Here is a 144,179-nt window from a genome sequence, read left to right as displayed (position 1 = left end):
GAAAGGGGGATACCTATTCAGTTGTACAACTGAATGCTTTCAACTGAAAAGTTTCTTCCACGTTTAATCTAACCCCTCTGAATCAGAGAGTTATCGGGGGGCCATAATCGACATCCCCGTCTTCAGCGCCTGGGGAACAGTGGGTTAACTGCCTGGGGAACAGTGGGTTAACTGCCTGGGGAACAGTGGGTTAACTGCCTGGGGAACAGTGGGTTAACTGCCTGGGGAACAGTGGGTTAACTGCCTGGGGAACAGTGGGTTAACTGCCTGGGGAACAGTGGGTTAACTGCCTGGGGAACAGTGGGTTAACTGCCTGGGGAACAGTGGGTTAACTGCCTGGGGAACAGTGGGTTAACTGCCTGGGGAACAGTGGGTTAACTGCCTGGGGACCAGTGGGTTAACTGCCTGGGGAACAGTGGGTTAACTGCCTGGGGAACAGTGGGTTAACTGCCTGCTCAGGGGCAGAATGACAGATTTTTACCTTGTCAGCTCGCCCAGAGAGGACTTGGGCCCAAACGAGTCATTGCCCATAACTCTCCCATTTTTTGTGGCAGTGCTTTGTCCATTTTTAAGCTCTCATTATCTCTGGAGTAAATCACGCTAGGGAAAACGCTTGTTTAATGGTGGCTGTTACTACTGCTGTTGCTGGCTGGCTGTCTGGCCTTAAGTCTCCACAGAGAGTAAAACCAGATGTCAGGGTGGGTCGTGTGAGGGAGAGAGAGAGAAATACAGAGAGAGAGTCAGTCAGAACATAGTGGAGAGAAGTGTGGACCACCACACTATGTCTACTCTGTCCACACGTAAGTACTTCTGGGAGGTTTGACCCGGTTTGTTTTCACCTGGTTTGATCTGGCACTCAGAGAGTTTGGTTCAGTGTTTGTTCTTGAGCTCTAGCCTCCATTTTGCCTACGGCTGATTTTCCGAGAGCGCTGTAATATCAGGGTGTAGTTAAGATACTATAGTATTAGTGGGAAATGAATCCTTATGACAGTGTGAGTGTCTATTACACTTTAACATCACTGTGTGAATGCTTATGACATTTTGATGTAATAAACCCCTTTAACCCTTTGACCGCCGTTATAAGAGCTTGACCGTTGTCATGGTCTGTGGGGTGGTTGCCCCGACTGTGTTTCTCCTAAGCCCCCTGTGAGTGAATCTATTTTCTGAGGCACCTCTGACACTCTTCTGGACCATAACAATGAAGCCTTTCTCCTCTCCACCTCACGCTTGGTTGGCCTTTCTGAATAAGGCCCGGGGCAAGATCATCCATAATCCAGAACCCCTACATCGCAGTAACACACAGACATACGCACGCCCACGCACACTCATATACATACACACACAGACTTAGATGGTCACACAAACTCACACACACTTGTAGTGACAACCTTTTTATACATGAAAACATATAGCTCACACAATCCAAACTAATTTACCTTGCTGAAAACTGAAAACATTGCCCCCTTGTGGCAATCTGAGGAAACATAGCAATCAGTGCTATTCAGTTGTTTTACCTGGATTGAATGTACATGCATATATTAACTTCATAATAACCTGTGTTGGAAAGAACAACAGAAAACAGACCCTCACCAGAGTCAACAATGATGTTCAATAGACCAGTCCTACATGGGTGCATGACGTCACTGATCATAGCTCTGTCCTAAACACAGATTGATGCAGATGTTTCTGAGCATAGCTCTGTCCTAAACACAGATTGATGCAGATGTTTCGGCTGAGTGCCTCTTAATTGGATCTGCTGGAGCCTAAAACACAATGTGTGACAGTGTGTACACTGGTGCTCCATAGTAACATGTGTAAAACAGAACCATGGCAAGGAAAGATACATTGTTACAACATGCCTCTGAAAATGAAGGGCAATTAGGCTTGACAAAGAGTTTGTTTCACTGTGTCTGTGTGTGTTCACAGAGAGAGTGATTGCAGATTGTTAATGGGGGCTGCCTGCACGTATGCTTGAGTGTTTGTGTTTGTGTGGATTGGCAGTAGTTCTATATTTTTGACCTGACATTACTTCAAAGTACTACTAGGCAGGTGTGTGTGTGTGCCTGTGTGTGTATAGATGCCATGGTGTAGTGGGCTAAATAAAGAGTGGGAAGAAACAGTAGCCATTTTGTCTGTGGAATGCCTGAACAACACAGTCATGTTTGGACAGGAATCCCTCTGCTGCCCGGCAACAGCACAGGCATCAATCTAAACATGAATCTGTATCCATCTATTCATTCATCCATCTGTACACTGAGTGAACAAAATATTATAAACACCTGTGCTTTCCATCCACAGACTGACCAGGTGAATCCAGGTGAAAGCTATGGTCCCTTATTGACGTCACTTGTTAAATCCACTTCAATCAGTGTAGATGAAGGGGAGGCCACAGGATAAAAAAATAATAATAAAGCTTTAAAACAATTGTGACATGGATTGTGTATGTGTACCATTCAGAGGGTAAATGGGCAAGACAAAAAAGTGCCTTTGAATGGGGTATCATAATAGGTACCAGGTGGACTGGTATGAATGTGTAAAGAACTGTAATATTGCTGTTTGTTTTTTTACACTCAACAGTTTCCCGTGTGTATCAAGAATGGTCCACCACCCAAAGGACATCCAGCCAACTTCACACAACAGTAGGAAGCATTGGAGTCAACATGGGCCAGCATCCCGTTGGAACACTTTCAACACCTTGGGGTGCCACTTAATATTTGTTTTGTACACTCAATGTATCTAAATAGCTATCCACTGATTACACTCCAGTAGGTCTGTATGAGCCTTACCTAAGCAACATTGAATGATGAGTTATTTAATCTGAAGTGGTCCTCCAGCAGCATAGCACCCTGCATCCCACTGCTGGCTTGTCTCTGAAGCTAAGCAGGGTTGGTCCTGGTCGGTCACACTGCTGGTTTGTCTCTGAAGCTTAGCAGGGTTGGTCCTGGTCGGTCACACTGCGTGCTTGCCTCTGAAGCTAAGCAGGGTTGGTCCTGGTTGGTCACACTGCTGTTTTGTCTCTGAAGCTAAGCAGGGTTGGTCCTGGTCGGTCACACTGCTGGCTTGTCTCTGAAGATAAGTAAGGTTGGTCCTGGTCGGTCACACTGCTGGCTTGTCTCTGAAGCTTAGCAGGGTTGGTCCTGGTCGGTCACACTGCGTGCTTGCCTCTGAAGCTAAGCAGGGTTGGTCCTGGTTGGTCACACTGCTGGTTTGTCTCTGAAGCTAAGCAGGGTTGGTCCTGGTCGGTCACACTGCTGGCTTGTCTCTGAAGATAAGTAGGGTTGGTCCTGGTCGGTCACACTGCTGGCTTGTCTCTGAAACTAAGCAGGGTTGGTCCTGGTCGGTCCCTAGATGGAAGACCAGATGCTGCTGGAAGTGGTGTTGGAGAGCCAGTAGGAGGCACTCTATCCTCTGGTCTAATATATATATATATGTATATCCTAATAACCTAACTGTGATTGGGGACATCACCCTGTGTAGTATGCTGTCTTTTGGATGGGATGTTAAAGAGCTGTCCTGACTCTCTGTGGTTACTGAAGATCCCATGACACTTATTGTAAGACTAGTGGTGTTTACCCTGGTGTCCTGGCTACATTTCCAATTGGATTATCATGGCTACCTAACCATCTCCATCTTCCAATTGGCTCATTCATCCCCCCTCCTCTCCCCTGTAACTATTCCCCAGGTCGTTGCCGTAAATGAGAATGTGTTCTCAGTTAACTTACCTGGTAAAATAAAGGTAAAATAACTACAAATAAAAGTCAAAACAATTATGTACATATGTATCATCAGTACACATTACAACATGAATAAGTAATAGTATAACAGAAAATTTGTGGGGGACTGGGTGTGTTTGTTGTTTGAATCATCTCTACTCTACACAAACACTGTCTGTTTGGCTAATTATAATTTCCCTGGTTGTCCACATATGTCTGGAGTGTTGTGGTTTGTCTCTCTGTCTGCTTGTCTGTCTGTTTGTGCACAGGCTCATTCTATCTGTCAGGATATATCCCGGCATGTTTGGGGCTCATGTTGAACCTGTCAGGGTTTGACTGACAGAACTGGAATGGTCGTTAACATACACACCAGACAGTAAGCTTGGGGAGATGACATGATGGAGAGAGAAAGAGAGGCGTGGAAAAAGTAGGTATGATGGAAAGGGGGAGTAGTTTGCTAACAAAGTGGCTGATTTGTGAGTATGTACCTGTTTTAGCTGTCTGATCTTCTCGGTCATCTGACCCTGCCTCCTCCTACACAGAGCGTTTGATTGGCCCGACCGCAGCGTGATCCAACACATTTCCCCTTGTTTGGCTCCAAACAACCGACAGACAGTAAGGAAGAGGTGGTAATGGCTTGATTTTCACGGTCTCTCTCTAATGTAATTTCTCTGCTCTGACGCTTCTGTGAGGATTAATAATATCACATAATATCATCACTCAGCCCCGGGCCTGACTCCTACAGACTGTTATCATACCTGAATATGACCTAGTTATCTGAATCTTAACTCATGTGCAGTGTTTGTTAACGTCAAGCAGAGGACACAGATCCATTTCTGCCTGTGCTTGATATAGAACCTGAGAGATGTAGGAGGTGTGTATGTGTGTCTGTGTGTGGACATGCGTTTGTCTGTGTATGCGTGCATTTGAGGGTCACTTATACCCAACACATTTCATAAACCAACTACCTCTTCGTAGCTTTAGGAACGGGGAGTGCCTTTTAGAGCCTTTTCAGTTGAAGGAGGGAGCAAAAAAAAGTTGTGGATTTATAGATTTATAGTTAGTCTTATAGTGCCACCCAGTGGGCGAAGGAAAACACAAAGATTCTAATCTGGAAATGTGCTCATCTTAATCTCTCTGTCTGAATCAATGAAACCAAGAGAGGGCAGCAGCATAACTTCTGATACACTACATGACCAAAAGTATGTGGACACCTGCTCATCGAACATCTCATTGCAAAGTCATGTGCATTAATATGGAATTGGTCCTCCATTTTCTGTGTTAACAGCCTCTACTCTTTTGGGAAGGCTTTCCAGTAGATGTTGCAACCAGTGGGGAGAACTGGCTCATTGTAATGGCTGGAATAGAATGAATGGATTGGTATCAAACACATCAAACATATGGAAACCAAATATTTCTGTTGCTCTGTTGCATTCATTCCATTCCAGCCATTAGAATGAGCCCTTCCTCTTATAGCTCCTCCCACCAGTCTCCACTGGTTGGAACACTGCTGCGGGGACTGGCTTCCATTCAGTCATAAGAGCATTAGTGAGGTCGGGCATTGATGTTGGGCGATGAGGCCAATTCATCCCAAAGGTGTTTGATGGGGTTGAGGTCAGGGCTCTGTGCAGGCCAGTCAAGTTCTTCCACACCGATCTCGACAAACCTTTTCTATATGGACCTTGCTTTATGCACGGGGGCATTGTCATGCTGAAACAGGAAAGGACCTTCTCCAAACTGTTGCCACAAAGTTGGAAGCACAGAATTGTCTAGAATGTCATTGTATGCTGTAGCGTTAAGTTTTCCCTTCACTGGAACTAAGGGGCCTTGCCCGAACCATGAACAACAGCCAATATTCCTCTTCCACCAAACATTACACTTGGCGCTATGCATTCGGGCAGGTAGAGTTTTCCTGGCATCCGCCAAACCCACATTCGTCCTTCAAACTGCCAGATGGTGAAGCGTTTTGTTGTTGTTTTGTTAACATTTATGTGAAATGTAAAACAAGCTTATATATTGTGTTCTAATGGGGTCCGACTGTTGAACTAAGCTTGTGAGGCATTTCTAATTTATATTCTTCAAGAATCAATGGGTATATAACATTAATTTATAAGTCCAAAAAGGGATGTAGCAACTAAGGATTCTAGCTTCAAGACAACCTAACCCCATTTCGGCTGTCTGTACAGAAATACAACCCCACCATCTCTACATGAAGATGTCTGTTCAAGCTGATGGCAGAGTGCCTGGGCCCATCCTGTCCTCCTGTCCTGTCTATAGCACCACCCACAGAGGTCAGATGTTCTTGCCCTAAAGAGTGCCCCCCCCCCACCTCCCCAGCCTCAGCAGCACTTTCAGGGTCTGACAGATTCCCTCCTCACCCCCTGGGGCACTGCTCTCGCTCCGTTACGATTCGAGTGGCCCCCCTCTCTCCTGTCCTCACTACCGAGCCACAAGAGAACATAAGTCAGCCAGCAAAGATTTCTGACATATGATCCGACATCTGTTTTGTCACCAACAGCTGACCTGTCATAAGACCTTTGTAGGATGGAGGCAGGGGGAGTGGAGGGGGGGGGGCAGGGGGACTGGAGTGGGGAGGCAGGGGTAGGTTAAAGGAGGAGAGAGGGCCTTGTTTTCAATGGCCCTTCAGCAAGAGGGTTGAGGGGTTTATTTTGAATCTAGCTGCCTAGCTGTATGCGATTACAAACTGAATGACTGCTGCCATAGGAGTGTGGTTCTATAATCTATCATAATACCATAAGCCAGCCAGTGGATCTACAGACTTTGACCCCTCACAGGTGCATAATAAGCACCATTCACTCCGCTGCACATTCTCTGCTCGCTCTGTGTGTGTGTTCGATATCCTAATTCTACACACACACACACCCCACTCGGACATATGTTTACCCCCTGCAACAAACAAAGCATCATATTCATCTCTCAGGAGTTGAGAGGTAGCTTAGCTTAGCCTGACCTTTAGCCAGTTAACTAATTGACAGCTCAACGGGTGGTTGCATAACAACTTATATCCTAACTAACAGTTTCTTAATATTGGCATAAAGAAGGACATGTTGGCTACTGGGCATTTCCATGTAAAAGGACCCATGAGCACCAACAGGTTAAGTTCATTAGAGCATGTCAAATCTGGTGTAAGATGAAAGCTAAGAGTCTATATTATATAAATATATACTTTTTTCAACCATTTTCTATACTAAATAATAGGAATAAGCAAAGGCTTTGAATTCTGGCCAAATATATGGAAAAGGGGTCTTAGAAAACATCTACCAGAAAAGGTCTTAAAAGGTCATAGGAATACATCAAAAGACAACAACGTTGAAGGCAAGTCCCGTGCCAGGTGATATCAACATTTACAGTGCATTCAGAAAGGATTCAGACCCCATTTTGTTACATTACAGCCTTATTCTAAAATGGGAAAAAAATGGATTAAATACATTTTTTCCCTCTTCAATCTACACACAATACCTCATAATGACAAAGCAAAAAAACAGTTTTTTGTTGTTGTTGTTTTTTGCAAATGTATTAAACATAACAAACATAAATATCTTATTTACATAAATATTCAGACCCTTTGCTATGAGAATCGAAATTGAGCTCAGGTGAATCCTGTTTCCATTGATCATCCTTGAGATGTTTCTACAACTTGATTGGAGTACACCTGTGGTAAATTCAATTGATTGGACATGATTTGGAAAGGCACACACCTGTCTATATAAGGTCCCACAGTTGACAGTGCATGTCAGAACAAAAACCAAGCCATGAGGTCGAAGGAATTGTCCGTAGAGCTCAGAGACAGGATTGTGTCAAGGCACAGATCAAATTTCTGCACCATTTGAAGGTCCCCAAGAACACAGTGACCTCCATCATTCTTCAATGGATGAAGTGTGGAACCACCAAGACTCTTTCTTGAGCTGCCCGGCCAAACTGAGCAATCGGGGGAGAAGGAGTTGACCAAGAAACCAATGGTCGCTCTGACAGAGCTCCAGAGTTCCTCTGTGGAGATGGGAGAACCTTCCAGAAGGACAACCATCTCTGCAGCACTCTACCAATCAGGCCTTTATGGTAGAGTGGCCAGATGGAAGCCACTCCTCAGTAAAAGGCACATGACAGCCCACTTGGAGTTTTCCAAAAGGTATCTAAAGACTCTCAGACCATGATAAACAAGATGAAACCAAGATTGAACACTTTGGCCTTAATGCCAAGCCATCACGTCTGGAGGAAACCTGGCACCATCCCGACAGCGAAGTATGGTGGTGGCAGCATCATGCTTTGGGGATATTTTTCAGTGGCAGGGCCTGCGAGACTTGTCAGGACTGAGGGAAAGATGAATGGAGCAAAGTACAGAGAGATCCTTGATGAAAACTTGCTCCAGAGCACTCAGGACCTCCAGACTGGGGCGAAGGTTCACCTTCCAACACGACAATGACCCTAAGCACACAGCAAAGACAACGCAGGAATGGCTTTGGGACAAGCCTCTGAATGTCCTTGAGGCGCCCAGCCAGAGCCCAGACTTGAACCTGATCCAACATATCTGGAGAGACCTGACAACAGCTGTGCGGTGACTCTCTCCATCCAACCTGTTAGAGCTTGAGAGGATCTGCAGAGAAGAATGGGAGATACTCCCCAAATACAGGTGTAGCATCATACCCAAGAAGACTCAATGTTGTAATTGCTGCCAATGGTGCTTCAACAAAGTACTGAGTAAAGGATCTGAATACTTATTATAAATATGATATTTCAGTTTTTTTATATACATCTGCACAAATTTCTAAAAACCTGTTTTTGCTTTGTCATTATGTGGTACTGTGTGTCGATTGATAAGGGGGGGAAACAATTTAATCAATTTTAGAATAAGACTGTAACACAACAAAATGTGGAAAAAGTCAAGGGGTCTGAATATTGAATTGGCTACAATGGGAAATCTCATAGTAGTCACAAACCACCACCATTGGGTCAACTGCTACACTACTCCCTTCCACTGGCATGTGTGAAAAAAGTTTGGACAATCTCTCTCTCTCTGTGTCTGTCTGTTCTGACACTTACATGAGCCCCCTCTCTTTCCATTTACTATAACCAGCATCCTTACGCACTGAGCACCGACCAACTACTGATGTCCATGGATGTTGCAAAGTAGTTGAAATTTGGTCAGTCCACCCTGGCCTTGATTTCAACATCCACAGATGTTGATTTTTGGTCTGGTCCTTGATTTGGCCCAAACATAGACGTCCATCATCGGTTCAGACTTGGTCAAGTCCAGAGCGGACCAAATCTGAACCAATCATAGACTATGTTTCACAAGTTTGGAAAGCACAGTACAGTAAAGCACAGTAGAGTACAGTAAAGCAAGGTAACAAATATTGAGTACAGTATAGTGCAGTACAGTGCAGTAAAGTTTAAAAATAAAATGTAGTATAGTTCAGTACAGTACAGTCTCGTAATGTACAGTATAGTAGAATAGACTTCAGTATAGAACACAGTAGACCTCACTAGAGTTGAGTACACTCATGTATTTTACTGTATGTAACTCTACTCTACTGTTCTGTGCTGTACTGTAGGGAACTCAACTCACTCTATTCTATAGTGCTCACTCTCAACTCACTCTATTCTATAGTGCTTTCCGTTACCGCTATTCTGTTACCGGGTGTAGATCCACTTCACTTACTGTAGTTAAATAACCCATATATATATTTGTTTCTGCAGACATCTTAAAATATCAATTTGGAGCAGATTCTTACGTTTTTGGAAAATGTGGTCACATAAAAAACTGAGGGAGATTTTACAGAAAATCTGTTACCAAACTTTGCATCTGCACAGTTCTTCTAGTTTGCATCTGTTTTTGCAAAATGTTCAGTGTAAATTGTTAAAGGTGGTCCTTGTGAATGCTTTGAATGCTTTGTTAAGGTTTGAAATCTATGTTTTCTATTTGGCATACAATTTAAAGTAAAAAATCGGAGTCTAAGCACAATTCTGTTACAGTGGAATTGCCCTACTTCATAAAGTGTCATGAGAGAGAGAGAGAGAGAGAGAGAGAGAGAGAGAGAGAGAGGGTGAGGGTGAGGATTTGGGAGGAATTAGCTGCTGAATAGGGCTTGACATTGTTGTGAAGAGGACAGCAATTTTAAAATTTATTTAGCATCAATTGGATTGGAAAATAATCATAAAATGTGAAGGCCAAGTTACAATAAAGACAAGGAGCAGAAATAAATTCTCCCTTCTACTTTCATGAATGAAATTAGCAGTATTGTCTCTCAAGGTTTCTCTTGAGCTTTTTTGCAAGCCTCAGTCACCTTGTGCTTAAGATACCTGGGGGCATAAGATTCTTGTTAGGAAACTATATGTTGAATTAATCACTTTGTGCAAAAAAATGGGAGAAAGAGAGCAACATCACCTTTCCAAAATATACATTTGTAGTTATTCAAATTAAACCCAATCTTATTTGTTGTATGCGCCGAATACAACTGCCGTGGCGACCAGTCATTCAGGGCATGTGGGGCTGAGCCCTACAGTTTAACAAAAAATAAATAAATACACATTTTGGGGTGGCTTTCCTGAGTCACATATCAGTTTGCAAACAATGTAAAAAATATATAAATCATTGAGTTAGTAAAACCGCATACAAACATAGTCACTTTTTTAGTTCTTTTTTTTAGTAAGGCAGCTCCAAAATGCAGGTGTTTCAGCCTAGCTCAGTGCTTTCTGTGGTGGTGGGACAAGCCAGCAGAAACTACGGAGCATTGAGCCGTGATTGACTCAGTGTTCTGTCACTCATGGGGACACTACATCACCGCCAAGTCTAAGCGTAGAGCTCAAAAATTCAAGCCCCTTTGGTCCTGCCATAGAGTTACATTAGAAGTGCCCATTCAAGAAGGCTCAAGGTCATTGGCCACAGTTAAAATGACAACAAATCACATTATATCTACAGACCTTTGATTGGACTGATCATGTCAACATCATACTTTCAAAATCTTAGTTAGCAGTCATCATCATGAATCAAGTCGAAAATCTACTGGCAAAATATGTTTAACCCTTGTCATATGAAGAGAAATAATGAAGAGAAATTACAGATAAAACATATCGGTGCTCATCAGCCATTGGACGTAAACATTACACAACAAGTTGGAAATTGCAAATTCAACAATGAGTGGTTTGGAAGGAATCAGTGACTAACTGCAAGTGTTGCAAAGCAGTTACTAGACTGCTATTCAGTGGAGTGGGTGTGTGGTCCAAGTCTGGGTTTAAGGGTCTCTTTTCCTAGTTTAAAATTATAAACATTCAACATTGGCCATGATGTCAATGAAGCATGACTTGTGCCGCGCTCAAAACAACTGTTAACTCAGAACTGCAAAATCTGATTTTAGTGAGTTCAAGACAACTGGGAACTTGGGAAAAATGAGCTACGACTGGGAAAATACATTTTGAACTTTCATCTAACTAGGAATTGTAAAACTCTGGCCTCTTTCTAGAGCTACGACCTGAAGATCACTCACATCATCATGATTCAACTTTTTTTTCCAGAGTTCCCAGTTGTCTTGAAGGCATCAAAAATCCAGAGAATGCCAGACTTAGACGACAAAGTTTGACAACAAAATTTGCCTACGAAGGATCGCCGCGCCACCTTCCTTTTCAAGTGAGCACAGCACAACAAGGTGAGTCCAAAAATGTCTTGTATTCCGCTGCATAAATTATGTAATATGCCAGGGAGATATGTATACTGTAGCTAAGAAATTAATACTAAGTGTGTGTTGTCTGGTAAACTGTAAATAGCCCATGTGTCTCACCCTAATAATTTTGTCTATTTTCACCTCTTAATTTCCCCTACTGTTCTAACTTGGTGGTGCACATGTTGCCTATAACCTGTTTTTGAGAAATAGAATCATTGAATATTGTAAGAGCTTTCATTGTCTGCTTAAATGCCCCCTTTATTTATCATTTGGTTCTGACTTGGCGTACAGGGAGAACACTGTAAGAACTGGCCATGATCTGAATTTCAAAAGTGCTGAACAGAATAGTTATATTGACTACGTCCGTCCTAGCTCGCTCATTAATGTTTTAATCGAAATTACGGATTGCCTCTTATCCTCTTCTCATACCCTTATGCCACAGTTTGTACAGTATATCTCAATTGTCAGTAGAAACCACATTTGTTTACCAGACAAGGTTTCGCTGATAGCCAGGTGTAGTAGTGCTAAGGTGTTGGGAATGCTGTTGGAACCCTGCTGTTAGGACAGCTTTATGTAGGACCTAACAGTTTGTGGGAACCATTTGCCACCGTTAAAGTGCAATTAATGTATTTTTTAGTGTTGTGTTGTGTAGTGGCTTTGCTGGCATGCATCCCACAATTTTTTTGCCCCACCAAGATTTGTAGACTTTACCGTGAAATGCTTTCTTATGACCCCTTCCCAACAATACAGAGTGTAAAAATAGTTACACGAGGAATAAAATAAAATACACAAGAATGGAGCCATATACAGGGAGTACCAGCACCAGATCAATGTGCAGAGGTATTAGGTATTTGAGGTAGATATGTACATGAAGGCAGGGTAAAGTGACTAGGCATCAGGATAGGTAATAAGAAGAGTACATTTAAGAACAGGGCCCAGTTGCATACATCTTAAATGTTTCCATAAGGGTTTACCTTAAGAAATTATTTCCCTTACCTAAGGCACTTGTTTAAGGGCGTTGCATAGAGCCACTCAAACATTTCCTTTGGCAAGAGCGTAATTTAAGGCATGTAAGGGAGAAAGAGTCTCTGGTTACCATGGAGATGACCTGATTCGCTGAATGAACATCTAATCAAAGAGATCGCATTTATTTTGGGAGATCGCAAAATAGAACTTCTACGTTCAAGACAGGATAAACAAATTGATTCAGAAGATAAAACATTTATTTTAGTTACTTCTTTCTCAACTTGTTTCTATGACTTTCTAGCGTGTAAAGATAACTTAAAGAATAGGTAGCTAGCTAGCCAGCTGGCTTTGGAGACATGGATTGTGTACCTACCATTGTTAGCTACCTAGTTAGTCAGCTGGTGGATGTTTTCCTTTTGAAACCAGGTCAGAGGAAAGCAATATTCACCTCCACAAATATTGTTTACATTGACATCCATACTGAATGAAGCACTTAAGGAACTTCATGGGCACAGTTCACTTTTTCACTTAATGGGGAAATTCGCCTTAAAATGGTTTGTGCAGCTGACTTAAAGTGAAGGAAACGTAACATTTAAACAAATATAAAAAATAAAAAAAAAACATTTTAGAATAAGGCTGTAACGTAACAAGATGTGGAAAAAATGGTATGGGTCTTCCTGACGGGCCTCCCCCAGGTGGTGAGGGTAGGCAACAACATCTCCACCCCGCTGATCCTCAACACTAGGGCCCCACAAGGGTGCGTTCTGAGCCCTCTCCTGTACTCCCTGTTCACCCACGACTGCGCGGCCACGCACGCCTCCAACTCAATCATCAAGTTTGCGGACGACACAACAGTGGTAGGCTTGATTACCAACAACGACGAGACGGCCTACAGGGAGGAGGTGAGGGCCCTCGGAGTGTGGTGTCAGGACAATAACCTCACACTCAACGTCAACAAAACTAAGGAGATGATTGTGGACTTCAGGAAACAGCAGAAGGAACACCCCCCTATCCACATCGATGGAACAGTAGTGGAGAGGGAAGTAAGTTTTAAGTTCCTCGGCATACACATCACAGACAAACTGAATTGGTCCACTCACACAGACAGCATCGTGAAGAAGGCGCAGCAGCGCCTCTTCAACCTCAGGAGGCTGAAGAAATTCGGCTTGTCACTAAAAGCACTCACAAACTTCTACAGATGCACAATTGAGAGCATCCTGGCAGGCTGTATCACCGCCTGGTACGGCAACTGCTCCGCCCACAACCGTAAGGCTCTCCAGAGGGTAGTGAGGTCTGCACAACGCATCACCGGGTGCAAACTACCTGCCCTCCAGGACACCTACACCACCCGATGTTACAGGAAGGCCATAAAGATCATCAAGGACAACACCCACCCGAGCCACTGCCTGTTCACCCCGCTATCATCCAGAAGGCGAGGACAGTACAGGTGCATCAAAGCTGGGACCGAGAGACTGAAAAACAGCTTCTATCTCAAGGCCATCAGACTGTTAAACAGCAACCACTAACATTGAGTGGCTGCTGCCAACACACTGACTCAACTCCAGCCACTTTAATAATGGGAATTGATGGGAAATTATGTAAAATATATCACTAGCCACTTTAAACAATGCTACCTAATATAATGTTTACATACCCTACATTATTCATCTCATATGTATACATATATACTGTACTCTATATCATCTACTGAATCCTTATGTAATACATGTATCACTAACCACTTTAACTATGCCACTTTATTTACATACTCATCTCATATGTATATACTGTACTCGATGCCACCTACTGTATCTTGCCTATGCTGCTCTGCACCATCACTTATTCATATCTTTATGTACATATTCTTTATTCCCTTACACTGTGTATCAGAAATTAGTTTTAGAATTGTTAGTTAGATTACATGTTGGTTATTACTGCATTGTCGGAACTAGAAGCACAAGCATTTTGCTACACTCGCATTAACATCTGCTAACCATGTGTATGTGACAAATCAAATTTGATTTGATTTGAATAGTTTCCAAATGCACTGTATAGTCTAGTGAATGTCCATATATATATTTATTTGTTTATATAACCTTTATTTAAACTAGGTAAGTCAGTTAAGAACAAATTCTTATTTACAATGATGGCCTAGCCCGGCCAAACCCTAACCCGGACGACGCTGGGCCAATTGTGCGCCGCCCTATGGGACTCCCAATCACTGCCGGTTGTGATACAGCCTGGAATCGAACCAGGGTCTGTAGTGACGCCTCTAGCACTGAGATGCTGTGCCTTAGACCGCTGCCGCACTCGGGCGGATAGTAAATGTGTGTAGGGTCAGTGCAAGATAAAGCAGCCAGGTCACTCTTGAAACAAGTCAGTATTCAACGTCCATTCATGTCTAAGGATGACAGGAGATGACATGGAAACCAGCCACTAGGGGCAACAGTGAGCATTGTTACCTTCAAGTAGGTTTGGGTTTTGATAGGGCTTTGTGGGTGGTGATGGCAGATGGGTGTAAGCATCTGCCTCTGTTGCATGTTCGAATCCAGTGATAGAAAGTTTTTGCAATTTTTGTTTTAAGCCTATCCCAAACCTTTATCTTAACCATTCAGAGTTAATGCCTAAACTTAACCTTAAGCACTTTTACATTTGGAACTACTTTGGAACATTTGGAACTACTTAGAAATGTTATGTTTGAGAAACATGGATGAACTTCTAATTCTGACGTGAGACTGTTTGAGCTTGTTGAGATAGAGTTAGTGCAGATAGTTTATTATCATTATTATTAATAATTTACTATTTAGTAGTCTGGCTATTTAGCAGTCTGACTTGAAGGTAAAAGCTGTCTCGGAGCCTGTTGGTCCGAGAGCCAATGCTCTGGTACCATTCAACGTTAGCAGAGTGAACAGTGCTTGGGTGGCAATATTCAGTTAGTAAATCCTGAATAAAACATTTTAATAATAGTGTAATACGGTGTATACAGAAGCAAAAGGAGTTCCCAGAAATCAAACAGATAGCTACATAGATTACATACTAATAGCCCACTGTTTGGTTAATACTAATACCCCACTGTTTGGTTAAGATTAGGCCTACTTGACCAACGGACCCAGTCCGGTGTCCCTACCTCGATGCAGAATCCGTTCTCTGTTGTTCCATCTTGTTGGTCCCTAGCTTCTACCTCTGGTTCCTGTGTTGTTCCTCAGCTTCCAGAGTTGATCAGCGTCAACCAACAATTCACACATTACGAAAGCCGAGAGTTCTGATGAGTGAAATGTAAGCCTCAATAAGTCTTATTTACTTCCTTTGTTAATGGTTACCGGTTATAGCGGGGACCATTCTTCCGTAGGGTACAGACACACAGAACATCTAACTTTAATGGCACTCTCCATGTCTTTATGTCCCTAAAAGTGGATCTAAGATCTGTTTAAATTTCAGTCTTAATTTATCTTGTGCAAAAAGTTAACATAAGAAACAGAGTCACTGTCATCCAAAAATCACCTACAGTGGAAGGTCAATGCCAAATGAACTATTCTGTTCAACCTACCTAATTGGTCTGAAAGAGGTCAGGGTGTTAATAAAAGCTATAGGGGGAAATGGAATTGGTTTACAGAATTGTATTAATTTATCTCAGATAAACTTGTTGCTTACTGCAGAATTATTTTCACAGTCAATTCCAATCAAAGCTCGTTGGAAAGGGATTATAAATTGGCCCTAAGGGAATTCTGCCCTGTACGAATATAACATGCCATGCCCAATGTGGCATTGCATCAATGTTGTGCTGCCAGGCTGGCCTCGGTGCTGCACTAGTGTAAGCCTTTATGTCAGAAGGGTTGCCATCAATGTTCTGAATGGAAAGTTAATTTTTTTCAACAATTAAAACTTTAAAAGTTGTAGGCCTACTTTCATGAAATAGAACATGATCATATTGTAGCCATAGACACAAACAAGTCAGTGATGTAGGCTATGCTGCAATAAAAAATATATATATACACAACCAGTCAAAAGTTTGGAAACATTTACTCAATCAAGGAATTTTCTTTATTTTTATTATTTTCTACATTGTAGAATAATAGTGAAGACATCAAAACTATGAAATTAACACATATGGAATAATGTAGTAACCAAAAAAGTGTTAAACAAATCAACATATATTATATTTTTCAGATTCTTCAAAGTAGTCACCCTTTGCCTTTACGACAGCTTTCAGGATCGAGGGAAAGATAAACGGAGCAAAGTACAGAGAGATCCTTGACGAAAACCTGCTCCAGAGCTCTCAGGACCTCAGACTGGGTCGAAGGTTCACCTTCCCACAAGACAACAACCCTAAGCACACAGCAAAGACAATGCAGGAGTGGCTTCTGGACAAGTCTCTGAAAGTCCTTGAGTGGCCGAGCCAGAGCCCGGACTTGAACCTGATCCAACATATCTGGAGAGACCTGAAAATAGCTGTGCAGCGACACTCCCCATCCAACCTGACAGAGTTTGAGAGGATCTGCAGGGAAGAATGGGAGAAACTCCCCAAATACAGGTGTGCCAAGCTTGTAGTGTCAAACCCAAGAAGACATGAGGCTGTAATCGCTGCCAAAGGTGCTTCAACAATGTAAAGGGTCATAATACTTATGCAAATGTGATATTTTGGTATTTTTTTAATTTTATAAATGAGCAAAAATTCTTAACCTGTTTTTGATTTGTCAATATGGGGTATTGTGTTCAGATTGATGAGTGCCACGACTTCCGCCGAAGTTGGCTCCTCTCCTTGTTCGAGCTCCATTTTTCATGTATCCATTTTTTTGTCTTGTTCCCTGCACACCTGGTTTTCATTCCCCAATCAATCTACATGTATGTATTCCTCTGTTCCCCATCACGTATTTGTGTAAGATTGTTTGTGTTACGTGTGTATTGTTGACGCGCAAGACTGGAATGTTTTTTCCTTGTTATTTTTCAAGATGTTTATTTTTAAACATAATTATTGTGACTGTTTTGCACTTGCCTAAATAAAGTGTGTGCCTGTTCACAAATCTCTGCTCTCCCGCACCTGACTTCGCTACCAGTACTCACACATCTGACAGAATCTTACACCAACCATGGAGTCAGCAGAAGCAGCTACCCCGATCAGAGTAGTCGATGAGCGCGTCCAGGAACACGCGGCAATGCCACATCATCTCGGTGCCATGATGGATCTTGTTGTCCAGACCATGGACCGCTGGGAAAGACAGGAAGTCTTTCCAGTGCCTCGACCAGCGCAACCGGGGTTGCCTCTACCTGTCCCGTCCAGCTCCAGTTTGATGCGTCTCTCCCTTCCCAGGGAGTAGGATGGGACGGCCGCACAGTGCCAGGGGTTACTTATACAACTGGACGTATACCTGGCCACCGTTCACCCAGCTCCCTCAGGAAGGGAGAGAGTATCCGTCCTCATCTCATGCCTCTCTGGGAGAGCTTTGGAGTGGGCAAACGCCGTGTGGAAAGAGGAAGACGCGGCGTTGGACCACTACGAGGAGTTCACCCGTCTCTTCCGAGCCGTCTTCGACCATCCGCCCGAAGGTAGAGGGGAACGACTGTTCCATTTGAGGCAGGGGATGAGGAGTGCACAGGAGTTTGCGCTGGAGTTCAGGACCTTGGCTGCCGGAGCAGGATGGAACGACAGAGCCCTCATCGACCACTATCGATGCAGCCTGCATGAGGACGTCCGATGGGAGTTGACCTGCAGAGATGCCACCATCACCTTTGACCAACTGGTGGATCTGTCTAGGGGGATGCTGGAGGAGGGGCCTTCACGTGCACCATCTGTGGCCGCAGAGGGCACACTGCCGGTCGGTCCCGGGTTGGTCCCTCTGGGAGTCGAGGCAGCAAACAGGGCACTCTGGCGTCACCTCAGGTGAGTCTGCACCACTCTCATCCAGAGTCCTCTGTTGTCCACCTGTTTGTACCTGTTTGTTTCCCTGAGTTCTCCGCTCATTCCCAGTATAAGGCGCTCGTCATCGATTCAGGCACAGCTGTGAATTTTATTGATAGAGCGTCAGCTCTTAGTTTAAGGATCCCTATTATTCCTGTGGATAGACCTTTCCCGGTTCACGCTCTGGATAGTCGACCATTACGGTTCGGGCTATCACCATCTCCCTGGCCATGGAGACGCAGGGGGGTCACGAGGAGAGAATCAGTCTCTTTCTCATTGACTCTCCTGCGTTTCCCGTGGTACTAGGCCTTCCCTGTTTGGCTCGTCATAACCCCACCATTTCCTGGCAACAGAGGGCTCTCACAGGGTGGTCGCGAGAGTGCTCAGGGAGGTGTGTAGGGGTTTCCGTTGGTGCTACCACGGTGGACAGTCCAGACCAGGTCTCCACCGTGCGCATTCCCACAGAATATGCCGATTTGGCTCTCGACTTCTAAAAAAATATGGCGACTCAATTACCACCCCATTGACGGGGGGATTGTGCAATAAATCTCCTGGTAGACGCTGCACTTCCCAGGAGTCACGTGTATCCCCTGTCGCAAGTGGAGACGGTGGCTATGGAGACATATGTTTCCGAATCCCTGCATCAGAGGTATATTCGGTCCTCCTCTTCACCCGCCTCCTCGAGTTTCTTTTCGTGAAGAAGGATGGAGGTCTGCGCACTTGCATTGACTATAGAGGTCTAAATCAGATCATGGTGAGGAACAGTTAACCGCTACCTCTCATCGCCACGGCGATTGAGTCAATGCACGGAGTGCGCTTCTTCACTAAACTGGATCTCTGGAGTGCGTACAATCTGGTGCGTACCCGGGAGGGAGACGAGTGGAAGATGGCGTTTAGTACCACCTCAGGGCATTATGAATACCTCGTCATGCCGTACGGGTTGATGAATGCTCCATCAGTCTTCCAATCCTTTGTAGACAAGATTTTCAGGGACCTTCATGGGCAGGGTGGAGTGGTGTATATCGATGACATTCTGATATACTCCGCTACATGCGCCGAGCATGTGTCCTTGGTGCGCAAGGTACTTGGACGACTGTTGGAGCATGACCTGTACGTCAAGGCTGAGAAATGCCTGTTCTTTCAGCAGGCCGTTTCCATCCTAGGGTATCGCATTTCCACATCAGGGGTGGAGATGGAGAGTGACCCCAATGCAGCCGTGCGTAATTGGCCGACTCCCACCACGGTAAAGGAGGTGCAGCGATTTATAGGGTTTGCCAATTACTACCAGAGATTTATCCGGGGTTTTGGTCAAGTGGCTGCTCCCATTACCTCACTGCTGAAGGGGGGTCCTGTACGTCTGCAGTGGTCGGTTGAGGCGGACAGGGCTTTTGGGAACCTAAAAGCTCTGTTTACCTCGGCTCCCGTGCTGGCCCATCCGGATCCCTCTTTGGCATTCATAGCGGAGGTGGACTGGCTGGGATCGGAGCCTTGCTCTCTCAGTGCTCGGGCACGCCACCAAGCTCCGACCCTGTGTTTTCTTCTCGAAGAAGCTCAGCCCGGCGGAGCGGAACTATGATGTGGGGGACCGGAAGCTGTTAAGGCTTTGAAGGCATGGATATATTGGCTTGAGGGGGCTAAACACCCTTTCCTCGTCTGGACTGACCACCGAGTCCTCATCAGGCAAGTTGGGCCATGTTCTTTACCCGTTTTGTGTTTACCCTGTCCTACAGACCAGGTTCCCAGAATGTGAAGGCAGACGCACTGTCCCGACTGTATGACACAGAGGAGCGGCCCATGGATCAGACTCCCATTGTCCCAGCCTCCTGCCTGGTAGCGCCGGTCGTGTGGGAGCTGGATGCAGACATTGAGCAGGCGTTGTGTACAGAGCCCGTTTCCCTCCAGTGTCCCGTTCGGTATCAGTACGTTCCGTCTGCTGTCCGTGACCAGTTGATCTATTAGGCCCACACATCACCCTCTTCTGGTCATCCGGGGATCGGTTGGACGGTGCTCTGTCTGACTGGGAAGTACTGGTTGCCCACCTTGGCTCGGGACTTGAGTGTTTATGTTTCCTCCTGCTCGGTGTGCGCTCAGTGTAAGGCTCCTAGACACCTGCCCAGAGGTAAGCTACATCCCTTACCCGTTCCACAACGACCTTGGTCACACCTGTAGGTGGATTTTCTAACGGATCTTCCTCCCACACAGGGAAACACCACGATCCTGGTCGTTGTGGATTGTTTCTCTAAGTCCTGTCATCTCCTCCCTCTGCCCGGTCTTCCTACGGCTCTACAGACTGCGGAAGCCCTGTTTACTCACGTCTTCTGGCACTAAGGGGTGCCTGAGGATATAGTGTCTGATCGGGGTCCCCAGTTCACTTCGAGAGTCTGGGGGGAGTTCATGGAATGTTTGGGGTCTCGATCAGCCTCACCTCAGGTTTCCACCCCGAGAGTAATGGGCAGGTGGAGGGAGTGAACCAGGATGTGGACGGGTTTCTGCGGTCCTATTGCCAGGACCGGCCGGGGGAGTGGGTGGCGTTCGTGCCCTGGGCAGAGATGGCGTAGAACTCGCTCCGCCACTCCTCCACTAACCACTCCCCCTTTCAGTGTGTATTGGGGTACCAGCCGGTTCTGGCACCGTGGCATCAGAGTCAGACCGAGACTCTTGCAGTGGACGATTGGTTCAGATGGGCGGAGGAGACCTGGGAAGCCGCACACGGTCACCTCCAGCCGGCCACGCTGTGCCAAAAGACCAGCACGGACCGTCACTGCAGTGAGGCCCCGGTGTTCGAGGGGACAGGGTCTGGCTTGTCTTATTCCCTGCACACCTGGTTTTCATTCCCCAATCAATCTACATGTATTTATTCCTCTGTTCTCCGTCATGTCTTTGTGTAAGATTGTTTGTGTTAAGTGTGTATTGTTGACGTGCCAGACTGGCTTGTTTTTTCTGTGTTATTTTTCACAAAGATGTTTATTGTTAAACATAATTCTTGTGACTATTTTGCGCGTTTTGCCTAAATAAAGTGTGTGCCTGTTCACAAATCTCTGCTTTCCTGCACCTGACTTCGCTACCAGTACGCACATCTGACAATGAGGGGGAAAAAACTATTTAATCCATTTAAGAATAAGGCTGTAACGTAAGAAAATGTGGGAAAAAATCAAGGGGTCGGAATACTTCCCGAATGCACTATATAATGCCTTCCGAAAGTATTCACACCCCATGACTTATTCCACATTTTGTTGTGTTACAACCTATTATGGATTAAATATACTGAACAAAAATATAAACGCAACGTGCAAAAATGTCAACGATTTTACTGATTTACAGTTCATATAAGGATATCTGTCAATCAAAATAAATAAATTCGGCCCTAATCCATGGATTTCATAAGACTGGGCAGGGATGCAGCCATGGGTGGGGCCTGGAGGGCATAGGCCCAGCCACTGGAGTGCCAGGCCCAGCCAATCAGAATACATTTTTCCCCACAAAAGTTTTAAGTTCACATGCACAAGTACAGTGAAATGACTTTCTTGCAAACTCAAAACCCAACAATGCAATAATCAATAACAATGTATTACTAGAAAGAAAACATGAGAAATAGGAATAATAAATATGAAATACACAATAAAGCAAATAAGTAAGCATACTATATACAGGAAATATTTTTCAAAAAAGTTGGTTCCAATACCATATTTACAATGGGCTGGAGTACTGGAGTGATAGACGACGATACACTGCATGACCAAAGGTATGTTGACACCTGCTTGTCGAACATCTCATTCCAAAATCATGGGCATTTATATGTAGTTAGTCCCACTCCCTCCCTCCCCTTTACTGCTATAATAGCCTCCACTCTTCCGGGAAGGCTTTCCACTAGGTGTTGGAACATTGCTGCAGAGACTCAGCCAAAAGAGCATTAGTGAGGTCGGGCACTGATGTTGGGCGTTCCAATTCATCCCAAAGGTGTTCGATGTGGTTGAGGTCAGGGCTCTGTGCAGGCTATTCAAGTTCTTCCACACCGATCTTGACAAAACTTTTCTGTATGGACCTTGTTTTGTGCATGGTGGCATTGCCATGCTGAAAAAGGAAAAAGCCTTCCTTAAACTGTTGCCACAAAGTTGTAAGCACAGATTTGTCTAGAATGTCATTGTATGCTGTCGTTTTAAGATTTCCCTTCACTGGAACTAAAGGTCCTAGCCTAAGCCATGAAAAACAGCCCCAGACCATTATTCATTCTCCACCAAACTTTACCGTTGGCACTATGCATTCGGGCAGGTAGCGTTCTCCTGGCATCCGACAAACCCACATTCGTCCCTCAAGACTGCCAGATGGTGAATTGTAATCACTTCAGAGAACGCGTTTCCGCTGCTTCAGAGTCAGTTTTAAACTCGGTACTCAGTGTTGCAACCAAGGACAGGTGATTTTTACGCACTACACGTTTCTGCACTCGGCGGTCCCATTGTGAGAGCTTGTGCGGCCCACCACTTCGCTTGTTGCTCCTAGATGTTTCCACTTCACAATAACGGCACTGACAGTTGACTAGGGCAGCTCTAGCAGGGAATAAGTTTGACGAACTGACTTGTTGGAAAGGTCCTATGACGGTGCCACGTTGAAAGTCACTGAGCTCTTCAGTAAGGCCATTCTACTACCAATGCTTGTCTATGGAGATTGCATTGCTGTGTGCTCAATTTTATACACCTGTCAGCAATGGGAATGGCTGAAATAGCCGAATCCACTAATTTGAACAAGCTCCTCTGTGGAAATGGGAGAACCTTCCAGAAGGACAACCATCTCTGCAGCACTACACCAATCAACATATTATTTTTTATATATAGGGTATAGGGACTAGGCAACAGGATATAACATAAACAGAGTAGTGGCAGCTTGTATGTGAGTGGGTGTGCATGTGTGTAAAGTCAGTATAAATGTATTTGCATATTATGTGTGAGTGAGAAAATGATGGTGTGAGTGTTTTGTGTGTGTGTTGGAGTGACAGTGTGTTGGACCCTGTGAGTGTGCATAGAGAGCAAATTAAATAAAGGGTCAATAAATATACAAGGTTAACTCTGTGTAGCTACTTTGTTAGCTATTTATCAGTCGTATTGCTTGAGGTTAGAAGCTGTTCAAGAGCCAGCAGAAGAGAAAATAGTCTATGGCTTGTGTGGTTGGAGCCTTTAGCGATTTTCCAGGCCTTCTTTTCTCACCGCCTGATATAGAGGTCCTGGATTGCAGGGAGCTCGGCCCAGTAACGTACTGGGCTGTCCGCACATCCCTCTGTGGCGCCATGCGATCGAGGGCAGGGCTATTGCCATACCATACGTACTGCCAAATTCTCTAAAAATGGCGTTGGACGCAGCTTATGGAAATGAAATTAGCATTACATTACATTGGCTGGCAACAGCTCTGATGAACATTCCTGAAGTCTGCATGCCAATTTCACACGCCCTCAAAACTTGAGATATCTGTGGCATTATGTGACAAAACTGCACATTTCAGAGTGGCCTTTTATTGTCTCCAGCACACGGTGCACCTGTGTAAAAATCGTGCTGTTTAATCAGCTTAGTGATATACCACACCTGTCAGTCAGGTGGATGGATTATCTTGGCAAAGGAGAAATGCTCACTAACAGGGATGTGAACAAATTTCTTCACAAAATTTGAAATAAATAAGCTTTTTGTGCATAATTTATGGACATTTCTGGGACCTTTTATTTCAGCTCATGAAACATGGCACCAACACTTTACATGTTGCATGTATATATTTTTTTCACCCATCTACACCCAATGAAAAAGTGAACATGTTTTTAGCCATTTTCGGCAAATGTATTAAATTAAATACAGAAATGTCTACTTTCATAAGTATTCACACTCAGTCAAAACTTGGAATCACATTTAGCAGCGATTACAGCTGGGAGTCTTTCTGAGTCTCTAAGAGCTTTGCACACCCGATTTTAAATTTGCCCATTATTCTTTTCAAAATTCTTCAAACTGTCGAATTGTTTTGTGATCATTGCTGGACAACCATTTTCAAGTCTTGCCATAGATTTGAAGCAGATTTAAGTCAAAAGTATAACTCGGCCTCTCATGAATATCCACAGTCTTCTCGGTAAGCAACTCCAGTATAGATTTGGCCTTGTGTTTTAGGTTATTGTTATTTCAGCTTTTCCATCACGTGGCGACCTCCGGTTCACTTGCTTTCTCCATAACGACTCAGGAGTTCCATGACTTTCAGCCCCGCTTAATGAAGAACCCGGTGTGCCTAAGAAAAGCCACGGGGCTTAACGGAATCAAAGCTGACATTCTCGAGCTCCGGGCTCCGCAAGAGCCGCTCAACGCGTTGTGCTGTTCGGAGAGCGCGAGTGAAAGGCCACGTTTCAGCTGTTCTGCAGGCGCAACGCGATCATATGATTCAGCATATACAGGGGCTGAACAGTAATGCTATTACAACCAGTGTGATAGGCAGTGGTGGCTGCACTCCATAAGACCAAAAAGCCAAGGGAGTTTAAACGGATGTGTTGCTGCGATTATTCGGCCAAATAGGCCTATCTTTATCCCACATCTAGATCAGCTGCTAATGACGGAGGTAAAGCGATCTCGTTGCAATCCAACGAAAAGGCCACGCAACCCTAAAAACAAGGGGCCTGTCTTGTGAGAAATAGCTTTTTATCCAGAACAAGAAATAGGCATAGTGAAACAGCAGATCAAAAATTAACAGAGCACCGTGCCAGGAATGCCCATAGTTGAAATACAGTGACTCGTCTACATATCACGAATTTAGGCTATTCGGTGAGGAAAACGTTTTGTTTCAAAAACGAACATAATTTAAGACATGGTGTTAATAATGGGTTTGAGTCTAAGGGGCTGAGTTTCTAAGCTAACATATGGAATTGCCAATATGGTCATACCAAAGATCATTAAAATATTGGATTTTGAATTTTAAGACCCATTTAAGTATACAAAATAAAAATATTTGATGAAAGATTGAATTAGGCTTTACCGCCATTAGTCCATAGAAACACATTAAATAAGATTAATGCATGCCAAAACATATAGTAAAAAAGAAATAATCAAAAGGAAGTATGTTTTGAAGTGTCTGTTCTATATCCGAGACAAGAAAGCTCAGGATGACCCATATACCTTTGACGTGGAAATGCCCCATACACTTGCATACATTTTTCGGTGCGGAAGTCCGACATCCGCCGATGCGCTGGCTTGTAAATGTTTTATTTATTTAAATGAGATTGATGGGATTATTTGTATTATGCTATTTAGATTTATATGAATCTAGTGGAAAATGTAACAAGTCAAATAGAAAGTAGCATATCTGGGGTTTTGTGTGACGAATTAATTGTATCTGACAGTGATTCTGAAAAGTAGGCCTAAAGCATCCTGTACAATTTGAGTGCTACAAGAGAGGGATTTTACACCTGTAACAAAGTAACAGTTACTTTAACACGTCTTAAAAAACTAGCAAAAGTAGTTGGCACCGTGTTATTGGTCAGTAAAAACCTACTGCAGCTGAAATAGTCGTAGTTTGTGAAATGTATCTTTAAGCAAAAGGGAAGCCACTTCTATAAGGCAAATATACAGATACATAATTACAACAAATTGCCACAAACTACTCACATTATCAAATATAACAAAAACAAATAACACAAAAAACAAGTCCAGCATGTGATAACCAGTGGGAAAGGACAAAGACATTAACAGTGCAACAAAAAAACAAATAGGTTTGAAAGAGCTGGCTCACTCTGCCTTCTGTGATATCATGGAGTGCTTTCCCCTTGCTGTTTAAAAAAACAAAAATGTCTCTCCATCTCAGTTGTCATCCACATCTACACGGCAGGCATACGTCACAACTAAGACATCCAAGTGCTTTCTGCCTGTTTGTCGTTTGTCTTTCACAGCAGAGTACATCTAGTCACACAAACAAAATAATAATGCACACAAAAATATACCTCAACTACCCATTACTGATAAATCAGTAGTCATTATGGTTCATCTCCAGACTCTTTCCTTGTAGAAGCAATGGGTGAGGTGGGGCTCGAGGGTTCAAATATCATTTCAGCAAAAATAAAACAAAAAAATATTTTAAAAAAATGATTGGTATCCTCTCCCACAGGGTGCGCTCATTATGTGAATTCTGGTGCAAAACGTGTTGCAAAAGATACTGTTTACGTCAAATGGAAAACGTTTTGCAATGAAAACAAAGAGTTTATATTGGACAAATTCAGGTAGGTCCCTCCTAGTTCCATTAAATTTGCTCCCGTTTGGTTCTTAAACGGTTTCTGTTGCAAGACGTAATGAATACACCCCTGGCTGAAACCACAGCCATAGATGAAATTACATTTGCATCCAGGTGCGGTTTTGGACAACAAAGATTCTTCCTCTTTGTCTGGTACGGAAATTGTAATTTCCGCTCCTGAGTGGTGCAGCGGTCTAAGGCGCTGCATCTCAGTGCAAGAGGCATCACTACAGTCCCTGGTTCGAATCAAGTCTGTATCACATCCGGTCGTGATTAGGTGTCCCAAAGAGCAGTGCACAATTAGCCCAATGTCGTCTGGGGTAGGCAGCCATTGTAAATAAGAATTTGTTCTTAACTGACTTGCCTAGTTAAATAAAGGTTTAATTTTTTTAAATTATGTCTCGCAGAGAAATTGTAAGCTCTGCTAGTAAGGTGCTAGAGTTCAAGCAGACAGGTCTGGAGGTCATTTATGATATAAGAGCCCTCAAAACCCCACAAGGTACTGATGGACTCCAGACATCCTCTTTATCAGGAATTTTAGCTACTCTGCTCAAGGAGACGTTACAGAAAACCAAAGGAATAGAGCCAAATTATCCTTTGTCCAAGCGGTAGTAAGGTTCCTGAATGTTTAAACCACAAGTAGGAGCATCGGGCTGGCCTATCAGTGGAGGCTGCTGAGGGGAGGACGGCTCATAATAATGACTGGAAAGGAGTCAATGGAATGACTGATACCATTCCACCTATTCCGCTCCAGCCATTACCACAAGCCCATCCTCCCCATTTAAGGTGCCACCAACCTCCTGTGTGGCCTATATCTAACATTGTAGTTGACAGTGTGTTCTGTTGTCTATAGTGTATGGATGATCACTGATCACTCATGAACTGTACTTTTCTACCTGTATACTGTATGTACTTTGTCTATTGTTGATTATATGTATGCACAGAGCGACAACCAAAATTTCCCCACAGGGTTAATAAAGTCATTATCTGATCTATCTTCTCCTCATTCTCTTCCATCTCCTCAGCTGAACTTGTCCTGGATGTTAATGAAGCTGGGGTTGGACTTGGCTCGTTTGGCTGGAGAGGAAAAAGAGTAACTGTTAGCCACCACACAACATTTAGTCTGAAACCGTTGCTTCGCCATTATTCCACGCGTCAAATAAACAGTGTAATGTATCGCTCTTCGACTCCCTGGCCTAGATCATTAGTAGGCTTAAACCCACTATTTACAAGGACACCATTAAACCTCTCTCCCCCACTCCCGACCCTTAAGAAGAACTACCTCACCCCTCCTTTACAAGTCCACATTATTTGGGACACTCCTACCTCCCCTATGATACAATCTCTATAAACCAGGAGCATGCATTCAAGAGACACCCTGGCTTCCACATATACTTCACTTGAAAAATCTGTGACCACCCCTCCCCAGCATACATCCTCCCACCCCCACACACCCCCCTCCAACCAACCCGTCAAAGAATCTCTCCGTGCAACAATGGGTGAATTAAGCTGGTTACTCACGGTGTATGAGCTTGCGTTTCTTTTGTTCCGAGTGAAGGAAGCTGCTCAAGTAGAAGATGATGGGCAGAAAGAGCATGAAGCTGGACACGGCGATGACAGGAACAGTCTCCGCCCGGGGGAAAGAACAATTGAAATCCTTGCTCCATAGTATACGGGTCATATTCATCTGAAACAAGACAAGATCCCCCCACAATCAACACAACAACACAGGAGATTAAATAAATACAAAAGGGGACACAGTCTCTCTCGTCTATTTGAGTCTCTCTTTTCTATCCATCTGACTCCCTTGCTCCATGTCTGGCCTTCTGTCCCTAGTGCCCTTCTAGTTTCTACTTCACCTCCTTTGAAACTCACGGGCACTACCAAAACTGGGGTACGTCCCAATAATCTCACCTTGTGCACACGTTCACTACTCCCCACAAGTTTAAAAGCATTGGATTGATGTTGGCATGGGCTAGATGGGGGTTTCCATACCAGTCATTTCCTTTCAAATCCATGTAGGGAAGTGAATAAGTGCACACTTCAGGAGAAAGAGAGAATTGGGATGCAACCCTGGTGACATCTCTCTCCATTTCTTTCTCAATGGCTGCGTTTACACAGGCAGCCCAATTTGGATCTTTCACTCAATTATTGGCAAAAGATCTGATTAGTCAAAAGACTAACTAGTGGCAGAAAAAAAATCTGAATTAGGCTGCCTGTGTAAACACAGCATAAGAGTCCCCTAGGGGGTGCTGTTTCACATCTTCCACATTTCTATTAGTAGTGCTCTCACTGAAGTGGGGAGCATTGCTAAACTTTACATCCTCAAATGTATTCTGCACTAGTGCGAAAACAGAATTCTAACAGTGGTCCTCTGTAGCTCAGTTGGTAGAGCATGGCACTTGCAAAGCCAGGATAGTGGGTTCACTTCCCAGGACCACCCATATGTAAAATGTATGCACGCATGCCTTTAAAATAGCTTTTTTCCATTTTTACTCTAAAAAAATGCCATTTAATACAATATTGCCACAAATAGCATGAAAGGCTTTGTGTGGCACAGGGTCATATTAATCTGAAAACAAGATCTCCTAACCAGCAACACAGGAGAGGCATTTCCTTGTTTTTCATTGTTTTGTCCCTGTCTCTTTTCCTACTGTGTCAGACAATGTTTGAGTACCATATGCGTCAAAAGTTTAGCATCTTATGCATACTGCCTTGTTGCAAGTCAGACATATTTTTTTTAGTGCCAACCTGTTTGGCACTCCACCCATGCAAAAGTTGATTGGCAACACGTCACTAGTTTCCATCTAGACTATCATACCCCACCCCTTTTCATCATCTTTCTGAGGAGAAGTTTACCAGGCACATGGGAAGCCTGGGCTTCCAAGGCTAACATGAATGACAAAGCGCAAGATGTAACGACAACCTGTGGCTGTGAAATACATACAGAGTCCTCGATGTCGATGCAGAGGGTGTGATTCTTCTCCATGCGGCTGTACAGCTCATTCAGTCCTCTGTATGTGGCCTTACATTCCGTACAAAGCTCTGAGTGGTTACCCTGCTAAATCACACAAAGTGGAAACAGTTCAGTTAGAAACTACATATCAGAACTGAACTTTATACTCCCCTCTCCCTCCCTAGTGGCTTTAGATGGATTTTAGTCCCGACTAGATTTTAAAATCTCTTTGACCTACAATAGGGACCCACCTTCTGGTACTTCTCGAAGCAGCTGAGGGACTGGTTCAGAGTTTCCATGAAGTAAAGGGTGTCATTGGTCAGGCTGTGGTGTCTCAGGCTTACACAACCTTAGAGACAGGGAGTCATCATTCAGAAATCATGAACCATGGAAGGGTTAAAGATCAAACTTATATATTCTGCCTCCTGGCATTCACATAGCAATTATTTTCATAGCATCGATCACAAAGGAAAGGAGGCAAGGAAAGGAAGTAAAAAACTTAAGAGTCACAGCAAATAGCAAAGCTAATGATATATACAGGAGTACATGGAGTATCAGCATATAACAAAATGTGTTGATAATACAAAGCAGTCCACCTACGGTTACATTCTGAAGCGGTCCAGATGTCCTCCAGGTTACTGTAGAGCAGGAACACCAACATCAGCCTATCAGAACGCAGTAGGCTGTCTCTGCAGCTCACATTCCCCGGGCCCATCTGGAAACAGACACACAAGCAGTCTCACCAAGGGTGTTCAAGATCCCACGTGTTTAGGCCTACTGGTTAGAATATATCTTACACTGAGGATTTAGTGGAAACAGCTTGAAGTGCTAAGAAACTGAAATAGGTGGCAAAACAGTGCCATTAGGCCAAAGCACACCTAGAGATGATCTCAATTATTGCAACAATAAGGCATGGTTTGTGTCCTAGTCACTGAGCATGTTTATTTATTATTAGTTTTCTATTAATTGTTTCCTGAATAACTAGTCTTGTGATTTTCAATTTCCCCTACTATCCACTGGCATAGGCTACTAGCAACAGTCACAAGACATGACGCATGTGACCAAGGCACACCAATTAGCCCACAGCACAGGGCAAAAACATGGCGATGCATAATCTAAATAAAAACTGAATGACAAACGCAGAGAGAAAACAACGGAAAAACACAAATGTTTTCACGCTACCTGGTCTGATATGTTTTTGTAGATTTCCATAAGGTTGCCGTAGGTGCCATAACAGTTTTGGCACACTTTGACAGGGCGCGCGGCGGACACCAAACAATTAACATACGTTGAATATCGCTGCCCAAAGATAGCCAGCAGCGCGACGCAGTAATTGCTGACCTCCAGATCTTCGGGAAACGCCGAAAACAGGTTGAGAGAGAACTGTGAACGGAGACTGGGGTGAAACACGGACGACTGAGGCACCACTGCCAAGTCGAGTTGCCTCAAGCCGCTTGCGCTCTGCTCTGAACCAGGGATGGTGGTGTTTACAGCGACAACAGACGTTTGAGCATTGGCGTAATATGTCAACGCTATCAATAACACACCCACCTTAACAATAAACATGTTTGTGAAATAGGGAAGTTTTAAGAAGCACCTTCCAAAGCTCACACACAATAACAGCCCATCACTTCCTGTTCCTGTCTGCTTACTACTGTGGTCATGTGATAATGAGGATCTCGAGAGAACTGGGGAGGGGGGCGCTTCACTGTGCTGATTCAGAATGTTATTCCGAAACCAGTTGTTTTTTACAACATACTCCATTAAGCAATATTAACTGATTGTAGAACTGTAATTGTATAATTTTGCAGTGAACACATGCATGTGTTATACTGTAGCGAACTTTGTAACCCTCTCTCTGGCTCTCAGATTAGTTTCTCTGCTGTACTAAATAAGGTCAATGTCAAGGTGGCTATTTGGAAATCAGAGAAGACATGATCACCTTCAGTGGCCCTTTACAGGATTGGAGAATGATTCTGCTCCTCTCAAAACACAAACACCAACACACACTTACACACAAAATGCACCGGCATCCAGCAAGTCACCTGCTTTTCCTCATATTGGATAGTTTGGACAATTGGGTCTTTGAATACTTATTTAATGCCTCAAATTAGTGAAATATTATAATGTTCATTTAGACAAAATAAATAACTAATATATAGTATATGCATAAAAAGTGTGTGTGTGTGTGTGTGTGAGAGAGAGAGGAAGCCAGTTAATGACGGAGTGTGTGAAGATGAGTGTGACCCTGCGTGTTGAAGAGGAGAGCGGCAATATGGAGATATGTGCACCTCCTGATCCCGTATCACCGCCTCCTCATTATTTAGGCCTAACGCCGCCGCGCGTTTTGACACTATGCAATTTTCAAATGTGCGCATGGCACGACGCAAATAATCACGGAGTCAAGGTAAATTATCTGGGCTCAAATTCTGATTGTGATAATTGTCAAAAAACCCTCGAATCAAGCCACTGCAGTCAATGGTCTTTAATGTGAAATTAGTGGCTCTTGATAACTTGCAGTCCGCAGCAATTTCGCAGTCATCAGAGCCTAATGGAAATAAGGGGGAGAGAATGCGTGGCATTAAGGCCTATTCTAATGTCTGCTCAGAAGTCTGGCGATAATATGTCGTTTTTATGTGGATTCTGGCCTCCGGAGCACCTTCTGCTCATCATAAACCGTGTTCATTTAATTGTTCAGATGTTCATCCCTTTAGTGATTTTGAAAGGAAAGTGACTTGAATGGTTTATCATGTGTAGTAGGCTAGTAGATAGTAATCTCACCCCCAAAAATCCTGTACAATATTTGCAATGGCTCTGCAACGCCTGGATGCTACACTGTAACGATATTAATAATATACATGTATTTGCCATTCACTATAAAACCATTGTGCATCAAAAGTAGCCAACGCTTTCCAGACTTTTTCTGAGCATTTATTTTTTCATTGTTATATTCAGGAAAGGACCTCAACTAAAATCGGAATACCATTAGCCTAAGAGTTGAGTAGCCTAATGTCTAAATCTCCCCGAATCCTCCTCCCTAATTAGCCTACAATAGTAGGTATGAAATATTTTCATGCAATATACAGCCAAAATATTAGGCCTAACCGGTAGTAGTAGACTACATGATCTGTGTAAGTGCGCGTGAGTGTCCTTCTGTTTCCTTCTTACCTTGACTGCACCACAGCAGATCTGTCAGGTTCATTGCTATATACTGTATATATAATTATAACTTTTTTTGTACATTTCCAACAGCCCATCCTAATTCAAGATGTTCCGGCTCTTCTGGCATTAGCCAGAATTGCCAGTAGGCCAATCCACCCAATGGCAGCAGCTCTGGAGAGATAAGATGACTCAAGTGACGATAAAGTGAAGTCATGTGAATAACGGATGGTTAATAAGTGATAAGTAGTAATGGACAGTCACTACCACCTTGGAACTTTTATTAATTGGTTTATTCTGTTGTTACAGCATTCAACCCACATAATGCACAGTGCATTTAATGTTTAAAAATCACTCAGCACTTTACACACAGACAAAAATTGCTTGGACCTTGCAGGGGTCTGCGAAACTCTGCTATGCCACTGGTCTGTGCGTGTCTGCGCGCATGCGTGTGTCTGTTTGTGTGCCTGCATTTCACTGCTGAAGGAAATTCTTTATTTTGTGTTGGTAGGTATTATAAAGCTGGTTAGGCTACAGACACACCTTCTGTCTCATATTGTTTGTGAACTTGACCACACAATCTATATTAATGAATGGAAATGAGTCAATGATCACAGTTCTGTTCTGTTGTTATTGGTCATAAACGTTAGGAAATGCCTAACTGAAGAATGTTATTGATATGTTTTTGTGATGGAAAATGATATACTTAAGCTAAGCATAACGATAACTGCTATCATCATTAAGCTATATCTGTTTTAGGGTCATAGCCTTTTCAACAATTACACATTTCTCATAATTGTGTTTATTGTGCACCAAACGACAACCCTCCCCTCCCATGCTAATGATTATAATTTATACTAAGGACTTTATTTGTGGTCTGTAGGATCATAGCCGTGTCAACAATTCCATATTTCTCATAATTCTATATTTTTCAATGTTGTGCTTATTGTGCACTAAACGCCCCCCCTCCTGTTCCTTCCCTATACTAGACAGTTCTCTGCGCCTCAAAAGTGTATGGCCCACATGGAACCTTATTCCCTATATAGTGCACTACTTTTGACCAAAACCCTAAGGGTCCTGATCAAAAGTTTTGCACTTAATAGGGAATAGGGTCCCGTTTTGGACGTATTTTGGACTGACGGCCCGGAGGCACTAACCGCATGAAGAACCTGATCAGGCAAACCAAATTAATCTATCACTCCAATGTTTAATTACTATATTGTAATTATTTCGCCACTATGGCCTATATATTTCCTTACCTTTCTTATCCTACCTCATTTTCACACACTGTATATATACTTTTTCTATTGTAATATTGACTGTATGTTTGTTTATTCCATATGTAACTCTGTGTTGTTGTTTGTGTCGCACCTCTTTGCTTTATTTTGTCCAGGTCGCAGTTGTAAATGAGAACTTGTTCTCAACTAGCCTACCTGGTTAAATAAAGGTGAAATATATATATATTTTTAATAATAAACTCACTCGCTGGGCTAAAGAGTCTGAGATTCAGAAGCGAATAAACATTGATAAAACAACTAAAATACACAGTCCCCGAATTTACCTTTATTGTAATACGTGATGACTTGTGTTTAGTAAAAAAAAACACTGTATAAAGTCTAGGAGATTACTATTGCCTTATGCGTTATTAAAGCCAATCTAAGAACTTGTTAGGCTATATTGCATGACTGTCCGTTAATTCCGTAGCGAATTGAAAGGATGGGACCCACTGAAGGGGTTCATTAGCATGTGATAGATACCGAATCCGGCTCCACGAGCACAAAAATCCCTAATTAGGCTCGCAGTGTCTCCCATCGCCTCAAGGGCTCATCAGTAAGGTGATGAGGCAGGAGGAGAACCGCCTCGTGATTCCACGTTCGATAAGAAAACATTAGTAAGCCTATAAGACCATGACAGTATCATCTTATTCTTAAACGGATAAAAATGTATATAGCGTAGGCCAATTAATTGATTAACCTTAATATCCTTAATATAAATGACAGAAAATACACACAAGCTAAGAGGACTGCATGCATAAATGTAATTTATATTTTTGAAATGTATTACGCTACATAGCCTTTAGCGCTATGTTTGCCCTTCTAAATCGGCCTATTGCAGTATGTTGAACTAAGCAACTTCAGGAAATTTTTCTAAACTCCATTTTTTTCAAATCTTTCAAGGAATTTTTGGGATTATAATTGTTGGCTGGTGATGGGGAGTAGTGAATTACATGTAGCCCTGTTCAACTAGAATGTAATAACATTTTGGTGTAGCTAGGTGGTAGATGAACTTAATTCAAATCTTGGTAGTGTTTTTAGTAGTTAATTGCGTTTTTGCATATAATGGCGTACATCAAATAATGGGTAAAGTAGACAATATTTGCTATCTTTTTCAGATAGGCACCAGACCTGCCTAATTTTTACTTGAAACATATTTGTTGTGTTTAATAGGTTAAATTACACATTATGTTAACATCTGACACCAGAGTGATATGTTCTTGCAATGTGTGGTCTATAACATTTTAGATTAGGTATGATCATTTTTCACGAAGTAGTTTGCATGTAGTGTGCTACTTTTTCAAAATAACTTTAGTTATGTAAATTACATGTTTCTTACGGCTAGCTTTATTGTATCTTAACTATCTTAACTGTATCGTTATTGGTAGTTCGGTAAACAATATTTTCAGAGTAGCTTCCCCAACACCTTTTGTAACCGATAACAATAGTGCTATCAAATATCCTACACGGTATGGGGTTGGTATGAATTTGACAGTATTTTACAGACAGGTTGGTGGCTAGTGAAATTCTGTATTTCATTTTACAATACATGTACTGTAATATAAATACGGTATCAAAGCAAGTACTGTGTAATGACACACAGTACAAAACCATAAAATGTACTGTATTATACTGCAAAAAAAATATAATAATAAAGTACATACTACCATAATCAGAATGAGTTAATGCAATTATTTTTGGGGAGGGGTCTGTATTTTACTATAATTACAAGGGATTGGTGTAAGCAACTTAATATAGTATATTAATGAAAATACATGTTTCTATATCACCTGCACTTCTAGAGGCCTTCACAAAGGCTTCCAAACTGGCAGCAACCAAAGGGCAAAACAGATCCAAAGGACATGGCAAAATGCTCAACCATTTAAGGTTTAAGGATTGTTGCCACTCCATTCTGTCCTCCCTATAAATTGATGGGACACTATAACCACAGAGGAGTTAAATTGATACAGCATTCTTCCTCACTGGCGCAACAAATATAGCCTCTTACAAGGCACGCCTCAAAATATGTTAATGACCCAGAAACAACAATATCATGCACCCACTAGTGGTCAAAAGGTTTGTGGCACAGTATGGTATTGTATTCTGAGGGGTGAAAGGTACCATTTGAAATACAGTAATTTTCCCTCAACGCACCATCATTTACAGTATGCTGCAGTAACACCTTTGAGATTTTTTTTTTACTGTTGATTATATCTCAAATGATCGTATACAGTTTTCCGTTACAGTTTAGGCCTACTTATAGGCATGTGATATTAGTCATAATAACTACTTATTCACGTCGAGTTATAAATAGAAAGATAAGCCAATATGATATAAGACAGATATTTTGAAAACACTTAGGCTAGATCTGATGAAGTAGTTTATGAAAAATGATTGCGTAAGAAATGTAAGATTTTTGCATAAACCAACATGAATTTGTTGCAAGGAAATCTGGGAGAGTGGGTGCAATAAGGGGTTAAATTTAAACCGGTTTAGCAGTAAACTTGGCTCTTGCAAGCAAGGGGAGAAAATAGCTGTAAAGTTATGCAGAAGTTATTCTTCATCCTTCGGGCCGTCCCTAATCCTCCAAAACCCCATTCTTTCATTGGAGAACTGTGCCTCTTTTCTTGTTTGTCGCTCTCTATACAACATAAAGTCAGTCTGCATTTAATGGTTATGTCGGGATGTGAGAGGGATTTTGCAAATGCGAGGCCCCCTTTCACCGAAATATTGCCCTCTTCATCGTGTGAGTCTACCAACCCAGCGCGACCCCATATTCATCCCTGGGCGTCTGACTCGACTCACAAACTAGCCTGATTTTCACTAGATAGCTGGGAAATGCAGGGAGTTGATAATAGAGATTTCGCTTTCATTTTTTACGCTTGACTTGGTTATTGTTGCTTTTCTCTTTCCCCGTGATTCCCTTTCCAGGGATTAGCCCTGACTTCGCCCACTGGCGGCCAAAGTGTCCCGAAACCCGCGATGACAATTGATGCTGATCAAGGCGAGGCTATTCGGCGCTATTCTGCGCTCTAAAGAAGTGATCTGAGCGGGAGAGAGAACCATCAAGTTGGGGCTCAATGAAGGCGTTCAGAGGACTGACGTGCACTTTCACTTTCTGGAGAAAAAGACGGATGCTCCCAAACTGCTTCCCAAGACCGCAGGGACTGAACTGCCAACAGATTAATTGCCATTCACTGACTATTTCCAAAGTTAGAATAGACTGTGCCAAACCGATTAAGAGTTTTGGGTATGGTTATCTGAGTGGGTGCAGAATAAGCCTAGTTTCCTTTTAGCCCCAAAACTGCTGGCCAATATCAATTTGATAAGGAGTGAAGTACAGCCAGTAGGAAGCCCTTATACCTCTACAGAGGCTGCTGCTGATATGAATATTATCCCCCTCATCATAATTGCAAAGCATCTGGATCGATTTGGTCACTAATGATCAACAGGTGTAGGCCTATATGCCTATACCCCAAACTGCCTTTGGGTAGACCTAAATGTCACACTGTATGTTAGCAGCAAAAAATCCACTCCATGGTGATGGAAACTTCCTTCACCATGGAGTGGAGTTTAGTCCGCTAACTGCCTGTGTGTAAATAGGCAACATAAACAGGAAAATGTGGTTTGAATATTTTAGTCTATTGGTAGCAGTTCACACAAGATAGCTCTTTGTTTTGCAGTGTCTTCCCATTCAGACATCTCGGTGCATGGCTCTGAGAGAAGTTAATCTTTGTTGACGGTGTGTTGTGCGCTCTTCCGTCGACTGGGTTGGTTGGCTCTCTCGGGGAGCCCAAGTTGTCTGAGCACATAGACGGGATAATTAACAAACATGCAGCCAGCAGAAGCGACACAAAAGCTGCTTTGACTTCCTCACTGCTGGTCGCCTCTAGGGATGGGCCTGGCGCGGAGAGCGCTCTGCTCCCCCAGCTCGCCGCGACCACTTCTCATCGCTCCCGCGAACTGGGAGGCAGAGACGTCTTGTTTCATAACAAGACACGAAGCTGACTTCTTTCAGCTTCAGTGAACTGAACATAAACCCCGGCTGACAACCTCCAGTGCCCAAACAGAAGGAAGGGCGAGCGGGCGAGGGAGAGAGGGAGATAGAGAGAGAGGGGGGGGAGAGAGGTTTCTGGGTATGGAGGCGCACCAGTGATAAAGTTGTTATACCATGAAGTATAGGCCTATTGGTCCCAGTCTGTAATTTTACAGGTGGTCATTTCGTCATATTATAAAGAGAAAAATAACGCCTTAACTAACCCCTAAAACCATTGAGATACATTTAAATAGTGAATTCCCCCATCTGTTTTTTTGCCCGTAATTCATTTTCTTACCAGTTGTTTACGCACGGCCTGTTCAACGAAAACATTTAGGGCCAAACACTGCGGTTAATGGTTTTCTAGCTTTTGGCCGGAACAGTGTAACTTGGTATCACTTAAAAAGAGAGCCCCTCTATACCACCTTGTTAGTGACTAACTCTGAACTTTTTTTCACTGTGAAGAGGAGTTTTGTGCGAGTCTCTTCTCATTCACTGCGCGCTGTTCTTTGTGGGCCGCCTCCCCCGCCTCTCAGCGCTCACTCGGTTACACCAATTAAAGTACGACGTGCTGTAAATGTAATGGCCCGAGGAGTGATTGTTTTTGACAAGCAACAAAACACATAGGCCTAGACCCTCCCCTCCGATTAGTCCGTGGTGGGGGTGGGGTGAGGGGTTCACGTCACTCCGACCCCTGCGAGACGGCGGGAGAGGGGTGTGTGAGAGTGAGGAGGAACTATCCTCATCATGGTTAAACGGGATGTCTGTGGATTTCAGTGATAGAGAGGAGTTGTTGACTTTGCTGACTTGGTGTTCAGCTCAGGTTCATGACCTGATAAACCATACACATATCATCATCCTCATCACCATCTTCATTGCATGGCTCAAACTAAGCATGTCTGTCCTGAATGTGTGTATGATTTCACGTATTACTCCCGACAAGATGCAAAGCAGGCAATGTAACCCAACTGGTTCAAATATCATGTGGTATGGAATAGGTAACCTGCAATCTGAACTGTTAAATGGTCAAATTGTGTGAAAATGTTCCACATTCAGGTTGCTCTGAATAATACAAAATCACAAATGTTTTGATAGTGTGGAGGATGTGAACCAGCTAGTGTGGAGGATGTGAACCTGATAGAGTAGAGGATGTGAACCTGATAGAGTAGAGGATGTGAACTAGCTAGTGTAAAGGATGTGAACTAGCTAGTGTAAAGGATGTGAACTAGATAGTGTAAAGGATGTGAACTAGCTAGTGTAAAGGATGTGAACTAGATAGTGTGGAGGATGTGAACCTGATAGAGTAGAGGATGTGAACCTGATAGAGTAGAGAATGTGAACTAGCTAGTGTAAAGGATGTGAACTAGATAGTGTGGAGGATGGGAACTAGATAGTGTAGAGGATGTGAACTAGCTAGTGTGGAGGATGGGAACTAGATAGTGTAGAGGATGTGAACTAGCTAGTGTGGAGGATGTGAACTAGATAGTGTAAAGGATGTGAACTAGCTAGTGTAAGGATGTGAACTAGATAGTGTAAAGGATGTGAACTAGATAGTGTGGAGGATGTGAACTAGATAGTGTAAAGGATGTGAACTAGATAGTGTGGAGGATGGGAACTAGATAGTGTAGAGGATGTGAACTAGCTAGTGTGGAGGATGGGAACTAGATAGTGTAGAGGATGTGAACTAGCTAGTGTGGAGGATGTGAACCTGATAGAGTAGAGGATGTGAACTAGCTAGTGTGGAGGATGGGAACTAGATAGTGTAGAGGATGTGAACTAGCTAGTGTGGAGGATGTGAACCTGATAGAGTAGAGGATGTGAACTAGCTAGTGTGGAGGATGTGAACTAGTTAGTGTAGAAAATGTGAACTAGCTAGTGTGGAGGATGTGAACGAGCTAGTGTAGAGGATGTGAACTAGCTGGTGTGGAGGATGTGAACCTGATAGAGTAGAGGATGTGAACTAGCTAGTGTGGAGGATGGGAACTAGATAGTGTAGAGGATGTGAACTAGCTAGTGTGGAGGATGGGAACTAGATAGTGTAGAGGATGTGAACTAGCTAGTGTGGAGGATGGGAACTAGATAGTGTAAAGGATGTGAACTAGCTAGTGTGGAGGATGGGAACTAGATAGTGTAGAGGATGTGAACTAGCTAGTGTGGAGGATGGGAACTAGATAGTGTAGAGGATGTGAACTAGCTAGTGTGGAGGATGTGAACCTGATAGAGTAGAGGATGTGAACTAGCTAGTGTAGAGGATGTGAACTAGCTAGTGTGGAGGATGTGAACTAGCTAGTGTAGAGAATGTGAACTACCTAGTGTGGAGGATGTGAAGGATGTGAACCTGATTGAGTAGAGGATGTGAACTAGCTAGTGTGGAGGATGGGAACTAGATAGTGTAGAGGATGTGAACTAGCTAGTGTGGAGGATGGGAACTAGATAGTGCAGAGGATGTGAACTAGCTAGTGTGGAGGATGGGAACTAGATAGTGTAAAGGATGTGAACTAGCTAGTGTGGAGGATGGGAACTAGATAGTGTAGAGGATGTGAACTAGCTAGTGTGGAGGATGGGAACTAGATAGTGTAGAGGATGTGAACTAGCTAGTGTGGAGGATGTGAACCTGATAGAGTAGAGGATGTGAACTAGCTAGTGTGGAGGATGTGAACTAGCTAGTGTAGAGAATGTGAACTACCTAGTGTGGAGGATGTGAAGGATGTGAACCTGATTGTCACGTCCTGTCCTTAGTTCCTTTTGTATGTTTCTATTTGAGGTTGGTCAGGGAGTGAGTTGGGGTGGGCATTCTATGTTTTGTTCTTGTGTTTATATTTCTATGTGTTTGGCCTGGTATGGTTCCCAATCAGAGGCAGCTGTCAATCGTTGTCTCTGATTGAGAACCATACTTAAGTAGCCTGTTTCCCCAATCTTGTTTGTGGGTGGTTATTTTCCGTTTCAGTGTTGTTCACCATTCGGGACTGTTTCGGTTTTTCTTTATTCGCTTGTTCGTTTGTTTCCTGTGTTCAGTGTAATACATATGACAAACACTTGCCGAGCTGTATATTGGTCTGATATTTCCTACTCCTCCTCAGAAGAGGAAGACGACATCCGTTACACTGATAGTGTAGAGGATGTGAACTAGCTAGTGTGGAGGATGTGAACTTGCGAGTGTGGAGGATGGGAACTAGATAGTGTGGAGGATGTGAACTAGATAGTGTGGAGGATGTGAACTAGATAGTGTGGAGGATGTGAACTAGATAGTGTAGAGGATGTGAACTAGATAGTGTAGAGGATGTGAACTAGATAGTGTAGAGGATGTGAACTAGATAGTGTAGAGGATGTGAACTAGATAGTGTAGAGGATGTGAACTAGATAGTGTAGAGGATGTGAACTAGATAGTGTAGAGGATGTGAACTACATAGTGTAGAGGATGTGAACTAGATAGTGTAGAGGATGTGAACTAGATAGTGTAGAGGATGTGAACTAGATAGTGTGGAGGATGTGAACTAGCTAGTATGGAGGATGTGTACTAGCTAGTGTGGAGGATGTGCACTAGCTAGTGTGGAGGATGTAGACGATGTGAACTAGATAGTGTGGAGGATGTGAACTAGCTAGTGTGGAGGATGTGAACTAGATAGTGTGGAGGATGTGAACTAGATAGTGTAGAGGATGTGAACTAGATAGTGTAGAGGATGTGAACTAGATAGTGTAGAGGATGTGAACTAGCTAGTATGGAGGATGTGCACTAGCTAGTGTGGAGGATGTGCACTAGCTAGTGTGGAGGATGTAGACGATGTGAACTAGATAGTGTGGAGGATGTGAACTAGATAGTGTGGAGGATGTTACTACAGTTACTACTCAATTAATATTTGGTAGCATTGCCTTTAAATGGTTTAACTTGGTTCAAACGTTTCGGGTAGCCTTCCACAAGCTTCCCACAATAAGCTGGGTGAATTTTGACCCATTTCTCCTGACAGAGCTGGTGTAACTGAGTCATGTTTGTAGACCTCCTTGCTCGCACACACTTTTTCAGTTCTGCCCACAAATTGTCTATGGGATTGAGGTCAGGGCTTTGTGATGGCCACTCCAATACCTTGACTTTGTTGTCCTTAACCCATTTTGCCACAACTTTGGAGGTATGCTTGGGGTCATTGTCTGTTTGGAAGACCCATTTGCGACCAAGCTTTAACTTCCTGACTGATGTCTTGAGATGTTGCTTCAATATATCCACATAATTTTCCTACCTCATGATGCCATCTATTTTGTGAAGTGCACCAGTCCCTCCTGCATCAAAGCACTCCAAACAACATGATGCTGCCACCCCCGTGCTTCACGGTTGGGGTGGTGTTCTTCGGCTTGCAAGCCTCTGCCTTTTTCATTCAAACATAACGATGGTCATTATGGCCTAACAGTTCTATTTTTGTTTCATCCGACCAGGGGACATTTTTCCAAAAAGTACGATCTTTGTCCCCCATGTGCAGTTGCAAACCGTGGTCTAGCTTTTAGGCTTTTTATACTCTACATTACATTACATCTCATATGTAAATACTTTACTCGATACCATCTACTGCATCTTGCCTATGCCGTTTTGTACCATCACTCATTCATATATCTTTATGTACATATTCTTCATCCCTTTACACTTGTGTGTATAAGGTAGTTGTTGTGAAAATGTTAGGTTAGATTACTCGTTGGTTATTACTGCATTGTCGGAACTAGAAGCACAAGCATTTCACTACACTCACATTAACATCTGCTAACCATGTGTATGTGACAAATAAAATTGGATTTGATTTGATTTGGTTTTGGAGCAGTGGCTTCTTCCTTGCTGAGCGGACTTTCAGAGTATGTCGATATAGGACTCATTTTACTGTGGATATAGATACTTTTGTACCTGTTTCCTCCAGCATCTTCACAAGGTCCTTTGCTGTTGTTCTGGGATTGATTTGCACTTTTCGCACAAAAGTACGTTCTTCTCTTGGAGACAAGAGTGGTATGATGGCTGCGTGGTCCCATGGTGTTTATACTTGCGTACTATTGTTTGTACAGATGAACGTGGTACCTTCAGGCGTTTGGAGATTCCTCCCAAGGATGAACCAGACTTGTGGAGGTCTAAAAAAAACTATATTTTTTTCTGAGGTCTTCTGATGTGTTTATACTTGCATACTATTGTTTGTACAGATGAATGTGGTAACTTCAGGTGTTTGGTTCATCATTGGGAGCAATTCCCAGACAAGGATGAACCAGACTTGTGGAGGTCTACAATTTTTTTCTGAGGTCTTGACTGATTTCTTTGGATTTTCCCATGATGTCAAGCAAACAGGCCCTGAGTTTGAAGGTAGGCCTTGAAATACATCCACAGATATACCTCCAATTGACTCAAAGGATGTCAATTAACCTATCAGAAGCTACTAAAGTCATGACATAATTTTCTGGAATTTTCCAAGCTGTTTAAAGGCACAGTCAACTTAGTGTATGTAAACTTCTGACCCACTGGAATTGTGATACAGTGAATTATAAGTGAAATAATCCCTCTGTAAACAATGGTTGGGAAAATTACTTGTGTCTTGGACAAAGTAGATTTGCAAAAACTATAGTTTGTTCACAAGAAATTTGTGGAGTGGTTGAAAATGACTCCAACCTAAGTGTATTTAAACTTCCAACTTCAACTGTAGCTAGTGTGGGTGATGTAAACTAGCTAGTGTGGTGGATGTGAACTAGCTAGTGTGGAGAATGTGAACTAGATAGTGTGAAAGATGTGAACTAGGTAGTTTGGCGGATGTAACTAGCTAGTTTGGAAGATGTGAACTAGATAGTGTAGAGGATGTGAACTAGCTAGTGTGGAGGATGTGAACTAGATAGTGTGGAGGATGTGAACTAGATACTGTAGAGGATGTGAACTAGATAGTGTGGAGGATGTGAATTAGATAGTGTGGAGGATGTGAACTAGATAGTGTGGAGGATGTGAACTAGATAGTGTGGAGGATGTGAACTAGCTAGTTTGTAAGATGTGAACTACATAGTATAGAGGATGTCAACTAGAAAGTATGGAGGATGTGAACTAGCTAGTTTGGAAGATGTGAACTAGATAGTGTAGAGGATGTGAACTAGCTAGTGTGGAGGATGTGAACTAGCTAGTGTGGAGGATGTGAACTAGATAGTGTGGAGGATGTGAACTAGCTAGTTTGGAAGATGTGAACTAGATAGTGTAGAGGATGTGAACTAGCTAGTGTGGAGGATGTGAACTAGCTAGTTTGGAAGATGTGAACTAGATAGTGTAGAGGATGTGAACTAGCTAGTGTGGAGGATGTGAACTAGCTAGTGTGGAGGATGTGAACTAGATAGTGTAGAGGATGTGAACTAGATAGTGTGGAGGATGTGAACTAGCTAGTTTGGAAGATGTGAACTAGATAGTGTAGAGGATGTGAACTAGCTAGTGTGGAGGATGTGAACTAGCTAGTGTGGAGGATGTGAACTAGATAGTGTGGAGGATGTGAACTAGCTAGTGTGGAGGATGTGAACTAGCTAGTGTGGAGGATGTGAACTAGATAGTGTGGAGGATGTGAACTAGATAGTGTGGAGGATGTGAACTAGCTAGTGTGGAGGATGTGAACTAGCTAGTGTGGAGGATGTGAACTAGCTAGTGTGGAGGATGTGAACTAGCTAGTGTGGAGGATGTGAACTAGCTAGTGTGGAGGATGTGAACTAGCTAGTGTAGAGGATGTGAACTAGCTAGTGTGGAGGATGTGAACTAGCTAGTGTGGAGGATGTGAACTAGCTAGTGTGGAGGATGTGAACTAGATAGTGTGGAGGATGTGAACTAGCTAGTGTGGAGGATGTGAACTAGCTAGTGTGGAGGATGTGAACTAGCTAGTGTGGAGGATGTGAACTAGATAGTGTGGAGGATGTGAACTAGATAGTGTAAAGGATGTGAACTAGCTAGTGTAAAGGATGTGAACTAGATAGTGTAAAGGATGTGAACTAGCCAGTGTAAAGGATGTGAACTAGATAGTGTGGAGGATGTGAACTAGCTAGTGTGGAGGATGTGAACTAGCTAGTGTGGAGGATGTGAACTAGATAGTGTGGAGGATGTGAACTAGCTAGTGTGGAGGATGTGAACTAGATAGTGTGGAGGATGTGAACTAGATAGTGTGGAGGATGTGAACTAGCTAGTGTGGAGGATGTGAACTAGCTAGTGTGGAGGATGTGAACTAGCTAGTGTGGAGGATGTGAACTAGATAGTGTAGAGGATGTGAACTAGCTAGTGTGGAGGATGTGAACTAGATAGTGTGGAGGATGTGAACTAGCTAGTGTGGAGGATGTGAACTAGCTAGTGTGGAGGATGTGAACTAGCTAGTGTGGAGGATGTGAACTAGCTAGTGTGGAGGATGTGAACTAGCTAGTGTGGAGGATGTGAACTAGCCACATAAGAAAACTGTTCTGATGTTCATGCAGTCAACTAAAATGATTCCTGTGCAAAATCAAAAGATACTTAACTGCATGTTAATTCAAACATGTTTTATTGCTGCAGGATAAATGTTAATTTGGACTTAACTAAGCATAAGGGTTTATCATTTGACTGAATAAGACTGTAGAGAAAGACAGAACAATGTATTGAAAGCAAGCATACCTCCTGTGTGTGAATTTACACACTAATTTGTTAACTTACATGAGTATTTGACTCCCCTGAATTCTGCAGTTAATTAGTTATCGAGGAGTTATCCGTAAAACAGGTGATGCTCTGGTTTGTCAAAAGGTATTGGTGGTGGAGGGTGTGTGCGCAGGAAAGCCTCTCCCATCTCTGCAAAAGAAAAGGACTTAGACCAGATGCAGGCAGCAATGTTAACTTTGAGTGGCCCCTGTGGCTTGAGCGTGGTATGCTTCCCTCCGCTCCTCACACACCCTTGCCGCCGCCTCCTCCCCTCAAGTCCCCAGGTTGCCTTTGCATGACATCATCTTTAAAGTATGCCCCCCATACCCATGTGAATCTGAGCTGTCACAATCAGAGGCTCCCCCCATTAAACTGTACCGCACTGGAAACCCATACGTTTCTTCTTTTTCTTCTCCTTTTTTCCCCTTCTTCTCTCTCTCCTCCAACCCCACCAATCTCCTCCCTTTTTCTTCTTCTCGTTCTTTTTTAACCCCCAGAAAAGGCATTGTTTGAGGAAGGGCTTGATCAAAAAACTGTTGCCCGCCAACTGCGGGGCTTTCTGTAAATTCAATAAGGCCACCTTAAAGATTTTCCTAATTAATGGATGACATCTTTGGCTGGAGGAGAGGCGAGGCATTCTGCTCTGGCTCTCTCTTTGTTAACCTCCTAATTAACTTTCGTAGGTCACTCAGGTCCCAGCAACCTGAGAGTGAAGAGCCCCCATTGAGGAGGGAGTTGTAAACTTACTTTTTTCCCTCTCGGCACTTAAAAGGGGGAAAGCGACTATAGGGAACAGAAAATATCCTATTTAAGTCCTTTGTGAGTGAACTGCCTGCACATGTTCCAATAAAGGAAGTCTTCTAAATAAGCTGCCGTGTTGCTCTCCTCCACTCCCCCTCACCCCCTCCCCCTCACCCCCTCCCCCTCACCCCCCTCCCCCCATCTCTCCTCTCTCTCTCTTTACCGCACCTCTCTCTCAGGCCACCACAGAAAGGTTATGAATGATAGTTCTGGGTTGAGGCAGGGGGGTAAGGACTGAAGGACAGCATCTGTGTATTGTTTGATTGTTCGTATCTGAACCTTTGGTGGGGGGATTTAAGGATGGGAAAGAGACTGCACTGACTTGAACAATAAGAAGGGAACTTTAGAAAGGAAAACGGAAGAAAAAACCAACCTCTGCATAATTGTTTTGGATTTTCAAAATGACACTGCATTGTAAAATTCCAATCTTTAAAAAAAAAAACGTTACTGTACCACTGATTAGTTTGTAGGTAACTTAAAAGAGGGATTTTGACCAGCAATCACAGCATCCATCAGTGAGAATCCAGTCAAGGTAAGGGCTGTTTGATGCTGTAATATTGAAAAATGTATGGTTCACACACCTATAGCATAGTTTGAGGTGCATGGCTGGAGAATATATATATTTAAAAAATAATATACTCCAGCACACTGGTATTTCTAGAACACTCCACACGCTAGTCAAAGGACCTTGTTTGTGAGTATTCAAGAATAGCAGTGTGACAGAGTTTCTTCTCTTTCAGAACCTGTCACATCCCCAGCAATAGTAGGAACACCAAGAGTAGAAACACCAAGAGTAGAAACACCAAGAGTAGAAACACCAGGAGTAGGAACACCAGGAGTAGAAACACCAAGTGTAGAAACAGCAGTCTGCTCTGTATTAAGACACACTAAGTGACTGTGAGGGTCTTGGTGACAGCTCCAATGTCGTAGGGTTACATGGAGTTAATGACAGGCAGGACCGTAACGCCAAGGTATGACCATTTAACCTAGGCAGTGTCCGAATGGCACCCAATTCACTCTATAATGCATTACTTTTGTCCAGAACCCTATGGGTAGGGCACTATATACGAGTCCTCATAACTCGTATTCAACCACTCCACTAATGTCTTGTTAACAAACTATAGGTTTGGCAAGTTGGTTAGGACATCTACTTTGTGCATGACACAAGTAATTTTTCCAAAAATTGTTTACAGACAGATTATTTCCTGTATAATTCACTGTATCACAAATCCAGTGGGTCAGAAGTTTACATGCACTAAGCTGACTGTCTTTAAACAGCTTGGAAAATTGCTTGACATCATGGGAAAATCCAAAGAAATCAGCCAAGACCTCAGAAAAAAAATTGTAGACCTCCACAAGTCTGGTTCATCCTTGGGAGCAATTTCCAAACTCCTGAAGGTACCACGTTCATCTGTACAAACAATAGTACGCAAGAATAAACACCATGGGACCACGCAGCCATCATACCGCTCAGGAAGGAGTGCGTTCTGTCTCCTAGAGATTAAAGTACTTTGGTGCGAAAAAGTGAAAATCAATCCCAGAACAACAGCAAAGGACCTTGTGAAGATGCTGGAGGTCACAGGTACAAAAGTATCTATATCCACAGTATATAACAAGTCATATATCGACATACAAGTCATACAAACAAGTCATATATCGACATAACCTGAAAGTCCGCTCAGGAAGGAAGAAGCCACTGCTCCAAAACTGCCATAAAAATAGACAGACTATGGTTTACAACTGCACATGGCGACAAAGATCGTACTTCTTGGAGAAATGTCCTCTGGTCTGATGAAACAAAAATAGAACTGTTTGGCCTTAAGGACCATCGTTATGTTTGGAGGAAAAAGGGGGACACTTGCAAGCCGAAGAACACCATCCCAACCGTGAAGCACGGGGGTGGCAGCATCATGTTGTGAGGGTGCTTTGCTGCAGGAGGGACTGGTGCACTTCACAAAATAGATGGCATCATGAGGTAGGAAAATGATGTGGATATATTGAAATAACATCTGAAGACATCAGTCTTCAGTCTTAAAGCTTGGTCACAAATGGGTCTTGAAGCTTGGTCACAAATGGGTCTTCCAAGTGGACAATGACCCCAAGCATACTTCCAAAGTTGTGGCAAAATGGCTTAAGGACAACAAAGTCAAGGTATTGGAGTGACCATCACAAAGCCCTGTCCTCAATCCCATAGAAAAATTGTGGGCAGAACTAAAAAAGCATGTGTGAGCAAGGAGGCCTACAAACATGACTCAGTTACACCAGTTCTGTCAGGTGGAATGGGCCAAAATTCACCTAGCTTATTGTGGGAAGCTTGTGGAAGGCTACCTGAAACATTTGGCCCAAGTTAAACAATTTAAAGGCAATGCTACCAAATACTAATACATCACATGACCCACGGGAATGTGATGAAAGACATAAAAGCTGAAATAAATCATTCTCTCTAACATTTTTCTGACTTTTCACATTCTTAAAATAAAGTGGTGATCCTAACTGACCTATGACAGGGAATTATTACTCGGATTAAATGTCAGGAATTGTGAAAAACTGAGTTGAAATGTATTTGGCTACGGTGTTCGTAAACTTCCGGCTTCAACTGTATGTAATAGGGTTCCATTTGGCACGCAGGCCTGGTGAGCTCTGCTGCACCTGAAGATCGAACGGGACATGACCGCGTCCACTGCCGGTTGAACTGATTGACTGAGGACCGCAGCCACTAGAAATGTACGGTTTGAGTATAATGACTCTCATTCTGCCATGATGACTGCAGTTGAACCCAGAGATGACCGTGACAATAGTTGTGGTCAAACCCAATGGCAACCATTGTTTAGCTATTTGACAGTCTTTACTGCTAACCACAGATGGCTTGACTAGTGTTGGTGTTCACAGACATGATAGAACAGAGTGTGTGTGTGTGTGTGTGTGTGTGTGTGTGTGTGTGTGTGTGTGTGTGTGTGTGTGTGTGTCATTTATTTTGCACTTATCTTTAATGCTATTTTATCTGACATAAATGTTGAGATACTGTGAATCTACTCAATACAGTTATTGTACTTCTTTAGAATGCACTCTTTCATTCTGGTTGTATAAAGGGTTTTGAACTCTGAACATTACATAAATAATATGGAATAGAAAATGTTCTGTATAAGCCTCTGTTTATTGTAAATTCTACTTATCATAATCATAAACAAATGATTCATTGTATAGTTTTGGCAGTCTCTGTGACTATGTGTTTACAGTAAACATATTATTGAGTATACAGTAGATGTGTGAAAGGATGCATATATAGATCAATGAAGTCATGCTTTTAGATATTAGCAGCCAGCCCAACAGTGTTCCCTGCTCTTCTACATTGCAGCCTGCTCTCCTGCCTCCTGGGCTCTAACCTGTTTATCTTTGCAGCGTGAACGGCTTAAGCCTCTCTACTCAGCTGTCATAATTTGTTAACGAGCCTTTTGAGAGAAAAAAAGAAAAAGCGAAAACAGGAAAAAAGAAAGAAAAAAAGAAGCTCTTCACCAGTGACTGAAAGCAGAGGTCGGTCCAGAGGGATACCAGGAGCGACATCAGACTGATTTCAGAGCGGCCCGTGATGGCATCTCTGTATATTTTAATATTAATGGGCCGTGGGCCGCAAAGCTGCAGGCTGCAGGCCTAAGCCTCCAACAGGTGCCTTACAGCTCCACTCCAGTCTGAAAACCCCAGCCGAGCGTCCTTCAGATCAGGCAGGGGGTATAGCACCTTCCCACTACCCACCATGGACCTTAGATAGACACCCAGAAGGAAGAAGAGAGAGAACAAGAAGGGGCGAATGAGAAAAGTATAGGAAGTTAGTTAGTTAGTGGAGTTATTCATCCCTGGCAACTAAAGTTGTGGTCACTTTCCCGAGCGGAGCAGAGAGAACAACATGGCCCAGGTAGATATTTTTCCCCCCTTGAGAAAGAGATTGACTTTTGTTTGGAGTTTGTGAGAAGTGGGAATCAGAAGGTGGACAATGGGACTCCCCACGGTGAGGGCCCGAGAGGAGCCATCTCAAATCAGTCAGCCAGGGGACGGACTAATCCGCCCATTGTCCCTCCCTAGCCACCGGCCGCACATCAACACATTCAACCCCATTGTCCCCACCCTCATGCAGCGGGATTTGCTCTCCCCAACAGCCAGTTTTGTCCGAGGCAGTTCGAGCGGAAGTTTCTCACTGACAATTTGCCCCAAATAGATTTGTCAGAGCATCCTACCGCACCGACCGCACCAGACGGCATCGACTTGTGGCGGGTTTGGGTTCTGGCATGATGAGCTTTTGGGGGGTTTCTTTTAGGTACATTTCAATAACTGTAGCCTGGTGTATTGTATAGGTAGAGGGGATGTAGGTGTGTCTGGGGTAGAGGATATGTGCCTGTAGGTGTGTGCTGTGTGCATGTGTGTTGGACTAGGTAGCTGACTGTGTGTTATTTCCCTGTTTGTACCAATCCCAAAGACCCAGACTGAGAGAGGGATGCCCTGTGTTGACCCCCTGCAAGGCAGGGTTTGGTGAAGGGAGGTGGGTGGGTTGTGGTGTGCCAGGGATGGTAATCTGGCCACCCATCATTCAACCAGTCAAGGGGGTGTTCCATTCCACTGGCTGTCTGGGGGGTAGTAAGGGAACTGGGACACTAGGATGGTAGTGATAGGGGAATAAAAATAGAGACCGTTGTATGTCCAGACCAATCCACTCAAGTGTAATGACAGCTACAAGTAGTCAGTATGATGGAACCATCGATTGAGGCATGTCAGTGAGGGCCACAAACATGTGTGGGGCCAAAATTTGGGACCACATTTATGATGATGTTTTGAAGTTGCTTTTAATTAAACCATGAACACAGAGTCCCCCACACATCACCTAACTGAAACCATGAACACAGAGTCCCCCACACATCACCTAACTGAAACCATGAACACAGAGTCCCCCACACATCACCTGAAACCATGAAACCCCCCATCACCTAACTGAACATGAACACAGAGTCCCCCACACATCACCTAACTGAAACATTCCCCCACACATGAACCATGAACACAGAGTCCCCCACACATCACCTAACTGAAACCATGAACACAGAGTCCCCCACACATCACCTAACTCACCTAAAACCATGAAACCATGAACACAGAGTCCCCCACACACATCACACAGAGTAACATGAAACCATGAACACAGAGTCCCCCACACATCACCTAACTGAAACCATGAACACAGAGTCCCCCACACATCACCTAACTGAAACCATGAACACAGAGTCCCCCACACATCACCTAACTGAAACCATGAACACAGAGTCCCCCACACATCACCTAACTGAAACCATGAACACAGAGTCCCCCACACATCACCTAACTGAAACTAAACAGAGTCCCCCACATCACCTAACTGAAACCACACATCACCTAACTGAAACCATGAACACATAGTCCCCCATACACCACCTAACTGACATTCTGAACACAGAGTCCCCCACACATCACCTAACTGAAACCATGAACACAGAGTCCCCCATCACAACATCATGAACCATGAACACAGAGTCCCCCACATCACCTAACTGAAACCATGAACACAGAGTCCCCCACACATCACCTAACTGAAACCATGAACACAGAGTCCCCCACACATCACTAAACTGAAACCATGAACACAGAGTCCCCCACACATCACCTAAATGAAACCATGAACACAGAGTCCCCCACACATCACCTAACTGAAACCATGAACACAGAGTCCCCACACATCACCTAACTGAAACCATGAACACAGAGTCCCCCACACATCACCTAACTGAAACCATGAACACAGAGTCCCCCACACATCACCTAACTGAAACTGAACATCCCCCACACATCTAACTGAAACCATGAACACAGAGTCCCCCACACATCACCTAACTGAAACCATGAACACAGAGTCCCCCACACATCACCTAACTGAAAACACAGAGTCCCCCATCACCTAACTGAAACCATGAACAGAGTCCCCCACACATCACCTAACTGAAACCATGAACACAGAGTCCCCCACACATCACCTAACTGAAACCATGAACACAGAGTCCCCCACAAATCACCTAACTGAAACCATGAACACAGAGTCCCCCACACATCACCTAACTGAAACCATGAACACAGAGTCCCCCCATGAACACAGAGTCCCCCACATCACCTAACTGAAACCATGAACACAGAGTCCCCCACATCACCTAACTGAAACCAACTAAACTGAAACCATGAACACAGAGTCCCCCACACATCACCTAACAAACATGAACACAGAGTCCCCAAACTAACTGAAACCTGAACACAGAGTCCCCCACACATCACCTAACTGAAACCATGAACACAGAGTCCCCCACACATCACCTAACTGAAACCATGAACACAGAGTCCCCCACACATCACCTAACTGAAACCATGAACACAGAGTCCCCCACACATCACCTAACTGAAACCATGAACACAGAGTCCCCCACACATCACCTAACTGAAACCATGAACACAGAGTCCCCCACACATCACCTAACTGAACTGAAACCATGAACACAGAGTCCCCCTAACTGACATCACCACACATAAACTGAAACCATGAACACAGAGTCCCCCACACATCACCTAACTGAAACCATGAACACAGAGTCCCCCACACATCACCTAACTGAAACCATGAACACAGAGTCCCCCACACATCACCTAACTGAAACCATGAACACAGAGTCCCCCACACATCACCTAACTGAAACCATGAACACAGAGTCCCCCACACATCACCTAACTGAAACCATGAACACAGAGTCCCCCACATCACCTATCACCTAACTGAAACCATGAACACAGAGTCCCCCACACATCACCTAACTGAAACCATGAACACAGAGTCCCCCACACATCACCTAACTGAAACCATGAACACAGAGTCCCCCACACATCACCTAACACAGAGTGAAACCATGAACACAGAGTCCCCCATCACCTAACTGAAACCATGAACACAGAGTCCCCCAACATCACCTAACTGAAACCATGAACACAGAGTCCCCCACACATCACCTAACTGAAACATGAACACAGAGTCCCCCACACATCACCTAACTGAAACCATGAACACAGAGTCCCCCACACATCACCTAACTGAAACCATGAACACAGAGTCCCCCACACACATCACCTAACTGAAACCATGAACACAGAGTCCCCCACACATCACCTAACATGAAACCATGAAACCATGAACACAGAGTCCCCCACACATCACTAAACTGAAACCATGAACACAGAGTCCCCACATCACCTATCACCTAACTGAAACCATGAACACAGAGTCCCCCACACATCACCTAACTGAAACCATGAACACAGAGTCCCCCACACATCACCTAACTGAAACCATGAACACAGAGTCCCCCACACATCACCTAACTGAAACCATGAACACAGAGTCCCCCACACATCACCTAACTGAAACCATGAACACAGAGTCCCCCACACATCACCTAACTGAAACCATGAACACAGAGTCCCCCACACATCACCTAACTGAAACCATGAACACAGAGTCCCCCATACATCACCTAACTGAAACCATGAACACAGAGTCCCCCACACATCACTAAACTGAAACCATGAACACAGAGTCCCCCACACATCACCTAAATGAAACCATGAACACAGAGTCCCCCATACATCACCTAACTGAAACCATGAACACAGAGTCCCCCACACATCACCTAACTGAAACCATGAACACAGAGTCCCCCACACATCACCTAACTGACATTCTGAACACAGAGTCCACCACACATCACCTAACTGAAACCATGAACACAGAGTCCCCATCAAACATCACCTAACTGACATTCTGAACACAGAGTCCCCCATACATCACCTAACTGAAACCATGAACACAGAGTCCCCCACACATCACCTAACTGAAACCATGAACACAGAGTCCCCCACACATCACCTAACTGAAACCATGAACACAGAGTCCCCCACACATCACCTAACTGAAACCATGAACACAGAGTCCCCCACACATCACCTAACTGAAACCATGAACACAGAGTCCCCCATCACATCACCTAAACTGAAACAGAGTCATGAACACAGAGTCCCCCACACATCACCTAACTGAAACCATGAACACAGAGTCCCCCACACATCACCTAACTGAAACCATGAACACAGAGTCCCCACACATCACCTAACTGAAACCATGAACACAGAGTCCCCCACACATCACCTAACTGAAACCATGAACACAGAGTCCCCCATACATCACCTAACTGAAACCATGAACTGAAACCATGAACACAGAGTCCCCACACATCACCTAACTGAAACCAAACATCACCTAACTGAAACCATGAACACAGAGTCACCCCACACATCACCTAACTGAAACCCCACACATCACCTAACTGAAACCATGAACACAGAGTCCCCCACACATCACCTAACTGAAACCATGAACACAGAGTCCCCCACACATCACCTAACTGAAACCATGAACACAGAGTCCCCCACACATCACCTAACTGAAACCATGAACACAGAGTCCCCCACACATCACCTAACTGAAACCATGAACACAGAGTCCCCCACACATCACTAAACTGAAACCATGAACACAGAGTCCCCCACACATCACCTAACTGAAACCATGAACACAGAGTCCCCCTGAACACAGAGTCCCCACACATCACAACTGAAACCATCACCCCCACACATCACCTAATGAACACAGAGTCCCCCACACATCACCTAACTGACATTCTGAACACAGAGTCCCCCATACATCACCTAACTGAAACCATGAACACAGAGTCCCCCACAAATCACCTAACTGAAACCATGAACACAGAGTCCCCCACACATCACCTAACTGAAACCATGAACACAGAGTCCCCCACACATCACCTAACTGAAACCATGAACACAGAGTCCCCCACACATCACCTAACTGAAACCATGAACACAGAGTCCCCCACACATCACCTAACTGAAACCATGAACACAGAGTCCCCCACACATCACCTAACTGAAACCATGAACACAGAGTCCCCCACACATCACCTAACTGAAACCATGAACACAGAGTCCCCCACACATCACCTAACTGAAACCATGAACACAGAGTCCCCCACACATCACCTAAATGAAACCATGAACACAGAGTCCCCCATACATCACCTAACTGACATTCTGAACACAGAGTCCCCACACATCACCTAACTGAAACCATGAACACAGAGTCCCCCACACATCACCTAACTGACATTCTGAACACAGAGTCCCCCACACATCACCTAACTGAAACCATGAACACAGAGTCCCCCACACATCACCTAACTGAAACCATGAACACAGAGTCCCCCACACATCACCTAACTGAAACCATGAACACAGAGTCCCCCACATCACCTAACTGAAACCATGAACACAGAGTCCCCCACACATCACCTAACTGAGTCCCCCACAACCTAACTGAAACCATGAACACAGAGTCCCCCACACATCACCTAACTGAAACCATGAACACAGAGTCCCCCATCACCTAACTGAAACCATGAACACAGAGTCCCCCACACATCACCTAACTGAACACAGAGTCCCCACACATGAACACAGAGTCCCCACATCACCTAACATCACAGAGTCCCCCACAACACCTGAAACCATGAACACAGAGTCCCCCACACATCACCTAACTGAAACCATGAACACAGAGTCCCCCACACATCACCTAACTGAAACCATGAACACAGAGTCCCCCACACATCACCTAACTGAAACCATGAACACAGAGTCCCCCATACATCACCTAACTGACATTCTGAACACAGAGTCCCCACACATCACCTAACTGAAACCATGAACACAGAGTCCCCCACACATCACCTAACTGAAACCATGAACACAGAGTCCCCCACACATCACCTAACTGAAACCATGAACACAGAGTCCCCCACACCTAACTCACCTAAACTGAAACCATGAACACAGAGTCCCCACACATCACCTAACTGAAACCATGAACACAGAGTCCCCCACACATCACCTAACTGAAACCATGAACACAGAGTCCCCCACACATCACCATAACTGAAACCATGAACACAGAGTCCCCCACATCACATCACACAGAACTGAAACCATGAACACAGAGTCCCCCACACATCACCTAATGAAACCATGAACACAGAGTCCCCCACACATCACAACTGAAACCATGAACACAGAGTCCCCCACACATCACTAACTGAAACCATGAACACAGAGTCCCCCACACATCACCTAACTGAAACCATGAACACAGAACACAGTCCCCCACACAACTGAAACAACACAGAGTCCCCCACAATCACCTGAAACAGAGTCCCCCACACATCACCTAACTGAACACAGAGTCCCCCACACATCACCTAACTGAAACCATGAACACAGAGTCCCCCACACATCACCTAACTGAAACCATGAACACAGAGTCCCCCACACATCACCTAACTGAAACCATGAACACAGAGTCCCCCACACATCACCTAACTGAAACCATGAACACAGAGTCCCCCACACATCACCTAACTGAAACCATGAACACAGAGTCCCCCACACATCACCTAACTGAAACCATGAACACAGAGTCCCCCACACATCACCTAACTGAAACCATGAACACAGAGTCCCCCACACATCACCTAACTGAAACCATGAACACAGAGTCCCCCACACATCACCTAACTGAAACCATGAACACAGAGTCCCCCACATCACCTCACCTAACTGAAACCATGAACACCCCCCATCACCTAACTGAAACAACACAGAGTCCCCCACACATCAGTCCTAACTGAAACCATGAACACAGAGTCCCCCACAATCTGAAACCATGAACACAGAGTCCCCCACACATCACAGAGTCCCCCACAACACCTAACTGAAACCATGAACACAGAGTCCCCCACATCATCACCTCCCCCAACTGAAACCATGAACACAGAGTCCCCCACACATCACCTAACTGAAACCATGAACACAGAGTCCCCCACACATCACCTAACTGAAACCATGAACACAGAGTCCCCCACACATCACCTAACTGAAACCATGAACACAGAGTCCCCCAGTCACCCCCATGAACACAGAGTCCCCCACCACCTAACTGAAACCATGAACACAGAGTCCCCCACACATCACCTAACTGAAACCATGAACACAGAGTCCCCCACACATCACCTAACTGAAACCATGAACACAGAGTCCCCCACACATCACCTAACTGAAACCATGAACACCTAACTGAAACCACTGAGTCCCCCACACATCACCTAACTGAAACCATGAACACAGAGTCCCCCACACATCACCTAACTGAAACCATGAACACAGAGTCCCCACACATCACCTAACTGACATTCTGAACACAGAGTCCCCCACACATCACCTAACTGAAACCATGAACACAGAGTCCCCCACACATCACCTAACTGAAACCATGAACACAGAGTCCCCCACACATCACCTAACTGAAACCATGAACACAGAGTCCCCCACATCATCACCCCCCACACATAAACTGAAACCATGAACACAGAGTCCCCCACACATCACCTAACTGAAACCATGAACACAGAGTCCCCCACACATCACCTAACTGAAACCATGAACACAGAGTCCCCCACACATCACCTCAAACTGAAACCATGAACACAGAGTCCCCCATGAAACCATGAACACAGAGTCCCCCACACATCACCTAACTGAAACCATGAACACAGAGTCCCCCATCACATCACCTAACTGAAACCATGAACACAGAGTCCCCCACACATCACAAACCATGAACACAGTGTCCCCACACATCACCTAACTGAAACCATGAACACAGAGTCCCCCACACATCACCTAACTGACATTCTGAACACAGAGTCCCCAACATCACCTAACTGAAACCATGAACACAGAGTCCCCACATCACCTAACTGATCAACACAGAGTAACTGAAACCATGAACACAGAGTCCCCCACACATCACCTAACTGAAACCATGAACACAGAGTCCCCCACACATCACCTAACTGAAACCATGAACACAGAGTCCCCCACACATCACCTAACTGAAACCATGAACACAGATGAACACAGAGAAACCATCCCCCACACATCACCCCACAGAGTCCCCCACACACATCACCTAACTGAAACCATGAACACAGAGTCCCCCACACATCACCTAACTGAAACCATGAACACAGAGTCCCCCACACATCACCTAACTGAAACCACACAGAGTCCCCCACACATCACCTAACTGAAACCATGAACACAGAGTCCCCCAACCTAACTGAAACCATGAACACAGAGTCCCCCACACATCACCTAACTGAAACCATGAACACAGAGTCCCCCACACATCACATCACCACAGAGTAACTCACCTAACTGAAACCATGAACACAGAGTCCCCCACACATCACCTAACTGAAACCATGAACACAGAGTCCCCCACACATCACCTAACTGAAACCATGAACACAGAGTCCCCCACATCACCTAACTGACCTGAACACAGAGTCCCCCACACATCACCTAACTGAAACCATGAACACAGAGAAACCCACAGAGTCCCCCACACATCACCTAACTGAAACCATGAACACAGAGTCCCCCACACATCACCTAACTGAAACCATGAACACAGAGTCCCCCACATCATCACCTGAACTGAAACCACCTAACTGAACACAGAGTCCCCCACACATCACCTAACTGAAACCATGAACACAGAGTCCCCCACCATCACCTAACTGAAACATCACCCCCACACATAAACTGAAACCATGAACACAGAGTCCCCCACACATCACCTAACTGAAACCATGAACACAGAGTCCCCCACACATCACCTAACTGAAACCATGAACACAGAGTCCCCCACACATCACCTAACTGAAACCATGAACACAGAGTCCCCCACACATCACCTAACTGAACACAGAGTCCCCCATGAAACCATGAACACAGAGTCCCCCACACATCACCTAACTGAAACCATGAACACAGAGTCCCCCACATCACCTAACTGAAACCATGAACACAGAGTCCCCCAACTGAAACCATGAACACAGAGTCCCCCTAACTGAAACAACACAGAGTCCCCCACCATACCTAACTGAAACCATGAACACAGAGTCCCCCACACATCACCTAACTGAAAACACAGAGTCCCCCACACATCATGAACAACACAGAGTCCCCCACATCACCTAACTGAAACCATGAACACAGAGTCCCCACAATCACCTAACTGAAACCATGAACACAGAGTCCCCCCACACATCACCACCTAACTGAAACCATGAACACAGAGTCCCCCACACATCACCTAACTGAAACCATGAACACAGAGTCCCCCACACATCACCTAACTGAAACCATGAACACAGAGTCCCCCACACATCACCTAACTGAAACCATGAACACAGAGTCCCCCACACATCACCTAACTGAAACCATGAACACAGAGTCCCCCACATCATCACCTAACTGAAACCATGAACACAGAGTCCCCCACACATCACCTAACTGAAACCATGAACACAGAGTCCCCCACATCACCTAACTGAAACATCACAGAGTCCCCCACAACTCACCTAACTGAAAACATGAACACAGAGTCCCCCACACATCACCTAACTGAAACCATGAACACAGAGTCCCCCACACATCACCTAACTGAAACCATGAACACAGAGTCCCCCACACATCACCTAACTGAAACCATGAACACAGAGTCCCCCACACATCACCTAACTGAAACCATGAACACAGAGTCCCCCACATCATCACCTAACTCCCCCACACATCACCTAACTGAAACCATGAACACAGAGTCCCCCACATCACCTAACTGAAACCATGAACACAGAGTCCCCCACACATCACCTAACTGAAACCATGAACACAGAGTCCCCCACACATCACCTAACTGAAACCATGAACACAGAGTCCCCCACATCATCACCTGAACACAGAGTCCCCCACACATCACCTAACTGAAACCATGAACACAGAGTCCCCCACACATCACCTAAAACCCCCATAACTGAACAACAGAGTCCCCCACACATCACACTAACTGAAACCATGAACACAGAGTAACTGAAACCATGAACACACAGAGTCCCCCACACATCACCTAACTGAAACCATGAACACAGAGTCCCCCACACATCACCTAACTGAAACCATGAACACAGAGTCCCCCACACATCACCTAACTGAAACCATGAACACAGAGTCCCCCACACATCACCTAACTGAAACCATGAACACAGAGTCCCCCACACATCACCTAACTGAAACCATGAACACAGAGTCCCCCACACATCACCTAACTGAAACCATGAACACAGAGTCCCCCACACATCACCTAACTGAAACCATGAACACAGAGTCCCCCACACATCACCTGAACCACAGAGTCCCCACACATCACCTAACTGAAACCATGAACACAGAGTCCCCCACACATCACCTAACTGAAACCATGAACACAGAGTCCCCCACACATCACCTAACTGAAACCATGAACACAGAGTCCCCCATACATCACCTAACTGAAACCATGAACACAGAGTCCCCCACACATCACCTAACTGAAACCATGAACACAGAGTCCCCCACACATCACCTAACTGACATTCTGAACACAGAGTCCCCCATACATCACCTAACTGAAACCATGAACACAGAGTCCCCCACACATCACCTAACTGAAACCATGAACACAGAGTCCCCCACACATCACCTAACTGAAACCATGAACACAGAGTCCCCCACACATCACCTAACTGAAACCATGAACACAGAGTCCCCCACACATCACCTAACTGAAACCATGAACACAGAGTCCCCACACATCACCTAACTGAAACCATGAACACAGAGTCCCCCTAAAACATCACCTAACTGACATGAACACAGAGTCCCCCATGAAACCATGAACACAGAGTCCCCCACATCATCACCATAACACAGAGTCCCCCACAAAACCATGAACACAGAGTCCCCACACATCACCTAACTGAAACCATGAACACAGAGTCCCCCACATCATAACACCTAACTGAAAACACATCCCCCATACATCACCTAACTGAACAACACAGAGTCCCCCACACATCACCTAACTGAAACCATGAACACAGAGTCCCCACCTAACTGACATGAACACAGAGTCCCCCACAACTAACTGAAACCATGAACACAGAGTCCCCCACACATCACCTAACTGAAACCATGAACACAGAGTCCCCACACATCACCTAACTGAAACCATGAACACAGAGTCCCCCACATCACATCACCTAAACTGAAACCATGAACACAGAGTCCACCCACACATCACCTAACTGAAACCATGAACACAGAGTCCCCCACACATCACCTAACTGAAACCATGAACACAGAGTCCCCACACACATCACCTAACTGAGTCCCCCAACATCACCTAACTGAAACCATGAACACAGAGTCCCCCACACATCACAGAAACCATCCCCCCCACACATCACCTAACTGAAACCATGAACACAGAGTCCCCACACATCACCTAACTGAAACCATGAACACAGAGTCCCCCACACATCACCTAACTGAAACCATGAACACAGAGTCCCCCACCTAACTGACATCAAACCACAGAGTCCCCCACACATCACCTAACTGAAACCATGAACACAGAGTCCCCCACACATCACCTAACTGACATTCTGAACACAGAGTCCCCCACACATCACCTAACTGAAACCATGAACACAGAGTCCCCCACACATCACCTAACTGAAACCATGAACACAGAGTCCCCCACACATCACCTAACTGAAACCATGAACACAGAGTCCCCCACACATCACTAAACTGAAATTCTGAACACAGAGTCCCCCACACATCACCTAACTGAAACCATGAACACAGAGTCCCCCACACATCACTAAACTGAAATTCTGAACACAGTGCAAGGTTTGGGTGATTCCCCCCCACCCCTAGCCCTCATCCCCACTCCCCAGTCCGTCCTACACGCCAGGTATCTGTTTCTCCACTTTAGTCGACCCTTCCCCAGAGCTGTCCACGGTGCTGAAATGTAACCTGTCACTACTGTAGCCTATGCTAGCAATCTGTTATTGACTCTGATTTGTAATGTTGATTCTACAATTTGAGACATGCATATTTTAAAACTAGCAAATAAGAGCTTCAACTGTTTCAAAGACCCATACCTTTTTCACAGACTAATGTTTCCTGTTCATAATTGATTTAATAATTTAAACACTGTAAAGGGGTTACCATGAATTTGACAGTAATTTACAGGCAGCGCGTGGCAAGAACAATTCTGTACGTACTATTACAGTACACACCTAATGTAATATAAATACGGTATCAAAGCAAGTAGTGTGTAATGACACATAGTACAATTCCGTAAAATGTACTGTATTATACTGTAAAAAATCTATGCTACCGTAATCTGAATTAATTAATGACTGGATGAATTGAGGGGAGGGGTTTGAATTTAACAGTATTTTACTGTAATTACAAGGAATTGGTGCAAGCAGGTTGGCAGCTAGATAAAGTGTTTACAGCATATTAATAATGAATATTTTATTTTTTTATATCACTTGCGCTTCTAGAGGCCTAAACAAAGGCTTCAAAACTGGCAGAAACTACAGGGCAAAACAAACCATAAGGACAGGGAAAAACGTGCAACCATTTAAGGTTGAAGATTTGCTACCTCTCCAGTCTGTCCCCTATACGTTATGGATTGATGGGACCTTATAACCATATACTAGTTAAATTGGTATAGCAACAAATATAGCCTCTTCAAGGCATGCTTTAAAATATGTCAATGAGCCAGAAACAACAACGCCATGCACCCACTAGTGGTCAAAAGGCTTTTGGTGCTCCAAAGATACGGTATGGTATTGTATTTTGTGGGGTGGAAGCTCAGATAACCCCTCAGCGTCAACCCCCCATTGAATTTTACCTTTTGAGATACAGACATTTTCCCACAATGCACCATAACATACAGTGTACTGCAGTAAAAAGTTTCATTTTTTTTTACTGTTGATAATACCTAAAATTACCTTATAAATTAAATTTTTCTGTTACAGTGTATGCCTATTTAGATTGGTTGAGATACAGTGCCTTCATAAAATATTCACGCCCCTTGACTAGTGTTACAGGCAGAATTACATTTTGTTGTGTTACAATCTGAATTTAAAATGGTTTCAATTGTGATTTTTTTGTCGCTGGCCTACATGCAATAACCCATAATGTCAAAGTGGAATTGCTTAAATAAGTTCAAGAGTAAAAAAATATTTGAGGCCATACTGCTATTAGCCATACAAATGCATTGAATAACAGATTCACTGCATGGAACAACAGATGGTCTCAAAACAATATCAAAAGGAAGTTTATTCTGAAGTGTCTCTCCTCTATCTGAGAGCTATAAGAAATATTTGTTTTTTTTAACCTATATTAGCCCCCCTTCTTTTTTGCCACTGAACAGTTTATGCCCAGTCTAGCATATGAAACGTAATATATCATACTATATGTAGTGTCTTGGATTTACATACAGAATAATACGAAATGCTCTGAGACCAGGTTGCAGCACTAGGTCTTTGGTGGACTTGGATCTATTATGTTCGCTGTCTTTTTTTTGTAAGATTGTATTTGATTTTTCTTACAATACAAAAACATACATAGACAAAGACAGTAGACAACTTAACATTTATGTGCATTCATTTCTACAAACATTAATGACATCACACTTGCTCAGACCCACATATTTGTTCTCTATGGCACTTACTGACTTCTCTCCATGGGTTTACGCACATCTTGTTAGTGGTACCTACCTTTCGATTGATTTGATATAAAAGAATGCAGCCTAGTTGATAGCCTTCATATGGTTTTCATTGCTAATAACGGTGGAAAATTTCACGGTAGTAATATCGGCTTTCTATAGCCTATAGGGTTATTCCAATAAATAAGTGGTGTGACACTTAGGCCTATGCCTCTCGAATATTTAAAGACTATTTAAGTAGTTGCATACTGATGCTGTCAAGCCAAAAAAACAGATACACAATCCACTGGTCCTTTGTTAACGATTTTTCATTGACTGCTGGAGAAGAAGGGAGTCACTAATACAAAAAGTGAAAGCAAGCAACCCAGGCAACCATGATGTTGGTTATATTTGTGTAAAGGCTATCAGTGATTGACGAGGATTAGAGAGTTAAGGAGATTATCTCGCACATTCAACTGCCCCCCCCCCAGCCCCCACACTCACACCCTCACATATGCATTTCAAAATCAAGCCCCACCAAAAGTAGCAAACATAGAAAGAAGTGTGTGCAATAAATCTCATTATACTAAATGTGGAATATCAATATTGTGAAGCAATTATTTCCATTTTAAGACACGTTTACTAAATAGTCAAAGTGTTTGTTTTGATAGGCCTGATGATATCCACCTGCGTAGTTTGCTTTATAACATATTCATTATATTTATATATAATAAACTTAGAGAAGTTGATACTTGGACCAGCTCAGCATGTTCAAAACTGACGAAACCAAGCGAGCCATGCTGAAGGCAGGTTTTGACGGGTGAAAGACTTAACAACGACTAATTGCAATTAACTACGACATTGTACCCCGCCCTTGTCCGTTTAAATCGACACTTTCAACGTCCATGTGTCCTCTAGGGTACCGTGGGAATGTTCATAATTAAAAAACAGAATTATTAATTTCTGGAGTTACTGGGCGAAAGCACAGCAAGCTGTCAAGGTCAGGGTGTCACTGTCAATGATGCGGTCTACGGGTGCGATCGTCCCTTCGCCCCGGCACACCCTGCTCCTCAGACAGAGAGGAGAGGCTGCATCTTTCCGCCCCGGTGAGCGGGCACAGGGGGGCCAAGGGAGGAGACCACCACACTGTTCTAGTCTACATTAGCGTGTGCATCCCCGACCCAGAACCCCTGCTTCGTTCCCAACTACTAAAGGGCGATGGGAACCGCTGTCTCTGTCTGTCACACAGCCCTGGTAGATGAGGGGGATGCCCAAACCGTCTACCGTTGACTCTCTCTCAATGATAATCGATCGACATTCGTTTTAGGCAATACTAGTAACAACACACTTGTACATTCATAAACTCAACAGGTGCACAGTCAATTGTGCTCAAACTCTACCCAAAGAACACTTGGATAAGGCTATGTGGAGTTGACAAAAGCAGCTCAATTTAACCAAACCTATCAAACAATTTATAAATATGTTAAGTAGCCTATAAAGGGAAAGTTGCACCTATTGATACATGTCTATTAAAACACCAGAGACGCAGAAATCAGATAGAATGTAGAGAGATGTAGAGAGAATCGTTCAATAGCCATGCACAACACCTCTTATTAATTCACATAAATCTACAGCGCGGTGTTTTCTTTCCACTCCCAGTTACAACCTCTGCGCGAGCCTTCGGAAATCTTACTTCACTTGCCTCAGAGCGAGCCGCCTGAGTCGGGTGACGTCATCCTGGCACACAAGAGTTGGGAGTAGAAAGCAGGGACAAGCTAAGTGGGTGAAGGAAGTGGAGTTCTCCACCCTCCGCCTTCTCTGACACTTCTCATAAATATTACTAAGCTTTCATCTAACGACTCACAGCAGAAAGTCACCTCTGCTTCGGGTTTGAACAAGCATTATTTTACCAGTCGTTGTTTATCAGTTAAGAAGAGCATTGTTTTTTGTTGGTTTAGACCATTTTTGTTCCGTGGCTTCTGGACTCGCTTGGTAGACAGTCCGTCTGTTTTGGTGCGCCGCTACGGCAGTTTTCTACCCAACTTTGTGCGCCTTGTTGCGCTCTGCGCACCCGAGGAGTCGTTGCGTCTCGCATGGTGTAGACGGCTCTCTATCCGGCTGTCGCGCTGCTGTCCACACAGCCAGGGCTTTGTGAAACTCAACGTCCAATACTTGCAGATACTCCAAAATCCATCTTGATAGCTGGAATTTTATAATCCTTGGAAAATATACAGTTGGTCGACTCAGGAGTCAGGACTTTACATAAATCTATTGGTTTCAGCGAAAACTGTAGATTTGATGTTTTGATATCGTTCAGCTGATGCTTTTGCACAGACAGAGGATTTTGATTCTGAAAATAGAAAATAAACGACAGTGTCCACGATGAGCAAACCCGCCGGTTCAACAAGTGGGTGTTTGGATATTCTGAATGTTAAATCAAGTAAGCATACTAAAGTTTATCTTTCTTCTTAAACTATAATTGGTTAGTAAGGTATTTATCATTGTTATAATGCAAGCATGTATGAATCGAAAAGTAATAGGATATTATGTGAAAGGCATTGAAACATTGCGAAATGAAGTCATCGACAATTTGCGTTTACCTTGGAGTTGCGGTACGATACATCTGGTAACCCATTTTCTAACTTAAACTATGAAGTCGGTTTTGTACAATAATTGTACATGTTCTTAGGCCTACTTAAAAAATATATATTTTAATGTTACAATGTATTTCATAGGAATGGTACAGGGCCTAGCCAATCCATTAATAAAACTAAATTGAGCGCTTGTAGGCCTATGCTTCTTCGTTTCCAGTTTAATTCCAGTTATTTGTTGTTGATAAGTACGGCATTATTCTCTCATAAAAACAACACGGCATATTTCTGCTTGTTTTGCGATGTTTATTTCTAAAAAGATGAGTAAAGGTAAAACATGTAGGACTAAATGTTTTGTGCGAAACACCCAAACTATCAAAACGATGAAAAAAATGTACGTGAAAGAGACACCAACTATATGGAGGTAGGCCAACGGGCCAATGGGCTAGTATTGATAGCCCAAATGCTCATTTCTTGAAAAACAATTGTGTTGATTATGTCTATTTGTCAAAGTGTGTGTGTGTGTGTGTGTGTGTGTGTGTGTGTGTGTGTGTGTGTGTGTGTGTGTGTGTGTGTGTGTGTGTGTGTGTGTGTGTGTGTGTGTGTGTGTGTGTGTGTGTGTTTGTTTGACATGACAAATATTTTTTACCATACTGATTTTGAAATGGCATACATAAATAATTGCCCTTGCATTTTGTTAAAATTAATTATGTTCTATGGTTGAAAAAATTGTAGGACTTTATGGGAATTTGTACATCATAAATTAAAGAAAACATTAAAGTTCTGGATTTCGGGAAATTATAAGGAATGTTTACATGTGTGTGCAAATAACTGGAATAATGAGAAAACAACTATTAGCCTATATTCTATATTCTGTAGCTTAATGCATGTATTTTTTTGTTTGTTATTGTGTTAAGTGTTGCTAAACTGCATTACGTCCAAACGAAATATGCCTATAACGCATATAGGTTATTATTTGTTTCACCAATGCCTTGTTGGTTGCTATTTTGGCCTCGTCTTATAGGCCTTGGCAAATCTCAGACAGCAATCTACAAGTATTCACTTTCGTACAGCTTTTACATTAGAATAATTCACAATTGTTGTAGCCTAATATTGCATTCTTTCCTCCAAGTTCATTGCACACATTGTGGGTGGTCACAATTTTTTTTCTCTCAGTTAGTAAAACTCAGTCTAACTTCTTTCAGCAGGTTTTGGGGTTGATGGTAATTACGGTAATGGAATATGCCATATATCTTTAAGCAATTACGGCACACAATGGCGACGACTGGAACCCCTATTGAGAGAAGTTACCGACGTGTTCCCCCACACACCAAAATCAAACGTCATTTTTATTTCATAAAATGTTCCTCCAACAGCTTTATGGGAAATGTGCACGTTATTAGTCCGTAATTATAATTGTCTAACGAGGACATTGCGATACTGGATTCATTCCTTATGTGATGCCTATACGCCTACTTCTTGGCATATAAACTTTTCAGCGGCGCAGTTAGGCTATCGCCCAACGTGTATTGATTGTTTCGACGGTTTTTACAGTTATTTATTTTAAACGAATAGTTTTGATTAACTTAGGCCAATTTAATCGTTTTTGTTGTTAGCCTGGCCATGGCACCAAATATTTTCTCAAAATCTTTGAAATGCATCCTGGATTTTCAATTCTTTATAAAACCACGTGATATAGAAATTTAATTGCCAACGACTTCTTTGGTACTCTTTGCATAATTGGTGTGTTGAAGTCCCAACTCCTCGCCGAAGTCGATTGTTTTTGATGCTCTGTCGTTATGGGGTCGTATCCGAATTCCCATGCTACCCTTTTTGACGGGTCACTGCATGGTGAATCAATGAGCAGGTGGCAAAACGTCAGTGTAATTACATAGCCTTCTATTCCCTATATAAAAAAGACTCCCTCATATACATACAAATATACTTCTTTTAAATAGATTTGAATAAAAAATCTTTACAGAAATCACGTTTTTTCATTTACTCCGGGGTCGATTTACATACACTTCATTTGAGTTGGTGAAACGAGTTGGTGCGCATTATTCCCTGTGCCGTGTCACTCCCTAATCCGCAGGCCTACAGACCTGCGGGATAAAGCAGCTGTCGAGTCCCATTATGAGGGGGAGTTGGCAGCTTGTAGAGATCGGGGCAGTCAGACGAGGTTCAATGGGGAAAATCATTAAGTTAACACTTTCCCTAATGTCTCCATTGTGTTCCCCCTGGAATTGTCTTTAGAGACCTCAGATATGACGCTTCCCACAACCGAACTCACAAGAAACTTGCGGGTGCATTCCCATGGCCGGGCGGTGTATGAAGACACTGTACACTGTCTGTTGTCACGTTACTGTGTGTTTTGTTTTGTCCTCCTTCGTTAAAAGGGAGGGAGGGGTGATGAGGAGGAGGGGTACACGGCATGAGTTTGGATGCAGAATTTATTCAGATGGGTGCTCTTTCCAAGTGCAAAACATCTTTCTGAATCTTGATCTTAAGGAACAACGTACATTAGCTTTCAAAATAAACAAATATAAATTCATTAATTTGTATTTATTCTTTCCAGGTCGTATCTTGGATATCCCGTGTAAAGTGTGTGGGGACCGGAGCTCCGGGAAACACTATGGCGTGTACGCGTGTGACGGCTGCTCTGGCTTCTTCAAGAGGAGCATCCGCAGAAACAGGACATACGTCTGTAAATCAGGTTCTCAGGTAATAGGCCTAACTACAGTGTTTTTCCAATTTAATGTTAAACCTATTTCAAGTGCAGGTGGGGACTTTATCCTAAATGTATCCAAACATGACGCACACATTGGGCATTTTACGCACGGTCATGTTGCGTCTTTATCGGCCAGTCTTGAGTCTCCAGGGTTAAATCTCTCCTAAGACCTGTCTCTGTGAGCGGCCAGCCACCCAGGGCACGACAGGGCCTAATTGCATCGCCACCCAAGGCCATTGACTGGCGCTAAGCACAGTCCTGCTTTAATGTATCAGGTGTAATCCAATCTAATGTAATGACACTAACCCGAGGATTTAGCCAACAGTGGGCGGAATAGCCCTACTTATCCTCGGAGATGAGACTGCTGCTGAGCCGCGGGGGATCGCGTCAATAGCTGTGATAATAACACATCCTTCACCTGTAGAATGTCGACCAAGGAAAATAAATGTTTAAAGGTCCAATGCAGCCGTTTTTTATCTCAAAATAAAATAATTTCTGGATAACAATTAAGTACCTTACTGCGATTTTGTTCAATTAAAATTGTCAAAAAGAAACAAAAACAGCCTGTGAGGAAATAGCAAATCATCAAGCAAGAATGTGCTAGGACTGTCTGGGAGTGGTCTGAGTGGGGAGGGAAAACTAGCTATTTGGAACTATCTTAGTCTATTAACTAATTTACTGGCAGGTATCCTAGTTGTTAAAGCTCTGGACTCGAAACCGTAAAGTTGCAAGGTCGAATTCCCGACCTGACAAGGTAAAAATCTGTAGTTCTGCCCCTGAACAAGGCATTTAACCCACTGTTCTGAGGCCCATTATTAAAAATAAGAATTTGTTCTTAACTGACTTTCCTAGTTAAATAAAGTAAAAAAAATCTCACTATGTATCTTCAACAGCCGATCTGTTTTCCAGAGTCTTCGTTAGTAACGTTGCTCTTAAAAACATTCCCAAATTTACGAGTGATCCAGACCACTCATAGAGCAGCATTAGATGTTTTTTTGCCCTTCCGCATCACTTTATCTACAGAGGATCTCCGCTAAACATAGAATCAAGTCTGTCTGACTGTGACCGCGGATAAATTCAGAAAAAAGTTGACTATAAATACAAAGTCGACAAAGTACTTGCAATTTTTGCAAACAAGTGAAAGATAAAACAATGCTTCAGGTGAAATCAGAGATCACGGCATTAAAAGATAAATAGGCAACATGGGCCTATATATTTCAATAGTATTTAAATCATACTCCGTTTTTTTGCGACTACGCTACTGTCTGTAATTTTTGTTTCATGATGTGTGACAAGATGCATTATTATTGGGTAAACATAATAAGCCGCTTCAATATTTGCAGACATAGATGGTAATATCTCTCTAGTCTAGGAGCCGATCCGTCGTCGGTATTGTGGAATAATTCTAATGTTTAAGTAAGATTTGAGTAGAGAAGGCTGATCCGAGAGCAGCGTTGCTTTTCTTTAGATCCTATCAGGATCGACACATGGTTGAACGACGCAATTAGCGAAAGTTCTCTCTACTACTCTACTAACTGGTAGGCTACGATCATCGTAATGGTTAATTTACATCCCAACAGGGAAACGAGGCCCAGAGCAATTACATTTAACTTCTCTCTCTCTCCCTCTCTCTCTCTCTCTCTCTCTCTCTCTCTCTCTCTCTCTCTCTCTCTCTCACACACACACACACACACTCTCTCCCCCTCTCTCCCCCCCCCCCTCTCTCTCTCTCTCTCTCTCTCTCTCTCTCTCTCTCTCTCTCTCTCTCTCTCTCTCTCTCTCTCTCTCACTCTCTCTCTCTCTCTCTCTCTCTCTCTCTCTCTCTCTCTCTCTCTCTCGTTTCCATTATAGGGAGGATGCCCCGTGGACAAAACGCACAGAAACCAATGCCGAGCGTGCCGTTTGAAAAAGTGTCTTGACGTGAACATGAATAAAGACGGTAATAGGCTTAATTTAATTATTATTTTGGCTACACGCCGGCAGTGACATTTCGGTTTGAGGCGGTCAAATCGGATGGAAAAGTGTATTTAACGTAATCAGCTGAGAGCGGGGTAAACAGAGGACGTATTCATAACATTCTCATAAGAAGCAAAGCCTTTTACCTCACTGAGCTTTGAACAAAATAAGAACTTTGATAAATAAGGCATTCACAGACGAATAGGTCTAGTTTACTAAAGAGTATTGTCCCTGCTCTCCAATTTAACAGCCGTTCAGCACGAGAGGGGTCCCAGGACTTCCACCATACGCAAGCAGGTCGCCCTATATTTCCGGGGGCACAAAGAGGTGAACGGTTCATCGACCCACTTCCCGGGCTCGAGCCTACCGGGGCCGCCGTTTTTCACTACGGTCACGCAATTGGAGCCACATAACTTGGAAATGAGCACCGTAGCCAGCACGCCGGAGAGGCAGGCCATCGTTGGACTGGCCCAGCCCACCCCGAAGGTAAGCCCCTGTCCTCGGCTCACCCTTCACTCACGGAGCTGCGCTATGTGCCCAATGAGTCAATAAGTACAAACAAGCACTTTGGAAAAACACAACGTGCTTCTTTCTCAACTTTTAAGAGGTTTAGAAGTTGACATTCCGGTCCCGATTCAGCAGTTTCGAGTCACACAATATGCAATTCATATTTTCACCTCCATCCAACGCAGGCAACATGAGTTTATAATTAGACCCACAGTTTAATCTAGTGTTGGTGCTTTGTTTTATGAGATACACACATATTAGTCACAAATGTGACACCGATGCATTTGATCACGCTATTTATTAGTCCTATAGCACATTCTTTTATTCAAATGGCACCCCGAGGCCCTATTTGTTTATATTGACCTCTTGCATTGCAGTACCCTCACGAGGTCAGCGGCACGCCCATGTACCTCTACGAGGTCGCTACGGAGTCCGTGTGTGAGTCAGCTGCGCGCCTGCTCTTCATGAGCATCAAGTGGGCCAAGAGCGTTCCCGCCTTCTCCACGCTCCCCCTACCTGACCAGGTAAGCCACTATATTCAGTATGACTATTATAGGATAGATATTAGCCAATACATTACATTATTAGGCTATCCCTTTACAAAAATACAAGTTGCAATTGCATAGGCCTAAGTACAGTAATCAAATAATATAACTAATGTGTTCAAACCTTAATTCTCTATCAATATTTTCTTGGAAGTATATTAGACATGCTCATTGTGCGGCGCTGACTGAGGTTTGTAATCTGTTTTACAGTTGATCCTGTTGGAGGACGCCTGGAGGGAACTGTTTGTTCTGGGCATAGCGCAGTGGGCCATTCCGGTGGACTCCAACACCCTGCTCGCTGTTTCCGGTATGTAACCCATATGACCAATCAACAGGTTAACTCTACTTAACCGATTACATTTAGGCTACTTACTATCATGTTACGTTTAGATTATTTTCGTTTCGATTCCATGGGATTTAAATGTGGCGTTGGAAGGAAAGCGAAAATAGAGACATATTCTCCATTCCATTTATTTAAAGGTATGAACACAGACAACACAGAGTCCCAGCGGTTGAATAACATAATCTCAGAAATACAAGCCCTGCAGGAGGTCGTTACTCGCTTCAGACAGCTGCGTCTGGACGCAACCGAGTTCGCCTGTTTGAAGTGCATCGTCACGTTCAAAGCTGGTGAGTTGAAGAGGGCGTCATAAAAAATTATATTAAAATAAATTATCCTCACTTAAATCACAAGAAGGCAGGGTTGGGGTTAATTTAATTTGAATTGCAGTCAATTCAGCAATTAATTGAAATTCCAATTCCCAATTGCAACTATATTCCATGTTTTTTAATAAGAAAAATGTGGAATTGGAATTTGGTTTACTTTCTGAATTGAAATGGAATTGTCCCTGCAAGGTCACCAATAGTTTAGAAAAAATAATGATAATAGCCAAGGATGTTAATGCCAAAAACAAAATAGATATGTTTTTTTTTAAACATTTCAATGCAGATGTCTGAAGTACTTTGACCATGCATTTGTCAGGTACATGTGAATATAATGGCAGTCAGTAACCATATTGTCTGTGCCTTTTCCCTTCAAGCTGTGCCAACGCATGGCGGGTCAGAGTTGAGGAGTTTTCGCAACGCCAGTGCCATCGCTGCACTACAGGATGAGGCACAGCTCACCCTAAACAGTTACATACACACCAGGTGAGACATTTGATAAAAACTAACAGTTTAGAAATTATTTATTTCTTAACAGGTATGCAGACACTTGTTTATTTAAGCTATTTGTTCACTATACCAAAATACTTGGCACACTAGTGGCCAGCCAATATGGGCATATTTCTGTACAGTAGGCTATTATGCACAGCAAGATAGGCTACCCTGCAAACAAAAATGAGTTGTTAGAACATCCCCAGAACGTTACGAAATTGTCGCCAAATGCCATGGCCCTGTGGAGGTTTTGTCTAGTGCATTAAGAGAGGTGCATTAACCAAAATGTTTCTTTTTTTAAGTAGGCAAGTCAGTTAAGAATACATTCTTATTTTCGATTATGGCCAAGGAACTTCCTTATTCAGTGGCAGAACAACAGATTTTTACCTTGTCAGCTCGGGGATTCGAACTTGCAACCTTTCGGTTCCTAGTCTAACACTCTAATCACTAGGCTACCTACCACCCCAATGTCAGTCATTTTTGTTAAATGCAAGTTATTTTTTGTTTTTTAAACAACTAATTGACATACATCTGTTCAATTATTTAAATACCATTTCGTCCATTTCTGTGAGCTCAATGCGCACATTGCTCTACAGTTTCTCAGGAGATAAATCAGATCAAATGCCCAAACTATGCGATGTAGTAGGGAGTTGTAGTTTCCAACATGCCAATGCTCTACATAGTTTAGCACAGAAAACGTTATAATTAACTACAATGACTATAATCCATTGAACGGTTTAATTTGTCCCTTCTGTGTTTCTTTTACGCCTGCTACAAGTAAGACACAGAATGTGCGTAAGAGGGGATACAGTTTCTTTACCAGTTATCTCCACCTGAAAATACATGATCTAAGTGATTGATAGTTGGTATTCAGTAGTCATAAAAGTATGCTTTATTTAATTCGAAGAACTACTAAAATAGTGACAGCATAGACAGTAGCTCTATAGAGACGAGATGAGTTGGATTGAAAGAATAAAGTCATCAAATATAACAAATGTAATATACACAACAACTTAAATTTTTTATTTGAGTAAAGTAATGTGAATAACTGATGATAAGCAGTAATGGACAGTCACTACCGTCATGGGACTTTTATTCATTGTTTTATTCTGTGTTGATACAGCATTCAACCCACATAATGCATAGTGCATTTAATGTTGAAAAAAGAATCAAAACCAAAATCATTACTTTTTTAAACCCGAACCGACCTCAAAAAGCACTAATCGCTCAGTGCTAATTGTGACAAGCATCACTACATCACACCTGCCCAGACCCACTAGCCCCACCCATATCTACATGCCCTTATCACTTTCTGCCGCATGGCCTCAAACTGCATTATTTTGTTTTTCTCCATCGCCCATGCTCTTAAAATCTTTAGATAATAAAGCATTTGAACTTTCCATTACCTGAACAATGAAGGATTGATTTACTTTTTAAAAGATACTTGATGAGAAGAGTATTGTCCAACCCATCGGGTATCTCACTGCACCTTCATATGTCAGGTCTTGAAATATACAGACAGACAAATGAAAATAACATTTGCACTGCAATTCTTCTGACATCTATCTTTCCAACTCCGCTCATAACGTTTGAAATTTGTAACATTCCCAGAAGGCATAAATTCAGCTTTGTGTCAGTATAATATTTATTTGATCAACTCTCAATCTTGAGCAAATGGCACCACTTTACAACTGAGTATGGAGGCTAATACGGTTTAGGGATGATGCACCCGCAGAGCGTATAGCGCCCCCATTCACAATGAACACATCAAGTAGCCTAGGCCTATAGACGGAACGTTTTTGTAGGACATTACATTTACTGATAGATTAATCAACAATCAACGCTAACTTGCAACAAAATCACATTTACAGTTAGCAATCTAGCTAATATGTTTTGAGTTCCCACTTCCTCAGGTAGTGTAGAATAGGCCTATAGCTTAGGCCAATATGCACAAAAGAGATATCTGTTGAGCAAAAATATAATATTTAGAGTTAGCTAGTTAATGTGTTTTCAGTTCCCACTTCTTCAGCTGGTGCATTTTGTAGCATATAGGCTAGCCTAGGTCAATATGAACAAAAAATAAGTTAATCACTTTATAGCCCTAAAGAAATTGGATCATTCTGAATCCCAATTTGACAGGTGGCATTCTTTGGAAATGTTAGATGAACTAGCTAACTTATTTCTTGAATCATACAATCTCAGTTGAATAAAATTTAGTCTAGAAATCTGGCACTAATGGAAAGTAATTGTGATATAACTTTTTGTCCATATCGCCCAGCTCTATGAGAGCATCCTAAAAACATACTTGATTACATCTCGATCCCCACAACTAACGGGGTAGGAACTAGAAAGACCCTTATTGGGGACCATGACACAATGTCTTGCCTAAGCAAACCTGTATGAAACATCCCTGTGTGGTCATTGAATGTCATGAGGACCTCCTGTCAGAGCCAAACGGGGACGTTCTCTAATGATCATTAAAATAATTTATTGTAACCTTCTGTTGGTAGCAGACCAGGATCTGTACTGGATGTCCCCTTGAGTTTACTGAATGTTCTGGATATAATGTCCCATTGGAGCAACCTGGGGACCTTTTTGTAATGTACCTTAACGATCATGCTGCGACCTTATTGTAACGTTTTGTCTGTAATAATCCAGGACCTGTCTGAAACATTCCCTTGTAGTTATTGACTGTCCAGAGGATGATATTCTGTCAAAACCAAATAGGAACCTATTTCTAACGCTTCCTGGTCATCAAAATAGTTCATTATAACGTTATAGCGCGACCAAACCAGGACCTGTACTGAACGTCATCTTATGGTCCCGAGGTTAACGTAATGTTTTGATGTTTCTATAATGTTCAAAGAACATCAGTGCGAAAACATTTTGCCGAAACCCTAAAAGGGACCTAATGGGAACGTTGCCTAATGTCCTTAAGATGTTCCGTTTGCTGGGTACTTGGTCAATTCATATAAACAGTTACATACAAGCAAAATGTTCAGGGAGTCACTGTGCAATTAGAAAACAGTCACAAATGGAATTTAAAGACAAGGAAATAATTGCATCTTTCTTGTTTTTGTTATTGTAGATATCCAACTCAGCCCTGCCGCTTTGGGAAGCTGCTTCTGCTTCTACCAGCTCTGCGGTCAGTCAGCCCGTCCACCATAGAGGAAGTATTTTTCAAGAAGACCATCGGGAATGTGCCCATCACAAGGCTCCTGTCTGATATGTACAAATCAAGCGATATATGAGTTTATTTCCCCTGCTTCTGAGTGTCTGCAAATGCTCAGACACAAATGTTCTAATGGGCGCATGGCAAGTTGAACTTTAAGAATGGAGTAATTTGTAAATTATACATGCATATTGAAGACAGTAAAAAAAGCTTGATTTTACCAAGTAGAACAATCATCTTTGGGTTAGGCTTAAGTTTTGAGGATGTAATTTCCCTAATAGAATTGCCAAGCCAATTTAAGTAGGTTACAATTTCACAAAATACTGCAATCTCTGGTTTTTACAAAATAAGGATAATCTTCAATGGTAAAGACTTTAACAGTGGAATGAGCTGTCCATAATTGATGAGCCTATAAAAATGTGGAGATGTTTTTGAGTGTCTCTAAGACCAATGAGCTTCACAACAAATGCCCTTTCAATCTTTTATTGCATCGTTCAATCTGAGTGAATGGAAGAAACCAAAAAAGATTACTCGCAACTCGAGCCACGGTCAAATGTGATATGGGTTGCACTTGACCCAGTGCTGAAACCAAAGGCCGTGGAGTGTCACAACTGCCGAAGAGGAGGCACCACCTCCTCAAGATGGGACAACACCGACTGTTCTCTACAAGCTCGTGTGATGATCCCATACACTCAGAGGATTGAGAGGAAAGAGCTGATCAGGGTCCATTTTCATTTTTTTTTTTTTTTATCTATCTGGATTTCGCCTATCGGATAGGATTAAATGTATAGAAATATAATTAATAGAACGGGAGTCCCCATTCAAGTATATGATCAGTCTGTTCTATTAATTATATTTATATGCATTTAATCCTTCCTGATAAGGGAAAACTATATACAGTACCAGTCAAAAGTTTGGACACACCTACTCATTCAAGGTTCTTTCTTTATTTTTTACTAGTTTCTACATTGTAGAATAATAGTGAAGACATCAAAACTATGGAATAACACCTATGGAATCATGTAGTAATGTAGTAAGTGTTAAAATCAAAATATATTTTATATTTGAGATTCTTCAAAGTCGCCACCCTTTGCACACTCTTGGTATTCGCTCAACCAGCTTCGTGAGGTAGTCCCCTGGAATGCATTTCAATTAACAGGTGTGCCTTATTAAAAGTTAATTTGTGGAATTCGTCTCCTTAATGAGTTTGAGCCAATCAGTTGTGTTGTGACAAGGTAGGGATGGTATATAGAAGATAGCAGTATTTGGTAAAAGACCAAGTCCATATTATGGCAAGAACAGCTCAAATAAGCAAAGAGAAACGACAGTCCTTTACTTTAAGACATGGTCAGTCAATTTGGAAAATGTCAAGAAATTTGAAAGTCACAAAAAACATCATGCGCCATGATGAAACTGTCTCTCATGAGGACTGCCACAGGAAAGGAAGACTCAGAGTTACCTCTGGTGCAGAGGATAAGTTCATTCGAGTTACCAGCCTCAGAAATTGCAGCCCAAATAAATGCTTCACAGAGTTCAAGTAACAGACACATCAAAACATCAACTGTTCAGAGACCGTGACCGGTCTTCATGGTCGAATTGCTGCAAATAAACCACTACTAATGGACACCAATAATAAGAAGAAACTTGCTTGAGCCAAGAAACACAAGCAATGGGCCTTAGACTGGTGGAAATCTGTCCAAATTTGAGATTTTTGGTTCCAACCATGTTCTCCGCATGTGTGGTTCCCACCGTGAAGCATGGAGGTGGTGGTGTGATGGTGCTTTGCTGGTGATACTGTCAGTGATTTATTTAGATTGCAAGGCACACTTAACCAGCATGGCTACCACAGCATTCTGCAGCAATACACCACCCAAACTGGTTTGCACTTAGTGGGACTATAATCAGTTTTTCATCAGGATAATGACCCAACAAACCACCAAGGCTGTATAAGGGCTATTTTACCAAAAAGGAGAGTGATGGAGTGCTGCATCAGATGACCTGGCCTCCACAAATACTCAACCCAATTGAGATGGTTTGGGATGAGTTGGACCGCAGAGTGAAGGAAAAGCAGCATATGTGGGAACTCTGTCAAGACCGTTGGAAAAGCATTCCTCATGAAACTGGTTGAGAGAATGCCAAGAGTGTGCAAAGCTGTCACCAAGGTAAAGGGTGGCTACTTTGAAGGATATAAAAATATATTTTGATATAAAAAAATGTTGGTTACGACATGATTCCATGTCTTCACTCTTATTCTACAATGTAGAAAATAGTGAATATAAAGAAAAACCCTTGGAGAAGGTATTGAAACTTGACTGGTACTGTGTGTATATAACTGGCCCTGAGGACTTGAGAAAAGCTGTTTTAAGCTCTCAAATTTAGAAATAAAACAAGTAATTGTAATGAGCAGGGTTCTATGTTCAAGGCTGAGTGAAATGTCGCCTGTTTGTGTTGGTGTGTCAGTGTGTGGGGAAGAATTAAAAATGATTACTTTGAAGTTAGACACTAACACTGGAAAAAAATATTCAGCACTTGGATTTTTGCTGTTGGCTGTAAATATTTTCTCTGTTGTACAAAGTGGGAGTAATAATTTTGTGAGAGTTGTCCTGAAATATATTAGAAGAATAAATGATATTGAATTATAGGTGTCCCAAATATTCATTGAGTTATCCCTGTGCCACACTCATTGCTCAATGCATTTTCTTTTCACTAAATATGTTATCCAGCTTCTTCAGGTATAAGGGAGTTTTGGAATCCAAACCACGTGAATGTGAACCAGAAAGAAGGGTACAATTCCCTGAAACCCCAATGAGAACAAATGCCATGAGTTTTAAAGTTAGACTGCAGTAGAGTGCATATTGAGTCATGGCAAATACAATGCCCCAGATGAGACCTTGGGAGAAACTGTAATAATAACACATTGGCTCAGGGGTTTCAAGTGCTGTCCAATGAATCAAGGGCTTTATCGTTATATTGGCTTTCATAATGATTTTTTTTAAAGTACCATTGACAACATCATTAGTAGCGATCAATGTCGTTCAATCCAATTAAAGTGGAGAAAAACAGGGTTCATAGGGAGTTCGGTGTACAGCAGGTTGCCATGGCAGGGCAACTGTATATCAGAAGCAGCATGGACCAAAATGTGTGTGAATTCACTGAAATCTTTATTCAGGAAAACCATCACCTCATGCGTCTGAGTGCGTTTGACCTGTTTTATTGAAAAACTTTCAAAATAAACAAAATGGCACAGCAGTATACAAACGTCATCAACGCACATGCACGGTCAGTCGGTAGAAAAACTGTGGGGTTCCCCTCTGTGGTGCATTTCTCATTAGAAAATAATTTACAGGCTAACTAACAGGGGAAGTGCTGGCTGGTAGTACACACTGACGGTGCGTACAAGACAACTCGGAAAGCTCCGATTTAAGTGCATTCATGACAACTGGGAATGCAAGCATCAAATGGGATTTTTTTATTTTATAGATTATTATTTTTTTTTTTAATAGTCATCCCACACAGAAATACCGGTCGGAATCTCTGGCACTATCCTAGAGCTCCGACCAGAATATCACTGACGTCATTATATTTCCCCCAGTCTGAGCTCGTTTCTTCAGGGATTGTTTTTTTTTCAGGGACTGTTTCAGAGTCAGGGGACCATCCACAAAGTGTGTGAAGTCGAAGTTATGGCGGTGAGGACAATCATTCCAATTGGACATTGAGTGGAAACAGTGCTTAATGTATGGGGTTTAAACATGAGGTTTGCGTACATGGAAAGGTATTTTTTATATTTCTTTAAAATTAAAATATCCAAGACATACCTAACCGATAAATACAGATAAATGTAAAATTCCAAAGTTAGTGGTATTTTGAGACAAAAAAAGAAAATATATATAAATTATTTTCAACCACATCGGGACCATTTCTTAGTTTCATCCAATCGAGAGTTGAAAATGAGCATTACATGAGATCACTAATCAAACGGAAATAAAAAGACAGAAAGAAAGTGATTACAAATGAAAGAGTAAATATCATAGAAGTGTTTTTGGTCAGAGCAGAGTAGGACCGTTAGCAGTAGAGAGAGCTTTGGGTTGTGGGCCGGGCCGAGTGGTGGTCCTGCTCTTAGGCTTGTCGTATTTTGGAGGGGGTATAGGTCTTGTCCACAGACTCGTCCTGTAGAAACATGTGCAGGCAGCGCTCGTTCTGAGCCAAAGGGTGACCAGCCACTCTGAAACACAAGACAGGAAGAGACAGAGGTTATGAATACCTGTTGTTACAGTCTGTCTGACATGGTTACAAAGTACATGCTAACAAAGAACACATTCTGTTCATACATTTTATTTCTGGAAACATTGTCAATACAATCCTTGACCATAATGACTTCCTTACTTATTCCTCTTCCTTCTCATAAGGAACATAAATAAGGCTTCCATGAGAGCGCACCGCGAGAGACATTGACCATAATTGGACAGTCAAGTACTACTCCAGTCTCCTTTTCACCTGATTTATAAAACTGAAAAGTTTTCAGGAGGGTAACAAAATGTGCCCACATTTTCAGCAGGTTTGTTTTCAATTTCTTTCAATGTCCAAACGGTCAGGTCAAGTGCATTTTGGAAGACCACTGACCTATGTCTGATGGTCATGGAGAGGGAATAGGGAGCACCTTTAATAACTGTTATTTTAAATTGGCAATTGATGAAGTCTCCATGTTACATCTGGAGCCAGAGAATTTGATTAAGAGCAAGAATTACCATTGAGGTCAGGTAGAGGGTAGAGGGTAGAGGTATAGAAGCAAAGTAAAAGGGAGAGAAAAGAAAATAAGGGGGAAAGAAAGAAAAAATTGAAAGATAGACCCATTTTCCATGACTGCCGTACTCATCATCCCACGTACTCTCAGCTACAGTCTAAAATGAGAAATATTTCTGAAAGCCAAGCATGACCAAGGGTTCACGTACTGGTCAAACAGAACAATGACAGAGGATTTGAGGAGGCTTCCATTTGCCATTAAATGAGCCCCACCCCTCCCAACACTCCCCGACTAAAAAATAAATAAATAAATAAATAAATTGATTGGCAGGGTTCAATTAAACTGTATCTCACCTGGCCTCTAAATCGCACCCGACCCTGTCCCCACTCCTCCATCCCAAGTCTGATGACAAATCTCACCTTTCGTTTTTCAACAACATGGCCGACTAACTTCCCTCCAAACTTCACTGTGCTGCTCTCTCCTCCTCTGCTGGGTTGTTTACCTCCAGGAAAAGGGTTTTCCTCTCACAATGCACTCAATCACAGATTATAAAACAGCAGAGCGAACCAGCTCCATTCCACTGTGCAGCTATTAAGTCTAAACAATGCTATGATCAACAGTAGCATTTAATTGAAAGAAAAATACAAATAAAAAAATCTTAATTACCAACATATTCTCAGCTCCCTTGAAAAACCAATGTATGGTTTTACATACTTAATATTCTAACAGGTAGCATTCGCCACATTTGCACATGAAACAAAGATAATAACCAAGTCTGCAATCAAAGGAAATAATTACAGTCCCACTCTAACTTTTATTGTTCTCGATATGGGGGTGAGAACACCTTGGGGTAAAAAATAAGCAGGGGTGCACACACCATGCCTCAGGAAACCACTTGCTGTAATTTGAGACACAATTATCATAAATTACACATCTAAAATAAAACAAAATGTAGGAAGGTAGGAAGTACTAAGGGACACACTTCTTGTTCGTTTACCAGGTAATTATGAAGGAGAATTAAGGAGGGGGGGGAGACGACATATCTGGCTGTGTGTGTTCAGTCTGTTAAAACACCGAGAGAGGGAATCTAATTGATCAACTGATTTATGTTAAGTGTTTCATAGACTCCTAAGGTTAAGATTGAGCTGAAAGTGTCTACATTGATATGTTTAACAAACACACATGCTTACATGTACGCTCTCACACGCCTGACATCAATCAAAAAGTAGTAATATCACAAAGCAACACCCTGATTCAAGGAAGCAGAGGATCTAGGGATGACTGTGTAAACTCACTTGTTGAGGAACTGCTCCAGCCCAGCTCTCCGCTCCTCGATGAAGGAATCGTCAAATATCCCATCGTCCCCTCGGAACGGAAGCTGTCTGAACAGAGCCTTCCCGGGGAGAGGGGGGACCACCACCTGAGAGAAACACACACATACATTAGTGGCATAAACCAAGTGAAAAACTTTTAGCGGTTTTACTGTTCTGTTTCTCTGTTTGGATTTCCCTTTTTCTGTTTAAAGTGTACCGAGACTGCTTTACACCCCCCATAGATGGCTCACCTTGCTATCTCTCTCCAGCTCCCCTCTGAGCCACTCAAAGTCGCTGTACCTTCTCCGCACACGAGACTCCTTCAGCTTGAAGATGGGCAGGTTGGTCTAAGGGAAAAAACGGGGATAAAAAAATAAAATACATAAGCCCCGTGCAAACCAACTGCGTTAAAATGCATGCGTTCCGGCAGAAGTCCTTTCATTTGAAATGGGAGGCAATCCGCACTATTGCGACTCAACGGCCGGACAAGGCTGCAGTACGTGCTGTGTTTCTCATGCGTTGGATTTTTCTAACTTGTTTGTTGCTTTGCCATGCGGTCTCAGAAACAGAAGATAAACTGAAGATTTGGGTGATTCTGATTGGGGGCGGCAGGTAGCCTAGCAGTTAAGAACATTGGACCAGCAACCAAAATGTTGTTGGTTCGAATGCCTGAGATGATTAGGTGAAGAAGAAGAAAATAATAATCTGTCAATGTGCCCTTGAGCAAGTCACTTAACCCCTAATTGCTCCTGTAAGTCGCTCTGGATAAGAGTGTCTGCTAAATGACTAAAACGTAAAAATGTGATTGCATAAGAATTACTGTACCACAATGTGATGGAGTCTGTTTGCACACAGGGTTAAGGGGAACCAGAGCACTGTAGGGTAAACAGACTAAGGTCAAAGATTTAAAGAGTTTAAATAACACTAGGGACCACTCCAGGGGAGTATTCATTACACCGACTCTGTTGCAAAACAATATACAACAGAAACTGTTTATTGCAAATGTAAAACATGAGTTTTTATTGGACAAATTCAGGTAGATCCGTCCCTGTTCCGTTTGGTTCTTAAACGGTATCCGTAACGAATAGAACCCAGGAGAGAACTAAAGCATTGTAGATCGTGTGAAGTATGAGTCCGTGCTAAATGATGCAGGGTTCTCCCCAGGATTTTTACTATGGTAGTGCTGGCGAGGCATGGAGATTTTTGCATTTATTTAACACCCATAACTGTCATTTCCTGCAATCTTAAGATTTTTGTTTGCCTTACTGTGCCTTCAGAAAGTATTCATACCCCTTAGACTGAATTCAATATAGATAAAAAAATAAAAACCTCTACACACCATAATTAAAAAGTGAAAACATTTGTATACATTTTTGCAAAATCGATAGAAAATGAAGCACAGAAATCTAAATTTACATAAGTCTTCACACCTCTGAGTCAATACATGTTAGAATAACCTTTGGCAATGATTACAGCTGTGAGTCTTTCTGGGTAAGCCGAAGAGCTTTGCACACGTGTATAGTACAATATTTACACATTCTTTTTTTAAACGCTTCAAGCTCTGAAGTTGTTTGTTGATCATTGCTAGACAGTCATTTTTAAGTCTTGACAGATTTTCAAGCCGATTTAAGTCAAAACTGGAGCTGAGGCCACTCAGGAACATTCAATGTAGTCTTGGTAAACAACTACAGCGTCCGTCCGTCCATCCACACACACAGGGGCAAAAAAGTATTTAGTCAGCCACCAATTGTGCAAGTTCTCCCACTTAAAAAGATGAGAGACCTGTCATTTTCATCATAGGTACACTTCAACTATGACAGACAAAATGAGAAAAAAAGTAGGATTTAATGAATTTAATTGCAAATTATGGTGGAAAATAAGTATTTGGTCAATAACAAAAGTTTCTCAATACTTTGTTGGCAATGACAGAGGTCAAACGTTTTCTGCAAGTCTTCACACACTGTTGCTGGTATTTTGGCCCATTCCTCCATGCAGATCTCCTCTAGAGCAGTGATGTTTTGGGGCTGTTGCTGGGCAACACGGACTTTCAACTCCCTCCAAAGATTTTCTATGGGGTTGAGATCTGGGCCACTCCAGGACTTTGAAATGCTTCTTACGAAGCCACTCCTTCGTTGCCCGGGCGATGTGTTTGGGATCATTGTCATGCTGAAAGACCCAGCCACGTTTCATCTTCAATGTCCTTGCTCATGGAAGGTTTTCACTCAAAATCTCACAATACATGGCCCCATTCATTCTTTCCTTTTACACAGATCAGTCGTCCTGGTCCCTTTGCAGAAAAACAGCCCCAAAGTATGATGTTTCCACCCCCATGCTTCACAGTAGGTATGGTGTTCTTTGGATGCAACTCAGCATTCTTTGTCCTCCAAACACGACGAGTTGAGTTTTTACCAAAAAGTTATATTTTGGTTTCATCTGACCATATGACATTCTCCCAATCTTCTTCTGGATCATCCAAATGCTCTCTAGCAAACTTCAGATGGGCCTGGACATGTACTGGCTTAAGCAGGGTGACACATCTGGCACTGCAGGATTTGAGTCCCTGGCGGCGTAGTGTGTTACTGATGGTAGGCTTTGTTACTTTGGTCCCAGCTCTCTGCAGGTCATTCACTAGGTCCCCCCGTGTGGTTCGGGGATTTTTGCTCACCGTTCCTGTGATCATTTTGACCCCACGGGGTGAGATCTTGCGTGGAGCCCCAGATCAAGGCAGATTATCAGTGGTCTTGTATGTCTTCCATTTCCTAATAATTGCTCCCACAGTTGATTTCTTCAAACCAAGCTGCTTACCTATTGCAGATTCAGTCTTCCCAGCCTGGTGCAGGTCTAAAATTTTGTTTGTTTTGACAGCTCTTTGGTCTTGGCCATAGTGGAGTTTGGAGTGTGACTGTTTGAGGTTGTGGACAGGTGTCTTTTATACTGATAACAAGTTCAAACAGGTGCCATGAATACAGGTAACAAGTGGAGGACTGCGGAGCCTCTTAAAGAAGAAGTTACAGGTCTGTGAGAGCCAGACATCTTGCTTGTTTGTAGGTGACCAAATACTTATTTTCCACCATAATTTGCAAATAAATGCATTAAAAATCCTACAATGTGATTTTCTGGATTTTTTTTCTTCTCATTTTGTCTGTCAAAGTTGAAGTGTACCTATGATGAAAATTACAGGCCTCATCTTTTTAAGTGGGAGAACTTGCACAATTAGTGGCCGACTAAATACTTTTTTGCCCCACTGTACACACACACACACACACACACACACACACACACACACACACACACACACACACACACACACACACACACACACACACACACAGCTCCAAAAAATAAAGGGAACACTTAAACAACACAATGTAAGTCCAAGTCAATCACACTTCTGTGAAATCAAACTGTCCACTTAGGAAGCAACACCGATTGACAATAAATTTCACATGCTGTTGTGCAAATGGAATAGACAACAGGAAATTATAGGCATTTAGCAAGACAACCCCAATAAAGGAGTGGTTTCTGCAGGTGGTGACGACAGACCACTTCTCAGTTCCTATGCTTCCTGGCTGATGTTTTGGTCACTTTTGAATGCTGGCGGTGCTTTCACTCTAGTGGTAGCATGAGACGGAGTCTACAACCCCATCAATGTGAGCTGTGGCAAGAAGGTTTGCTGTGTCTGTCAACGTAGTGTCCAGAGCATGGAGGCGCTACCAGGAGACAGGCTAGTACATCAGCAGACGTGGAGGAGGCCGTAGGAGGGCAACAACCCAGCAGCAGGACCTCTACCTCCGCCTTTGTGCAAGGAGGAGCAGGAGGAGCACTGCCAGAGCCCTACAAAATGACCTCCAGCAGGCCACAAATGTGCATGTCTGCTCAAACGGTCAGAAACAGACTACATTAGGGTGTTATGAGGGTCCGACGTCCACAGGTGGGGGTAGTGCTTACAGCCCAACACCGTGCAGGACGTTTGGCATTTGCCAGAGAACACCAAGATTAGCAAATTCGCCATTGGCGCCCTGTGCTCTTCACAGATGAAAGCAGGTTCACACTGAGCACGTGACAGACGTGACACTCTGGAGACGCCGTGGAGAACGTTCTGCTACCTGCAACATCCTCCAGCATGACCGGTTTGTCGGTGGGTCAGTCATGGTGTGGGGTGGCATTTCTTTGGGGGGCCACACAGCCCTCCATGTGCTCGCCAGAGGTAGCCTGACTGCCATTAGGTACCGAGATGAGATCCTCAGACCCCTTGTGAGACCATATGCTGGTGCGGTTGGCCCTGGGTTCCTCCTAATGCAAGACAATGCTAGAACTCATGTGGCTGGATTGTGTCAGCAGTTCCTGCAAGAGGAAGGCATTGATGCTATGGACTGGCCCGCCCCTTCCCCAGACCCGAATCCAATTGAGCACATCTGGGACATCATGTCTCGCCCCATCCACCAATGCCACGTTGCACCACAGACTGTCCAGGAGTTGGCCGATGCTTTAGTCCAGGTCTGGGAGGAGATCCTTCAGGAGACCATCCGCCACCTCATCAGGAGCATGCCCAGGTGTTGTAGGGAGGTCATACAGGCACGTGGAGGCCACACACACTACGGAGACTCATTTTGACTTGTTTTAAGGACATTACATCAAAGTTGGATCAGCCTGTAGTGTGGTTTTCCACTTTAATTTTGAGTGTGACTCCAAATCCAGACCTCCATGGGTTGATAAATTTGATTTCCATTGATAGTGTGATTTTGTTGTCAGCACATTCAATTATGTAAAGAAAAAAGTATGTAATAAGAATATTTAATTCATTCAGATCTAGGAAGTGTTATTTTAGTGTTCCCTTTATTTTTTTGAGCAGTGTATATATAGCCTTGTTTTAGGTTATTGTACTGCTGAAAGGTGAATGTCTCTTCCATCATCTGTTGGAAAGCAGACTGAACCAGGGTTTCCTCTAGGATCTTGCCTTGCATAGCTCTATTAAATGTATTTTATCCTACAAAAACTCCCTAGTCCTTGCCAATGATAAGCATAGCCATAACATGATGCAGCCACCACCATGCTTGATAATATGAAGAGTGGTACTCAGTGATGTGTCGGATATGCCCTAAACATAACGCTGTGGATTCAGGACAAAATTAATTATTTTACACGTTTTGTTTTACTTTAGTGCCTTATTGATAACATGATGCATGTTTTTTAACATGTTTATTCTGTACAGGCTTAATTTTAACTCTGTCAATTAGGTAAGTATTGTGGCGCAACTACAATGTTGATCCATTCTCAGAGTTTAATGACTTTGATAGGAGAAAAGTCCCCATTGGCCTCATGGTGAAATCCCTGAGCGGTTTCCTTCCTCTCTGGCAACTGAGATAGGAAGGACACCTGTATCGTTGTAGGGATGGAGTGTAATTAAAACTTCACCTTGCTCAAAGGGATAGTCAATGTCTGCTTTAAAAAAAAAAGTCAAAAGTTGACACCTACTCATTCAAGATTTTTATTTGATTTTTACTATTCTCCATACACTGTAGAACAGTGAAGACATCAAAACTAGTGAAATAACACATGGAATCATGTAGTAACCAAAAAAGTGTTAAAACAAAATACATTTTATATTTGAGATTCTTCAAAGTAGCCACCCTTTGCCTTGAGAGCTTGGCACACTTGGCATTCTCTCAACCAGCTTCATGAGGTAGTCACCTGGAATGCATTTCAATTAATAGGTGTGCCTTGTGGAATTGATTTCCTTCTTAATGCATTTGAGCCAATCAGTTGTGTTGTCACAAGGTAGGGGTGGTATACAGAAGATGGTCTTTTACCAAATAGGGCTAAGTCCCTATTATGGCAAGCAAAGAGAAATGACAGCCCATCATTACTTTAAGATATGAAGGTCAGTCAATACGGAAAACTTCAAGAACTTTGAAAGTTCCCTCAAGTGCAGTCGCAAAAACTATCAAGCGCTATGATGAAACTGGCTCTCATGAGGACCACCACAGGAAAGGAAGACCCAGAGTTACATCTGCTTCACAGGATAAGTTCATTAGAGTTACAAGCCTCAGAAATGGCAGCCCAAAGAAATGCATCAACTGTTCAGAAGAGACTGCGTTTATCAGGCCTTCATGGTCGAATTGCTGCAAAGAAACCACTACTAAAGGACGCCAATAATAGGAAGAGACTAGCATGGGCCAAGAAACATGAGCAGTGGACATTTGACCATGGAAATCTGTCAATTTTTTAAAACTTTTGGTTCCAACCGCCATGTCTTTGTGAGAGTTGGTGAACAGATGATTTCGGCATGTGTGGTTCCCACCATGAAGCATGGAGGTGGTGGTGTGATGGTGCTTTAAAAATGGTGACACCGTCTGATTTATTTAGAATTCAAGACACACTTGAAGAATATAAATAAATGCATTTGTTAAACACTTTTTGGTTACTACATGATTCCATACAGTGTTATTTCAAAGTTTTGATGTCTTCACTATTATTCTACAATGTAGACAATAGTAAAAATAAAGAAAAACTCTTGAATGACTTGTGTCCAAACTTGTAGGCCTCCTTGCTCGCACATACCTTTTCATTTCTGCCCACAAATTTTCTATGGGATTGAGGTCAGGGCTTTGTGATGGTCACGCCAATACCTTGACTGTTGTCCTTTAGCCATTTTGCCACAACTTTGGAAGTACGCTTGGGGTCATTGTCCATTTGGAAGACCCATTTGCGACCAAGCTTTAACTTCCTGACTGATGTCTTGAGATGTTGCTTCAATATATCCACATATTTTTCCTACCTTATGATGCCATCTATTTTGTGAAGTTCACCAGTCCCTTCTGCAGCAAAGCACCCCACAACATGATGCTGCCACCCCCGTGCTTCACAGTTGGGATGGTGTTCTTCGGCATGCAAGCCTCGCTCCTTCTTCCTCCAAACATAACGACGGTCATTATGGCTAAACAGTTCTATTTTTATTTCGTCAGACCAGAGGACATTTCTCCAAAAAGTACGATATTTGTCCCCATGTGCAGTTGCAAACCGTAGTCTGGCTTTTTTATGGTGGTTTTTGAGCAGTGGCTTCTTCCTTGCTGAGCAGCCATTCAGGTTATGTCGATATAGGACTCGTTTTACTGTGGAGACTTTTGTACCCGTTTCCTCCAGCATTTTCATAGGGTCATTTGCTGTTGTTCTGGGATTGATTTGCACTTTTTGCACCAAAGTACATTTATCTCTAGGAGAAAGAACACGTCTCCATCTTGAGCGGTATGACGGCTGCGTGGTCCCATGGTGCTTATACTTGTGTACTATTAATTGTACAGATGAACGTGGTACCTTCAGGCGTTTGGTTCATCATTGGGAGCAATTCCCAGACTTGTGGAGGTCTACAATTTTTTCTGAGGCCTTGGCTGATTTCTTTTGATTTTCTCATGATGTCAAGCAAAGAAGTACTGAGTTTGAAGGTAGGCCTTGAAATACAGCCACAGATACACCACCAATTGACTCAAATTATGTCAATTAGCCTATCAGAAGCTTCTAAAGCCATGACAATTTTCTGGAATTTTCCAAGCTGTTTAAAGGCACAGTCAACTTACTGTATGTAAACTTCTGATCCATAGGAATTGTGATAGTGAATTATAAGTGAAATAATCTGTCTGTAAACAATTGTTGGAAAAATGACTTGTGTCATGCACAAAGTAGACTTGCCAAAATTATAGTTCAACAAAAAAATTGTGGAGTGGTTGAAAAACAACTTTTAATAACTCCAACCTAAGTGTATGTAAACCTCCAACTTCAACTGTATATACATAGAGTGCATTCAGAGTATTCAGACCCCTTCCCCATTTCCACATTTTGTTACATTACAGCCTTATTCTAAACCTACACACAATACTGCTCAGTTTGGCTGGGTGGCCAGCTCTAGGAAGAGTCTTGGTGGTTCCCAATTTCTTCCATTGAAGAATGATGGAGACCAATGGGTTCTTGGGGACCTTCAATGCTGCAGATATTTTGGTACTCTTTCCCAGATCTGTGTCTCGACACAATCCTGTCTCGGGTGCGCTACGGACAATTCCTTTGACCTCATGGCTTGGTTTTTGCTCTGACATGCACTGTCAACTGTGGGACGTCATATAGACAGCTGTGTGCCTTTCCAAATCATGTTCAATCAACTGAATTTACCACAGGTATACTCCAATCAAGTTGTAGAAACATCTCAAGGATGATCAACTCAATTTCGAGTCTCATAGCAAAGTTTCTGAATACCTATGTAAATAATGTATGTTTTTTATTATTTTGAAATTTGCAACAATTTCTAAAAACCTGTTTTTGCTTTGTCATTATGGAGTAGTGTGTGTAGATTGCTGAGGATTTTTTATTTCTATAATCCATTTTAGAATAAGGCTGTAACATAACGAAATGTGGAAAAAGTCAAGGCGTCTGACACAGCACCTTCTTACATTCTTTGGGGAAAACCCGGTGATGATATTGATACTAGACTGGGATTTACAAAAACTAATTTTCAATAGGTCTCACAACACACTATGGTACCATCAACCCTTCCACCACTACTGTGTAGTAAACCAAGTGCTACACAGCAGCCATTTTGTCCCAGAGACACGCACCACACACTGGCTACGAAGAGTAGATGCAGCGTGAATGACACAGGCTTGCCATTGTGCCGTTTGGGCCTAGCCTTGTGTTAGGTACTCTGTGGCAAATGACTTTGTTAAGAGCCATACAAATAGAAAATTCAATTGGAAATTGAAATCCTGTATTAAGGACTGAAGAATAAAAGTTTGCTCTTACAGGGCTCACCAAGGTCTGATGCACTTTGGATGAGCTGAGAGAAAGAGAGAGAGCGCGTAGTGCTAGTTAATGAGCACTGGAGATTACATTTCATGAAATGTTTCGACATTGACATACACCACTGAAGCGTACAGCAGCACATTAGAACACAATGCCAAAGCTCTTCACCTGTCATGACAGCAGCATCCTGTGGCCATCCCAGCCACAATACACAACCTGGAGAGAAAAAGAACATTTCCCCATAGACAGCAATCGCAGAAGGTCAGAATTCATGGAGAGCCACAAGAGCAGAAACCATTGAGCTGTTGGATGGATGAATGCAGGGCGATGTGTGTGAGCAGTGGCAGACTGATCGATGAGCAGGAGAACGAAGGAGTGTGTCAGTGTGATAAAGAGATGGATAGGTAGCTGGCACGCTGAGTAAATAGATTAATAAATGGGTGGGATGAGGGGAGGGGGGCTACATGGACTATGGGGGACTAATTAAGAAAGAGCAGAAGTGGCCTTTTCGTTCTCATGGTCTCCCTCGCTCTCTCTCCCCCCGTCCCCTCCTCTTCATATTTTCCCTCTCCTATAATAAGTCACTGTTTTGCCCTTGAGACCCCTCTTGAGTCTTTTTACTGGGAAAAACACGAACCATACTCTCCTCTTCTGTCCTCTCTTCTCTGCCTGTTCCTCTCTTTTTGCCCTACCTCTTTAAAATTATGGATTTTTCTACTCTACATTAATGAGGTAGAAGAGAGAATTATTTTGGAAGGATTTGAAAATAATAAATTCAAGTTATCAAATAACAATTGCTAATTTTTTTATTACCACAAAAAACTACAATGAAGTCAATATGGTAATATCAGAACAAGTATTAAAAGTGGCTGAAAAATAAGATTTTGCCTCATGTTGGGGTTCTTCTGACAGTTGATAATGGAGGACAAAGAACAAGGTGAGGGAAAAAGGTATAGAACACTACACGGAGAACTGAAGGAATGTTTCTCTCTAGTTACACCTTTCTTTCCCATCCTTCACCTCTCCTTACCCCCTTTTTCTTTCTGTAGTTGTATGTCCTCTCTCATTTGTCTACCCAGCCATTCGCTCTCCTCTTATTTCCTTCCCTTCTGTCTCCAGGTGAGGTTGTCAGCCACCCCCTCCTTCCTCTCAGGTCACAGAAGGGGATTAGCCTAGGTTTAAGAGCCCCTCAGCTGTAGCCACTGCCTTCCCTCTCAGTGGGCTGTCCCCCAGTGTTCTGGTACCTCACAGCACGGAACGCTTCACGGAACACTGGGAAGTTAATCCCCACGACAACAGATCATGGTTACAGGTAATCTGCCACCGCCGAGACGCTAATCCCATCAGGCCCAGTCCCGACGCTCCCACACAAAACACACACGAGCAGAACTCTGTGTGTGGAGAAACAGGTGATAGAGTTAGAAAACTCTCAAACAAGCTGCACAACACACACTTAACTTTTGGACAATTCTGGTACACTCAAACTACACTTTCCAAATGTTCAATCTTGGGCTTGCTGGTCCACACCCCTGCCTGGACCTCAATGCTCAGGACAAAAGAGAGAGAAAATGAAAGTCACCTGCGCTTTCAATCACCACCCCATCGCAACCTATGATTAAGAGATTGGCGTTAACGGTGAGAGGAGAGGAAGAGAGGACAAGTCAGGTGAAAGGTGAGTAGTCAGCTCGCCCACACTTTTCGGTCTCAAACAAACACTTCTAATTTCACACATACAAACACGAACACCACCACTCCCCATGTAAAGAGGCAGTGCGTGGGAGCTCTACAAGTCAAAGATCAGGTTTCTGTCCTCTTCACACCTGGCTGTAGGTTGGGGCTGGGGGGGTGTGGTTTGGGTGGGGGCTGAGGGCGTGGTGTGTGTATGACTCAGGTTACGGACTAAGGTATTGATTGAGACACCCTGGACCACCCTAAACCCATAATGTCTTTAGTTCAATCGAAGCCTACCTTTATTTCTTTAGTTATTCAAAAAGCACACTTTGTTTCTCTCACTATCACAGATCAGTGGTGGGATAGGGGTGAGTAATAGGAGGGAGGGGTCATAAGCCTTCTGTAGGGCGCAAGAAAATCTGTGTAGCAGAAAACAGACAGAATGCAGACATTAAAAAGGAATACAACAATATTCAAAAATGTATTGAACTTAGTAGGAAATCAAGTAAATGTATTGAACTTACTCTAAAACTCATTTTGAGGCGGAAGGTAGCCTAGTGGTTAGAGCTTAGGACTAGTAACCGAAAGGTTGCAAGATCAAATCTGACGTTCTGCCCCTGAACAAGGCAGTTAACCTGTCTGGCCCACCCGGGACGCAACCGCACCCCCTGCCAACAATAAATGCAAATGCGCCACGCCAAATGCTAATAGCACTCGTTAAAACTCAAACGTTCATTAAAATTCACATGCAGGGTACTCAATTCAAGCTACACTCGTTGTGAATCTAGCCAACGAGTCAGATTTGTAAAATGCTTTTCGGCGAAAGCACGAGTAGCTATTATCTGATAGCAGGCAACACGCCGAAATACCAGAAGGGGACGTAAACAAAGGAATTATCGTAGCCGGCGCTACACAAAACGCAGAAATAAAATATAAAACATTCATTACCTTTGACGAGATTCTTTGTTGGCACTCCTATATGTCCCATAAACATCACAATTGGGTCTTTTTTTCCCGATTAAATCGGTCCTTGTGTACCCAAAATGTCCATTTATGAAGACCATCAGATCCAGGAAAAACACATTTTTTAAACGCAACGTTATTTTTTTAAATTAAAAAAGTTGCCTATAAACTTTGACAAAACACTTCAAACTACTTCTGTAATCCAACTTTAGGTATTACTAAACGTTAATAAACAATCAAATTGATCACGGAGCGATCTGTATTCAATAGGCACAAGTTTGGGAAACGTAGTCAACTTTTCCGGTTCCATTGTTTACAGCTGTGGACTTGACAACCGAATGTGGCTATTACTCAGATGACCAACGATTTAGTTGAATCGAAATCACAACACTGGCGACATCGTGTGGAAGCTGTAGGAACTGTATTCTCAGCCTTCAGTATTTTTCCTTCCAATAGACAATACATGGACTGGCGGATTGATTTTTTCTCCGTCGATTTTGTGACCAGGTTTTCTGGCGATTTTGACCACGGAACTCGTTCTGTTATAGTCACAGACACCATTTGAACCAGTTCTAGAAACTTCAGAGTGTTTTCTATGCACACATACTAATCATATGCATATACTATATTCCTGGCATGAGTAGCAGGACGTTGAAATGTTGCGCGATTTTTAACAGAATGTTGAAAAAAGTAGCCCGATCTCTAAGAGCTTGACTTGCCTAGTTGAATAAAGGTTCAATTTAAAAACGGTTTACAATTAATGTGCCCAAGTTGATAACAAAAGATGAACAAAATGCATCTGCGATTCGTATTTTCCTGCAACTTTCCGAAACGGCACAGGAACGCCCCCGTCTGTGTGTGGTGCGCTCATATGTCCGGTCTCGTCTTCACTTTGTGTCGCCGTTAGTGATAATGCTAATGATAACTGTCTGCTGGCTGATGGAAAGGCTTTCCCAAAAATCTTGTCAATTAAAAATGTTAACTACAAAAGAGCCTATGCCTACCTGGCAGAAGGATATCATGTTTATTTGCAACAATCCAGTAGCCAATTGTTTTGCAAACTCTGAAATCACATGAGCACTACAGAAACACCACTAACCAAATAATGTCTTTGGCTGGTGTTGCGTGCTCACTTGAATTAAAAAGCAACATAACCCGTTGAAAACTGCTTATATGGCAACGATGTGAGTCATGAATAACTGATAAGTCAAAATGTATTAGAATGTGTATAATTTTGGTAATAAGTCAGTCTCGTCTACGACGGAGCTTGGAACATCCATAAATAAAGGTTTGGTTTTGATTTGACAATGTCCATTTACCCACTAACATGAGGTAAACATTTTTTAAATGTATTTAACCTTTAACTAGGCAAGTCGGTTCAGAACAAATTCTTATTTACAATTACAATGACGGCCTACATTGGCCAAACCCAGATGACTCTGGGCCAATTGTGTGCCGCCCTATGGGTCTCACAATGATGGCAGGCTGCGATACAGCCTGGATTCGAACCAGGGTAGTGTACTGTAGTGAAGCCTCTGGCACTGAGACGTAGTTCCTTAGACCACAGCGCCACTCATGAGCCCATCTGCGGTGATTGCTCTCAATCCAATAGCATAGCCTGTGAGACACATCTGTCCAGCAGCTCCAACTTTGTTAACATATGACAACACATCGCACATTTTTTTTAAACTTGTGAAATACTGCACCAAAGACCTTTGATGTAAAATTATGCAACTAACACATTCTAGGGCAAAATTCATTACATATTTTGAGGAATTGAAATGGCTTCTGCATCTAGTGTTGAGGACAAACATCATTCACCAAATGCTGAATCGTTGAGGAAACAAGACCGAAATCAAATTTTTAGAAACACACTTGCCAATAAGTATGCTCACTGGCTCTTTAAATGGTAACTACAACCAAAATTCTAAATGTCTTAGATTTTTACCTCAAAACGTGGTCTCCTGATGTGGTTTAAACTTGAGGTCGACCGACTAATCGGAATGGCCGGTATTTTTGGGCGCAGATTTCCGATAATAAAAAATAAATAAAATGTATTTGTCTTTTTTATACCTTTTATTTAACAAGGCAAGTCAGTTAAAGAACACATTATTATTTTCAATGAAGGCCTAGGAACGGCCTTGTTCAGGGGCAGAACGACAGATTTTCACCTTGTCAGCTCAGGGGTTTCAATCTTGCAACCGCACAGTTAACTTGTCCAACACTAACCATTGCACTCCACGAGGAGCCTGCCTGTTACGCGAATGCAGTAGAAGCCAGGGTAAATTGCTAGCTAGCATTAAACTTATCTTATAAAAAACAATCAATCATAATCACTAGTTATAACTACTAATCCAGGTTAGCAGGCAATATTAACCAGGTGAAATTGTGTCATTTCTTTTGCGTTCATTGCACGCAGTCAGGGTATATGGAACAGTTTGGGCTGCCTGGCTCATTGCGAACTAATTTGCAATTTGCAAGAATATTTAGACTTAGATAAAATACAGAACAGGTGGCATCCCTAACGGTTCCGTATTTCACTGAAATAATAATCAACTTTTTGTTTTTGAAATTATAGTTTCCGGATTCGATCATATTAATTACCAAAGGCTCATATTTCTGTGTGTTATTATGTTATAATCAAGTCTGATTTGATAGAGCAGTCTGACTGAGCAGCATCAGGCCCGTAATCATTCATTCAAACAGAACTTTTGTGCGTTTTGCCAGCAGTTCTTCGCAAGCACAGCACTGTTTATGACTTCAAGCCTATCAGCCTAATGACTGGCGTAACCAATGTGAAATGGCTCGCTAGTTAGCTGAGTGTGGGCTAATACTGTTTCAAACGTCACTCGCTTTTCGATTTGGAGTAGTTATTCCCCGCGGCTTTTGTGGAGCGATGGGTAACGATGCTTCGAGTGTGGCTGTTGTCGATGTGTTCCTGGGTCGAGCCCAGGTAGGGGCGAGGAGAGGGACAGAAGCTATACTGTTACACTGGCAATACTATAGTGCCTATAAGCACATCCAATAGTCAAAGGTATATGAAATACAAATGGTATAAAGAGAAATAGTCCTATAATTCCTATAATAACTACAACCTAAAACTTCTTACCTGGGAATATTGAAGTCTCATGTTAAAAGGAACCACCAACTTTCATATGTTCTCATGTTCTGAGCAAGGAACTTAAACGTTAGCTTTTTTACATGGCACATATTTTACATGGCACATATTACTTTCTTCTCCAACACTTTGTTTTTGCATTATTTAAACCAAATTGAACATGTTTCATTATTTATTTGAGGCTAAATTGATTTTATTGATGTTTTATATTAAGTTCAAATAAGTGTTCATTCAGTATTGTTGTAATTGTCATTATTACAAATAAAACAATTTGAAAAAAAATGTCCGATTAAATTCTTGACGCTACCCATCCCTGTCGCGGGATCATTTTCGTCAGCAACCGCTGAATAGCATAGCGCCACAGTCAAATAATATAACAAAAAAATATTCATATTCATGAAATCACAAGTGCAATATTGCAAAACACAGCTTAGCCTTTTGTTAATCCACCTGTCGTCTCAGATTGAAATGATGCTTTACAGCGAAAGCAATCCAAGCGTTTGTGTAAATTTATCGATAGCCTAACATAGCATTATGTACACTTAGCATCAGGAAGCTTGGTCACGAAAATCAGAAAAGCAATCAAATTAACCGTTTACCTTTGATGATCTTTGGTGTTCACTCACGTGACTCCCAGTTACACAACAAATGTTCCTTTTGTTCCATAAAGATTATTTTTATACCCAAAATACCGACGTTTGTTTGTCGCGTTATGTTCAGAAATCCACAGGAAAGAGCGGTCACGACAATGCAGACAGAAATTCCAAATAGTCTCCATAATGTCTTCAGAAACATGTCAAACGTTTTTTATAATCCTTCCTCAGGTAGATTTTAAAATATATATTCGATAATATATCAACCAAGTGTATAGGTTTTTCAATAACAGCGGGAGGAACAATGGCCACTACTCTGTAGCGCAAAAACTCACTCTGAGAACCCCCACCTATCCACTTACGCTATGTGATCTTTCACGCTCATTTTTCAAAATAAAAGCCTGAAACTATGTCTAAAGACTGTTGACACCTTAGGGAAGCCATAGAAAAAGGAATCTGGTTGATATCTCTTTAAAAATGGAGGATAGGCATGCATAGGAACAGAAGGGTTTCAAAATAAGAGGCACTTCCTGATTGTATTTTCCTCAGGGTTTCGCCTGCAATATCAGTTGTGTTATACTCACAGACAATATTTTGACAGTTTTGGAAACTTTAGAGTGTTTTCTATCCTAATCTGTCAATTATATGCATATTCTAGCATCTGGTCCTGAGAAATTGGCCGTTTACTTTGGGAACGTAATTTTCGAAACATAAAAATAGTGCCACATAGCTTCAAGAGGTTAATCGGTATTGGCTTTTTTGGTCCTCCAATAATCGGTATCGGCGTTGAAAAATCATAATCGGTCGACCTCTAGTTTAAACACAGTTGCGGACTGAGAACACCCAATTTGGTTATTTTTCTATTTAAAATAAATAAATAAATAAATGTTTTTCTGAGCGAAAACCTGGAAAAACAAAACCAGGAGTTGTATTAACTCAGAATTCTGTTTTTCAGAGAAAAGAAAAATGCATAACAAATGTGTTCCTGCGTTTTGTAAGCTCAGATCTAAAATGCTCCTTATTTTAAATTTCTGCTCGGCATCAGACAAATTTTGTGCTTCAGCTGCACTTCTCCACTCGGATGAGAATTCACGAATAGGCATTTTATCAGCAGGCATGGCGCTCTGACTGATGTGAAGCTACATTTCTCCTGTATTTTTCTCAGTGTAGCCTACTTTTCTCCAGTTAAATGCAAGATTAACATCAAGCAAAACATTAGGAAATGTACATGACTACATTTATATGATAAACATTAGAAATATGATGACCATGCATAGTTTGCCAGAAATACCTTGCTTTTTTATTGTAAACAAATGTATGTGTGTGTATGCTAGCCAAATAGCGTTGCATTTGTGTTGTCATCTGATAAAAATTAAAGCTATATTCTGCCGAATGTGTTGCACTAATGTATTTTCTGTGAAAGAAAACTATAGCTACCTGACGACTCTATTGAAGCAAAAAAAAACTTGACTTTTAATGTAAAACACATGTGAAATGGTATAAAATGCGGATTTTTTGATGGTCTGCGTTTTGAAAATGCAGATTTCTGAACTCTAACAAAGCCCCTGAAAACTGCGAAAACAGAATATGGGAAGTCAACGTAAACTACATGGCCGTCTCAGTCACCAGAAATCAACCCAATTGAACACTTGTGGGAGATGCTGGAGCGGCACCACCAACAACAAAACGCCAAATGATGGAACTTCACATGGAAGAACGGTGTTGCATCCCTCCAATAGAATTAGACACTTGTAGAATCTATGCCAAGGTGCATTGAAGCTGTTCTGACTCGTGGTGGACCAACGCCATATTAAGTTGGTGTTTCCTTTATTTTGGCAGTTACCTGTACCATGCTCATTTTGAATAATCACAATGACAATGCATTTTGAAATACAATACCTAGCTGGACCTGAGCAGTTAGACAAGATAAGAATGAATTACAACGGAAAGGATAATGTAAAAAGTGATTAAAGTTTGAGTTACTGCTATAACATCGTGTAAGTAGTTTTTCCATGAACAGCCTAGACTATGGTGATTAGGTTATGCTTCATACAGACAGAGAGCGAGAAAGCGAGAGGGAAAGCGCGACAGACAAAGCGCGACAGACAAAGCAAGGCAGAGCGAGAGAAACGTAAGCCTCAGCAAGTGAGTGCACAGGGTCCATTTCATAAACAACACAAAAATACACAACTTCCAACTACACTTCACTGAGCCAGTGGCCTACTAAAAGCTTTCACATCGCAGGAATAGAAACCCTTGAGTAACCCACCGCTGCATTAGAAATGCATGTGAAACATCATGTGTAGGAAGAGACAATACCATAGCTCATTAAAGACTTGGGGGAGAAAAGAGCCCAAACCCCTCAAGAGAAAGGTCACCCCTCTCCTGTGAAAATGGTTCAAGGCCGCCTATGCATTAGCTTTTAGCAGGATGGATTAAGTCAAGTTCGAGAGTGCCGCATCCCTAACCCCCCCTGCCCCCTTCTTACCCTCCCCTAGCTCTCCCTTTCAAAAATAAAAAGTATGAAAAATGGCAGCACAATACCATCTCATCGCATCATATTCTAAAAGGGAAAGAGGAGAGAACAATGGCGTTGGGGCCGTGGGTCTCCCCCTCTCTGTTGTTTCCCCTGTGCACTTTCCCTCTCTCGCCCCTACAGCCTTCCCTCGACTCTCTCCAACTCGCCTAGCTGGCAGAAAGCTGCTTTGTTGCCATAGTATCAACTCCCACTTTTGATACTGTCATTTCAAGTAGGATATGGTAGCCTTGATACAATATGTTCCCCATTTCCATTAAAATAGTTGTCAGAGAGGATGGTGTAGAGTTTGGATTATACTTGACTGTGCTTGACAAGGCCCCTCCACCGCCACCCCTCCCTATTTTATTAATGACCAAAATGGAAGAGAGAAAGAAAGTGGGGGAGGCCATGGGAGTGGAGAGGTGGAGGATTGGAAGAGAGAGAGAGAGCTGTAGTAAGAAGCCTTTTTACATGCTCCCGTCTGTCCATAAACAAAGTGAGATCCCAAAGTCCACACTCTTCTGTGTGCTCTCTGAAGGGGGAGATGGAGGCTACCAAAGGCAAGGTCTAATGTTGGTGGTGAAGCTTTCCCCCCCCCGTTATCCCGAGTTCAAAAACATACACTACTCTGTTGAGAGTGCGAGAGAAAAGTCCTCTCACCCTCACATCAAACTGAATCATTGAGAGACATTAGGACTGTGAAGAGAGCATCTCCTCAACATTCAAGACACGTAAAAAAATACCCTGAACTAAAGCCCATGAAAGTGAACTACCAATTAGGCTATCCAATATGTTAGCAATAGCCTTCTATTATCAGGGGGCTTATTTGAACAGTATATTATTAGCAGAAGACACCGTTTAAATATAACAAATGACAAACGGAAAGACCAAAGACAACATTCTATTATTTTACACAAGACCACATTTTCAGGTTTATAAATCTGCACACGTGAGTTCTAGGTTAACTTAAGGACATGATGCTGGTTTTAGCAGAGAAACTCACCATCTGCAACACACAACGCAGTTTCTGATATTCAATCAATTAGGCCTAAACAACTGACTGGTCACACTTTCTATCACAGGGACCCTAATGTCACCTTTCACCATGAAATGTCACACGAGTGACCATAAAATGACCTCTGCACTGACCATGAAAATGTTTAATAGGACCATATCAGCTAACACCGTAATATCACAGAAATTAACATATTACCAAACCATTACATGATTAAGGTATAATACTACTTGTCTGAAAGAGTTGTGCAACAGTTACCATAGATACTGAAGTGGGGACAGAAGGAGTAGTAGGAACCAAAGAAACAGGAACTCAAAGGGTGCGTTCCAAAACACACTCAGGCCATCTACTCTGATTTCAGAGCACTCTCGTCTGAGTGTGCCAGAGCGCAGAATAACTGATGAATTTACGAACGCTCAACACCTGTTCAATATGGCAGGTGTCAGTAAACGTTGGTAAAAAAGCGTAATTAATTTGCTGCCAGCAGCACAGTTACAGTCACCAACGCTCTGGATAACATAAAACTGCCTAACTAGCTCTGCAGGGGCGAGTAAAATGAAGTGTTCTCTCATTTGTGTCTGGAAGTAGCTAGCAAGCTAGCCAACGTTAGCCAGTTAGTTTGGGTGCTTGACTGCCGTTGTGAGGTCAGAACGCTCGGCTCAACCCTACTCGTTGGTCAGAGCGTCCAGTGTGCATTCTGAACCTCTCAGAGAGCGAAACGTTCTGAATTTACGAATGGACAATCTGACAACGCTCTGAATTTACAAATGCCCAGAGCGCACTCTGGCACTCCAGATTGAATTTACGAACACACCCAAAGTATAGAAGGTAGCCTATAGGAGGCATAGCAGTGAAGAGGTGACAAAAGCAAAGCACACATTTCACCTGTTAAAGGTCAGGTGTCATATGAGTAGATTTGATAGAGTCCTCATAGACTAAGGTGACTATTCTCTGGACTAGGCTGGGCGAGGGACGTTGGAGATGCAGGGCTATGGTGGATGGAGAGCGAGGGGGTGCTTTTGTGGCCTCCCCAGGGGGGTGGGAGTAGGTGGGGGAGCCCATACGAGGACGGGGATGAAGCCTTCCCCTCTCCTCAAACCAGCCTGATTCATTCTTCTCCCCTATCAATGAGGGGATTAAGAAGACTTTCAGTATGGCCGTACGGGCTCTCACAGCCATGGGATGGGAGGTGATGAGAGGGACTGGGGGGGTTGATCTACTAACATTTCATTGCATAAATACAGGGGGAAATATTATAGCTAAGCGGTGAGAGAACCCGAAACACAAGCAACACTGCAAAGCATTCCAAGCTGGCCAAGGTACCAGGCAGACCTTTTGGTATAGTCTAAACGCCTTTAGAAACAGGAGTAAAACACTTCCAAAGAAAGGGAGAAGAAAGGAAAGAGGAGAGAAGCGAAGCAAAGTTGACACCACGTTTGTTGAGAAGTGAGGGATGCTCCTCTTATCCCTGGCTCTTATGCAAAGCAGGGTCACAGAGGGCCATGAGGCGCACAATAAATGCTGATTACACGCATATGCTAATTATTACACGCTAATCAAGTACAGTAGCCTTATATTCAGCTCTAATGCCCGCAGACGGGCTTCTCTAGGTAGGGGGAAGCTATAAATACTATAGGGCCATGCTGCGCTAAACCACCACGCTACTGAAAACAACGAGAGACAGCCCAGACAATCACAGGGTTGACAGTGGTACGGTGATAACATGCTTAGCTCTTGATGTACTGCTTCAAATGCAATAATTCTGGTAATTTGTTTTGTATTATGCACTCTGTGTTGGAAATAGTGGTGTGAAACAAATAGCATAAAAGTAGAGGATGAAAACTAGAGCCTTTTCAGCAGCCTTAAAAAGTGTTGTGTTGGTAACTGGTATTGAGTTGGTACCTTTTAGCTTTCATATAAAATTTGAACAAGCTTCAGACAGGTTTTAAAATTGTGTTATACCCCATTCATTAAGTCTGTCAATCTTTATTGTCATGATGACATGTTGAGTAACTTTTTCCTTACAAGCAATCAATAGCGACTGATTTGAGGGTGAAACAGTTGATGACTGACTTTCACTCTCCATAGTAGTTTATAAATATGGATGATACCAGAGGTGAATCTCAAAAGTACTTCCTCGATTCCTCCCGTCCAATCCTCTCCCCACCAGAGGGAAGCAAGGAGGTCTAGCTTTGTGAGGACATGCATCTGTACTGTTTAACCCCCCAGCCCCCACCTCAGCAGAGCAGAAAGGAAATGCATGGGTAAGTAGACTGTGGGGCTCGCTGATGCGGAGTCTGGCTCAACATCCAGTCTTCATTCCAGAGAAGCTGGCCAGTAGTTTCAGTACACCAAAATGTCATAGAACTGTATTTTACACAGAGAGTCCCTTTATTGGAAAAGTATTGCTATGACTAATAAGAGAGGGGGAGAGAAAAACACTGGGACTCATCTGTATTTCTCAATATCCGAGTAGAGGCATAGAGAGGCAACATTTCTTGAGTGAGGGAGCTGGTCTCCAAGCTCTGCTTTTGGGTAGAGACTTAGCATAAAATACCATTTTATTGTGTTAAAATACACCCTTGTTGAGCACACCCCTGTCATAGAGTGTAAATGGTAGATAGTTAATGAGTTTGGGACTATAATGTTCTATCTACCATTTACACTCTATGACAGGGGTGTGGCTGGAACACAAGGATCTGTTAACGGTTTGTAAAACAATTAATTCGTTAAAGACAATACAAACTAGCTAGTTAGTTATATGGCTCCATGGCATTTGGCCATGAGGCTCTTGCAAACAGGACACAAAACAAGACCCACTGTCAACAACATATTTGTAACTTTCCATTGACTTCACATTCCTGAAGTCAGAGAAGCTAACAGTTAGCTAGCTACCTGGCTAGGCTATCGACCAAAACTGGAGGCCCATTTAAATAATATTGTATCAACACTGCTTTGATAGCCTCGTCAGAAATAGTTTAATATTTTTAATACAGAGCTGAATTGGTTAAATGCCAAGTATGTTAGTTAAAAAAAAACAACTAAATCCGCCGTCTAACTAACTGTTTGTTATAGCTACTAACAACTACCTACCTACTCCGTGGCTAAAAGCTAGTTACCCGATTTGACCATTCGAATATTGTCTACATCTGACTGGTCTCTTTCTTAGTGTAACCCTAACTAAACTCAATCCCCTTTATGAAGTTGACCAGGTCCACTGCCCTAAAGAGCAAGCTAATGGTTTGCCTATTTATTTGATTAGCTATCTTGTATGCTCACCTTCAGTCTTATTTCATACGTGGTAAACCTGGTCCGCCCGACACCGATCGTTTCAGGGTTGCTCACATCAATCTCTAGAAAGTTACTTGGGGGTCCATACGCGTCGTTCAAGTTCTGAGGCTTGGAGAATAGCCTCCTTGTATCAGCTATGGTATCAGCCATTTCTCCCCACTAGCTTGGTTAGCCGCAATCGCCCTGCCGTTTGGGTCCTTGTTATTCTGGATCCTTGGGACGTCCCCTATAATAATTATTATTATATTAATAAATGGGTGGGTGCTTATATTTTTCCTATTTCAAACATGTACAAGTGTGTATTAATACGCATGTATGAATAGTATATATTTTTTAAAATGTTTTGCATATATCCTAACTCTTCCTGAGACACCCTCCGAGAATGGGGTCACGGCAAGTGTCTACACATAGACATTAATACCAGGGTCGAGCACGTCCCTACCCCCATTGAAGTTGACATCATTTAAAGTGGTAAGGGTATTAAGGGCTTTAGTGTAGGAACGTCCCAAGGATTCCGGATAGCACTAACCCTTTCGTTTGGGGTTGCTCGCTCCACTTCCGATCAGCTGAGGAGCAGCTGACACTTGGCAGCTTCCGTGTGTTTTTGGCGCGTAAAAAAACGGGGAACTTGGAAATCTCCGATTTCAAACTTCAGCGTACTCAAGACAACTGGGAGCTCGGGAAAAAAAACTAGCTCCAGGAATAAAATTGTTTTGAATGGTCATCCAACTCGGAATTCCATGTTGAGAACTCTGGCATCTTTCTAGAGCTCCGACCTGATCACATTATGATTTGACCTCGATTTTTCTTAGTTCCCAGTTGTCTTGAAAGCGCCATACATTTACAATAGAGGTGCGTTCAGTTCTCTTGAACTTTTGCTACGTTGCGGAACAGATTATACTGAACGACATGTTGCCACAAAACGTTATTGAAGAAACGTTTGGTGGGTGCGCGAGGTGTGGCTTGAAGCAATAAATTACGTATTTAAAGGGAAATGGCCATGCTGAGAGCGTTCCTCAACCCAACCACTCTCCGTTTTTCAACTGGTTCTTTCCGCTCAATTGAATGCTCCAGAACGTAAAAACGTACTGAACGGAGTCCTGATGTCTCAGCGCATTCACATTTAATTGGCTGATAATTGTACTATACTATCAGAAATATTAGCAAGTCAGTTAAATTAGCCGTGTAAAGTGTTGCATTTCCTTCCTCACAAATTCAACAAAATAGCTACGTATACAAAAATATACTTTACAAGACATATAAAATGTTAAACATCTTGATTGGCTTTATAACGCGCCCATAACGTAGTTTATTACAAAGAAAATGACTTGTGTCATAACTGTTCTGGTGATTATAGATGATTATAAATAAAGTTTCTCTCCATTGAATCAAGATGGCGGCCTACACATCGTCTTTGGCGACAAGATGTTTAGGTAGATATTTAATAAAACACACTCAAAACAACATTTGGTTTTCCACGAGCAGCATTGCAAAAGGTGAGAGATTCTACATGTTGTCCAAATGTTTCATTTGGGGATCATTCAGAGGATTGATACTGTTGTCCAAGCTTACAGTTAGATAACTTGCATAACATTAGCTGACGTAAATTGCTAGCTGTAGCCTGTTAGTACGTTGATTTGGTGTGCATTACAGTACATAAAGGGCTAACTAGCTAGCCTCTTAGTCTTTGATACACTCCCATTTACAAAAATCAATGTAATTAGACTTATTGGCATGATGATCAACTATTAATTCCTAACATGAACATACAGTATTATAGTTGTGTGTTGATAATAATCTGCTGTTGTATGTCGACTGTATGTGTTGATGGTACACTGTATCGTTGTCTTCATCCTCGTCTTTGCCAGGCTACACAACAAGCACATGTAATCCATCCACATTACCTTTGACCCCCTTGAACAAAGCCAGGTCAGACACCTCGGCGTCCACCAGAACTATTGAGCAGCACTATGACAGTCTCATCCGTTGTGGCTCGCTAGTGGAGGACACTCAACAAATAGATGCTCTACATCAGCTGGGGCAACTTCAGAAAACCCTGCGAGGGTATTCCAACAGCATCTACCTGACCCCACCCAAGCCTAAGGTGAAGGAGGCAAAAGACAGCAACGCAAAGCAACAGAAAGTAAACAATTACAAACTGAGCAACACTGAAGGGGATGATGCTCCCACAGAAGAGGTATAGATCACATGACTGATGCACTAGCTAATGCAACAAATTGATGCAATACATCATTTCATGCTGAATGGTTGTCCTTTTTGTATTGCATGGTTAGTTGATATTATTTATTCCTATGTGAATATTGCACCATGGTTATTACAACTTTCATAGAAGCTTTCTCCTTCCTATACTTTTAAGGTTGATGGAGAATGCTGGATTGTCATTGGATGACTCATCTGTCACTCACAGCATGCCTCTAACTAACTGGATCATTATTCTCCAGTGTTTTCCCCCTACTGTGTCCCAGTTAGCAAACAGAAGCAATTAGTCACTTGATTATAATGTTCCTGACGTTTGGCTTGCCCTCACCTAACATTATGGCCCTGTGTGCTTTCGAGAGAATGTTGATGAAACACTATCAAGACCCGATTCAGTGAGAAGGGATAGATTGCAGTACAATAAAACAACTACCAGTATGTACAGAGTTTTGCAAACCAAGCAATGCTCCGAAGCAAAATTCCCTTTACCACTTGTAGAGCGTTTGTGGAAAGCCACATTGTTCCTCAGTTCAATAGCAGTCTAGCTGATCCATAAGGTCGACATGTGACACAACACCATTATTAGGCCTAGTCGTACACAGTTAGATTGCCATTGCCCAATCATTAAATAGCTTAATTCTGCTAGATGAGCTTTATAAATTGAATGGTATCTGGACTGTTAGCCTTGCATGAAGCTCCATTGACATCAAACATTTTGGAGCAGGGCACCATGGGACATTACAGAGGATCTGCCTGCCACACTGACTTCCTCTGTACCCCTAATGTTTTTGGAACCCTGGTCAGTGGGAGGGTAAGGGGTGTGCGTGTATTTGTGGGTGTGGCAGTTTTAGGTCTGTATGGGGGGGCTGTTGTTTTTTTTTAGGTCAGGGAACGGTGGAGATGTCTATGCTATGGGGTGGGGGTGTAGGGGTCTGGCAGGCACACTGACAGAGCGGGGTAGGATGAGATGTTTTGGATCGCAGGAAAGAGAGACCTCCTGCTGTGGTGGCCCTGGTTCTCCTCTCTCATCATCCCGGTGCAGTAATGAGGGCATCCCCATTGTCTAGTACATTCCGGACTGAAAATACTGATGTGTACCCCCTCTCCTCTTCATCCTTGTTTGTCAGTCTGCCACACACACACACACACACACACACACACACACACACACACACACACACACACACACACACCACATGAATAGAGTTCTTATGCAATTACACTGTTTTGAATCAGGTCATGTTGCTGCTGTCTGCTCTCTCTGTTGGCATTCATTCACCATTGTACTCTGACTGACTATGAGCAGACTACACTTGACTTAGTATTGACCCAATGTGGCATGTTTTTGTAGTGGCTTACAATGGTACAGTGTTTATGAAGGATCCACCCCAATTCAAGTCAGATTGGTCATCCTGACTAGTAGGCCTTGGTCAGTTTGACCAGTTGTTAAGATACCCAACCATAATAACAGTCCTCATTGACATTTCACCTTTCTTAGAGGTGGACTGATTGTTATGGTTACAGGATATAAAAATGGGGTCCATAACAAAGATCTCAACCTCTGACACTAACCTGTTGACACGTGAACCTTTTGCCCGTGAGCTATTCTACACTCGAGAGCCGGTGCAGGATGAGCGTGAGAGTGAAAATTGGCGACTGAGCTGTGTGGAGGGCCGACTGACTGAGGAGAGGCATTCCTTGTCCTTCTCCACTCTGCCGTAACATTAAAACATGGCTGCCAGCCACCACCGACAATTACTGCCCGCGTTTCCAGGGAGCAGCTTGGAAAGTCAGTGAGAAGTCACACACTGTCTTCCAGCATTTCACCTCAGTGGAGGACAGGACAGGGAAGGAGAGAGGCGGAGAAGACAGGACAGGGAGACGGGAGGGTGGGAAGAAGGGGAGGAATGTTTTTTTTTCCGCCAATGAATCAGCCATTGTCGTGAGATATGAGAGTCTGGTGCTTCATGAAGGGCAGTGGACACTGACTAATGTTGCTGCTGAATTGTAGGCTAAATTAAATCCGCTCCAAAAAAACATTATCTGTGAGGTAGTTTACGGAGGACAACAACTTATCTTTTTCCACAACAACCTGGTCAAGAAGTTGCAAACAGTGGGCCTATGATTATGTGATTGTAGGATAAAATCAGGACAATTCAGGAATGACTTAACACTGCCACCACCACACCACTTCAACACAGTATCTCAATCAGCCAGTCCAACCCGGTGGGTTTGTAGACGTCCACTAGACCAGTGTTTCCTATCTCCAGTCCTCCCAACATAACATATTTTTGTTTTAGCCCTGAACAAACTCCCCTGATTCAATTGAGGGCCTGTTGATTAGTTGACAAGTTGAATCAGGTGTGCTTGTACGGAACTACAACAAAAATGGGTACTGTTTGGGGTACTGAAGGACTGGAGTTGGGAAACACTGCACTAGACCTCGGATGAACCTCTACAGTCCTCCCTATCCCCCCCCCCATTGTTCTGCTGATTATGCTTTCTTCGTGGGAACCCTGTCTTGTTGATTAGATGTCCTTTGTCTTGCTCCACTGCAGTAGGCTAGTTGTCTAGAGAACTGGACTCATACTGTAGTACTCCAAGGCTTGATGCCCTGACTGTAATTCGGGATTTAAACAATGATATGGAAATGAATAGTCTATGATAATTCATTAATATAGCTAGCTACTCAGTGATCCCCTTTCTCAATATGATCCTTCACATTCCAATTCTCATAATAGCTGGATTGACATGCTTATTGTCAATGACGACAAGCATCTGTGAAAGATGTTGTGAAAAACAAGCATTGTTACATTTTACATTTTGGTGACAGTCATGACTGTTTATTTCTGTTTATGTTTAATCCACAGGAGGAGCGCCTGCTTCCCCCACCACCACCCAGAGGGTTCTATATCCATGGTGATGTTGGTAAGACACATTATCTGCAGGTTGTAACACATTATCTTTCACCTCTGGACTTCTCCATCCAAGGACTACCACCTCTCGACTCCTTTAGTGTGTGTCACTTCCTAAAATACCATGCATCTTCACACTTCTATCACATTTATCACAATCACTGCTTTTCTCCTGTAATGCTAGTGTGTGTTGCAGCTGGCAATAAACCTGTCTCCTACTAAGCTGTCTCCCTCTAACCGGGGGCAGTTGTTCCATCCACCTTTTACAAGCAACTCTATAGGTCCACCTCATACCGGGTGGCGCTCACTTTCAACACATTACCCACAAGTTATAACACATAATCTGCTAGTTAAAACATTATCTACAAAGTATAACCCATTATCGGCTAAATATAATGCATTATCTGCCAGTTAAAACATTATCTATAGGTTATAACACATATGATAGTTCTAACACTTAGATTCAGTTTGTGGCTTACCCCCCTGTTACTACTGAATAGGCATGGTATTGTCATGTTTCATGCTTTTCTGGGGGGATATTGTTAACTATATTTTATGATGAATATATGTTTCGTTCTTGTCTGTCTTTTTGGGGGGAAACTCCAGGCACAGGGAAGACCATGCTTATGGATATGTTTTACACTCATGTGGATAACGGACGTAAGAAAAGGGTCCATTTTAACAGCTTCATGTTGGACATCCACAAAAGTTAGTACTCCTAGTATGTCTCTTAATATACAGCTGTCAGAGGTTTGTTTGCTTGACTTTGAGCAAGTCCGACACCTCCATACATTCTGTATCGTATATTTACCTCACTCTCTGTTGATCCTGGTGCCATAATTGTGTACCATTATGCAGATAAGTGAAATTACTGCTGTTACTACTACTATGCATTGTTAGGGGGGTTGAATTTCAGATGCAGGTGTGCTTTAAGATGTTTGTGTCTGACGATTGTGTAACCTTGTTTAAGGGATCCACCGGAGGAAACAAAGCACTCCTCAACGGAGGCTGGGGAAAATGTTCACCTATGACCCCATCTTGCCGGTTGCCATGGAGATCAGCAATGAAACCTGTGTCTTGTGTTTTGACGAGTTTCAGGTGAGTGTGTGTGTGCATGCGTGTGTGTGTGTGTGGAACAAGGAGGACATGAGGTGACTCAAGCAGGTGTTTTTGAACACAGAACAAACTATAGTTAAAAAACAGCATAACAAAAGGCACAAAACAACAAGCACTGTAATTCCCATTAACTCTCGACTGCACAAACTAATAAGACAGAACGCTGATTTAGTCAGTGGAGTTTTATGTGCCAGCTAATGGGGATGATGACATGGACAGAATTAGCAGATCCTTCAAAACATGAACATCTCATTTATACTGATGAACAGTAGGCTAGACCATAGGCAGGCTAATGACTAAAGTATTTCCCCATGTCCTACTCTTGCTTAGATCCATCTGAGGGCAAGGTGCTAAGTCTCCTCACACTCACTTAAACAGGGCTGAAGCCACCTAGTGGTTGGTGTGAGTGTAGCAGCACTCTGAAACCCTACAAGAGGCACTGAAACATATGTTTTAAATGAAGGAAGCTGCATCCCCACACATTTGCTCTGGATCATAGGTACCTCTTATAAGCAGTCCAGCAGCATTTAAAATAACTGTTGCCTTTCCGACAATCCTAACAGTAGTGATGTATCCACTGGGACAAATAAGACCAGTACTCTGCTTTTTAGCTGTTTTGTCATGCTGGCTCGTTGATATCTGCATTAAGAGGCATATAGCCTTGCTTCTCAGTGAGCAACAATAAGACGCATGGATATTATCATTCATGCTTATGGGGGGGTCAAAGATCACCCAAGGCAATGTCTCTCTCTCTCTCTCTCTCTCTCTCTCTCTAATCACTCCCAGGGTGCATCGGTGTGGAACAAGAGCATCTCCTTTCATTCTCTATTTTCACATTTTAAACTGCTGCACACTCTCCTCTCGCATCCTCATTGATTTGTTTTGTTTATGGTTGCCTTGCTGCTTTGCTTTCTTTGCTTCTCGACTGTTGCTACCGGCGAATATGGACAACACACGTGTGTTGTATATGATGCATAAACAAGAGGACGAAGGGGAGGGAGGGAAGGAAGGAGTGGGGAACAGAGTGTGTGTGGGGGGGTGGGGGGAGTTGAGGGTCCATACCAATCAGCATCCTCCTCCACTCAGCCATGCAAATTAGGCTATGTGGGTATCAGTCGCACTCGCCTGCTTCCTTAAGTGAGTGGCGCTGGAAAGCGACTGGCGGCGGCAGCGGGTCAGATGGATCTTATCCTCTTAAATGCTAATGACATTTCTCCTTTCTCTTCATTAGCACTGTGCCATTATCAGTAATTTGTAGCCCCCCCCCCCCCCTTGTCCCCCTCCAAGTCTCTCTAATGAATACTGGGCATTGAGAAGGACGCCTGAGACGGAGAGAGGGATGGAGAGACTGAGGAAGAGAGACTGAGGACAGAGACAGAGTGGGAAGAAAGCGCTTCAGGCTTTCATTGTCTCAGAACCCCAGTCAGTGGGGCCTATCTGTGAAATTACTCAGGTTGTGTTGTTGTGTACGTAAAGGGGTGTAAGATCAAAAGAGGCCTAATTTGGCACCCAAGTGCGACGCCGCGGTAAACTGACTCCCCGCTAGAGTAATTGGATGCTCATTTGAATATCGACAGTGGGGGTGGCAGCGGTCGCACCGTTGTTTTTGTGTTACACAAGTGCAGTATATTAGCCCCCCTTCTCTGGGAAACCTTTCGTATCTATCTCTCCCCCCTCTCTTCGTATTCAGCAATCAATATCGGCCCTTGGAGTGTGTGGTGTGTTTAGGGCCCATGAATAAACAAATATGGGTTGGATAAAGGTCATAATTAAATGATTCTTTTGAAATTAAAATGAAAAATAACGGCTGGAGGAAATGGGGCCTATTCAGTGAGTATATAGGGCCCAGGCACCTTGGCTTGGCTTTATGTGGATGTGACACACACACACACACACCTTAATTTGCTGAAGGAGAGTGCCTCTTGCTGCCTTGTTGCAAAATCAAGGCTTTAGCTCCGATGCTAATGTAGTATTGGCAGAGGTCATAGGGGTTAGCATGTGAAAGTAGAAGACACTCCAGGCTAAGAAAGGCAGCATATGCTGTGGGGATGGCAGTCATAAGTGTCTCTAAGGCAAGAAAAAGAGAGGGACGTTAAGGAGGAGGAGGGACCATTAGATGACAGGAACACTGTTCCTCTTATCTACAAGTTGGACAACCCTACATGATTGATTCCTAATGAAATAGGAATTGATTCCTAATGAAATACATTAGAGTGGATTTGACCAAGGAGATAGATTAGTGATATTGGGGGCGGTGGACAGAAGTATAGTACAGTTTTATTATTTGGCAAGATGGTCAGTCAATCAGTTGCTCATTATGTTTGCCAATGTCTACTTCACATGTGTGGATTGATTCAACATAGTGCCGTGTAGTTGTCTGTTGGTGGAAAAGCCAGCGGTTCCATAGTGCTAATGGATAATGATTGTAGAGGCCAGCAGCAGCTCAGGGACAGTAACGCCGCCAGGGCCCTCTTCACAAAATGTCCTCCATCTCACACGCACACACAATCACACACACTTCACACCTTTTGTGCGGCCATCTGGGAGTCGCTTTGTTTGCCATTGTGGCCCCTGTTTGAATTCATATTGCTTTCATTTTTTTGTTATTCTTTTCTTTCTCTCGCTTTGTCTGTTTAGTTGATTAGCTCAGCCTCGCCGCGTTGGCTTGGCTACTTGTCCATGACAGAAAGCTGCTTCGTGACCATTTGCAATGGGATGGCGGGTGTGACCATGACCAGGGTGAAAGAATAGAAATGACGTACACCTAAATGACTTTAATCAGCTCAGGAGATTGCGTGGTCATTCTCAGCTCCCATGTGTTGACATATATGCACTCACAACCATATGCTTGTCTGCCACAAGAGGAGGCACATTGTAGTCTGGCTGCCTTTAAATTTTCTCTCTCTCTTTCTCGCCCCCCTCCCTCCAGGTGACTGACATCGCTGATGCGATGATTCTGAAACAGCTGTTTCAGACGTTGTTCAGGACCGGGGTCGTGGTGGTGGCCACCTCCAACAGGCCCCCTGACGGTGAGGTCAAAGTATATTCGCTCTCTGTACTGAGTCTCTTAAGGAGAGATACTACAGTTCGGATACCTTTCTGATTCACACGACTCGTATGATTCACACGACTCATGCGTCATTCATGCATAACTGTGGTATCGTTGCACTGTTATCAGATTTTGTAGCACAAACGCACAGTCACAGTCCTACACCATTGTCAGCTTGTATAACAATGCAGCTCTCTCCTTTCTCCCTATTGTGCTGTTGAACATGCTTCTTTAACTCTACAGTACCTCTCCAATTCACATCCAGTCCAACCTGTTCATTTCACATCGTGTCAAGCTCACCTTTCTCTTCCATATAGCTCACTCCATTGTTTTTCAATTATACTCACAATTTGGGCAAAAACAAATGGGAAAGGGGGATACCTAGTCAGTTGTCCAACTGAATATGTCTTCCGCTGCCTTAATTGACATCCACGTCTTTGGCACCCGGGGAACAGGGCGGGAACAGAACGACAGATTTTTACCTCGTCAGCTCGAGGATTCGATCCAGCAACCTTCTGGTTACTGGCCCAACGCTCTAACCACAAGGCTACTTGCCGCCCTAAATGCTGTGTTCTTATGGGAAAAGTTCCTTCCTGTTTCACACCGTTCCAAAACATTTCTCCCTACTGAACACAGCCCTGATGATGATGCTGAAGGAAAGAGCGAGGGGTAAAAGCGCAGACATACATTTAAATATATGGCTCTGGGGTGAACGAGGCTTCTTTCTGTTTGTTGAACTGATGTTGAACATCTCCCTCCTTGTCTTTTTCTCCATACCACTGTATTATCTGAATCACCTGAAGTCCAGTGGTGTGTGTTGCCTGTCTGGATCAAAGACTGTTCAAAGCGTTATTTTTAATCATGAAAGAAGGAGAACATTATTTGATACACGTTCCATGAATCAAGCCATTTAAACTCTTTAATCTCTCCCTCTCATTCTCTCTCTCCCTCTCTCTCTCCCTCCCTCCCTCTCTCTCTCGCTCCCTCCCTCCCTCTCTTTCTCTCTTTGTTGATTCCACCGCTGTCGTTTTTGTCAAGGCTGGGATGTTACATTTAATGCTAAGTGAGCAAGGTGGCGAGAGAGAGTGAGAGAGGGAGTAAGAATGGAAGGAGAGCGAGAGATAAAGACATGACGTTGGCTCTCTTCTCAGGGTTAACGTCATCAATGTCTCGTCGCTCAATGGGTTTCCAGTTGATGGCAACCGAGATCGCTCTCTCTTTCATATACAAAGACAAGCTTGTCTGACATTTACCAGCCATTAAGAACAAAGCGGCAGACCACGCAAACTTGATGGAGATGCTTGTTTGTTTTTTAATTAGAAGGCAAATGGAACACTAAGCCCTGAGAGACAGCCTGACATGAAAGTAAAGGAGGATTCCTCCTTTATTGATCTCCACATGAGATTGTGCTAGCTAGGCTATCAAAAGCAGCTAAAGTGGGTTATGTGTTGAATAGATGGCGCTAGGCTATCAAAAGCAGCTAAAGTGGGATATGTGGCATATAGATGGCGCTAGGCTATCAAAAGCAGCCAAAGTGGGTTATGTGATTGAAGGGGAACTTACTTAGAGACGATGTGTCACGCTCCCCAGCACACGCTTGTTTTTGTCTGTTGTTGTGTAGCTAGAGCAGAGCAGTTGTCGCCTTGTCGTCCTTTAGATGGACTTGTGTTAATGGATGTTTAGTAGAGACGACAGGCTGAATGCTTAATTTCAAGGTTTACACACTAGAGATTGTGGTGTATCTAGCTGCTTGCCTCTCAGGCCCATTGTAGGTCAGGCCACCTTACATTTCAATTAGATCTAATGTTGCATCTCACACACAACCTGAAAGGATGGATGTGGGCTGTATGATTAGGCTTCTCCACACACAGTAAAAAATTGACTTTTTCAATGTGTTATATTTGCTTCCTTCTTACTTTTTCTATTAAAGTTGCTGTAAACATGCTTATTTCAAACCATTACTACATTGATAGGAGCCTTCTCACAACACACATTGTTATGCGTAGTATACAGAGCATTCAGAAAGTATTCAGACCCCTTCCCCTTTCCACATTTTGTTACTTTACAGCCTTATTCTCAAATCGATTATATAAAAACAATTCCTCATCAATCTACACACAGTACCCTTATAATGACAAAGTTGAAAACCGGTTTTTAGAATTTTTTTGCAAATTTATTAAAAATAAAGTATTCAGACCCTTTATGAGACTCGCAATTGAGCTCAGGTGTATCCTGTTTCCATTGATCATCCTTGAACTGTTTCTACAACTTGATTGGAGTCCAACTGTGGTAAATTCATTTGATTGGACATGATTTGGAAAGGCACATACCTGAAACATCTCTGGAGAGACCTGAAAATAGCTGTGCAGCGACACTCCCCATCCAACCTGACAGAGTTTGAAAGGATCTGCAGAGAAGAATGTGAAAAACTCCCCAAATACGGGTATGCCAAGCAGGCAGCGTCATACCCAAGAAGTCTTGAGGTTGTAATCGCTGCCAAAGGTGCTTCAAAAAAAGTACTGAGTAAAGGGTTTCGAATACTTATGTAAATGTGATATTAAAGTTTTAGATTTTTTTGCTTTGTCATTATGGGGTATTGTGTGTAGATTGAGGTAAAAAAAAACATCAACAATTTAATACATTTTAGAATAAGGCTGTAACGTAACAAAATGTTGAAAAAGTCAAGGGGTCTGAATACTTTCCAAATGTGCTGTAGCTCCAACTGTTGTTCTCTCCACTAAGAAGGTACACTATATATACAAAAGTATGTGGACAAATGAGTGGATTCTGCTATTTCAGCCACACCCATTGCTGGCAGGTGGATAAAATCGAGCACACAGCCATGCAATCAACATAGACTAACATTGGCAGTAGAATGGCCTTACTGAAGAGCTCAGTTACTTTCAACGTGGCACCGTCATAGGATGCCACCTTCCCAGCAAGTCAGTTTGTCAAATTTCTGCCCTGCTAGAGCTGCCCCGGTCAACTGTATGTGCTGTTATTGTGAAGTGGAAACGTCTAGGAGCAACAAAGGCTCAGCCGTGAAGTGGTAAGCCACATAAGCTCACAGAACGGGACTGCCGAGTGCTGTAGCACGTAAAAATCGACACTCACTACTACTAAGTTCTAAACTGCCTCTGGATAGCAACATCAGCACAAGAACTGTTCGTTGGGAGTTTCATGAAATGGGTTTCCATGGCCGAGCAGCCGCATACAAGCCTAAGAACCATGCGCAATGCCAAGCATCGGCTGGAGAGTGTAAAGCTGGCCACATTGGACTCTGGAGCAGTGGAAACGCGTTCTCTGGAGTGATGAATCACATGTCACCATCTGGCAGTCCAACAGACAAATCTGAATTTGGATGATACCAGGAGAACGCTACCTGACGGAATGCATAGTGCCAACTTTAAAGTTTGGTGGAGGAGGAATAATGGTCTGGGGCTGTTTCTCATGGTTCGGGCGAGGCCCCTTTGTTCCAGTGAAGGGAAATCTTTATGCTACAGCATACAATGACATTCTAGACAATTCTGTGCTTCCAAGTTTGTGGCAACAATTTGGGGAAGGCAATTCCTGTTTCAGCATGACGATGCCCCCGTGCACAAAGTGAGGTCCATACCAAAATGGTTTGTTGAGATCGGTGTGGAAGAACTTGACTGGCCTGCACAGAGCCCTGACCTCAACCCCATCGAACACCTTTGAGATGAATTGGAACTCCAACTGCGAGCCAGGCCTAACCGCCCAACATCAGTTCCAGACCTCACTAATGCTCTTGTGGCTGAATGGAAGCAAGTCCCTGCAGCAATGTCCGACATCTAGTGGAAAGCCTTCCCAGAAGAGTGGAGGCTGTTATGGCAGCAAAGGGGGACCAGCTCCATATCAATGCCCATGATTTTAGAGTGAGATGGTGGATGAGCAGGTGTCCACATACTTTTGGTCATTTAGTGTACCTTAACAACGTTTAAACAGGTCTAACTTAATTGTCAGCTGCTACTCCTGTAAACTTAAACCCAAACATCAACAACACCTACTCATTTCCATCTTTCCAAGTAGTTTAAGGGTGTGTGTGTGTGTGTTATCTGTCTATCAGGGATGCTACTTCAGATGTAATTTGTTCCAGTAGAGCTAATTGGAAAGTCTATTCACGGGACTCTGTGGACAATGTCCGAGCTGAAAAAGCGAAAGTCCTTTCTCCCACCACCATTGTTTGGGAATGTATGAATTGTATGTTGCTGCTGCTAGCTGCTGCTGCAGGTAGAGAAATCCATTTTTCTCCCTCTGCCCCCATCCCCTTTGTGCTGCCTCCCCACCCATCCTTTAGTTCATCAATAGCCACTTTATGTGCCAATCTGTGGTGGGAGAATTACATTATTAGGAGGCTAAACAGCAGCGCTAACATGGCGCCTCCCTCTCTTTTCAGATCTGTACAAAAATGGACTTCAGAGAGACGCCTTCCTGCCTTTCATCAATGTGTTGAAGGTAAAGACAGTCATCCCCTCTTCTCTCCTCTTTTTAATTTATTCATTCATTTCTCTCATCCACCTGACACCACACACACATGCACACCTCTGTTACTGTGTCGGTCTCTTTCCAATTTGCTATTGTGTGTTTTTGTGTGTGTGTTTTCTACCTGAGAAGCACGGTGTCACACACGATGTCACAAAACTGACTTTGATCATACCTGGAGATGGTGAAAGACTCAAAACGGACACAGAGAGCGAGGGGGATAGAAAGAGAGTGAACGCTCGCTCTGTGAATGGGAAATGGACAAGCGAGCGGAGGGAATGAACCAGCCTGCTTGCATTTCAAAGTGAGGAGAGAAAGGGGCGAGGGAGGGGGGGATGCGGGTAAGGAGGGGGTGGGCTGTGAGGTAGCACCATGGATAGAAACTAGCAATGCTCTGAGACTACTTTGCAATTTAATAGCATTATTATAAGCAGGTAGAACCATTATCCATTAACCATTATCCTGGCAGCACCAGAGATGATTACGAGGTGTTTATACTGACTATGATCATAAATAATTACAGAATAATTTAACATGCATTTTGCAGGAGAGGAGGAAAACATTCTTCCACTTTTCACAACTAAATAGTAAAGATAAACGTTTGGAGATGGATCCCTCTTCTGAAACTGAGTGTTGCGTGGGTGCTCTAACACACACACACACACACACACACATGCACACAATGAGAGTTCTTCCACACACACACACGGACACACACACACACAACAGGGGTACTGCTGAGTAATCATCAGAAGACGTACCAGAACATGCAAAACATACATCCCAGGCATTTCCCAAAAGAAAGCGTCTGCTAATCCAAGAAGGACCTTTCTCATTGGCTAGATGATACCTTTTACCACTGGTGTATGTAGTTAACACAAACACTAACCTTTTTTTAAAGAGACTTAACTTACCGATTCTGCATGTTACTCATTAAGAAAAACAAGATTTCAGTCTTAGGGGTGTGGTTCGATGTGGAAGCTACTAATGTTTGTCACCCATGAGACACCATAGGAGCAAAGTCAGTATCTCAATAAATCTGAACTCAATAAATCTGTAATTCATTCTGATGTTTTAGTCACTCAATTTTATATTTTGCGAAGGTATTTGGTGCAGTCTTTCTCAAGTTATAATTTTTTTGCCACATGTTGTCTTATGTAAACATAGTCCGATCAGCTACAGTGCTGGGCAGGTTTGTCTCACTGTCTGTGTCTTCTGCGGTAGAATTGGATAGAGCGCAATCACCACAGCTGTGTATCCCTTGTTAGTGGGCAAATGAGCCTTTTGTGGAAAATCAAAACCCTAATCATCAAATAAGTCATGACAAACTCACTTACAAAAGTCTGTTTTGGACAAGACTGACTTTGGCCAAAATTATCCTATTTTCACTTAGTAATCAATTTTGACACTAGAATAAATGTTTCTGACTATTTTTGATGCCACAGGCCGTTTTTTTCTATCAGAGAAATTGTTTATTGGCTTCAGTTGCGCTTTTAAAGTCATAAAGCACTTGCACCCAAACTTCAATCTATCCATTGGTTGTGGAATGCACAGGTTCTCAGGGGATTAAGGTTTGGTTTGGGGGAGGGTTTAATGAAGAGCTTCAGGGTCACTGGAGCTTAACTGTGTTCCCCTCCATTTTGGTCTTTCACCAGGGTCTTGAAGTCACCCTACCCAAAAACCGCTCCCCTCTCCACCTCTTGCCCTCGTCCTAATCCCAGCCTCATAAGGAACTGTGAATGCCCCTGGTCCAATTCGGCCTCCTCTCTGTCCCCTGTCTTTCAGACTCCCATGTTCCCCTTTGTGAGGCCATCTGGTTTTGGGGTGGAGTGGAGAGTTTGGGGATGCTCCCCTCCCAACAGTGGATGTCCTGCCAAGTTAGCAATGGGTGGTGGGGTTGTGATGGGGGTGGTTCCTCGCCCCCCACTGGGTGACCCTTAATAGTTAGAATTAAAGCTGGAAGGGACCAATGATTCCATCCCTCTGACTCTTTGGATGTAGAGTCAGTGTGTTTTGGGGTGAAGCCCTGGTGTGAACTGGGAGGATGGGGGAGTAGTGAATGAGTGAGGGTGTGAAAATGGCCTCTTACCTCTCCTCCCTGTCACCTGAGCTGGAGTATTTGGGGTTAATTCCTTCCTCTCCAGATTGGATGTCTTATATCTCTATTGACTTCTGATTAGAGGAGACCCCAGGGACCCTCGAACCACCCTGCCAAGCCCCACAAACCATGCTGCCTCTGCCCCCCACTAGCTACCTTGCCGAGTCTTCTGCTACCCTCCTGCCTAGCCCCCTCCTACTGCTCCCAGCGCTCACAGGGGCAGTTACATATGAGATGAAAGCGAGAGAGGGAGATCACACTCGCTTCGATCTGTCCTCTCTCCCTCTATCCCCCCTTTCATTCTCTTCAGCATTTCTTTCTGCATTCTTTCTCTGTCCCTCCTCCAACTTTCTCTTCTTCACTCTTCTTTCTTTCTCGGTCTTTCCTTCTCTTTCCCTCGACCCCTCTTTCACCTTCTTCTCTCCCTCTGTTCTCTCTTTCTGCAGGCCCAAGGACAGGATTCTGTGTGTACTGAATATTTTTCCCTGCCCTCTTTTGATGCCGGAGAAATATGATAACTTGATTGTTGTTTTTTCTCCTCATCTATCTTTCCATTGTGGTGGCTAATTGCTTTGTATGGCAGCCATTTTCTTTTTTGAAAATATTTTTTTTAATGAATAAGTCGACCAGTGCAGATTGCTCTGCTGCAAGGAAAACATTTACTGAAATGGTTGTTCCTCTCTAGTAAAAGACTTTGTCTGTTGTAGAGGGGTTTGAAGAGTTCCCAGTAAATGAAAATTGATGGCTGCTGTTGTCCCCCTGGCATTTAGTTACATAACAATAATGCTCCCTGTGCCTTGGGTTTTACTTTTTTCACAGCAGAGAGTTCAAGTCATGTATTTTCCATTGGAATATAAATAGCCTTTCATTTGTTGCTTCCATGGACATTCTATCGGTGAAATGTAATGGTGTTCTTATTTTTAATGCCTTTTCCTTTCAGGACTGGCATTCTGTCTTGCCCCTAGAATATTTGTTCTAAGTTTTTCTGTGAGTGCGTGTGGGTGTGACAGGCCTCGTCGGAGCTCCTTTGACAGGAGCTTTAATCTAATAATGTCTCAATTATATCATGAAAGAGAGCAGGAGAGACTAGTGTTTTACACAATCAACATCTCTCTCCATCACTCACTCCCTAACTCTTTTTCCTTTTTCTCACATGTGCACCTACATTTATTTGTATTTCTCTCCTTCCATTCCCTGTGTTTCTTCATTCCAGTCTCCTGCTCTCGCTCGCTCTCTGACTGCCTCCCTCCTATAGGAGTGCTGTTGTGATTGTCTGCTTCTCTTTGGAGCGCTAGTGGCCAGGTGCAGATGGGACACCCTCCTACCCATGCCGCTGGGGGGGGGGGGGGTACGGTGTGGAGGCTCCAGCTGGGTGTGGGGTGGGTGTGTCTGGAGGAGTGGAGCTGGGGGGTTCAGTGGGGTCCTGGATCACCTAAAGGCGGGCCCTGTGCTCAAAAGATGTTTCCTCAAGAGGAGCAGCCGAGGCAAGGGGAGGTTGTGAGAACGACCCCGTGGAACAAACCATCCAGGACCCAAGGCAGTCACACTTTAAGGGAATAGCTCATTAGGTGTAATTAGGGTGGTCACATTGTTATGTCCCTCCTGTAGCGTCACTTGGAGTGAATAAATTCACCACACACCCGCTTCCCTCCCCAGTTAGTGAAAACACTTTGATGTCAGAAGAGTCGTCCAGGACGGGCCAGCATAAAGGCACTGTTTTAGGCTTTCTCTTTCTCCCAACCCCTCTATCCCTCCCTCCCCTTTCTTCTCCCCCTTCACACAGGCTGTAAGACACACACGGATGAATGGATGACAACCTTTCCCCTCCAACTCCCGTCCACACACACACACACACACACACACACACACACACACACACACACACACACACACACACACACACACTCTCTCCCTGCCCTCCCCCCAACTCTTTTTCAGCCTTCCCACCCCATGGTCTTTGAGGCCTGGTCAATTCTTTGGGCCAAAAAAAAAAGAAGCATCAAATGTTTTCTGCAGTTGGTAATGAGGGAGTGGACCTCATCAGGCCGCAGTAGTCAGCTATCCTTGGCTTTTGTTGCCGCTCAATGGCACCGCGCTCTTTGAAAAACTCAAAAGCAACTTTTTGAGGAGTGAGGGACAGAGAAAAGGGAGGGGGGAGCCACTGTTTTTATGCTAAACGGCTGTCAAAGAGAGAGTGGTGGACAGCTTGGACAATGACATGATTGGAGCTACATGTTTTAGGATGACTTTTTCTAAAGAGACTGTCATGGCTGTGTGAGAAAACAAGATAAAGCAAGCAAGGGTGCTCTTTGACTGGTGGCGAGATGGAGAGAAGAGTAGAGTCATAGGTGAGTGAAATCTGCGAGGAAAGAGTGAGAACTTTCCAAACCCCTCAAGATAGTAATCATGTAAAGGCCTCCTGCTCATCTGATTAGAAATAACCAATGATGCCATCATCACTGATTGTGTTGCCTTCACGTCTCTGTCTATCTCGCTATCTCTCTCTTTCTCTCTCTCTCTTATTTTCCTTCAAGAGATGCTGTGAGTGACCCATCAGGCTTCTATAGGTAGACAAATCGAAGAGGGGAAAAAAAGACGGGAGAAGACAAGATTAGCGTTAGTTTTGTAATGCGACGTGGCGGTTGATGGCGTCGCCGAGGTGTTATTGCGGAGGGACTATTTACCTGTCGGCCGCGGCGCTGCTTAGCGAGGTCGCGGCTGGGTTGATGAAATGACATGTCCCTTTTGTGCGTGGGGGATGGAGGGTTTGTCAGGTTGTTATTAAGCCTGATTCAACCAATTGGCTCGGAGTGGGAACCCCATTCGTGTGAGCGGGCGCAGAGATAAGAAGTTGACAGCGGAGGTAGAAGAATGGAGTATTTCCGTCTCCTTGCTTTGTGGTGATTGCTAATTATCCCACTGCTCAAGGAGGCCGGTGGCACAAATTCACTGATTTCATAATTTGCTCCGAGCTGTCACTGAATACTGATTCGCCTGGCACGGCGATCGTTTGATGATATACGTTTTTTTTTCACTCTTCTTTTCTTTTTTTCTGAGAATAGAGGAGATAATGATTATAGTGTGCCCCGCTCGCTGACATGTATCGCGTTGCCGTTTTATACTTACTGGGAAAGTTTGAACTCTGCAGCAGAAGTTTGAACTTTGCTGTTCCACTTGACTTAAGAAAGGACTGCAGATCAGCTAGATAAATACAACAATGAAAACATGACAAAAACATGAAGTTAGTCAAGCCTTAAAATATTACAGGACACTTAATGCTATACTTGTGTCCATTGTCACCCTCCTGTGGAAATGCTATTATGCACCTTTCACTCTAATTCTCTCTTACACACAAACCTTAACCCTCTTACACACAAACCCACATTGGTTTTGGTGCTGAGGTTGTTTTGGCCACATTGCACATTGTTTTTCTTTGTGTGTGTGTGTGTGTGCGTGTAGGAATACTGCCAGCCCATGGGCATAGACTCTGGAGTTGACTACAGAAGACTGGACCTGCCTTCAGCAGGGAAACTCTACTACCTGTAAGTGTGTGTGTGTGTTTGGGTCTGCGTGCGTGAATGCCTGTACTGTACGTGTGTCTACCCATGTATACATGCATGTGTGTATTCTCTCACAATGTGAAATAGGATTTATAGCCACAGTCCTAAATAAGTCAGTCTCTTGAGTTTAGCCCATCTTTGTGTTTGTTCTGTCTGTCTTTGCCCCCCCCCCCACTCTGCACATCCATCTCTCTGTGTGGGGCAGTATGGAGGACAACACACACACACAATTTACACAATCCCTGAGATACAACACAGTGATGGCAACTATAACAACTATAAGGTTATAGAAAAGAGCAGAAGACCAGTAGGTTTCCTCAAGGAGAAAGCCCCCATTTCTATGTCAAAAATAATAAAACAAAAACAGTTGAGTAAATACTATAGTAATATCCCAAAAAACACTGCAGTCCACAAAAACACTGCAGTGAATACTACAGTATTCACCAGTTTCCAAAAACACTACAGTAATTACTATAGTATATATACTACCATTTTTTGTTACTACAGTATTTATACTATAGTTGACTGTAAATACTACAGTATACTACAGTAAATACAGTTTTTGCTAACTTTGGTCTGCAAAAACACTACAGTGAATACTACAGTGAAGTCTGCAAAAACACTACAGTGAATACTGTAGTACTTATACCATAGTATACTATAGTATTTATTTTCATGTGGGAACCTAACAAAACACACAAACTAACTGTTCTGCCAGTTTGCGTTACTGTCACTGTAGGTCAGTGTCCTTAAAACGTCTTACGGCTGAGATCCCGTTAACGGGATCGATATGACAACAGCCAGTGAAAGTGCAGGGCGCCAAATTCAAACAACAGAAATCTCATAATTAAAATTCCTCAAACATACAAGTATTATACACCATTTTAAAGATAAACTTGTTGTTAATCCCACCACAGTGTCTGATTTCATAAAGGCTTTTACGACGAATGCATACCATGCGATTATGTTAGGTCAGCACCTAGTCACAGAAAAACACAACCATTTTCCAGCCAAAGAGAGGAGTCACAAAAAGCAGAAATAGAGATAAAATGAATCACTAACCTTTGATGATCTTCATCAGATGACACTCCTAGGACTTAATGTTACACAATACATGTATGTTTTGTTCGATAAAGTTCATATTTATATCCAAAAATCTCAGTTTACATTGGCGTGTTATGTTCAGTAATGTTTTGCTTCCAAAACATACAGTGATTTTGCAGAGAGCCACATCAATTTACAGAAATACTCACAATAAACATTGATAAAAGATACAAGTGTTATGGAATTATAGATATACTTCTCCGTAATGCAACCGCTGTGTCAGATTTAAAAAAAGCTTTACGGAAAAGGCACACCATGCAATAATCTGAGTACAGCGCTCAGACACAAAAACAAGCCATACAGATACCCGCCATGTTGTAGAGTCAACAGAAGTCGAAAATAGTATTATAAATATTCACTTACCTTTGATGATCTTCATCAGAATCCCAGTTCCACAATAAATGTTTGTTTTGTTCGATAAAGTCCATAATTTATGTCCACATACCTCCTTTTTGTTTTAGCGTTTAGTTCACAAATCCAAATTCATGAGGCGTGAGCACTTGGTCCAGACGAAATGTAAAAAAGTTCCGTTACAGTTCGTAGAAACATGTCGCAAACGATGTATAGAATCAATCTTTAGGATGTTTTTAACAAAAATCTTCAATACTGTTCCAACTGGACAATTCCTGTGTCTTTAGAAATGCAATGGAACGCAGGTGGTCACGGCCGCGCGTGTGACCAGCTCATGGCCTTCTGCCAGCCATCATTTGTTCCCCCTTCACAGTAGAAGCCTGAAACAAGGTTCTAAAGATTGTTGACATCGAGTGGAAGCCTTAGGAAGTGCAATCGGACCAAATTTACACTGTATCTTGGATAGGCAAAGAGTTAAAAAACTTCAAACCTCAGATTTCCCACTTCATGTTTGGTTTTTGCCTGCCATATGAGTTCTGTTATACTCACAGACATTATTACGTTTTAGAAACTTCAGTGTTTTCTATCCAAATCTACTAATAATATGCATATTTTAGCTTCTGGGCCTGAGTAGCAGGCAGTTTACTTTGGGCACCTTGTTCACCCAAGCTACTCAATACCGCCCCCCCACCAGCCATAAGAAGTTAATGTCACTGCAGGTTAGTATCAGAGAGAGAGCAAGAGATCGACAAACCGAAAAAGGCAGAGGGAGTTAGGAGTAGGTAAGGACCGAGTAAGGACACTAACCTACATTGACAGTAAGGACACTAACCTACAATGAGATCCCTAACCTACAGTGAGATCCCTAATCTACAGTGAGGTCCCTAACCTACAGTGAGATCCCTAACCTACAGTGAGATCCCTAACCTACAGTGAAATGCCTAACCTACAGTGAGATGCCTAACCTACAGTGAGATGCCTAACCTACAGTGAGATGCCTAACCTACAGTGAGATGCCTAACCTACAGTGAGGTCCCTAACCTACAGTGAGATGCCTAACCTACAGTGAGATGCCTAACCTACAGTGAGATGCCTAACCTACAGTGAGATGCCTAACCTACAGTGAGATGCCTAACCTACAGTGAGAGATAAAGGGACAGATGGAGGAGTAGAGAAATACAAGATGATTGAGTTTGAAAAGGCAGAGTACTTTTCTTCCAATTACCTGTACACACACACACACAGACACACACACACACACACACACACACACACACACACACACACACACACACACACACACACACACACACACACACACACACACACACACACACACACACACACACACACACACACACACACACACACACACACACACACACACACACACACACACACACACACACAGAGTATGAATAACGTTGTTGTTGCTCATTGCGTAGCCAGAGATTTCAAGTGCTTTTCTCTTTCAGTGTATGCAAATAAAACACATTGCGCTCCTCTTTACCTGAGCGAGAGTTAAAACACATGCACAGACAGACCGATTCAATGTGCCACGCATTCACAGGGTAATGTTTGTGTTTACAGTCTAACATCTCGTTTTTTTGGAGATGGAGTGAAAAGCTAAGTACCCCCCTTCCTTCCCCCTCCCCGCACCCGCTGTTTGATGTGGCCTCTTCAGCCTTATTAATTTCATATTCTATTATCCCCCTCTTTCTCTCTTCCCCATTGTGTGTGTGTTTGTGTGTGTGTTTGTGTGCAGCACCAGAGAGCCTGATGCGGAGGCCTTCATGGATACGCTGTTTCACGAGCTGGCTGTGAGACAAAACAATGGTAGGAAGTTAATGTACCTCTTGTAGTAAGAGAAAGGGGGGCGAGAGAAAGTAAAAGGGTGAGAGAGGACTGGGGAGATTGAGAGACAAGGATGGGAGAAAAAGAGAGATGGGGAAAAATGGAGGCAAACAGAATATGTTCACTTACACTATTGGAACTTACATTACTATAGTAAACTGGTAGGGCCAGTGATATTGAGGCTAAAGTAGTGGCCATAGTTTCAATATTGTGTTGTTTTCTGTGTATGATCAGCTCTATGTTGGGTCAATTAATCGTGTGTGCGTTTCCATAGTAACGGGTCCCAGGGTCCTGGCGGTGCAGGGCAGAGAGTTGAGACTGGAGAAGACCTGTGGAAACATCGCTGACTGTACCTTTAAAGAACTGTGTGATAGAGTGAGTTACTTCCACAACTATCTTCTCTATCACTCTCTTTATTTTTTTTGTATTTATCTCCCTCTCTCTTTCTCCCAACTCCGCCTCTCTCCTGCTTGTTATTGTATCTCTCTCTTCTCTGTGTTGACTATGCTCTGCTACTTTTTCTCTTCCAACCAGATCCCTATATTCTTCCTTATTCTTTCGCTCTCTTTTTACCCTCACTCCCTCCTTCGCTCTATCGTTCCTGTTTTCTTAATTTATCCACTCATTGTACTTTTTCCTGCTGTTTTTTTCTACCTCCTTCATTGTGTCCTTCCCCTTTGTTTCTGCCTCTTCTTCTTTCACATTTTTTTGCTCATTCTCATTCCTTCTGCTCTCGTCCTTGCTCTCTCCTGTCCCCTCCAATTCTATATTCATTCATCTGTGCGCTGTTCAAGGTCAAAGACTACAGGCTATTTTTAACCGTTTTTGTTCAGCAGGGAATAGCATCAGCCTTTTTAGTGTGTCTAAACTGAACAAAAATATAAACGCAATATGTAAAGTATTCAGACCCTTTCCGCAGTACTTTGTTGAAGCACCTTTGGCAGCGATTACAGGGTATGGTGCTACAAGCTTAGCAAACCTGTATTTGGGGAGTTTCTTCCATTCTTCTTTGCAAATCCTCTCAAGCTCTGTCAGGTTGGATGGGGAGCGTCGCTGCACAGCTATTTCAGGGTTCAAGTCCGGGCTCTGGCTGGGCCACTCAAGGACATTCAGAGACTTGTCCCGAAGCCGTCATGAAGCCACTCCTGCGTTGTCTTGGCTGTGTGCTTAGGATCGTTGTCTTGTTAGAAGGTGAACCTTGCCCCAGTCTGAGGTCCTGAGTGCTCTGGAGCAGGTTTTCATCAAGGATCTCTGTACTTTGCTCTGTTCATCTTTCCCCCATCCTGACTAGTCTCTGCTCCCTGCTTCTGAAAAACATCCCCACAGCGTGATGCTGCCACCACTGTGCTTCACCGTAGGGATGGTACCAGGTTTCTTCCACACGTGGCGCTTGGCATTGAGGCAAAATAGTTGAATCTTGGTTTCATCAGACCAGATAATCTTGTTTCTCATGGTCTGAGAGACCTTTAGGTGCCTTTTGGCAGTGGCTTCCGTCTGGCCACTCTACCATAAAGGCCTGATTGGTGGAGTGCTGCAGAGATTGTTCTCCCATCTCCACAGAGGAACCATCGGGTTCTTGATCACCTCCCTGACCAAGGCCCTTCTCCCCTGATTGCTCAGTTTGGCTGGGTGGCTAGCTCTAGGAAGAGTCTTGGTGGTTCCAAACTTCTTCCATTTAAGAATGATGGAGGCGGAGGACAAAATGACGCCGTAGAGAGAACACTGTGTTTCAGCGAGCTCCCGTGGCATTCATAAATTTATATTTTTACATGAATCTCCTAGCTTGAAAAAGTGGTAGAATTGGCTAAATAAGTTATCCTGCAATGAGTCTTGATGGCTATTTCTCAAAAATCTCAGACAACATGCGCAACAGAACTACTAAGAACTCGACCAAAACCATCATCCATGTAGATGTTCAGGAGGAGCTAGCTAACGTTAGCAAAGCTAACACCATTGCGGATCCAGGCACAATGGACCTGGTGATTCAAAAGATGACTGATAACATTACTAAAGTGATCGATGTTAAGATAAGAACTGTCTTGGAAGCAATAGCAGGCCATTCAGCTGAACTACAGAGGGTTGTGAAACATGTTGATGAGGAGGAAGGAAGAATTGCTACAGTGGAAACTTCAACTACATCTATGGACACTAAGATAAAAGCACTTGAGAAACAGGTGCGCGAAATGGCGGAGCACATTGACGACTTGGATAATCGAGGACGCAGATGCAATATTCGTGTTGTGGGACTCGCGGAAAATTCTGATGGGACACGTTCAGTAAAATTCTTTGAGGAATGGATCCCTGGCTACCTACAAATGGACACGAAGGCTGGTCGTGTGAAGCTGGACAGAGCCCATCGCTCTCAAGCACCGATACCAGGTCCCAACCAGCGCCCACGACCAGTGGTAATAAAGTTCCACAACTTCACCGACAAGCAGCGCGTCATGGATGCGGCTAGAAACATCGGCTCTGATGATAGTCAACATAAAGGTCCAAAGGTCTCATTCGTCAATGATTATTCCACAGAACGAAGACGCAAAGCATTTGATGAGGCCAAGGCTCGACTCAAGAGAATGAAGATGGACTACGCACTGCTGTACCCGGCCACATTGAAGATTATGGTCAACGGATCGCCTAAAAAAACTCTACACACCTGAAGAGGCTGCTGCGTTTATTGACTCTCTCGGGTAAATAACTTTAAGCTGCACCTCCGCAGCATTGGATAACTTTTTTTATTGTCACGTACTCCGGTTCAGTAATATTCGTACCTTTATTATTTTTCTTGCTAAAGTAACTGCCGCTATAGCTCAGGCTGAGATATGTGTGAATCCATATTGGTGCTCAGGCTTGGTTTTAGGTGGAAGAGCCTCAATCTTCTTCTATTGATTTTCATTTCCATATATATAAAGGATGAGACTATTGAGTGGCAATGCGGACTTAAGAGTCTACATTGGAAAGTTGAAATCACCTGCATGTTAGCTAGTGGGAAAACCCCCTTTTGGATCTTTACATGTTTCATTTTTGGGTTGAGTTTAGTTCGAGTTCAGGGTTCATATCGTTTGTTTATGCTCGTGAGATAGAGGAGAGTTCAACACATGGAAAAAGTTGCCACCCCACCTTTACAGTAGGATCCAGTCTGGATATTGAATGGTCAAGGCCCAATGGTAGGTAACAGACTGCGTGTATGTACATGGAACATTAGAGGGAGCCATAGCCCCATTAAAAGGAAGAAGGTACTGTCTTTAAAAATATATATATATTGATATTGCCCTGTTGCAAAAAAACTAATTTGGATGATAAGGAGCATCTGAAATTACAACAAGGGGGGTTTGTGCAAGTGTTTTTCTCATCATTTACATCCAGAAGTAGAGGTGTGGCAATTCTTGTGAAAAATAACTTACCACTTAAGGTCTTGAATTGTGTGAAAGATAAATTTGGTCGCTTTGTTATAATTAATGGTACTTTACAGGGGCAGAACATTTCCATAATGAATATTTACTTCCCCCTGCCCAGCCCCCTGATTTCCTCACTAAGGTATTTCTAGACTTTTCAGAATTAATCTCGGACACTGCAGTGGTTGGAGGAGATTTCCATTGTTTGTTGAACCCCCTTATTGAGTTTCCCAGCGGTATAGCTTCACTCTCTCCTCAAGCTAAGTCACTTAAAGCTATTTGTGATGATCTGGGGTATGCGGATGTCTGGAGAACTTTTCATCCCTCCAACAGAGAGTTCACTTTTTTCTCTGCACCTCATGGATGTCAGACTAGAATAGATTACTTTTTTATGCCCAGGACATCTTTGCAGTCTGTTTTATCCGCTAGGATAGGAAGCATAGTCATAGTCAAAAAATGTTAGAGGGTGAATTAGGAACTAAAGAGAAGGACTACATTAAAACTCCCACTCCTGCCCTATTAAAGGAAATATCAGTCATTCAATCAACGTTGGGCTCTTTCCTAACACAGGACGCTGAAAAGAAAATGAGATTTGTCAGGCAAAAGCTATATGAACATGGCGATAAGCCAGGGAAGTACTTGGCATACCTCGCTAAAAAGAGAGCTGACTCTCAGTCAATTGCTACTTTTACTGATTCTGATGGCAAGCATTTATATGAAAATAAATTGATAAATGACTCATTTAAGACATTTTATACAAACCTTTATGCCTCAGAACTGCCAACGGATGCACCCAAATTAATGGAGAACTTATTTTCTAAGATTGAGCTCCCTACTATCTCCGAAGAACAGAGGTCTCTCCTTAATGCCCCTATTACCGAGGAAGAGATAATGTTCGCAATTAAGAATCTGCAAAATGGTAAGGCCCCAGGACCAGACGGGTTTGGTAGTGAGTTCAATAAAGAGTTCCATGGCCTGATCCTTGAGCCATTGCGTGATATGTTTAACCACTCATTTTCAAATGACCAGCTCCCTCAAACGCTGAGAGAAGCCAACATATCACTTATTCTCAAAAAGGGAAAATGTCCAGAGTCTTGTTCCTCGTACAGACCAATTTCCCTTCTGAATGTGGATAGAAATTGCTTTCTAAAATTCTAGCCACAAGATTAGAGGACTCACTGCCACTAATTGTGAAAGGAGACCAAACTGGCTTCATTAGGGGCCGTAAGTCATGCAACAATGTCAGGCGGCTTCTTAATGTAATTCAAGCCTACCAACAAAGTGCTATGGATGGTCTTGTGCTCTCCCTAGATGCTGAGAAAGCATTTGATCATGTGGAGTAGTCTTACCTATTCTTTGCTCTAAATAAATTTGGTCTAGGGGACAACTTTATAAAATGGGTGAAAGTTTTATATGATGATCCTCGGGCTGCTATCCTTACTAATGGGCTAAGGTCAAATAGCTTCTCTATACACAGAGGTACCAGACAGGGCTGTCCTTTGTCCCCTCTCCTATTTGCACTCGTTATGGAACCACTGGCCGAGGCCATCAGGGTAACGCCTGCTATACAGGGGCTGCTCATTGGTGATGTTCACCATAAAATAAGCTTGTATGCTGATGATGTCCTGATATTCATCTCTAGTTCCGAGACTTCAATTACATCTCTTAATAATATTATTAAATTATTCAGCGAATTCTCAGGCTACAAGATTAACTTAACTAAATCAGAGGCTATGCCACTTGGTAACCTAGACTCTGTACCTAATACTTCTCCCCCCCTTCCCTTTTAAATGGTCTCCCTCAGGTTTCATGTATCTGGGTATATTTATAACTCCTAAATTCCAGCAAATGTTCAAAGCCAATTTTGTTCCCTTGTTTGATACAATAAGACAGGATCTGGAGTGCTGGAACTCTCTCACGATTTCTTGGTTGGGTAGAATATCCCTCTTGAAAATGAACATTTTACCTAGACTACTTTACCCAATCCAAATGATCCCAGTATTACTCTCCAATAAGGTAATAAAGGATGTAAATGGATGGCTAAGTTCCTTTATATGGAGTAAACGCAAGCCAAGACTTAAGATGGCAATATTGCAGGTGCCAAGTTCTGCCCAATATCAGGTTCTATCAGTGGTGTGCCCACCTATGTTATATTTCTGACTGGATCACAAATGATGACTCCTCTATTTGGTTAGACTTTGAGACTTCTCTTTCAAAATACCCCTTACAGGATCTTTTATTTTTCAGAAGTTTCAAGTCTGTAGAAGATCACTGCAATAATCCCATTACACTTAAAAACACAAAGTATGGAGGTCAGTTCAACACTTCCTGGGAAGGTCCAAACTAACCTCTGCTCTTACCCCAATTCTTAACAACCCAGATTTTAGTCCAGGATTGCTGTATACTGGCTTTAACCTTTGGCTTAATAAGGGCATACGCAGACTAAATGACTTATTTGCTGATAAGATTTTATTTATTTGAGCAGATGGTCGAGAAATATCGACTCCCAAAGCAGGACTTTTTCCGCTTCCTACAAGTAAAACATTATATTCTGAAGAGCACCACCTTAATTGGTAACCCTGATACAGTGGGGCAAAAAAGTATTTAGTCAGCCACCAATTGTGCAAGTTCTCCCACTTAAAAAGATGAGAGAGGCCTGTAATTTTAATCATAGGTACACTTCAACTATGACAGACAAAATGAGAAAAAAAATCCAGAAAATCACATTGTAGGATTTTTAATACATTTATTTGCAAATTATGGTGGAAATGGTTGTGGACAGGTGTCTTTTATACTGATAACAAGTTCAAACAGGTGCCATTAATACAGGTAACGAGTGGAGGACAAAGGAGCATCTTAAAGAAGAAGTTACAGGTCTGTGAGAGCCAGAAATCTTACCTGTGTGTTGGTGACCAAATACTTATTTTCCACCATATTTTGCAAATAAATTCATTAAAAATCCTACAATGTGATTTTCTGGATTTTTTTTCTCATTTTGTCTGTCATAGTTGAAGTGTACCTATGATTAAAATTACAGGCCTCTCTCATCTTTTTAAGTGGGAGAACTTGCACTAATAGTGAAGACATCAAAGCTATGAAATAACACATATGGAATAATGTAGTAACCAAAAAAGTGTTAAACAAGTAGCCACCCTTTGCCTTGATGACAGCTTTGCACACGTTTTGGCATTCCCTCAACCAGCTTCATGAGGTAGTCACCTGGAATGCATTTCAATTAACAGGTGTGCCTTGTTAAAATTACATTTGTGGAATTCCTTTCCTTCTTAATATGTTTGAGCCAATCAGTTGTGTTGTGACAAGGTAGCGGTGGTGCACAGAAGATAGTCCTATTTGGTAAAAGACCAAGTCCATATTCTGGCAAGAACAGCTCAATTAAGCAAAGAGAAACGACAGTTCATCATTACTGTAAGACATGAAGGTCAGTCAATGCGGAAAACTTCAAGAACCTTGACCGTTTCTTCAAGTGCAGTTGCAAAAATCATCAAGCGCTATGATGAAACTGACTCTCATGAGGATCTCCACAGTAAAGTGAGACCCATAGTTACATCTGCTGCAGAGGATAAGTTAATTAGATTTGCCAGCCTCAGAAATTGCAACCCCAATAAATGCTTCACAGTTCAAGTAACAGACACATCTCAACAGCAACTGTTCAAAGAAGATGTGAATCAGGCCTTCATGGTCATATTTCTGCAAAAAAAAACACTACTAAAGGACACCAATAATAAAAAGAGACTGGCTTGGGCCAAGAAAACACAAGCAATGGACATTAGGCCGGTGGAAATCTGTCCTTTGGTCTCTTAGATTTTTGGTTCCAACCGCCGTGCCTTTGTGGGACACAGAGCAGGTGGATGGATGATGGCTGCATGTGTAGTTCCAACTGTGAAGCATGTAGGAGGTGGTGTAATGGTGTGGGGGTGCTTTGCTGGTGACACTCAGTGATTTATTTAGAATTCAAGGCACACTTAACCAGCATGGCTACCACAGCATTCTGCAGCGATACGCCATCCCATCTGGTTTGCTCTTAGTGGGATTATCATTTGTTTTTCAACAGGACAATGACCCAACCCACCTTCAGTCTGGGTAATGGCTATTTTACCAAGAAGGAGAGTGATGGAGTGCTGCATCAGATGACCTGGCCTCCACAATCACCCGACATCAACCCAATTGAGATGGTTTGGGATGAGTTGGACCGCGGAGTGAAGGAAAAGCAGCCAACAAGTGCTCAACATATGTGAGAACTCATTCAAGAATGTTGTTAAAGCATTCCAGGTGAAGCTGGTTGAGAGAATGCCAAGGGTGTGCAAAGCTGTCATCATGGCAAAGGGTGGCTACTTTGAAGGATCTCAAATAAAATGGTTACTACATGATTCCATATGTGTTGTATCATTGTTTTGATTTCTTCACTATTATTATACAATGTAGAAAATAGTAAAAATAAAGAAAAACCCTTGTCTGGTCTGAAAACCCGTGTGTCCTATCTTTTGACTGGTACTGTATGTGCTATTATGTTTTTGTGGCGAGGAGTTTATATCCATCCATCTCCACGATTTTGTCTGTTGGGAAATGTTAATATTGGTGATCAATATTAGAGAAAGTGTTCTAATCTAGGTCTAATTCCTGCAAAAAAAATGTATAGCCATCAATTGGAAACGCCTCATATTCACACTCAATAACAAACTGGAGGACTGAACTATCTAGTTACATCCCACTAGGTTTCTATTTACTCTGAAGTCAAACAAAAACCAGACTTATATGACAGAGTTTGGAGGCCATATGTGGACCATTTCGGGAAGTGTGGTGCTTAAGTGGAAGTGACGGCTACTTGTGCCGCGCATGTGTGCCGGTCGGGGCTCGGGGTTTTCCAACTTTCTGACTGGTTGTGGTTGTGCACATGTCGCGTTTGTGTTTTTGTGTGTGATTGTGGGCAAGTGCGGGCATGTTTTTGTATGTTTTGTTTTTGCCTGTATTCTTTCTGTTTGTGAATGTCAGTTTATTTTGGATAATTTTTTTTACTTTTATATTACGGTTTAAGACTACGGTTTGCAACTGCACATGGGGACAAAAATTGTACTTTTTGGAGAAATGTCCTCTGGTCTGATGAAACAAAAATAGAACTGTTTGGCCATAATGACCATCATTATGTTTGGAGGAAAAAAGATGTGGATATATTGAAGCAACATCTCAAGACATCAGTCAGGAAGTTAAAGCTTGGTCGCAAATGGGTCTTCCAAATGGACAATGGACCCCAAGCATACTTCCAAAGTTGTGTAAAATGGCTTAAGGACAACAAAGTCAAGGTATTGGAGTGGCCATCACAAGGCCCTGACCTCAATCCCACAGAAGGCCTCCAAAACCTGACTCAGTTACACCAGCTCTGTCACCCAACTTATTGTGGGAAGCTTGTGGAGGGCTACCCGAAACGTTTGACCCAAGTTAAACAATTTAAAGGCAATACTACCAAATACTAATTGAGTGTATGTAAACTTCTGACACACTGGGAATGTGTTGAAAGAAATAAAGCTGAAATAAATCATTCTCTCTACTATTATTCTGACATTTCACATTCTCAAAATAAAGTGGTAATCCTAACTGACCTAAAACAGGGAATTTTTACTAGAATTAAATGTCAGGAATTGTGAATAACTGAGTTTAAATTAATTTGGCTAAGGTGTATGGTAACTTCCGACTTCAACTGTACCTGAGCTCAATTTCGAGTCCTTGAGCGAAGGGTTTGAATACTGTATTTTTTATACATTTGCAAAAAAATCTAAAAACCTGTTTTCGCTTTGTCATTATGGGATATTGTGTGTGTGTGTGTGTGTAGATTGATGAGCAACATTTTTTATTGAATCTATTTTTAAATAAGATTGTAATATAACAATGTGGAGAAAGGGAAGGGGTCTGAATACTTTAAGAATGGACTATGCCAGGGTTCTCACAAATAAGTGGGGTTCTGCTCCATCTTGTCAGCGCCACTATGTAAAGATTTTAGACCAAATGAAACTGATATAGAGTAACTATCATTACTAAATTTTTGAACCCCAATGACTTTGTCACTTTGTGAAACCGGCTTTTCATAAATTCAGAGCGTTATCATGTTCCTAATTTAGTGCATTTCAGCAGTAGGCTATCTTGACACAGAGTGCACCCCGAGTATAGTGTTGTCGAATCATACAAACTTTGTAACGGAAGTCAAATGACCAAAGTTGCTAAACTAGCTCCCTCAACTAATGACAGAATATCTCATATGTTTGGCAAAATCAAGTTGATGATTATAGAGAAGATAGCAGCACAGCTCATGAATAACGGGATCAAGTTATTGATTATAGAGAAGATAGCAGCACAGCTCATGAATAACGGGATCAAGTTATTGATTATAGAGAAGATAGCAGATCAGCTCATGAATAACGGGATCAAGTTGATGATTATAGAGAAGATAGTAGCACAGCTCATGAATAACGGGATCAAGTTATTGATTATAGAGAAGATAGCAGATCAGCTCATGAATAACGGGATCAAGTTGATGATTATAGAGAAAGTAGCAGATCAGCTCATGAATAACAGGGAGATAACGAGTGGAAATAGTACATGGTATCTTAACAGGGACCAACTCTGTTTAAAAAATAAAATAAAATACATATCTACTCTCATACCAATTGATTACACATTCTCTACCACAGGCCTACGAGACAGTGCAGAGAAGTGGGGGAAATGTTCTAGCATCATTTTGACATGTATAGGTGAGAGAAGTGCTTTGATAATGCATTGCAGCCGATGGATTACAGAATGAAGTTAGGAATTTTAATGCGAGACAGGAGTCAGGATTTTGGGTTGAGAGTGGGATTCAGACTGGATAGGAAAATAACCTAGGCTCTAGGACAGGAGAAGATTTTTCCTCGTGCATCTCTGAATTGTTAACAGATTTCATCTCTGTGACAGAAATGCCTATGTAGTGAATTGTGCATAGGCCTAATAAATTTGTGACTGTCTGAAGAGTCTCAATGACTGCTCAAAGAGGTTATTTTATAGGCTATACTGTAGCGTTCAGTTCGCATGTGCAGTCTGACGGTTTCAATTATACGTGTGCTTTTAATTTATGGTGACTTTTTGTGAAGTAAATACACTAGGCTAAAGGCTTACATGTGACAACCTGTTTGGATAATGTGCTATTGAATGTTTAGCTATCTTTGGCTGCGCGTGTTGTGTATTTTGTGGAATAGCATTAGTGTGACTTTGGGGGAAAATGTTGTAATTTCCTGGGTTTTGTCATTAAAACAAATCTGAAAATGTGAAGTGTTCCAGGGACAGTCCCAGGATTCTGGTTTGCCATATTAATCCCTACATTGTACTATGCAGATATAGGATCTCAATTTTATCAATCTTTTGTTGCTGAGAATTTTCCTGCACCGCAGGAAAGGGGATACCTAGTCAGTTGTACAACTGAAATGTGTCTTCCGCATTTAACCCAACCCCTCTGAATCAGAGGTGCGGGGGGATGCCATAATCGACATCCACGTCTTCGGCAGTTGAGCGTTGTGATGTACATAAATTCACTGAAAGCCCACTGTTAAATTAACAGTATTGCACTTTTCAAGTAGCCTACTTTTGGCCAGCTAATAGCCTAACCACCGATCAAGCAACATTGTAGACTAAACATTCAAGTCCTTTTGCTGCAGGATTATTTTGCCTGGACAATATAGGTCAAATTAAGATCCTACATCTGTACTTGTGTGATTGCGTTTAAACTCCTCCGTGTGTGTGTGTGTGTGTTTTTGCTTATTATCCCTGTCTCTGTATGTTCCAGCCAGTGGGTGCTAGTGACTACCTGGAGATGGCCCAGGCGTTTGACACAGTGTTTATCCGTCATGTCCCCATGCTTACCCTCACTCTGAAGGATCAGGCACGGCGCTTCATCACACTGATAGACAATTTCTATGACAACAAGGTCAGTCACACTGCATGGGAAAAACTTTATGTTTTACATTAACATTTTTAGTCATTTAGCAGACTCTTATGAGGAGCGACAGGAGCAATTAGGTTTAAGTGCCTTACTCGGGGATTCAAACCAGCGACCTTTTGGTTACTGGCCCAACGCTCTTAACCAATAGGCTACCTGTGTTAGGTACTACTGCCTATGTGCTTCCCAATCTGTACCTGTAACTCAAGTATTTGACATACTGCCATGGTCCGTAGCTGCAGGGTCTATACTGTAGTTTGTTGTAGGCGTTATTATGTGCAATAGCATCACCTGTAACCATCTATTCACACTCTATCTTACAGCAGGTGTCACTGTTTCACTTTAGTTGTTACAGAATGTTACCATTCCATTGTCCATCTGTCACAGGTGAGGGTGGTGCTGTTAGCTGATGCCCCTCTGGACAGGCTGTTTGTCCACTCTGGAGGGGAGGACGACCGCGACCGCATGCTACTGGACGACCTGGGCCTGAGCGGGGTGAGACCACACGGTCCAACCACAACAAGACCAGAACATAACCAAAAACACATTCTTAATGTCGGGTTGGAACCAAAAATTATTTTCCAATTATTCCTTTTTGAACAGAACCATCATTTTCCGACCAGCAAAATAATGTTCGGAACCGGTTCCAACCCCAAAAAGTAATGGTTTACATTGTTCCTTTTTTTTTTTCACTTTTTTTTTCTCCTGTACGGAGGCCCACCTGTTCCTTTTTAAACCTCTAAAATCTTTTGTTGTGTAGCTTAATATTAAATGACTTCATCAATCAGTGGGGATAGAGCAGTTTACTATGGACAGACAAGAGTAGGGCGTGAGATGCTAATGAAATTTTGCAGGTGAGGAGAGCATGAGAAAGGGTGGAGTAGGAGGCTTGAAGCGCTGGGCATCTTGTTATGACATGCATTATCTGAATTAAGTCCACAGAATTATACCTAGGAGGACCGGCTCCTATGAAGGAATAAATCCAATGTGAAACGTACTATAGTATCCTTAACTAGCATTGAAAAAGTTAATCCATTATTCTCTAATTAGAAATCTCTCTCCCTAATCTCTGAATCACGCTTGTAACATCACTAGGCTACAATAGCCTATGCTTCAGTGGGGGAGGTACCCTACACACACACACTGGCAAAGAATTTCAGCAGTCAGGCCAGGCAGACGCTGGAATATACGTTTTTGAGTGATAGTGAGAGCTTTGCATAGGCATTTTGGTGCTTTTTTTTGTGGGACTGGAAAAGAATTCCCGGATGTTATTAACCTGTTTCCATGCTTTTAAAAGAATGGTTCAGTTTTGGTTGATTATAGATCACTTTCATTCCTTATTCTGATTCTGTTCTTCGTAAAACATTTTTTTTTTAACGGTTTTCGGTTCTATCTCCTGAACCGGTTCCAACCCCTGCTTGATATAAACATTTGTGTTTGTGGTTTGTTAACGACTGTGTTCGTGTTAAATTATCTTTGTGGTCATGTTTGTGTCGACCCCATTGTTTTTGGTCATGGTTGTAGTTGAGTTAAACCCACTGTCTGCGGTCCTATTTGTAGGATGTTGGGGACCATCTGTCTCTGTTCACAGCGGAGGAGGAGATCTTTGCGTTCCAGAGGACCATCTCCAGACTGACCGAGATGCAGACAGAGATGTACTGGACTCAAGGGGACCGCAGTAACACTACATACACACAGAGAGGATCACAGTAAAGTACCCCCAAAGACCTCACAACAAATGAAGGGGATGGGTAATCAACAGCAACTTCTCTTTTAGACTGAAGTATAATATAACCAGCAAAAACACCTCATAAAACACAAACAATTGGTACAGTAGGGCTCAATCAATTATATCCCTTTAGACTGGAGTATAACGTGACAAGCTAAAACACCTCGCAACAGACAGTCAGTCAGAGAGACTTTTGTGCCCAAAAGCCCGTTTTAGCAAGTAGTCAACTGGGTGGGACTTCTTATGGGTTAGGGAAGGATCACATGATTCCATCCAGGTCACCAGGAGGGATCAGCCAATTAATTATACTTGTGAGGAAACATTACATAACTGCAGGTGGCAGTAAATCGCCAACCTTGTATTTATACCTGTTCAAACAACACACTCTAGGTGGCAGTGTGCACCCTTTCAGTTTTTTTTGCCAACTCGTAAAAGTAATAGAAGAAGATTGACTACTTAAAAATGGAGATGCCCTCAATGGCACTCCCCATGCTGTCACAGATGCCATAATGGGACATACAACGATGCAAAGTCTATGGAACTAACCAATAAACACTCAAAATTGACTGACCTATCTCCCTCACGTACTTTAAAGGGAACTGACGGGAACAAGAGAAACTCATTCATGTCCCATATTATTCTTCCTAAAACATACATGGAGAACAGAGGGAGGCTACTTATAAACTGGGTGGGTCGAGCACTGAATGCTGATTTGGCTGACAGCCGTGGTATATCAGACCATATACCATGGGTATGACAAAACATGTCTTTTTACTGCTCTAATTACATTGGTAACCAGTTTATAATAGCAATGAGGCACCTCGGGGGATTGTGCTATATTGCCAATATACCACAGCTGAGGCCGGTGTTCAGGTACTCCGTGTTGCATCGTACGTAAGAACAGTCCTTAGCCGTGGTTTATTGGCCATATACCACACCCCCTCTGGCCTTATTGCTTAATTAGCTAATTAAGCAATAAGGGACGACACATCATCAGTATGCGCTGAAGGGATGGAAATATGAACTGAACAAATGTCTTTCTTGGTGGATAACTACCGCCCCCCTATGGTTCGGTTTGAACTGTGCCACTAAAAAATATAAAATGAGGTGCTGTACATGTAATTACAAAATACATAGATCAAGGAGGAAATAGCAGTGAGTATACATGAGGTATGTAGCCAGCCATCTGCCCTGTAAAAATGCTAAATGTAATGTATTTGTGCCTACTGTGTAATAAACCATGCAGTAGAATCTAAAGGTGAAGAGAAAGGTGTCTTGAGCCTTTTCAAGGATGAAACTGCAAAGAAAAACATACATTATTACTTAACTATTTGTCTTAGGAAATGTTAGATGTGTTGGATGATTTCAGAAAGCAAAAGCTGCACACTAGTAGCTCTAACAGTGTTGTGTTCGAGACCACCTAAAGCCCGATTCAAGGCCGGGAGGGGGACAAGACCGGGAGGGGGACAAGACCGGGAGGGGGAAAAGGGGTCTGAGGCAAAAAGTCAGAGACCAGAAAAGTCCAATTCAAGACCATGATAGTAATTTTGTCAAATCACCACCAAAATGTCAAAATGTCCAGTATTTCTGGGTTCATATTTCAGAACAAGAAATTAATTCTTTAGACATTCAGAATAGTGAAAAAATGCATGCTAAAGGAGAAAATAAAGCCACTCTACAAATTTGTTATTAACCCAAACAGTGGGGAACAATGGGCTTTATATGCCTTCAGAGAAGGGCTAAAGATTTATAAAATAATGATTATAATAGTATAACAATAATAATTATATTATTATTTTCAATGATGTTCTGATTTAATCTCTTCAATTTTTGTTGGAAAGGGTTGGAGTGACAGTAGAATCAACCAATTGCATTTTGACTTAATGAGTGGAACTGTATTTACAAAAACATATGGAAACTTCTGCCTTCTTGAAGGCCAAAAGGTTACTGTGCAATAGCGAGCAGTAGTTTTCCCATTGTCTAACTAGCTAGCTTTTGTTGTTGGCTAGTTTGCAGCAGGTGTTGTCGAAGAGGATGTTGTTGCTAATTTGTTAACTTCTTGTTGGAAGTTATTCTTGAAAAGGGAGAAGCTAAGTTTCAAATGATCATCTGGTGAGTGGAACTGTGTTTTTTTTTATTGCAGTGGTGTTAGCCATCTCTTTGATGTGTGTGAAACATTGTTGCATTCAAAGTGGAACTGACAACATTTTAGCAACATAAAATCTTTTCATATACACCCCCAGGAAGAATGTCACTTTAAAAAAAAGAATTCTGACAAGCAACCACTTAGATGTGGTCATTTTCACGTTTTCATAAATTCGTTGAATGTTTGGGAATGATATATACTAATTCTATAGCAATCTAGATTGGGAAACTGGTGGCGCGTTTGGACATTTAATAGACACTGCAGTGAATAAAACATCTGTCTCGTCCAGGACCAGTCTACACCAACCAGTGCGCTATAGCAAATCTGGGTTACAGTAGGCCTTTATACAAACAAGTCATTTGCTACACTGGCCTCCCATCATTCACTTTGAACCTTGCTGTGTGTTTACAGGCAGTAGCAACAGCACGACTTTACACCATTGGAAACCATTCACCAAAAGACACAAAATTCATTTAAATGATTTCTGCAAATATCTAAAGACCACGGGAGTCCTCTTACATTTGGGAACTTTACAGTTCTATTGATCAAACAACCATGGTAAGGTAGGCTATCTTTCCCTCAGTTATGCACATCAACAACAACAATAACTAATGCTAGCCAGAGCAAGATTCACTAAAATCTAACAAAGGACATTAGATAAATCCCCTCAAACTTTTTCAGCTAGTTGGCCATCAAAATTGCACTGACAAACGATAGAGATTTGTCGCCTCCTCGTCCTTCTGCAGCTTGCCTGCCAATGCATGCTTATCCCAACCAAGCACCCATGCTAACTGGCTAAAGTTGACTAGCTTCCTAGCTAGCTACTTCCAGACACAAATGAGAGAACACCTCACTCTAACCCTTTTACTAGCCGTAGCAGAGCTGGTTAGGTTGTTTACATGTTATCTAGAGCGTTTTTGACAAACTATTACTTTTTTTGTATACTTTTACTGACACCAGTTGTATTCCGCGGGTGTTGCGTGTTCATAAATTCATCAGTTGTTCTGGCGCTCTGGCACACTCAGATGAGAGTGCTCTGAAATTGGAGTAGAGAGCCAGAGTGAATTTGCGAACACAAAAGAGATATGCTAACTGGATAACAGTAGTTCAGGTCCTTGCTAACTAACCAAATGACACCTGAAATCTCCAGATGTGTATAGCCACCGAATAACAATATGAGGGAAAAAAATCAGTCATTCACCCACTCCTCCAATGGCATGACTTCTATCTAGCTAACGTTAGGTTCCTGTGTTTTTAGCTTGCTCCATAAATAGATAAGCTAGCCTATTAGCTATTAG

At 42.8% G+C, this 144,179-nt stretch overlaps 4 protein-coding genes across 7 annotated transcripts; 2 read left to right on the top strand and 2 right to left on the bottom strand.

Moving 5' to 3' along the window:
* Nucleotides 1-25,774: 25,774 nt before the first annotated feature.
* Nucleotides 25,775-31,090, bottom strand: LOC135557774 (osteopetrosis-associated transmembrane protein 1-like). Of its 2 annotated transcripts, none has more exons than XM_064991371.1 (6): nt 30,628-31,090; nt 30,046-30,160; nt 29,697-29,794; nt 29,437-29,550; nt 28,011-28,176; nt 25,775-27,566 (listed from the first exon to the last, which is right to left on the bottom strand). In XM_064991371.1, the coding sequence occupies exons 1-6, from the start codon at nt 31,009-31,011 to the stop codon at nt 27,511-27,513; spliced, it is 933 nt and encodes a 310-aa protein (XP_064847443.1). In that variant the 5' UTR covers nt 31,012-31,090; the 3' UTR covers nt 25,775-27,510. The 2 variants fall into 2 exon arrangements, with proteins under 2 accessions (XP_064847443.1, XP_064847444.1); XM_064991372.1 differs by having other exon boundaries at nt 29,437-29,547.
* Nucleotides 31,091-66,444: 35,354 nt separating this feature from the next.
* Nucleotides 66,445-79,500, top strand: LOC135557773 (nuclear receptor subfamily 2 group E member 1). Its single transcript, XM_064991370.1, has 9 exons — nt 66,445-66,645; nt 69,372-69,517; nt 71,376-71,463; nt 71,731-71,966; nt 72,365-72,511; nt 72,743-72,839; nt 73,013-73,162; nt 73,573-73,681; nt 76,776-79,500. Exons 1-9 carry the CDS (start codon nt 66,588-66,590, stop codon nt 76,936-76,938), a joined length of 1,194 nt encoding a protein of 397 aa, XP_064847442.1. The 5' UTR covers nt 66,445-66,587; the 3' UTR covers nt 76,939-79,500.
* Nucleotides 79,501-80,054: 554 nt separating this feature from the next.
* On the bottom strand, nt 80,055-105,099 carry snx3 (sorting nexin 3). Its single transcript, XM_064991369.1, has 4 exons — nt 104,858-105,099; nt 83,165-83,260; nt 82,896-83,020; nt 80,055-81,081 (listed from the first exon to the last, which is right to left on the bottom strand). The coding sequence occupies exons 1-4, from the start codon at nt 105,017-105,019 to the stop codon at nt 80,976-80,978; spliced, it is 489 nt and encodes a 162-aa protein (XP_064847441.1). The 5' UTR covers nt 105,020-105,099; the 3' UTR covers nt 80,055-80,975.
* Nucleotides 105,100-106,161: 1,062 nt separating this feature from the next.
* On the top strand, nt 106,162-142,139 carry afg1lb (AFG1 like ATPase b). 3 transcript variants are annotated; one of them, XM_064991367.1, is made up of 13 exons: nt 106,167-106,365; nt 106,795-107,066; nt 109,957-110,014; nt 110,608-110,709; nt 110,972-111,099; nt 114,047-114,146; nt 118,584-118,642; nt 124,227-124,309; nt 127,548-127,618; nt 127,911-128,011; nt 138,854-138,994; nt 139,394-139,501; nt 140,567-142,138. In XM_064991367.1, exons 1-13 carry the CDS (start codon nt 106,263-106,265, stop codon nt 140,717-140,719), a joined length of 1,479 nt encoding a protein of 492 aa, XP_064847439.1. In that variant the 5' UTR covers nt 106,167-106,262; the 3' UTR covers nt 140,720-142,138. The 3 variants fall into 3 exon arrangements, with proteins under 3 accessions (XP_064847440.1, XP_064847439.1, XP_064847437.1); XM_064991365.1 differs by having other exon boundaries at nt 106,168-106,365; nt 106,738-107,066; XM_064991368.1 differs by lacking the exon at nt 110,608-110,709 and having other exon boundaries at nt 106,162-106,365; nt 106,738-107,066; nt 140,567-142,139.
* The last annotated feature ends 2,040 nt before the right edge of the window (nt 142,140-144,179 follow it).

The sequence above is a fragment of the Oncorhynchus masou genome, chromosome 16 (assembly GCF_036934945.1).
Source record: "Oncorhynchus masou masou isolate Uvic2021 chromosome 16, UVic_Omas_1.1, whole genome shotgun sequence".
Taxonomy (NCBI): domain Eukaryota; kingdom Metazoa; phylum Chordata; class Actinopteri; order Salmoniformes; family Salmonidae; genus Oncorhynchus; species Oncorhynchus masou.
Note: the sequence above shows the minus strand (reverse complement) of the source record. Positions and strands in the feature narration are given on the sequence as shown.

Excerpts from the sequence above, each read along its gene's own strand:
- LOC135557774 (XM_064991371.1), bottom strand. The coding sequence starts at position 31,011 with ATGTTTATTGTTAAGGTGGGTGTGTTATTGATAGCGTTGACATATTAC. Across the intron at positions 29,795-30,045 it reads GACCGCTTCAGAATGTAACC|GTTGTGTAAGCCTGAGACAC; the intron begins GTAGGTGGACTG and ends CCTGTCTCTAAG. Across the intron at positions 28,177-29,436 it reads GCATCGACATCGAGGACTCT|ATGAATATGACCCGTATACT; the intron begins GTATGTATTTCA and ends GTCTTGTTTCAG.
- LOC135557773 (XM_064991370.1), top strand. The coding sequence starts at position 66,588 with ATGAGCAAACCCGCCGGTTCAACAAGTGGGTGTTTGGATATTCTGAAT. Across the intron at positions 72,840-73,012 it reads CACCCTGCTCGCTGTTTCCG|GTATGAACACAGACAACACA; the intron begins GTATGTAACCCA and ends ATTTATTTAAAG. Across the intron at positions 73,163-73,572 it reads CATCGTCACGTTCAAAGCTG|CTGTGCCAACGCATGGCGGG; the intron begins GTGAGTTGAAGA and ends TTTCCCTTCAAG.
- snx3 (XM_064991369.1), bottom strand. The coding sequence starts at position 105,019 with ATGGCTGATACCATAGCTGATACAAGGAGGCTATTCTCCAAGCCTCAG. Across the intron at positions 83,261-104,857 it reads CGTATGAAATAAGACTGAAG|ACCAACCTGCCCATCTTCAA; the intron begins GTGAGCATACAA and ends TTTTTCCCTTAG. Across the intron at positions 81,082-82,895 it reads CTGGAGCAGTTCCTCAACAA|AGTGGCTGGTCACCCTTTGG; the intron begins GTGAGTTTACAC and ends CTTGTGTTTCAG.
- afg1lb (XM_064991365.1), top strand. The coding sequence starts at position 106,263 with ATGGCGGCCTACACATCGTCTTTGGCGACAAGATGTTTAGGTAGATAT. Across the intron at positions 107,067-109,956 it reads ATGATGCTCCCACAGAAGAG|GAGGAGCGCCTGCTTCCCCC; the intron begins GTATAGATCACA and ends TTTAATCCACAG. Across the intron at positions 114,147-118,583 it reads CTCCAACAGGCCCCCTGACG|ATCTGTACAAAAATGGACTT; the intron begins GTGAGGTCAAAG and ends CTCTCTTTTCAG.